At 37.8% G+C, this 144,179-nt stretch overlaps 9 protein-coding genes across 10 annotated transcripts; 5 read left to right on the top strand and 4 right to left on the bottom strand.

The window, feature by feature from the left end:
* Window positions 1–89,710: 89,710 nt before the first annotated feature.
* On the top strand, window positions 89,711–90,648 carry LOC134791446 (glutamyl-tRNA(Gln) amidotransferase subunit C, mitochondrial). Its single transcript, XM_063762468.1, has 2 exons — window positions 89,711–90,098; window positions 90,330–90,648. Exons 1-2 carry the CDS (start codon window positions 89,800–89,802, stop codon window positions 90,517–90,519), a joined length of 489 nt encoding a protein of 162 aa, XP_063618538.1. The 5' UTR covers window positions 89,711–89,799; the 3' UTR covers window positions 90,520–90,648.
* On the top strand, window positions 90,491–93,477 carry LOC134791439 (DNA polymerase subunit gamma-2, mitochondrial). Its single transcript, XM_063762460.1, has 6 exons — window positions 90,491–90,886; window positions 91,141–91,275; window positions 91,644–91,800; window positions 92,080–92,192; window positions 92,958–93,062; window positions 93,352–93,477. The coding sequence occupies exons 1-6, from the start codon at window positions 90,491–90,493 to the stop codon at window positions 93,406–93,408; spliced, it is 963 nt and encodes a 320-aa protein (XP_063618530.1). The 3' UTR covers window positions 93,409–93,477.
* Window positions 93,478–93,648: 171 nt separating this feature from the next.
* LOC134791427 (ER lumen protein-retaining receptor) lies at window positions 93,649–99,973 on the bottom strand. Its single transcript, XM_063762447.1, has 5 exons — window positions 99,799–99,973; window positions 99,414–99,673; window positions 98,714–98,860; window positions 97,438–97,543; window positions 93,649–95,092 (listed from the first exon to the last, which is right to left on the bottom strand). Exons 1-5 carry the CDS (start codon window positions 99,887–99,889, stop codon window positions 95,058–95,060), a joined length of 639 nt encoding a protein of 212 aa, XP_063618517.1. The 5' UTR covers window positions 99,890–99,973; the 3' UTR covers window positions 93,649–95,057.
* A 271-nt stretch (window positions 99,974–100,244) lies between these two features.
* On the top strand, window positions 100,245–102,607 carry LOC134791426 (protein SDA1 homolog). Its single transcript, XM_063762446.1, has one exon. The coding sequence runs from the start codon at window positions 100,354–100,356 to the stop codon at window positions 102,535–102,537; it is 2,184 nt and encodes a 727-aa protein (XP_063618516.1). The 5' UTR covers window positions 100,245–100,353; the 3' UTR covers window positions 102,538–102,607.
* Window positions 102,608–103,497: 890 nt separating this feature from the next.
* Window positions 103,498–104,183, top strand: LOC134791425 (ragulator complex protein LAMTOR2 homolog). The gene is made up of 2 exons (XM_063762445.1): window positions 103,498–103,707; window positions 103,785–104,183. The coding sequence occupies exons 1-2, from the start codon at window positions 103,640–103,642 to the stop codon at window positions 104,092–104,094; spliced, it is 378 nt and encodes a 125-aa protein (XP_063618515.1). The 5' UTR covers window positions 103,498–103,639; the 3' UTR covers window positions 104,095–104,183.
* Window positions 104,184–104,387: 204 nt separating this feature from the next.
* On the bottom strand, window positions 104,388–107,348 carry LOC134791424 (zinc finger protein 59-like). The gene is made up of 8 exons (XM_063762444.1): window positions 107,159–107,348; window positions 106,936–107,062; window positions 106,685–106,859; window positions 106,385–106,602; window positions 106,035–106,213; window positions 105,334–105,529; window positions 105,082–105,197; window positions 104,388–104,532 (listed from the first exon to the last, which is right to left on the bottom strand). Exons 1-8 carry the CDS (start codon window positions 107,260–107,262, stop codon window positions 104,433–104,435), a joined length of 1,215 nt encoding a protein of 404 aa, XP_063618514.1. The 5' UTR covers window positions 107,263–107,348; the 3' UTR covers window positions 104,388–104,432.
* A 372-nt stretch (window positions 107,349–107,720) lies between these two features.
* LOC134791423 (WD repeat domain phosphoinositide-interacting protein 3) lies at window positions 107,721–112,842 on the top strand. The gene is made up of 6 exons (XM_063762443.1): window positions 107,721–107,899; window positions 107,986–108,267; window positions 108,350–108,501; window positions 108,672–108,875; window positions 109,585–109,822; window positions 112,278–112,842. Exons 1-6 carry the CDS (start codon window positions 107,833–107,835, stop codon window positions 112,379–112,381), a joined length of 1,047 nt encoding a protein of 348 aa, XP_063618513.1. The 5' UTR covers window positions 107,721–107,832; the 3' UTR covers window positions 112,382–112,842.
* Window positions 112,843–113,745: 903 nt separating this feature from the next.
* On the bottom strand, window positions 113,746–129,566 carry LOC134791422 (translation factor GUF1 homolog, mitochondrial). Its single transcript, XM_063762441.1, has 12 exons — window positions 129,435–129,566; window positions 129,154–129,340; window positions 128,453–128,575; window positions 127,421–127,934; window positions 126,834–127,044; window positions 120,899–121,030; window positions 119,305–119,420; window positions 118,729–118,961; window positions 117,413–117,541; window positions 117,244–117,327; window positions 115,266–116,706; window positions 113,746–113,963 (listed from the first exon to the last, which is right to left on the bottom strand). The coding sequence occupies exons 1-11, from the start codon at window positions 129,503–129,505 to the stop codon at window positions 116,581–116,583; spliced, it is 1,926 nt and encodes a 641-aa protein (XP_063618511.1). The 5' UTR covers window positions 129,506–129,566; the 3' UTR covers window positions 113,746–113,963; window positions 115,266–116,580.
* Window positions 129,567–130,270: 704 nt separating this feature from the next.
* On the bottom strand, window positions 130,271–139,309 carry LOC134791421 (intraflagellar transport protein 140 homolog). 2 transcript variants are annotated; one of them, XM_063762439.1, is made up of 11 exons: window positions 139,024–139,303; window positions 136,992–138,212; window positions 135,361–136,917; window positions 134,844–135,018; window positions 134,302–134,480; window positions 133,398–133,583; window positions 132,793–133,035; window positions 132,179–132,251; window positions 131,604–131,696; window positions 130,928–131,044; window positions 130,271–130,592 (listed from the first exon to the last, which is right to left on the bottom strand). In XM_063762439.1, exons 1-11 carry the CDS (start codon window positions 139,168–139,170, stop codon window positions 130,498–130,500), a joined length of 4,086 nt encoding a protein of 1,361 aa, XP_063618509.1. In that variant the 5' UTR covers window positions 139,171–139,303; the 3' UTR covers window positions 130,271–130,497. The 2 variants fall into 2 exon arrangements, with proteins under 2 accessions (XP_063618509.1, XP_063618510.1); XM_063762440.1 differs by lacking the exon at window positions 135,361–136,917 and having other exon boundaries at window positions 139,024–139,309.
* Between the last annotated feature and the right edge of the window lie 4,870 nt (window positions 139,310–144,179).

The raw sequence follows: 144,179 nt of genomic DNA, 5'->3' as shown, positions 1-144,179 counted from the left end.
TCCCAACAAAGCTGATGGCGTTTGACTGTCATCAAAAAATAAAACGAAACGGTAACGCTTTTCGGAACTTTCATCCGCACGTTTTAAATTTACAATTGTGAGCCGGGTTTTTTAAACGGCTACTGGCATCCTAAGCATCCAGTAGACCAACCTGTTTTTATTTGTAAACCGCTAATGGCTTAACGAAAATCTCGTTGAACTAGTAAATGGCGAGAGGAATCTAAGTAGAGTATTTGTATTATTTCATTGTGATGCCCGGTATTTTATGAATATAACAGCGCTTTTACGAAATCTCAGTAAGGTTATAAAAAAACGAGACTAAAGAGTTACGTATATTAGGTAAGTATGTCGAATATTGCTCGATGTTTAGGGTGTATATACAGCTTGGGGCCTTTACAGATACCTACCAATAAGTTACATAATCTCCTGAGGGCTCCACCCCGAGGGCTGGAAGTGGCAAAGCATTGGCAGACAAAAATTTAGTTTTAAGAAGTTTGATCCCTCTACACGAAAAGAAGAAGTTACATAATGTGCACATGGCTTATTTGTTATACGGGTTACTCGTATTTCCTCGTGATACTTTCTTTTACCGAAAAGCAACTGTTAAATGATATTTCGTGAATAATTTCCAAGAAACTCAAAGGTACGAGTAAGGGTCCCTACTCACTAGCTCAAATATACCATTTGTTTTCTTTTAAATAATTTTGATTCTGAGCGTTTTGCACTGCAAAAACCACACCAGAGGTGCTTGACACTGCCCTGGTTTAACAAAGCAAATCCAGCAGCTATGCTATAGGGGAGCGTGGAAAGAAAACTAATGAACGCAGAGGGGGCATCCCATACTATGCATGCAGAAAACGTTAATTTAATGACTAATATGTACCTCACATATTCTTAGGATACGTAAAAGAGCAGTAGAACATATAAAAAGTAAGTACTTAGATAAAATCTTTGCACATTATTATTAACTAAAACAGGTCTTATCGGAGATCAAGGGCGGGTAGTTCGAAAAACCCGCGCTCATTTTTTTTGCACTAGAAAATACTACACGATCTTGACGTGTCTTTTTATTTGGTGTGGCTTTAAAAAACGGTAACAAAAAAACATGATATGCTCCTAATTGTTAGATTTTTGCTGTGATTATTTTTTTTAAGTGTTTTTCAATAAAGAGCCACGTCAAGATCGTGTACTTAGTCTTTTTCTAATGTTAAAAGAAAAACGAAGTATGTATAAGTAGAAGATGGTGTCGTGAACTTTAGGCAGTCTTTCCTTGGGACCACAAGCTCAAAGTCGCTTTCAAAAATTTTAAGCTGTTTTACCGGCGTTGAGTTCATTTTAGAATAATAATGAGATAATAATTTAAGTTTTACGGTGCAGTATAAGTTGAAGGGTGTGGTATCTGGCCCTGTATTATGTAACTAATCTGTGAAGTAGGCTCGTGGCGGCGGCGGTTGTGCCGCCCGTCGACTGAACACGCTGCGGCTAATAGCACATTAGAGCCATCTCGGCAGCGCAGCTTTAAATATTAACGCCTCAGGCCACCGCACAGCCTCCCTTAAAAAGACTTTTTATTTGTGGATAACGAGATCTCGCTCCTACTGTATAATGAGGTTTCTTATATCTCTGTTATGAGTTTCATACGGTTATTTATTAATGTTTTTAGAGCTAATAAAGGCGTGGCCGGAGTATTGAAAGGTCGGGCTTTATGGCTATTTATGAGTTCCAAGGCTCTCAGGGGATATTCGTCGTAAGCCACTCTGTTACGAGCCGGTAGATTCATCATAAAATGCTCAGAGTAGAGAATCTAGTACCATAAGGTTATCATTGTAGATGTAAGTTAAACAACTAATATAACGGTCGTCATATTTACATTTGTGGTTAAACCTTTTTCTTCACAATTTCCTTTAATTAGGACTGAATCGTTTTAATAAAAGAAGGCCCGGACATCAAATAAAACCCAGCAACAAAAAAATAAAAAATAAAAAAGCTTTATATATAGGTATACCCAACCCATAGTAGGTAACAATGAAATTAACGATACGAAAAGGTAAACCATTCCAAATGTAACTCGTAACATACTCGCGTGATGCTCCCCGCACCGCCGAGCGACAACCTCCATGCATATTTATGATTCAATATATGTGAGCGCCACTCATTAGAACGTTTAATTTAACGCATGTTTGACGAAGGTATAGAATTCAGCTAAAGCATTTGCTAACGTAGCCGCCGTGCAGATCAGGACCACTGGATATTGATCACAGGATAGTGAACTGATATATTCCTCCAACTATGTACTGGTTTACAAGGGGGTTCTTCACAAAACGATTAAATGCAGAAGTGGTTTTGATTGTATGGAGGCTGATGAAAGAGTGATTTGCAATATTTGATCAGTACAAAATGGTTTAAATTGAGTTGCCTCTAGTTGGCCGCGATACAAAATATGTGGAGCGCTGATATTGGTGCTTTTGAAAAAACTTCCGATTGCTTGCCGAGCCCGACGGCTACGTTTAGCTACTGCATTAGGAATAAGTATATTGAGATTTTATGCAAATAAAAGGTTGTGTTCGCAACAGCTAACATTACTAATTACCCTGTTTCAATGGTAAAGCTCCTGATCCATTTAGTAGGTTACAAGTTACAAATCGATGTGCAGGGACATTTCACCAATACCGACATAGGTAGGTACTATAGGTAAGCTTCTGAATTAATTTGACGTGCGGGCATTGAACCTACAGTCAGCTTCAAAAGTAAAGAATCAAACTATACGCTAAAAGCATCTAGGTACCATTCTCTAAATAGATATATCTCTATATGTAGAACGAGACTTAGAGTGATACTTACTTAATTACAACTGCTTTGCTTTTCAACTGTACGCCGACGAAAGAGATTGACTAGGTATTTTATTAGAATTGTCTTAAATGTAAACATTTTTATTACTTAATTTTGAACAGCGGAGACTTCACTAAGAATTAATAATATCGTTGTTGTTGCTAATTTCATTTCGCTTTCACGCTGACACTTTTTTCGAAGCAATTACGATCGTTATTAAACTTGTTTCCGATCCGTGATTTTACATTTCGCGAAACTTTTGCAATATTTCTCGCAGGAGGTCTGCATCGGCCAGAATTTACATATTCAGCAGTGAAATTTACGTGACAAACAATGCCTTATTAGGGCACAATGCGAATGTCTTTACATTGTTACATATAGAGGACGGTGCGGAGCGCGGCGGCGGGCTGGCGCGGGTGGCGCGGCGGCCGCACGTCATGGCGGCGGGAGTCAAAGGGCGGCCGTCGACGGTCGGTGCTGATTTACGACAAGGACCTGTGGCTGGCCGTGTTTAAAATGAAAATTATACACGGCCCGCGCTGCGAGGGCGCGACCTTTCTCCCGTAAAGTAACTAATTTATGAACTCGCGATACTCCACAAGAGATGCCTGCGCTTCGCTCTTGAAATTTTAACCACCACCGCTGCTGTGAAGCTGTTGAATATTTAATACAACGCTACACATCTTGAGTTTCGGTTGAATCGATAGGTACTTTTAGTTTTTAAAGTTTTGCAATGACATTCGCAGTTTTCGCACCTGGGACAACAATAAATCGTAGTGTCGTCTAAGTTGCCCTATTCGAGTTGGTTGTTTAGTTTTGCTTTGCTAACTGGAATGCTTCGACGTCATATTAAACTTGCTACAGAGTTATACTTACACAAGAAATCCAGCTCACAATTTGTTTATGCTTATTCCATTGCTATAATGTTATTTACTTAATAGACTAGTACAACTAACATATATGAGATGCATGCCTAATGCCTATAGTGCATGTTTAGTAGAGCCAACACAAGTCGACCGTGCTGCGACCTCACTCCATTCCATATCACACACAGAATCCGTAATTAGATAACAATACCTACGATCCCGCATGGGATCCCACATGGGATCGTAGGTACATTCTTAATATATAAATACAAAGTTGTATTAATAGATGCATATTACTTTACAAATATTTATTATTTAAGTACCTACACAAAACATTTGTAGGTATTGAGACGTTATCCAAGGTTGTCCAAGGTGAGCGAAGAAAGCGCAATGCATTATGAATGATTCGCGACGCGTTAAATCATGAAATATGACAGTGGCAGGTGACAAGTAACAAAAGTTGACTTTGACCTTTAGTTTGTGATCGACAGACGGTGTTTATACATACCTTCTACCTTATTAAAATAAACATAGGCAATAATATATTACAATCATCATGTTACAATTGGGCGGTGTGTTTTACTCGTAAATATTGACTTCTGTGAAATAATGCTTGGAATATTCCTTTGTGTAAGGCCTATACAGACGGACTTCAACTCGACTGCAATTTGTATGGGAACTGCACGCCGACTGCATGCCAACTGCAACGTCGGCGTGGAGTTCCCATACAAGTTGCAGTCGGGTTGTGACCCGGTGGCCGAGTGGCTTAGGCATCTGCCGCGATAGCAGAGGACGCTGGTTCGATTCCAGCCTGGGGCACTGGAGGCCTTGGTCACTTTTTCTTAGTATATGACATTTATTTCAGTTTATAATTTATATAGTAGTGTTTCTACTTGATAAAAACAAATTAAAATATTTTTCTGAAATAATTTAATTTGTTCAAATACTTTAGGGTTGCAACCCGTCTGTACCAGACATAAGTTAAAAATCAAATGTATTAAAACCATTTGTTAATAACTAACGAGCTTTAAAATGCCTGCACTAAGTGCACTATAGTCTGTATATTTAGCTATTTAAATAAAAGTAAACAAAATCTACCCTCAAATGGCTCCTTAAGCCAGTTGAGGGTAGATGGAAACATTACATGTTCAGTGAGAGATCCAGGTGATTTTGTATTTGGTTGGTTAACCAATAAATTTTATAACTACCCGAAAATGTACAAATTATTAGTTTACTTTTATTTAAATACCTAAAGATACAGAGTATAGTATCCTATTGCTATAGGTATAAATCTTAGGTAAAGTCACTCTTGTTTGTAGCAGTGAAGTGTTTGGATAGACGTTAAAAGTTGTTAAATGACCTATGGTTCGCAGACACATTGTTTACCTACTCAGATAAGGCCCCCTTGCACCATCCCACTAACCCGAGGCTAAGCGGTTAAACCGTTAACCCAGAATCAAATTGTACTGGTAACCATGGTTACTCCAGGTTTAACCCCGGGTTAGTGGATGGTGCAAGTGGCCCTAAGAGGTGTAATTAATCCTGTCCATTTAATTTTCATGAAGTTTAAGCAAAAATGGTTGTTAATGCCAATTAACTTATGTAATGTGTTTTTGTAAACTGTGTAGGTACACTGGTACATACACATGAAAAGTTGGTTAAATAAAGTTTTTTAAAACTGTTTAGGTAGTGTATTTTCTTTACACTTTTTCCTCAGCCGTTTCATAGATAAAAGATAAAGAACGTCTCATTACAAAATACACACGCCTTCAGCACTCGTTGTGCGCACTACGAGTAAGAAGCTTGTGACTAGTCGTATGCCTATTGCCTAGTATTAACCACATTTTTCATTGAAACACAGAAAATAAAAGGAAATACCTTGTAAAACTAAAGACGTCTTCAGTCGCATATTTCATTAATGATTCCATCGAATATTCTAACAATTGAAACTTGAAGCAATTCCATGGTAATCCATAATACTTATCACGTGTCTTTCTTTTTTTTTATTCTCTATTTTAACTTAGAAATAAACAAAATAAACCCTCAGGAAATAATCAACAACAAATTGGTATTGACGTTGACAATAAAACTGATGAAGACAGCTCAACGTTCCGTTACGCTGATGCTCTAGTACAATTTCGAAACATACAATCTAAAAATTCATAAGATAAATAAAAATATTAAAATAATTAATTCTCTAAATTCTGGATGTCTTAAATAATATATTAGATACTAATAAACATAAAAAACTTCAATACAGGAACGTTTTTCAGAAGTAAACTAAAAATATCTCAAAGTAAAATAATGCTTACAAATTCGTACGCGATGAGTTTTCGAACGTTCCCTTTTATTGTAATTTAGTCTACTCCAACTGACTACTCGACTATTGCCTATGAATGTGTGCGTAGATGTCATTAAAAATAGCTCCGTCTTTCTCTAAACTGCGTGAGTAAAAAAGGACATGATTTATACTCTGAAGTAAGCAATAATGAACGTTAATATTTAAGACATATGGTTTAGTAAACAACCTGTAACTTATGATCTTTCTTCTTGAATCGAACCTTGTTACCCGCCCGAGGCAAACGACCTCTTCTGCAATTCTGGTATCCTGGTACTTTTGGAATAATGTTTATCTCAATATGTCGCCACTCAGTCGCCGCTCAGTCGCCATTCAGTCCCCGTTATGTCGCCATTCAGTCGCCGCTCAGTCGCCATTCAGTCGGCATTCAGTCGCCATTCAGTCGCCGTTATGTCGCCATTCAGTCGCCGTTCAGTCGCCATTCAGTCGCCGTTATGTCGCCATTCAGTCGCCATTCAGTCGCCATTCAGTCGCCACTCAGTCGCCATTCAGTCGCCATTCAGTCGCCACTCAGTCGCCGCTCAGTCGCCGCTCAGTCGCCATTCAGTCGCCGCTCAGTCGCCATTCAGTCGCCACTCAGTCGCCACTCAGTCGCCAGTATCTTTGTTTTGATTCAGTCGCCACTCAGTCGCCATTCAGTCGCCGTTATGTCGCCATTCAGTCGCCGTTCAGTCGCCATTCAGTCGCCGTTATGTCGCCATTCAGTCGCCATTCAGTCGCCATTCAGTCGCCACTCAGTCGCCATTCAGTCGCCATTCAGTCGCCATTCAGTCGCCATTCAGTCGCCACTCAGTCGCCACTCAGTCGCCGCTCAATCGCCATTCAGTCGCCGCTCAGTCGCCATTCAGTCGCCACTCAGTCGCCACTCAGTCGCCAGTATCTTTGTTTTGATTCAGTCGCCACTCAGTCGCCATTCAGTCGCCGTTATGTCGCCATTCAGTCGCCGTTCAGTCGCCATTCAGTCGCCGTTATGTCGCCATTCAGTCGCCGTTCAGTCGCCATTCAGTCGCCGTTATGTCGCCATTCAGTCGCCATTCAGTCGCCATTCAGTCGCCACTCAGTCGCCACTCAGTCGCCACTCAGTCGCCGCTCAGTCGCCGCTCAGTCGCCGTTATGTCGCCATTCAGTCGCCATAGTAAAAGGTATAAAAGGTCGGTGCGGAGCGTTGGGAGGGGCATTCATTCTTCGACCGGGCTAGCAGTGACTCTGGTTTTCGGGTGTAACGTAGTGCGGGGAAGTGAAGTTTCTCCGCGACTTTTTCTGTTTGCTTTTACTTGGAATTATCCTAGTGAATTTAAACTTAGAATTTGTGTCTGTGCTTGGTTTTGCGGGGATTTTAATCGTCGTAACGCTAAGTTTAGACTGTTGTGGAGATTCTTTACTGCCATGTGTGGGTTTTTAGTTATTGTGAAGTTTTCTCTACGCTGTGTGTTCTAAGTGCCGTCATGTTATGCAGGGACAATGTCAATGCATAGCCGGGGCTGGGAATAGTGTCTGTGTTTGGTTTTGCGGGAAGAAATTCTCGTAACGTTAAATATAGATGACAGTGTTTAAGGGAATTTCACTTTTCTGTTGAGTTAGTTTAATTTAGTGATAACTTAGTTATTTTAGTGTTTTTCTATGTGGTATTTTTGCTATTTTAAAAGCCAGATCATTGTTTGGACTGACAGTTTGTCCAGCTAACCATTCACTCCGCCTAACGGTGCCAAAGGATTGGATGGTTAGGAGTCTATTGCTCCAAGTTTGAGAGGACTTGGCGTCTCTTTTATATCAACATAAGAGACGAATTATCTCACTAGTCTCAAGGCCCAGCTGTTTAGATGGATGTGGGGACGTCACGTGCGCGTCATCCGGAGTAATCTGGGCCCACTGAAGTCGACAGTAATTGAGACTAGGTCTCCTATTAAATTTATTCATATATTTCGGTGCTCCGGTTCATGCTAGTGCTGGTTGCGGGGACAGACTTCTGTCGTGACTGATATTACACTTAGTCTTTGTTGCGGCAGAGTTTCCCTCGTGATTAGTGCGTGTGTGTGCTAGGGTACTGGTCCACTTATAGACACGGAATAGGGCGACTTATTCTTATCCACCATGCCCGCGGGCGATAAGGAGGGAGTCAAATACACTGGCCTGTAGGTTGCCTTCTCGGTTTCGCCTGCCGAACTTTACAGCCTCTCGTAGGGACTACACTTGCGTATATTACAAAGCATTAGGTCGATGGTAAGAACGAACTATGCTTTGAATATACTAGATTAGGGACAAATGGTAGGATTAGGGTAGAATCACACACTTGTTTGATGTCTATTAACGTTCTTTTTTAGTTAGGGTCTATAAATTTGAAATGGTTGATATATATTTATCTTTAAGGATTTTAAAATATGGTTTCTTAATCCTAAAATATGTGTGTTTAAAAGGTAAAGAGTTTAACTGCCTAAATCTTTCTAATTTCTCATTTATATGGCGAAAGAATTAGTGCTTCTATAAAATTTTATTTCTACTTTTCATTTCTGGTTGTCTGGTGTAGGAACGAGGTACTGAGTAATAAAATCAGGTATTTACAACATAAACTCTTAATTATCAATCTGGATTTAGGAACGCAGACTATTCTGGGATTGAAGAACGGTTTGTTTTAGGGAACCTTTGTCAGGCAAGAGCAATACAAAGGATTTATTGAGTGAATACTCAATTTCGACCTCTACTAAACATAATAGTTAACAAATAAACTCGGTGCTTCGTTTATACATCTAGAGAACTAGGAATTCTGTCTAGATTATCAGCTTTGGGGAATGGGACTATGGGATTAGCATCCCTAGCTTTTGAATATAAAAAAGATAAGTAATTATGATGATTGATGGATACTTTGACACTTCTTTTCATCATCATCTAGGTGCGTTTAGGTTACGAAGTGTTGGTCATAGCCCGTCTGGCTAAACTGGTAGGGTAGGTGTTCCGATTAATACTTGCAAATCGGACTAAGAGCTTCCAGACCTGCATCGGGCGTACGGAGCAGCACGTGTGATTAAATCACACATCGTTTAGAAGATGATAGTTAATTATAATTAACCTTGAAATGCTAGGGTGTAAAAGAGCTTATCTCAGGAGTGCTGCTTCTATGTTATCCCGGAAGCTTAATAGGTGTGGCAGGATTTTACCAACAACATTTCTATATATTTATATCATCATATATGCTGTAATACTTAAATACATTATAGTAAATTTTACGCCATCATTTACATTGCACTAATAAATTCTAATAATTTTCTATTTTTGTAATTCATTTTTCTTTAAATTATTTCTTACTTGTATAAATAATTATTTTATTACCATAAATATCTGTTCTCAAAATCTAGGTAATAATAAATAAAGTCAGAGTCCAAAATTTAGCTGATACTCATTAAAGAATTTGAGGTTGCTGCGGTTCACTTCAAGGGGTCCTAACTACTAGCTAGACGATCACATGGCCATATTTTAGGGTAAATCTAAAAGGGGGTGTTTATATTATGGGTAAGTTAAATAAGTAAAGGGGGGAGTTACATTTTGGTGAAACCGTGACGCAGGATGTAGTTTACCTGGGTTACTACGGTTCTTCAAGGTATATGTATGTAAAAGTAGCCTTCCAGGCTACATTTTGCTGGCGTGAAATGGAATGGGTACACTTGATTTTGGACTCTGTTTTTATTATGGTTTAAATAAAAGTCATAAAGCATTCATTTTATTATTCAATAGTTATTATGTACACGTAGAAAGGTCTTATATAAAAGTCATGAAACATTAAGTTTATTATTCAATAGTTACTATGTACGCAAAGAAAAATTATTACTATTCCACTGTAGTAAGGGTTATCTATCCGCAGACGAAAAGAACGTAATTATATCAGTCGGCTTATTTATTAAAACACTAACTATGTACAATTACTGATAACTTGTGCGTAGCTGCTGAGACCTCAGCAGGGGTATGCACTTATGCAGCCAACCAAGCATTAATCTTCTCCTAACATTTAAAAACGATTAGTAATTTGCATCTCGGATATCAAGATTCTACGTTGACACATCGTTGGCGCGTTCTATCTCGGAGGTGGCGCCATCTCTTGACGAGTTTGGTACTACATTTTTTTACTCGTTCTCTGCGCGCCGTAATTAGGGATTTACTTTCATATTCCTCAGCTTAAGATGTTTGTCATCACTACTAATGATCCATCTTCTTGCGTCTTTGATATCTGAAAAATAAAGTTACAAAATTTAACCCTATGTAGTATAACATTAGCACTTATTAACGCTTATTTTAAGCGAAAACAATCACTCTTATTTATCTCCTGTCATACATTTATTAAGAAATTAGCTTCATTGCAGGTACCAATAATAAATAAATAAATATTCCAGAGACAATCTTTCACATATCAATTTGGCCTGGGGCTAGGCAAAACTTGTACTGCTGGTACTAGGCGGCGCAGTACATACTTGTATAGATAAATACATACTTAGATTAACAAATAATGTCCATGACTTGGAAACTCATATTCGTGGTAGACGGCCTTTGCCAGGCAGCATTTGTAGGCAGGGTTACTATAATTTGGGTTAGGAGGCTGTTACCATAGTCTAGAGATAAGATTAGTTTACCTAAGTTAGCCTAGGATGTGGTCAGATAAGATATCTAGTTGTGTAAGAACATGTACTTTAGTCGATAAATCATGGGGGCGTGAAATTGTTCATTTCACGTAGGCTTACTTGTAATATTACAGAACCGGGGGCGTATTACAAATATATACATTAGTTGTAAAATTATGGGGGCGTGTAATTGTTCATTTACACGCAGGAATACTAAGGCATAGGGGGCGTATTTCACTACTTTCTTATGCTCCCGTCTTAAAAGCCGGCAACGCACTTACAACCTCTCTGGCTTTACGAGGAAACGGCAATCATTCATCACCGGGTATATGTCTGTTAGTTTGCCTTCTATATCATAAAAAAAAAAATAGCTAGGTACTCGTGTGTGATAGATAACATTGGAGTTCCATCTTTGTTACATGCTTTGTTTACTGATAAGCTGTCACTATAATAAACTAGTTAAGTTACAGATTGCATAATATGTATGTACGGTCCTGGATAGGCCTGTCGATCATAGAGTAAGAGTAAGAAACAGATATTACAGATAATTCTGTTAGGTTTTATTTGCTTCACGTGTGGGTCCGAATGACAACCACACATGCCAGTAATAAGCTTAAATTTCATTAATGTACGAAAACATCATACATTTGCTACTGTAGGATAAGAAAAATGAGCATATATGTATGCATGAGCTTGGATTTGAATAGGAAATCGTATGTTAAGACTATTTTTAGACCAATTTATAGATATTTAGGTTAAGAAAAGAGTAATAGTACATGCTGCAATCACTATTGGAGCATAAGTAGAACATACACATTTGTATGAAAGTTTATCTACATATTTTTCAGTACGGAACCCTAAGAGTCACAACATTTATCGAGAACAGCGCTGAGATATGTATAGTTTACTGGTTATAGTTATTACTATTATCTATAAGAGCTCCTGCGAGCTGCCTTGTGTACCTTATTGTCATTATTTAAGCCGCTCAAATAATTTCATGAAAATCAATTGAGAAATGCAACGCGCCAATTAGCCGGACGAACAGCGTGCATACAAAGACATATTTGTAGTATGAAGGTAGCCTGTTAACTTATGATTACAGTACAGTTCTGCTGACGGTACTTTTCAATCGTATTCTGATTGCTATTAAGTAATAATATACAATAATTGGTTAAGCTAACACGCTAGCACCTAACATTTCTTTCTTGTATCCATTGAAGACTAGAGCGACCTTAGCAGCAAATTCTTGAGATACGGCCATCAAACAGGAGTGTTGAAGTATTGAAGTCAGAGGTTCTTGGTAGCCTGGAATAAATTAGGCAAGTATTAGGAAACCTTAGAGAAAAGAGTTGAATAAGTACAATAATAGTAGTAAAATATCAACAGTCATTCATTAGAGGGGGCGCATCATTATTTTATTGTCAAATACACTCATAGGAAATATTAGGTTTCACAAAAGTAGACTAGACAGTACTTAAATTCTTCAAAATCCAAAAAAGTTTGAGAATCTTTGCCTTACAGGGCACATTTCCATAAAGTGAGGTCACAAATAAGCTAGATTAAGTTACTTAGTCAACAAAATCATAATAGGATGTAAGGTTAATGGCAGTTTTCATATCTCCGATCTTTCATCCGGAACCTCTTCGCTCATTATTTTGAAATATTAGAGTCAGACATAAGTTAAGAGTTTTTATAGCTTATGATAAGTTTGGTATTTATATAATGAAATAAAATACCTGTCATGACTGGAGACAGTCTATAGATGTACATTGAAGGCAGGCATATTGTTACTGCAGAGCGATGTCATTTCTCCGGGAACTCTGAAATTGATAAAGTATAAAAGTTAGCTAAAGTAGGGTATATTTAAGAGAACCTATTTATAAGTCTCATTAAAAGTGTTTATTATTTAGTACAAGTAGGGTCTTTACAGTCAAGATAAAAATAAAATCAATTTTAATTTTGAGAGCGATGAAAAATTTTGAAGTTTGTTTTTCTAGGTACATATGTATATGTTACAGTAGCTTTTTAGTAGCATGGGTGTTATACTTACTAGGGGACTGTTGAAAGGCTCGGAAGAACCCATGAGGGCATCAATGGAAATTTGCTCCGCTCACTGACAACTAGGTATTGGGTTTCGGTTGCTGAAAAATAACAGCATATATTGTAAGATGTATTGCAAAAAGATGAATATTTATGACCGGTCTAGGGTTAGGCCCACAAATTATATTAAATTTACCGGAAGACTGCGGGATCCTTTTGTAAAGAAAATACATATTTATTAACAAATTTTCATTACCATGCAAGAAATCCTGTTTATTTTTAGTTGACATTATCATATAATTATGATTTTTTTAATATGTTGCACTTCCAAATTTAGGAAGCTAGTATTTCCGAAAGAAATTGACCCGGGTCATCTTTTTAGAGCGACAACATTTTTCAAATTCCAAAAGCAGTATGGTCAAACCAGTGAGTAAATGTCTAATAGTAGAAATATCATACTTACGTTTCACAGTTGTTTTGATTCATCGAAAATAGCATGGGAGTCTTCACAGCAAAATTTCGACTTCTTTTCTTTCGATAACGATATATGTATACCGGGGTTCATTCTAATAAAGTTGTCAGCTTGCTGAAAAATCAAATATACTTTGTAAATCTTATTGCAGCAGAAAACAAACATGTAGTGAAGAACAGATACTACATTAGACAGACAGCATAAAATCAAAAATCAACATGTCATTCCTTTAATACTGATTTTTACTTTGATCACTTTCAAGTTTTGCAGAAAAAAATGTGTTTTGTTGCTGAACAAAGAATAAAAATAAGGCAACTCACTACATTAGGTAAAAACATTACAAGCGTAATGATATGAAATTAGGGAAACCTTAATGTTTGTCTGTATTCGATAAGACCAAATAGAACGCAGATTTATTGATAGATAGGTCAATTTGTGATCAATTACTTTTCACTAGTTGATATTCTAATAAGCAAAACAGTTTTTAAATAGGAGCAACTTGTTTAATGAAGGAAAAAGAATAAAATCTTACCTTGCTCAAAGCAACAGTTTCCACATTTAAGTCCATTCCATTCGCACTATCGACAGCTAGACTCATTACGCATCCTTTGTACTAGATAGTTCAAACACTAGGTCATAGTTATGGGCACTAGGTTCACAGAAAAATAGAAGACGCAAGCTGAGAAAAGGTCAGCCATGCGGCTACGAAACAGAACTTTCACTTCATTCGTTTTATAGTAAATTCTTCAAGGGGCTATATTTTGGAAACCATTAGGGCATTCTTGGAGGCAATCCTTACTCGCTACATCGGGTAAAGCTTGCGTCGTGGTATTTTACTGTAGGAAATCATTGTAAAACAAAGGCAATAGCTTGTATTCAAAATGGCGTTTTAATTTTGTTCTGAGCATGTTTTGAGCGATTGTCAGATGTTTAGGTATTTGATCAAAATGTCACCGGAAACTGAAGTAATTTTAATCATTAACATCACGATTAGTTTACTTGTATTAAGGATAAATTAATTACGTTTCAAAAAATAAGCATAATCTAAAAATGACAGCAGTTATAATTTGCCAAAGACAAAATTTCGTTTCACTCATGTTTCACTGTTGAACGTTTATAATTCAGTCTCGAATAGTTATTCAAAACCACTTAGTTATTCACGCCACCTATCGGAATTGTTACTTAAGAAGTCGTACTAAGAACCCGACCAAATTGAGTGGGTTGTGCTTGGTATGTTGTCGGGAGTATTAGAATGTGTTTTTGATTTTGTCGCATTGCATGGACGCACGCGCACCCGTTTACACTCTCGTTCCGTGTCTTGTTTCGCGGCTCGTCTCGCCGCTTGTCTTGTACGCGATTGTAAATTGGTTGGTTATTAGTATTTTGTCTATGCGTAAAAACTTGTTCACACGAACGATTTCGTTTAGTATTGATAATAATTGCAAAAATCAATAGATAGCGATGGTAATGGTAGCCCATCACTAGGTGACAGAACGGGACAGTCTTACGTATCTTTCAGTAGGAGTGGAAGCGAAGGCGCTATTATTGGTTGTCCTTGTTACGGTCTCGTGTAGTTGCGTATGATTTGTCCCTCACGGACGCGCGAGTGTGGCACGTCTATAGGATTCTACCATCTATGACGGAAGATCATAGAATCGGAAGATAATGGATGACAATCGTAATGGTGTTGCTACTTACAAAAACAATTATTGAAGAGTTATAGTTAAATTTATTCGCATTTCTATAGGATCCTATTCTAATCGTAAAATGAGACTGTAGATGGTTTAATAATGGAAATCTTTATGTGAGATAAATGAAAATCATTGTGACGTTTAGTTTAAGTGCATATCAAAAAACCGGGGCCAGTTGTCTGGTCAAAACGTGTTAAAATAAAATATTGCGGTTTCGTAAACGAAACAACTTTGGTTTGAACGGAAATATTTATGTTATTAAGAAGTGATAAAATAGAATGGACAGTGTTTAGATACTAACCCGGAAAAGATCCATAATTGAGTGCAAATGTGTATTTGAGCGAGAAATGGTTAGTTTTACGTGCATTTTGCGGACGCAAGTAACGAGTGCATTTTGGAAACAAATAACAAAAATCATGTAGTTTTCTGTAGTAAATCTATATTGAAATAGTGGAATAGTGTAGTGGGTGAAATTAGTGACGTGATAAAGTGGTGAAAATAGTATTCATCTGCAAGAAACGTGCGTTTAACAAATAAACACGTGAGTAGAAATTTTGGCAAGCCTAGAACAATTGTAGGATATGTTAGTATATAAAACGCATTATAGCTTGTTTACATTATATGAAATAATACTAAATTGACGTTCAGATCTTTCAAGCGTTTCAATATGAATATAATCACATGCTTTCTTGATTTTTCTAAATGGAATTCGGTTAGTAACACGTTTTCAATGGATTCCATAATAATGTGTTCGTAGGTATATACATAGGTATTTGCATTATATTACATGGTTTTCATGTGATAAATAAAATTCTTTGTTAGTAATTTAGTGCGAAAAACACTTGAAAAATAAAACAAAACAATAAAACACTTTGTTATAAAAGCCATTGTTAAATTTGTCGTCACTTGTAACCCTCCCGTGGTCTAGTGGTTCTCAAGGTGGACAAATGTATGAAGAATATTTTAAGAAGGACTGGGTTCGAATCTTGGCGCGTTAATATTTTTTTTGTTTATTTTAGTCCTGTGGTCTGTTTGTTTACAAAATTCTTAAAAACTATGCATAAATAAAATTTATTTTGGATATGTATCTACGAGTAGCGTTATAAAATAAACTGGAGTTATGAATAAACTTATGTTCAGTAGGCTATTTTTTTTAAATTATTTACACAAATGAATTGTTGCACAATGTTTAGATAAATACTTACCTACTTACTCTTTATATCAAAGATGGATTCATTACCTACCTAACCCTTCCAATGCAGTTGTATTTGTATTAGGAGCACCTGGGTACTTAGTTCTTAAAATACCTAGATGTTCACTCACGTATTTTTAATCACTGGCGCGGATGTTTTAGGGTGCCTAGGCCTCCATTTTTAAGCACTAACACTAACAGTGCATAAACGAGTTAGTACATCTCACAATAGTAATTTGAATATCATGGCTAATAATATTATGATTTGGATTTTTTTTATAGGTACGTTAAGTCAAACGGTGTGTGTTTTATAATGTAAATAGGCTGGTAAAAATGCATTAAAACGTATAATAATTTTATAAAAATTTAAAAAATTATTTAAATATGTTTTGCAGCATTTATGTTACTATACTTTATGATTCGTCGCTACTATAATTTTTGATTTATCATCATCATCATTCATAGAAATCATCATTATAAATGTCTTATAAAATTTATTTTTATTTATTTGTGAGCATGTTTGCATTATTTTGGCTGGCCAATGGGCTAATTATATAAAAACAACGTACAAGTAGAGTCTTTCATTATGGTTTTAAATGTATTAATCGCATAATCGCTTTAGGTCAGTTTTTTATATATTCGTGGCTGTGCCTGGGTTTTGGGGTAGTGAGATTAAGGTCGTTTAAAGGCTATACAATGTACGGTTATGAGCAATAGTTAGATGTTACAAGCAGCCGTGTGAACTGCCATGGTTTGGCAGCGGAATGGTTAAGCGCGTTTCAAGTTCGACTCTTCTTTGTCTGTATACTTCCGCGGTGGTTTATTGCATAGTAGGTTGTCGATGCTGCGCGTTGAACGACAGTAAGAGAGCGAAAGATAGGTATTATATAGAAATTAATCGCGAAGCGTTATCATAAAATCTAACAACAAAAGTGCAGATTTTTTTCTTTATGTGCGAATCATTTGATTCTAATACTTAGTCAAAGTACTTTTAACTAGTAATTACTAATTAAAATAAACATAAAATAAAATAATTAATTGGAAAATTGAGGGATTTTTAAATGATCTGGGCATCATCTAGAAATGTTGGGCTAGTAGGTATGGGGTTAGGACAAATGGAGTAAGTTTTTTTTTTCAAGTGATTAAGTGACTATATATTCTCATTTTGATTACTAATCGATGCGTTGACTGTCTGTAGAAATCAGTGTGAAAGTGTAATAGAGGAGGAATGAAAATGTGTGTGCATTGAGTGCTTATAGTTATGACTTTGTGGTGATCTATGAAAGAGATGTATGATATGAGATGACGGATGTCAAGTTGATGGGTGTACCTTTTTGGAAAGAACGGATTGATACAGATAGACAAAGGCTGGAGGGTAATCAAACTAGATTTGTCGGTATTTGCAGGGGAACAAACTGGGGAGGGAACGGGATACACAACTAGCCAGAAAAATCTTATCGGTAGGTTAAAATTTCGACCCATTCACAAGGGTAGGTTTTTATGGCTAGTACTACACAAGGTAATAAGACCCTTACGAAACCCACACACTCATATTGGGTGAGATATATCTGACACTCGACATATTTTAAGGGCCGTGAGCGTCTAAAAGGACGAGGCTCTTTTCAAGAGGTTAATTAGATACAATTACATATCTTATGTTGCTTTCAATATGAGGTATAATAATTATAAGTAAATATTTTGTTTATTTTGGTCGATTTTTTTTTTCAAACAAAAATATCTTTATCATACCATATTGGGGTATTTACTTATGTCAATTTTAAGTTTGTTTATATATAAAAAAAAATACACACCCAAACAAACTTAAAGGTCGGTATATTTTATTCAAGTATGAGACACGCGCCAAGAAAACGTGGTTGAGGGTGATAAGGCAATGAAATTGGTTCGAATTTTGGCAATGGAACTTGAAAGCTTCGTACTTATAAAAATTAAAGGTCTCTTCGTTTCGCTTGGGAGTTTTTGCCGTCTCATCAGATGCTCTTCTACGGAAGTGTACGGCGCAATTCGGGTAGAGACAAGAGTAATACTCGACGCGGCCGGGTTGAGCTGGCAAGGACGGGTTAACTAGTAGCCTATTAGATTCACAACCTAATATCTTTGGTGGAGCGAGGTGACTGGGGAAAAAGTTGTCATGGTTCATTGACGGAATTCTGATGAACTAATTTCAGAGCTGAGTCATTAGCGGTCACTTAGTATTGAGACACACACTACACGTTTAGAAAAGGGGGGATATATCCGACTAATCTAGAGTAGATTGAAGTCTTTTACAAATTACTGTAGTAATTCATAAAACACTTAAATCGGGGGCGAACTGTGACTAGTCGTATGCCTATTGCCTAGTATTAACCACATTTTTCATTGAAACACAGAAAATAAAAGGAAATACCTTGTAAAACTAAAGACGTCTTCAGTCGCATATTTCATTAATGATTCCATCGAATATTCTAACAATTGAAACTTGAAGCAATTCCATGGTAATCCATAATACTTATCACGTGTCTTTCTTTTTTTTTATTCTCTATTTTAACTTAGAAATAAACAAAATAAACCCTCAGGAAATAATCAACAACAAATTGGTATTGACGTTGACAATAAAACTGATGAAGACAGCTCAACGTTCCGTTACGCTGATGCTCTAGTACAATTTCGAAACATACAATCTAAAAATTCATAAGATAAATAAAAATATTAAAATAATTAATTCTCTAAATTCTGGATGTCTTAAATAATATATTAGATACTAATAAACATAAAAAACTTCAATACAGGAACGTTTTTCAGAAGTAAACTAAAAATATCTCAAAGTAAAATAATGCTTACAAATTCGTACGCGATGAGTTTTCGAACGTTCCCTTTTATTGTAATTTAGTCTACTCCAACTGACTACTCGACTATTGCCTATGAATGTGTGCGTAGATGTCATTAAAAATAGCTCCGTCTTTCTCTAAACTGCGTGAGTAAAAAAGGACATGATTTATACTCTGAAGTAAGCAATAATGAACGTTAATATTTAAGACATATGGTTTAGTAAACAACCTGTAACTTATGATCTTTCTTCTTGAATCGAACCTTGTTACCCGCCCGAGGCAAACGACCTCTTCTGCAATTCTGGTATCCTGGTACTTTTGGAATAATGTTTATCTCAATATGTCGCCACTCAGTCGCCGCTCAGTCGCCATTCAGTCCCCGTTATGTCGCCATTCAGTCGCCGCTCAGTCGCCATTCAGTCGGCATTCAGTCGCCATTCAGTCGCCGTTATGTCGCCATTCAGTCGCCGTTCAGTCGCCATTCAGTCGCCGTTATGTCGCCATTCAGTCGCCATTCAGTCGCCATTCAGTCGCCACTCAGTCGCCATTCAGTCGCCATTCAGTCGCCACTCAGTCGCCGCTCAGTCGCCGCTCAGTCGCCATTCAGTCGCCGCTCAGTCGCCATTCAGTCGCCACTCAGTCGCCACTCAGTCGCCAGTATCTTTGTTTTGATTCAGTCGCCACTCAGTCGCCATTCAGTCGCCGTTATGTCGCCATTCAGTCGCCGTTCAGTCGCCATTCAGTCGCCGTTATGTCGCCATTCAGTCGCCATTCAGTCGCCATTCAGTCGCCACTCAGTCGCCATTCAGTCGCCATTCAGTCGCCATTCAGTCGCCATTCAGTCGCCACTCAGTCGCCACTCAGTCGCCGCTCAATCGCCATTCAGTCGCCGCTCAGTCGCCATTCAGTCGCCACTCAGTCGCCACTCAGTCGCCAGTATCTTTGTTTTGATTCAGTCGCCACTCAGTCGCCATTCAGTCGCCGTTATGTCGCCATTCAGTCGCCGTTCAGTCGCCATTCAGTCGCCGTTATGTCGCCATTCAGTCGCCGTTCAGTCGCCATTCAGTCGCCGTTATGTCGCCATTCAGTCGCCATTCAGTCGCCATTCAGTCGCCACTCAGTCGCCACTCAGTCGCCACTCAGTCGCCGCTCAGTCGCCGCTCAGTCGCCGTTATGTCGCCATTCAGTCGCCATAGTAAAAGGTATAAAAGGTCGGTGCGGAGCGTTGGGAGGGGCATTCATTCTTCGACCGGGCTAGCAGTGACTCTGGTTTTCGGGTGTAACGTAGTGCGGGGAAGTGAAGTTTCTCCGCGACTTTTTCTGTTTGCTTTTACTTGGAATTATCCTAGTGAATTTAAACTTAGAATTTGTGTCTGTGCTTGGTTTTGCGGGGATTTTAATCGTCGTAACGCTAAGTTTAGACTGTTGTGGAGATTCTTTACTGCCATGTGTGGGTTTTTAGTTATTGTGAAGTTTTCTCTACGCTGTGTGTTCTAAGTGCCGTCATGTTATGCAGGGACAATGTCAATGCATAGCCGGGGCTGGGAATAGTGTCTGTGTTTGGTTTTGCGGGAAGAAATTCTCGTAACGTTAAATATAGATGACAGTGTTTAAGGGAATTTCACTTTTCTGTTGAGTTAGTTTAATTTAGTGATAACTTAGTTATTTTAGTGTTTTTCTATGGGGTATTTTTGCTATTTTAAAAGCCAGATCATTGTTTGGACTGACAGTTTGTCCAGCTAACCATTCACTCCGCCTAACGGTGCCAAAGGATTGGATGGTTAGGAGTCTATTGCTCCAAGTTTGAGAGGACTTGGCGTCTCTTTTATATCAACATAAGAGACGAATTATCTCACTAGTCTCAAGGCCCAGCTGTTTAGATGGATGTGGGGACGTCACGTGCGCGTCATCCGGAGTAATCTGGGCCCACTGAAGTCGACAGTAATTGAGACTAGGTCTCCTATTAAATTTATTCATATATTTCGGTGCTCCGGTTCATGCTAGTGCTGGTTGCGGGGACAGACTTCTGTCGTGACTGATATTACACTTAGTCTTTGTTGCGGCAGAGTTTCCCTCGTGATTAGTGCGTGTGTGTGCTAGGGTACTGGTCCACTTATAGACACGGAATAGGGCGACTTATTCTTATCCACCATGCCCGCGGGCGATAAGGAGGGAGTCAAATACACTGGCCTGTAGGTTGCCTTCTCGGTTTCGCCTGCCGAACTTTACAGCCTCTCGTAGGGACTACACTTGCGTATATTACAAAGCATTAGGTCGATGGTAAGAACGAACTATGCTTTGAATATACTAGATTAGGGACAAATGGTAGGATTAGGGTAGAATCACACACTTGTTTGATGTCTATTAACGTTCTTTTTTAGTTAGGGTCTATAAATTTGAAATGGTTGATATATATTTATCTTTAAGGATTTTAAAATATGGTTTCTTAATCCTAAAATATGTGTGTTTAAAAGGTAAAGAGTTTAACTGCCTAAATCTTTCTAATTTCTCATTTATATGGCGAAAGAATTAGTGCTTCTATAAAATTTTATTTCTACTTTTCATTTCTGGTTGTCTGGTGTAGGAACGAGGTACTGAGTAATAAAATCAGGTATTTACAACATAAACTCTTAATTATCAATCTGGATTTAGGAACGCAGACTATTCTGGGATTGAAGAACGGTTTGTTTTAGGGAACCTTTGTCAGGCAAGAGCAATACAAAGGATTTATTGAGTGAATACTCAATTTCGACCTCTACTAAACATAATAGTTAACAAATAAACTCGGTGCTTCGTTTATACATCTAGAGAACTAGGAATTCTGTCTAGATTATCAGCTTTGGGGAATGGGACTATGGGATTAGCATCCCTAGCTTTTGAATATAAAAAAGATAAGTAATTATGATGATTGATGGATACTTTGACACTTCTTTTCATCATCATCTAGGTGCGTTTAGGTTACGAAGTGTTGGTCATAGCCCGTCTGGCTAAACTGGTAGGGTAGGTGTTCCGATTAATACTTGCAAATCGGACTAAGAGCTTCCAGACCTGCATCGGGCGTACGGAGCAGCACGTGTGATTAAATCACACATCGTTTAGAAGATGATAGTTAATTATAATTAACCTTGAAATGCTAGGGTGTAAAAGAGCTTATCTCAGGAGTGCTGCTTCTATGTTATCCCGGAAGCTTAATAGGTGTGGCAGGATTTTACCAACAACATTTCTATATATTTATATCATCATATATGCTGTAATACTTAAATACATTATAGTAAATTTTACGCCATCATTTACATTGCACTAATAAATTCTAATAATTTTCTATTTTTGTAATTCATTTTTCTTTAAATTATTTCTTACTTGTATAAATAATTATTTTATTACCATAAATATCTGTTCTCAAAATCTAGGTAATAATAAATAAAGTCAGAGTCCAAAATTTAGCTGATACTCATTAAAGAATTTGAGGTTGCTGCGGTTCACTTCAAGGGGTCCTAACTACTAGCTAGACGATCACATGGCCATATTTTAGGGTAAATCTAAAAGGGGGTGTTTATATTATGGGTAAGTTAAATAAGTAAAGGGGGGAGTTACAAGCTGCGATCATATATGTAAGAAGCGATTTAATGAGCACTTAAGAATTTTACATTAAGAACTTAACTTTTAACAAGAAATCCTTAAGTCACATTTGCCTAGGAGGCGTTAAAAATGATGAAATTGTTGAATATTTTTAAAAATCAATTATAGCGAGTGAATAATTAAGATACTTTAATAGGTAACCTAATGGTTAGTACATATTTAAACATGTTTTTCTTCTTGAAGAAGAATAATAGTTTCATTTAACCGGCAGGTTTGAATTTAAAGTAGGTACTTCAACACTAAGTGTTCTGTTCTCAATGTATAGATCGTGTCATTCACGAAGACGCGTACCTTGACTCATAACGGCATGTTATTAAAGTTATGTTGTTTCAAACTTATGAAAGTCGTCTTCTCGAAATTAGTCCGCATTTCGCTTTAACTATTATCAAATTCTGCCTTTTTGTACCAAAATTAAGGAATGTCACTAATTCCGTGGAAGATGGGTCGGGTGCTGGTATGGGACGCCACCTGTGTGGACACCCTAGCCCCGTCTCATCTCTACGGCACTACTTCAAAAGCCGGCGCGGCAGCAGAGGCGGCCGAAAAATTAAAAAAGACCAAATATAGGGGTCTCGGCCCCGAATACGATTTCGTACCTTTTGGTGTCGAGACCCTTGGCCCGTGGGGTCCGAACGCGTCTACCCTTTTTAAGGATCTATCAAAAAGGATAGCTGACGCCACTGGTGACCGTAGATCTGGCAGCTTCCTCGCACAAAGAATAAGTATTGCGATACAGCGAGGAAATGCTGCCAGCATCTACGGCACCATTCCGCAGGGGGATATTTTGTATTTTTTTTATTTTAAGTTTAGTTTTATTTATTTTTAGATTTAGTTTTTAAGTTTTGTAGGTTAGTTATTTAATTATGTTTTTTTTTTTCTAGTTATGTATATTAAGTTTGTATGCACTAGTAACTACATTCAAAAATTATCATATAATATAATTATATCATTAAAGGTTATATTTGACAAATCTGCGCGTCATCGTGGGTGACACGAACTATATCTACAGAATTATTAATTTAATGAGTAGTTTAATAGCGGTCCAACCGTAGCAGTCGGAACCAGCCATCTGGCCTAGGTAAGGGCGATTACCCCACACACTTCTGCGCCTGACCCGGAATTTTGATTAAGCGTTAACTAGATTACACCAAGGGTAAATTGAGACTGTTTCTTAAACTACTAAACAGTTAATAGTGTTTGCCAGAAACTTGCGAGTTTACTTATTTGCTCGCTGACATCGGCCATGAGAGTTATGGCGTAAGTTTCGCTATACTGGCGTCGCGTAATCTGAGGCCCTAAGCTATGCAAATTGCGATACAAATCTGCACGCCGTTTACTGAACATGTTCGGGTCGTAGTTTTAATAATATGTATAATAGTTACCAACCCTTGCCTGGATATACTTCCTAATGGATCGTTCATAATAGTTTACAAAATTACGTTAATAGTTTTTAATTGTTTAGTTTTAAGTATCCGACTTGCGTCACTTGCGATAATTAAAACCAACTTTGTCCACGATTTTATGAATTAATATTGAGAGTCCATTCGACTTAATAGTACGTGAGTGACCCGTTTAAAATAGTTTTAATTAATATGTAGTTTACTTCAAGCCGACAGTCGGGAATTTCATTGTAAGAGTAAGGTAGGTAAAGGAACGTCATCAAATTAGTACCAATAGAATTAGACCAAGAAAAATCTGCAACGATTTTCATAGCACACGCAGTGCAAGTGTTATTTTAAAATTCAAAGTTCTATGAAATTATGACGTATTAAATAACACTTGCACTGCGTATGCTATCAAAGTCGCTGCAGGCTTTTCTTGGTCTAACTCTAGTTACCTACCAAGTAAGCGCCCATCCGCCTCGCTTCCCACTATATATTTACTTAGCGCTCTACTAATTACTAATTTGTAAATAAGTACTTACCGTTTTCAACTTGTGTAGGTACTACAAGAAGGTTAGACAAGCCATGAAAAAAAATTCACAGATTTCGTGCCTCACACGACTATCGAGCACATTGGAAATGAATCTACGGAATTCGAAAAAATATTGTCGCTGAGCGACGAGAAAGTCTGGATAAGGAAAAAGTTACAAAATAAAACTACAACGTTGAATGATAATTATTTTATTCTTGGATTAACATAAGTATCCTGGACATAACGCATGTGAACAAATAAATTGCAAAATTTCCACACGCGTATCGAAGTTTGAATAATTGTCGCAGTTGCGCATAAGTATAGGTACATATTTAATTTTTCGATTAATAAGCGGGATATATTAATGTTCAAAGTACAAGAAAATTATTACACGGCAAATCCGTAGTCAACTCGAGAAGTGGTAGCCACATCGCCGTTATCGCCACTCGAGTCTTGATCGGCAGCGGCCCATTTGCTGCAAGATATTAAATTTTCTTGACAGCAGTTTGACGCGACGAGAGATGACCATAACAGCGTTTGTCTAAGTTGCACCAAACCTGAGTTCCAATAGGTACTACCAGGGTTCAGCATTAGCTATCTTGGGTAATGCTCTACCATGTGATCATCATGACGAATCGGATGTCCAAAACAGCGCGTGCCTATGTTGCACCAAACCTGAGTTCCGCTAGGTACAACCAGGGTTCAGCATCAGCTCTATCTTGGGTACTACTCTCCTAAGTGCTCAGCAAGACGAGTCGGATGACCAAACCAGCGTGTGCCTATGTTGCAACAAACCTGAGTTCCTTTAGGTACAGCCAGGGTTCAGCATCAGCTCTATCTTGGGTACTACTCTCCTAAGTGCTCATCGAGACGAGTCTGATGACCAAAACAGCGTGTGCTTATGTTGTATTAAACCCGACCTCCACTAGGTACTGCCAGGGTTCAGCATCAGCTATCTGCTAGCAGCCGCCAGCAACATGCTGAGGTGAGACCATTCGTGGCACTTTTTCTTTTTTATGTTCCTCTGTATAACTCTCTCTCTACCTCTACCTCTACCTCTACCTCTACCTCTACCTCTACCTCTACCTCTACCTCTACCTCTACCTCTACCTCTACCTCTACCTCTACCTCTACCTCTACCTCTACCTCTACCTCTACCTCTACCTCTACCTCTACCTCTACCTCTACCTCTATTTCTATTTCTATTTCCACCACCACAAGAATGCATAGATTGTCGAATAGTGAACACGTTATCTACGCCCGTAACAGGATAGATAGAGTTAGACCAAGAAAAAACTGCAGCGATTTTGATAGCCCACGGAGTGCAAGTGTTATTCTGCCGTCATAATCCCGATAATTCACAACAAACACCGATAACGAACTCTGCGAAACATGAAGTCATAAATGTCATGTGAAAAATGTCGTTATGACTTTTTGACTATTTTAAGGTTAGGCTACAGGGCAAACCCTTAACCCGATCGTCTTTGTTTAAGGCTCAAATTCTAGCTGACTAAATTGTCCAGAGCCGTTTTTCTCAAATTTTTGATATCATTCTTCGTTTCCAAATTATCGAGCACCAAAATCAAAAATTCGGAAAAAATTGAATTTTATTTTCACTATTTCGACCATAACTTTTTCGGTTTTGACTTTCTCGTATAATTATTTTTGCACCTTACAGCTCTCGTGATTATGCGTCTTTTGAGCCTTTTTTTAATATCATATCTTCACAACTTTCCGAGATATAAGGGGATCGCACTTTTTCGTGAAATGGAACCCTATACTGGAGCGAACGAAAAGACATTTCCAATGTCAAAACCGGTCAAGTGCGAGTTCGTTTAACTCGAGTGAGTTCAATTATCTCATGCAAACAACGAAAACAAACGCGAAAGATTTTTGTTAATATATATTTCATGGAATATAGGTATTTTTTAGGCTTTATTTTCTTAAGAGGGAAGTATAGCTACTGACAAAAGTAACTTTCTTCATACAATTTCCATTTCGGGAGAAAACGTTTTCCACGTTATCGCCACTCGAGTCTTGATCGGCAGCGGCCCATTTGCTGCAAGATATTAAATTTTCTTGACAGCAGTTTGACGCGACGAGAGATGACCATAACAGCGTTTGTCTAAGTTGCACCAAACCTGAGTTCCAATAGGTACTACCAGGGTTCAGCATTAGCTATCTTGGGTAATGCTCTACCATGTGATCATCATGACGAATCGGATGTCCAAAACAGCGCGTGCCTATGTTGCACCAAACCTGAGTTCCGCTAGGTACAACCAGGGTTCAGCATCAGCTCTATCTTGGGTACTACTCTCCTAAGTGCTCATCAAGACGAGTCGGATGACCAAACCAGCGTGTGCCTATGTTGCAACAAACCTGAGTTCCTTTAGGTACAGCCAGGGTTCAGCATCAGCTCTATCTTGGGTACTACTCTCCTAAGTGCTCATCGAGACGAGTCTGATGACCAAAACAGCGTGTGCTTATGTTGTATTAAACCCGACCTCCACTAGGTACTGCCAGGGTTCAGCATCAGCTATCTGCTAGCAGCCGCCAGCAACATGCTGAGGTGAGACCATTCGTGGCACTTTTTCTTTTTTATGTTCCTCTGTATAACTCTCTCTCTACCTCTACCTCTACCTCTACCTCTACCTCTACCTCTACCTCTACCTCTACCTCTACCTCTACCTCTACCTCTACCTCTACCTCTACCTCTACCTCTACCTCTACCTCTACCTCTACCTCTACCTCTACCTCTATTTCTATTTCTATTTCCACCACCACAAGAATGCATAGATTGTCGAATAGTGAACACGTTATCTACGCCCGTAACAGGATAGATAGAGTTAGACCAAGAAAAATCTGCAGCGATTTTGATAGCCCACGGAGTGCAAGTGTTATTCTGCCGTCATAATCCCGATAATTCACAACAAACACCGATAACGAACTCTGCGAAACATGAAGTCATAAATGTCATGTGAAAAATGTCGTTATGACTTTTTGACTATTTTAAGGTTAGGCTACAGGGCAAACCCTTAACCCGATCGTCTTTGTTTAAGGCTCAAATTCTAGCTGACTAAATTGTCCAGAGCCGTTTTTCTCAAATTTTTGATATCATTCTTCGTTTCCAAATTATCGAGCACCAAAATCAAAAATTCGGAAAAAATTGAATTTTATTTTCACTATTTCGACCATAACTTTTTCGGTTTTGACTTTCTCGTATAATTATTTTTGCACCTTACAGCTCTCGTGATTATGCGTCTTTTGAGCCTTTTTTAAATATCATATCTTCACAACTTTCCGAGATATAAGGGGATCGCACTTTTTCGTGAAATGGAACCCTATACTGGAGCGAACGAAAAGACATTTCCAATGTCAAAACCGGTCAAGTGCGAGTTCGTTTAACTCGAGTGAGTTCAATTATCTCATGCAAACAACGAAAACAAACGCGAAAGATTTTTGTTAATATATATTTCATGGAATATAGGTATTTTTTAGGCTTTATTTTCTTAAGAGGGAAGTATAGCTACTGACAAAAGTAACTTTCTTCATACAATTTCCATTTCGGGAGAAAACGTTTTCCACTAACTAAATCTTAATACTTTGATTTTGATGTATAATTAATTCTATTCGCTTCAGCATAATATATTCTAGGTTTATAGGTTTTACTTTAAAAAAAAAATATGGCAAATTTTGAAAAAAGGAATACCTATATACCTAGTTTTTCATTGTGTCAATAACATACCTACTAAAAAATCATGGAAAATGGAAAATATTTAGAAGTGGAAAAACTTCCCTCTTAAGTAGTTTTAATATTTTAGGACATATTTTAAAATTTTAAATTATTTTGGACTTCCTTGTGTGATTGTACCCTAAAAAGTAATCCTTTGAGTCCGGCAATAGGCGTTCCTGTTTAACTTCCCACTTCATTTTCAATGTGCTTTTGCCTATCTTTATATCGCCATGTATTTAGGCTATGACAAGCACATGACTCTATAAAACTATAAAAATTCACTTTGTTACATATATTATGATATCATTAACCGGAATGGCATGTGGTGTTCAGTTTTTAATTCCCTTAAGTAACAGAGTGACGTGAACTGGCTGTTCTTTATTATGCCACCGACACCCACGTATTATTTTTTACATAATGATGATGATGATGACGTCATGTCTTACGTTAAATCAAAATATGGAATATTATCATGTAATACACAAGACACAAGTGATATGGGGACTTGGCCGCTCTTATTACCAAAACCTTGCTCTAAGGCAAAAAATATATGCAAGTACAAATGCTGAATTCATTCTATTTTATTGTATTCAAACATTTCACCTAAGAATAAATCGCTGAATGTATCTTAGGCGATATACTACTGTGTAGTTGTTTCTCATGCGGTTATCGGCCGACTTAGGCTTTCAAAGATATTATCACCAGCTCGTGAGCTGAAACACTCGACCCAGTTCGAAAAACATTTTCAAGGCACACTTTTGTTCTTAAATAAGACTGAGGTAAAACTCCAGTCAGATGAAACAAAGTACTTGCGTCACATGTCTACATTCGGGTTTGAAAGGAGGTCGTAAAAAGGAGTTTAAACGAAGGTAGGCGCATTCTATAGGTGGGAACAAGAGTTTTTATTCCCGAACGCAAGCGAATTTAACGCTCAAGTTAACCCATTTTTATTTGTTCTCTCTATCTCGAGGTTACAGTACAGTGGTTTACCTGTGCGTTAGAGTGGCCTACGCTAAGCAAGCAATTGGAATACACGACAAGGTAGGAATGGTGTAAATCAGCGCGTCCATAAGTCAGTTGAGTGTCCGTAAACTGAATATTTATGACGCAGCCGCGGTGCGATGTACCTGGTCTACATTAAACGCGCCACGAAGACTTGCGTCAAAACGGTTTTGCATATTTAAGTAAGTCTGGGCACCCACTTAATATACTGCAAGTTAGGAACAGAGATCACTTGTGGCATCTGGGTCACCTTTGGAAATTTCCGCACTAACTCAATGTTGCATATTGATGACGTTTCCTTTCCTGTGCCACAAACATGAATAGGAAACCAAAAGGGCTGCCAGCCTCTAGGACGTAAATCTGTAGGTAAGCGACAGTCGCCTTGCAACTTCATTTCTACAAAACTTTTACAGATACTAACTAAAGCAATATGCCGGTTTTTACAAAAATTCACTCTGATTGTCATTTTACGAGCTGTCATTAGAACAAGTCAAATTTATGCTCTGAAAGGCGATTCGAAATGTGTAATCTTGTTATGAAACGAGTTTCAACCAGAAACATACATTTCATCAACCAAATTTTTTCATCCAGGAATGACACTGTTGACAGCTGACAAATCAAAGCCATAACCAATTCATAACAAGAAATAACTACCTGAATACGCTTCCTGCTCTCGATTTATCAGTGTAGTGAGAAATACAATGAGAAAATAATTTCAGTGTCTTAAAACACTTCTTTTAACGATTTTATTAACCTATTTCCATTACTACGTGTACGTTCCAATTTTACTTGCCTTTCTACCTGAATGGGTTGGGATTGTAAATAAAAACAGGTACAAAATTTACCCTGTTAAAGTTTAAAGGATCGGTAACGTCAGGAGAGTGATAGATGTAAGTTCACTCGTTTTGCTCTAATAGCGGGAAACAGCGGGAGCTATTGAACGGTGTATGTATGTATTTTGTTTGTTTTTAGGGTTCCGTACCCAAAGGGTAAAACGGGACCCTATTACTAAGACTCCGCTGTCCGTCCGTCCGTCCGTCCGTCCGTCCGTCCGTCCGTCCGTCCGTCCGTCCGTCTGTCTGTCACCAGGCTGTATCTCACGAACCGTGATAGCTACAGTTGAAATTTTTACAGATGATGTATTTCTGTTGCCGCTATTACAACAAATACTAAAAACAGAATAAAATAAAGATTTAAGTGGGGCTTCCATACAACAAACGTGATTTTTGACCGAAGTTAAGCAACGTCGGGCGGGGTCAGTACTTGGATGGGTGACCGTTTTATAGATAATGGTACGAAACCCTTCGTTTGCGAGTCCGACTCGCACTTGGCCGGTTTTTCAATTGTTACCCATACAATGGACACGAGATGGCCTTGTTAAGGTTGTTCAATGGTCATTGTTGTAACTTCGTAAAAGTAAACGTTTACGTGCACGAAGTTTATCTTAATTGTTCAGCTCCCTTCCCTAAACAAGCATAATTAATTTTGAGCTTTTATTTTTTTATTTATCAACTGTTTTATGAATCATGAAAAAGTAAGCGTAGGTTATGTACACCTAATTTCGGAGGACAAATATCATTGATTACATAATTCTTAGCAAACGTGGTGCTTACAAAATCAATTCTAAACAGGCGTTATAGCGAAGCAAAATGTTATCCCTAGGGAGTTATGATTTTTTTTTATGTCACTAAGTCTAAGTCACAATGAACTTAAGAAAGTTATATCTTTTCAAGCATTTATTTATAACCCAGATATAAATAAGTTTTTGTTTCAATATTAGTGATGCTTATTATTTCACCCTTCTAGCAACACTGAAAGGAGTCGGCATTCACACTATTTCCACTCTGCCGAGGTACAAGATCAAATGCGCATGCGAGGTGTGCAAATTTTGTCTTTGACGTGTGTCATTTTCTATGTAGGTATTGTGTCATCATTACAGATTGGATTTTGTATGAAGTGAGTGAGAAGTGCCACTCTGTGTACGTTTCTCCCCGCAAAAATGGCAAGATATCGCTTGGGCTCCTCCATTCCGACGTGTCGGAAACCGGTGTTGCTCGAATATTTCACCTTTTTTGTATGATTATTAAAGTTAAATTTGAACCGTTAAAAGCTGTTCAAATATTTTTAGGTACATGATTTTAAATCCTAGCTGTATGCCGAATGGGTCTGTATCTTTTATCGCTTTACAAAATGGTAAAAAATAATAGAAAATGGTGGACGGTCTTTGTAATTAGTTGAGGTGCTTATCTCACAATTTCTTATTTTTCGCAAGTGTAATGAAAAACATTGGAGGTGTTAAAATTGTAAATTGTAAAATTGCAGAGGGTTCTTATAATTTAAATCATACGAACCCTCTGCACGCCTCACATCGGGATTCTATTGACTTCGTTAACAAGTTTATCCATCCTAATTGCACAATGTAGGTACTTTTATTAAAATAGAACACATTCGTTGGCAACCTTCTAAATCTCCAAACAGTTCAAACAGCAATGACTTGTAACGAACTTGTTAACATAAATGGTGGCTACGTGTGCAATCCCGCGTGTAAAATATCATTCCTTCAAATTCATACGTAATGAATGCCAGCGAAGCAATTACATGGGCCGATGAGTCGCTTCATTATCGTGCTTTAGTAAAAGTAGAGGATTGAGCAGTAAATCATACTGCAATTCGTTAAGCCAGTAAATAGTAATGGTGGTTATCCCGGTGAGATGAGAATATCTCCAGCGGGCAGGCAGAGCGCCGCCCGCCATTAAATCCTGTCCGCAGTTAGCTAAGCTTCAGTAGTGCTACATACTTACCTACTAGACTAGTAAACTGCGTATAACTTTATAGTTTTGGGCCACCCCAATATTGCTAAAGTAAAAACTTAAATAAATTATTTTATTTGATTGATTACTTGATTGCTACTTAAAAGGTCTTTGCATGAACTGTCAAAATTTACTATTCTGTATACTAGGTAGGGGAGGGAGGCCCAAAGCGGGTAAGCTAACGGAGAAGGCCTAAAGTTTTAGCGATAGTTATCAACATTATTGTAGATATACAAGTTTTCGAATTACCCATTCCTGTCATTCCATTCATTATACATTCCTGTCATAGTTTCCAACTTCATCATTTTCTTTATTTTGCATCTAGTTACATTATATCATAGCTCTGGTGCCTAACAAAAACTCAGAAGTGTTTACATAATCATTACATTAAAATTCGCACTTAATTTCGCAATAAAACAGGGCCTACCCGCATTAGGCTCACTCCTAGTAGTGAGTTGACATTCTTATACGCATATCATAAGATTTGCTTAGCAGCAAAAAATAAAAATAAAGTTTACATTTGCAGAGTGCTCGTTACACACACCGTTCTACGTAAAATACGAAGCAAAGTTTTTTCTACACAGACGACATTAACTCTTCGAACATTAAACTTGATTAAACTACTTACAGCACTTCGAATAAAAGCTTTGCCTGAAAAGGGTTAAAGCGTGGGTGTTGTGCCTATTCTGCGTTTAGCTGCGCTGCGGCGGTGGCGCTCCCCGTGGCCTTTAGCGGGGGCCTCAGCCCGCGGCCGGCCGGCGGCCCCCTCTCATGCAAATTATTCACCGACTACGCGTGTAAGCGCCGCCACTGACCATGCGGAAAACAGTTCTATCGCACCGTATAAAACGGCCGATGTGTTTTGAATTCCCAAGCTTTCGTCGGGCAAAAGTCAATAAAATTAGGGATCTAAGGAACGACTATTCAGAGAAATTTACAATATATTTAATTTGTATTACCTTTGTTAATATTATTTTTTACATGCAGTATATGTATATATGTATTTTTATATGTCGTAATATGGTAAGATTAGATAACCAATTGACATTTGACAATGCCCAAGTCCGCCATTTGTATACATATAAGTAGGAACAAGGCGGGAACAGTGGCTCGCAAAAAAATAGCCGGGTACAGTGACTCACTCAACCTAATTCCAACATGAGAGAGGCTATTAAGTTTCCCTGCTAATACAGCAGAAATATTCAGTAGGTAATCGAACAAATTCAATTGGACGAGCAATGGTTATTCTAACACGTAAGGGAGCACCCTTACGTGTTAGACATATTGCACTGTAGAGCAACAGTGTATGGCAATATGTGGGCCACTGAGCCACTGTTTGCGTTAAGCCACTGTTCCCAACTTGACCCTACTATAAGTATTAAGCAATAAAGATTAAGTAAATAAAAAAATGGTCTAATTATTTATGACAATAAAATTATAAACAATGTTTAATTATCGGGTAATCAGGGGGATATGGGTAGGGTAGATCGAAGGTAATTAATCCAGTTTTGAAACAGCAAGTTAAAATCTATTTAACTTTAAAACATTTTATACCAATTCATTGTATTACATTTTACTTGGTCTTTAGTAAGTTACTTAGTAAGTAACTTTTAGTAAGTTAGGGTAAATTATATCAGAAATTCAAAAGTCAAGATTAGGTTATATTGCATAATAAAATAAGTAATATATCTTATATCATTAATCTTGAATTTTAGAGTCATAATCGTTATAATTTTTACCTACACATTAGAAGCGATATCATTTTCTATATTCATGCACGGAAAAATATCCTCTAGAAGTCTAGAAGATATTTTTTGCTGCGAATGTCCACATGACCTTGGTTCCTCCTGTAGAGTTTTCCTCCACGTGTGTTCTACTACTTGAACTCGAGGAAATACCGTGTTTAAATGAAGTGTGAAGCAGCGTTACGAATCAATGCGAATTTATTGACGGAAATTTTACTCTTAATTTTGTTTAGGTATTCAATCTTCTGAATGTAATATAAAATGATAAAACTATTTTATAAAGCTATACCTATACTTGACCTCGCCACAAATGCCCTAGCTCATCACCCTAAGTGAAGTGGAAAAACTAGGCCTACACAGGTAGTCAAGTAACAGTGAGATATGTCTTTGATACGGTTCCGGTCTTGGTATCACCTAGCACTTTTGCCGCTACAATAAGACAGATGCGTAAGCATAGCGAGGGTAGGTAAGCACTATTAGGTGTAATAGGTACGCGACACACTAGGTACAATAATCGGGCAAGGTCGCCGTGCGAATGAATCCGCATTTTACCACCACACAATGCAAGCAATTCATAAAGAATATTTTTATGAAATTTTTAATACTGGCTCGTACATGGGCCTCGCTCTCATAAATCAAGTACTTCCGGGCGCCCTTTGAATTTCCGCACTCCGATGATATACCGCGCCTGTGACAATGCCAGCCTTCGCCATTTATACACCAATATTCCTTTTGACGTGAAACGACACTAATTAAACGGGGAAAGCGAATTATACTGATGTTTGTTTGTGAATTGAACCAGCGAATGAGCCCCTATATGCCAAATGTGGGATTTACTAGTACCTTAATGTTATGGCGCACAAGTTTGCTGTTTGGATTTATCGTGTCGGTTGAGCAATATTTGGGTTGAAAGGCCCATTTTCAATGGTCCAACGCGAAAAAAAGCGGTCAAGTGCGAGTCGGACTCGCCCATGAAGGGTTCCGTAGCAGCAAGTAACATAATAAAATTGCGGTTTACAATACGATAAAAAACTACTTACTAGATCTCGTTCAAACCAATTTACGGTGGAAGTGTGCATGGTAATGTACATCATATATATTTTTTAGTTTGTAGGGGGGGAGACACATTTTACCACTTTGGAAGTGTCTCTCGCGCAAACTATTCAGTTTAGAAAAAAAATATATTAGAAACCTCAATATCATTTTCGAAGACCTATCCATAGATACCCCACACGTATGAGTTTGATGAAAAAAAAATTTTTGAGTTTCTGTTCTAAGTATCCCCAAAATTTATTGTATGTTTGTGTGAAAATCTTAATGCGGTTCACAGAATACATCTACTTACCAAGTTTCAACAGTATAGTTCTTATAGTTTCGGAAAAAAGTGGCTGTGACATACGGACGGACTGACAGACAGACAGACAGACAGACATGACGAATCCATAAGGGTTCCGTTTTTTGCCATTTGGCTACGGAACACTAAAAACAACATAAATGTAAGGTGCAGTGATTTTAGATCCATCTCTGAACGCAGCTCGCTGAGCACAGAGCGAACAGTCACAGCCGTTTAGCAAATTTCAATAATTAAAACCTTAGTAAAATTGTTAGGTTATATGTCAAATGCTAACAAAAACTGTCATAATTAATTTATATCATTATAACACGTTTATTTTTTAATATTGAATATTGAAAGTTTATGAAATGGTTTGTACAAATACACCCGAAAAAAAACAACAGCATAGGTACCTTCAGATCCACAGCGCAGGCTTCGTCATCGTACAGATAGCTCATCCACCTCAGGTTTCGTCAAAATAAGAATTGATTTAAATTATTTGTCATTTCTATTGAACTCCACTTGACGTACCTTTACATGTATAATATTGTATACTTAAGGTGCTCTAGAACTCAAGCGAAGTTTTTCGCATTTAAACTATAACAATGCAACAGGCTGAAATATAATGTTCAGCCCTTTCTTTTGCATTTATTATGAAAAGCAATGTGAAGCAAACTCTATTAATATGTTTTAAAATGAAAGGAGCTCATCATTAAGTCCATAGCTATAGTGGCTCTAACAATTAATCCTGTGTTAGTGCCCTATAACGGCCATCTAAATGAACGGTCCGCTCGGCGGTACACTGGAATCGTTTTTTTATTATTAATGGCGTCAGTCTTCAGGATAAAATTAAACCGTTAATATTTTATTGTCTTCAGCTCAAGCTCGTTTGGAGTGGATTACAAGTTCATCGCAGTTAATTAGGTAAAGACATTTAATATTAACTTTTCGTTTTCAAATTTACAACTGATTTTGAAAACAAGACAAACCTGCCTTGGCAGTCGAGAGTCTTTAGAGTTTTTATATTCAACAAAACCATATGTATAAATATATACCAGCACGTTAAAAAATGTTAAGCTATTGACATTCATAAAAGGTAAAACCTACAGCAATGGTATATTCGTATATTCAAAATATTAATATCTGTGCGTATAGTTCTGTAAGTTAGAAAACTTGAATGTCTAAAGGTATACTTCGGTTTTTAAAGTTACCACTAGGTAATATAATAATGATGACATAGAATGGAGTTACCATGGAACATATATTATAACGACAGAAATATACACAGAGGGCTAAAAGTGTTTTTGATCGTGTAGACTTATGAGAATTATCCTTCCTTAACAAATGAAAGTTCAAACACTTTTAAAGATTTGAAAATTACGTTCTAATAAATCTCTCAAACAGATTTTTGTGATAACATACAACTCATGAAAGCTAGGAGGCTGGAATGGTTTTCCCTCGAGCTAACCGAGCCGCGTCCGCGCCCTGCCTCGCTTGCGAGAGATTCGCTCAGTATTCCCTCGGTTTTCCACTTTCCAGCCGATGGCGAGTGCAGATATATATTTCTGGTAGGTCGCGGGCGAACGTGCCGGCTCGGACCGATATTTCGTGCTCCCTGGACGACAATAATTTGTTAGTCCATCGCGCCACGGTCCGTGTATTGCCGGCGATATATCTCCTTCAGCCCTGTGCTCTAATCGCGAACAATATGAACGATCATCGTAACTGCACCATCGGAAGATGAAATACAAATTTGCGCCGTCATTGTCGTATAAATTGGGATAACTTCGGGCGGAGGGGTTTCAAACGAGCCAACTTCTGCGGTTTTCCTTGTGCTTTTGAGCACTAGTCATAAACTACTTAGCTTCAAAACGTCCGATAGGAAATTCTTCTGTGCTCCTTCCATCAAGGTCGAGCCATTCAAAGAAAACCCGAGGCACATTGTTCAGTGCAAAAAATGTTATGCATTCGACCACTCCAAGCAATCGTGTTACGGCAAACAAGAAGAACCGCAGATAATCATCACTACGCCCGAGGGCACAACGACGAAAGTCTGTAAAAATTGCAAAGCAGAAGATCATGGCGCGAACAACGTCAAATGCCCAGTGTTCAAAAACATGATTGAAAGGCAAATGGAACAAGCACAAATTAAGCAAACAAAGAGGGAGGAGAGAATCAAACGCTCAGTGGTAAGACAGGGTGTCAGATACGCGGACATCACAAACATGAGGCTATTCCCCACTCTGCCACAAAACGACATACCACAACAACAACCATCCACAGAACAAGTCCCGCTGACAATAGGCGGTCTCACACTCGAGGGGCTCTATCAGATGCAGATACAGATGCAACAGACACTGATGAGGCTGATCGACACAATAAATAAGACACATCCACATCTTAATGTTCAATAACGACAAAAAGAAAATACAGAATTTAAAAATATTACACCTGAACTCCCAAGGAATAAGGAACAAATTCTCAGAAATAAAAGCACTAGTCGAGAAATACAGACCGGCTATAATCATACTAAACGAGTGCAAGATCGATTTCGACAAACAAAAATATGACATAAAAGGGTACGATAAACTCACCCACACACTAAAACGACATTTAGCCACGGCCATGTACATACAGAGGGGACTAAGATGGGCCGAAACGGAAGTCACCCCAGGATGGACCGACGAAAATAAGAAGATCGAAGGTGTCGGCATCAAACTGTTCACCAACCACACCACCGGACAATACATCAATATAAAAGGAATCTATATTCAGATTCCAAACCAACACCATGCCAAAGAAGAACTAGAAGAGACCCTAGCCGACGAACCATCAATCATCATCGGCGACATGAACCTACGCATGCACACCCTAGGCCACAGGCGAAACGTCGGCCTCGGTAACATTATTAAGAAAGCTATAAATGACGGAATATGCACCCTGAAACACGCAAACGCACCATCCAGACCTACCAGCCAAGGCAACACCATCCTGGACCTGGCTATCATAACACATCAACAGCTCGAAGCGCAGGCCAAGCAGGTAGAGAGTGTGGGCTCGGACCACCTCCCTTGGCTGCTAACTGTGAGGATTGAACACAACATAGAAGAGCACCTATCTCGTAACACAAAGAAAATCTATGAGGACGAAGAACTGAAAGATGAATACCAAAAGACAATGCGGGAAGGACTTCGCGACCTTAACGAAAACATCACCACTGAAGCGGACTGCGAGATGTATGTCGAGACAGTGGAAAAAGCAATTGTCGCAGCCCTCGACACTCATGCACCCCTCAAAAGAGCAACGAGACAGGAACTGCTACCGAAAGAAATCAATGATAAAATAGATCTTCGAAATAAACTGAAACAAATAAAATGGCAAGCAAGACACTGCAGCCTCGAACTCCAACTCGAAACACGCACTCTTTATAACCATGCCAAGAAAGAAGTCGAAAAAGCTCTGAAGGACTACACCGAAAAGGGCTGGCTTGACAAACTTCAAGACCCGCGAGACAGCAGATCACAAATGTGGCGTATTCAACGGAACATGAAAAAACCAATCGCCAAACTTCCAAACATCACGGGGTGCAGTACGGAGTCAGAAACGATCGACTCACTCACCGACACAGCCATAGTAAAAGAGGCCAAGATAGCAAAAGAAGATGAGGGTACCGAAAAGACGACTCCATTTCAACCGCTCGACCCAACGTGTAAAAGCGAAGTCCAACGCGCACTGAGCAAATTCAAAAACAAGAAGGCACCAGGTCCAGACGGAATCAAGGCAGACGCCCTTAAACTTGGGGGAGAAGTCTTCACTGAGGCATTCGTGCCTCTCGCTAACTTTGTATTGTCCACAGGGTACTTCCCTAACCGCTGGAAAACCGGCGTATGCATATTCCTGCATAAGGCGGGCAAAGACCACCGCCAGGCATCATCGTACCGCCCGATCACACTGCTTAACATCATGGGCAAGCTATGTGAGCGCCTAATCCTGACAAGACTCACTGCTACGGTCAACCGGCTGCAACCACCATTCCAACATGGCTTCACGAGGGCAAGGGGAACAGCGACCCAGATCCTACGTACCGGCAAAATAATTACCGACGCGCTAGCCGTGGGAGATAGCGTCTCTATGATATCTACGGACCTCTCGAAGGCCTTTGACTCCATCAACCACAAAGGCCTGATCAACAAACTTCAGAACAAAGATGTCCCCAACAACGTCATAAAAATAATTGAAAACTACCTCGAAGGCAGAAACCTGAAAGGTAGATTCAGAACTACCGAAACCGACGTCAAACCGATACCTCACGGCGTGCCACAAGGCTCTATCCTGGGGCCGGTAATCTTCAATCTGTACGTCCATGACATATGGGACATACATGACCATATCAGAGGACTCAAACTCTCACAATACGCGGATGACCTCTGCATACTTAACAGAGCCACGAACCCAGACCATGCGACCATGCGCGCTGAATGGGCAGGTGAAGCCATCGTTGACTACTATACGAGATGGGGACTCAAATGCAATATAGATAAAACCGAGTGCATCATGTTTTCAAAAAAGAAAAACTACCGCCCAACTGTGAAACTGAAACAACAAACGCTGCATTACCAAAAACATATCAGATATCTCGGCGTCATTTTCGACAAACACATGAAGATGAACGAACACACCGCAAAGGTCGTCAAAAAACTAAAACAAGTCAGAGGAGCCCTCGGCCCTATAATAGGATACCACGCGAAGACGGAACTGGAAACAAAACTGACCATCATACAAACTTGCATCCTACCGCTGCTGGACTACGGAGTTGTGCAACTACTTTCGAGGTATAGCGCAACGAACCTGTCCAAAATCGAACGCCAATACAGAATGGCACTGAAAAGTGCCGCACAATTACCAAGACGAACACCCACAGAAGTGATCTGGGAGATGGCTGACATCGAAGCTTGGCACCTACGTGCCGAGGACCTCAACACCAAGATGCTAGAAAACATCGCAAGATTGCAAATAAAGGATCTTGAAACCCCCGGGGACGCCTACATGGCGCACGGCGAATTCAACCCCCTCAGAGTTAATTATAGAATTGGTGAAGTAATGTATGATCCTTATAAAAAAGTACATAGGCGGTGGCCTGTCGATCAAACGAAAGCCCCGCGTCCCCTTAGAATAAGATAGTCTGTAAGCACACATAAACAAAACACGTAATCTGTTTGTATCGGGGGGCACGGCAGTGCCCCCGCCAAGTCAAGCGCGAAGCAAACACTGCCGTACCATCCTTTACTGGAACCATTTCGCCGCATTTTCAGGTCCCTATTTGAGAACCTCTGGATAAGACCAGAACGCAGAAATTTTCGTCATCCAGTAAGCTATAATCACATACTAAAAATCCAAAATTTCAAGTCTGTAGGTCATTTAGTTCCGAAGTTAAGCGAAAGCAAAGTTTCGCATTTATGACACACACTCACTCACTTATGATCATCAGAATAGAACTAGTACTTCCCATAAACTCAGAGAGCTGAAATTTGGTACAGAGTTAGGGTTTAATGGCCACATAAAGGGAAAACTATAAAAACTAGGATAATCGAAGATCTGGAGTACCTGGTGACCCTGATTAGAAAACACAAGAGCCCAACCAAACTATTGGAGATCGACATACCGCCTTTACAAAAAATATTCAAATTGGTGGGCCGCTTCATTTGATGTCAAAAATCGAAGGTCTGAAGTATCTGATGAAGAACCCTCAGCTGGTCTCAGCTGTATTAAGGCTCCGTCAGACATAGGCGTTTTGCTTGGTGCAACATACGTACACACTGTTTTGGTCATCCGACACGCCTTGATGAGCCTTTGGGAAAGTAGTACCCAAGATGGAGCTGATGCTGAACCCTGGCTGTACCTAGTGGAACTCAGGCTTGGTGCAACATATGCACACACTGTTTTGGTCATCCGACACGCCTTGATGAGCCTTTGGGAGAGTAGTACCCAAGATGAAGCTGATGCTGAACCCTGGCTGTACCTAGTGGAACTCAGGTTTGGTGCAACATAGGCCAACGCTATTTTGGTCATCCGTCACATCTTGATGAGCACTTGGGAGAGCAGTACCTGAAATAGAGCTGATGCTGAACGCTAGCTGTACCTAGTGGAACTCAGGTTTGGTGCAACATAGGCCAACGCTATTTTGGTCATCCGTCACATCTTGATGAGCACTTGGGAGAGCAGTACCCAAGATAGAGCTAATGCTGAACCCTGGCTGTACCTACTGGAACTTAGGTTTGGTGCAACATAGCCCCACGCTATTTTGGTCATCCGTTACATCTTGATGACTGCCTAGTGGAACTCTGCAACAGGCACACGACGACAAGTCGGTTAACCAAAACAAAGTGTGCCTATGTTGCACCAAACCTGAGTTCCACTAGGTACAGCCAGGGTTCAGCATCAGCTCTATCTTGGGTACTGCTCTCCCAAGTGCTCATCAAGATGTGACGGATGACCAAAATAGCGTGGGCTTATGTTGTACCAAACCTGAGTTCCACTAGGTACAGCCAGGGTTCAGCATCAGCTCTGTCTAAGGTACTGCTCTCCCAAGTGCTCATCAAGATGTGACGGATGACCAAAATAGCGTGGGCTTATGTTGCACCAAACCTGAGTTCCACTAGGTACAACCAGGGTTCAGCATCAGCTCAGATCTATGTATACTAAAACCTTTACCAGAATGTAACAAACACTTTTCTGAAAACCGCATCAAAATCGGTTCAGCCAAACGCGAACAAACATACATACGGGTCAAACTGAGAACCTTTATTTTAAGGCGGTTAAAAATACATCAACTTTGACATTTTTGGCAGTAATGCAGTCGGCAGCTATACCGCAGCAGGATTGCAGCATGCACTACTGCCGACTGAATTACTGAGGTAAATATCAAAAATTCGGTCAGCATCATCGTATTTGACATTTGCTGCAGTAATGCAGTCGGCAGTATTGTCGCAATATACTGCTGCAGGCTACAAAACGCTCGTGAAACTATTCAACGTCCATGATCATGCTTTCCAACGTCCAACGTTCAGTAATCGAGTGACCGCTCGCAACACGCGCTGTGTTGTGTGTGACTGTGCGGGCGTGATCAAAGCGGGTCGCGCGCGCAGCGCGCCGGCGGGCCGCTGCGTCCAAGCGCAGATCGCGAGCGCCACGCGCTCGCGTCACGCTCGCATCGTGCCCCGCTCACGCCGCGCTTTGAAAACGCTCATGTGTGACGGAGCCTTTAGAGATATGGTAATAAAAAAACTACTCCTAAAAAGAAAAAAAATGTGTCAAATAAGAAAATCTAATAAAATAAATCAATATGCCCACGTTTCTACAAAAAGAAGTGAAATCCCACCAAAAACATTCTGTAAAAAACTAGCCAAGTCTCGATGGAGCTGCTTGTTTATCTCTAAAAAGTAATGAAATCTAGACAAAGTCGTGCCAAGTTTAAGGTTCCTTACTGCGATTTCTTTATTATTATAGTTAATGTTGTGTGACTTGGCCGTTGAAGGGTACACAAGGGTACAAAACCAGGTGCTCCATGACACCAAACATACAGTATAAAAAATTATTTCCAGTACAGACGGACTTCTAATCATTGATAGAAGTCCGTCTGTACGTCTATTTTATGTTAGATCGATGGTCGATTTGACGCTTCAAACAGAAGTGTTTGTTTCAGGCTCGCCTATACATAAGTATTATTGAAATACGCAGCTTTATCAAGCCTACAATTGACTGGTTATTGAATCAACGTTTTCCAAGTGGCAATTTTCCATCGTCAATGGGTAGCGGTTCTGGCGACAGATTGGTGCAATGGTGTCATGGAGCACCTGGTTTTGTACCCTTGTGTACCCTTCAACGGCCAAGTCACACAACATTAACTATAATAATAAAGAAATCGCAGTAAGGAACCTTAAACTTGGCACGACTTTGTCTAGATTTCATTACTTTTTAGAGATAAACAAGCAGCTCCATCGAGACTTGGCTAGTTTTTTACAGAATGTTTTTGGTGGGATTAAACTTATTGCGAATAAATGGAACACAGCAAACACAGATCCATTAGGACATAAGTTAGCTGACTCACCCCTACACGACTCCACCGGTCATAGGGACATTAATGTAAAACACAAAGTAGGCAAATAAATGATATTCTGATTCTGATTCTGATTCTGATTCTGATTCATAAACTACTGTTGCAAAAATTGCTTAACCTAGATTTGTTTTAGAGTTAATCTCATGGATATTTTTCGCGTAAATTATTTAGGTGTGATTGTCAGATGAGGTCGTTAAGGCATTTATTAATAACAGTGCTTCGTCTTGTTTATTATTAAACAAATCTCATGTCTTCGAATTTAATTAATACCCAATTATATTCCTGGCGTGCGATTATATTGTACCCAATAATGAAGCCAGAAATTCACTTATCTCGTAAACAAGGAAGTTTTCCGTAGGCGTAACTAACGTATTTCTACGCTTCAGTAATTTCACTTCCTGTAATTCTTTATTACGGTGCCGTACTCGACATGATGAAAACAGAATAGACATCGTGGAATGTCACTTTTGTCCTTAGAGTTCCATGGGAGCAAGGCGAACACGGACAAACAGTCTCGAGTCTATAATTATAGTTACGTTTTCCTGTAATTACAAGCTTAGTGGAGAACTTTATTGCGTTACTAACAATGTTAACTAAGTGCTGCTGCTACAAATATTTGTGTTTTTTTTTTGTTCAAATAAAATATTGAATATTAATTACCTACATATCGTTAATAACAATATCGTTAATAACAATATCGTTAAGTAGGTAGGTACATACAATTACAGAAAACTAAAGGTGATTTACATCAAACTGTAATAAACTTTAAATATGAAGAAAATTATGACCTGTATCTAAATCCGTTTTGTATACAAAAGTCTCTATATATATATATTATAAAAATCAATAACACTGCGAAATAAATCTTTGCTGGTGTCTCTGAAGCCACGTTCTACCAATATTTGAGTATGCTCATGTTCGTAAAGCTATTTGTTTATGACAACCGCTATATCCAGCCCGACTCGAATTTCATATTAAACTTACGTCTATTATATTATTACTAAAATGTTTTACTTTCTGTTTACTCGCCTGTGTTGGTTTTGGCTGATTTACGTTAAATGTGAACGAAGATTGGTAATAATTTCTCTGGGTTATATTATAATTAGTTTAATAACATCTTTGTACTTGATTATCTTCTTTGTTTTTATAGTTCTGTAGTCAAAGCAAGGCTCGGATCCGGTTTTTTCCTTCATACAAAAAATACCGGTATTATTACGTTCTTTGGTTTATTATTTCATTTTTAATGCGACAATCTAATAATACGAAGTTGTTACCTAAATCCATGATTCAGTCCCACGTAAAAATCATAAGATAATTTAAAATATTGGGCTATTTTGGGAATTAAAAAAAACCGGTTCCGAGCCTTGAGTCAAAGTATTGTACTTATAATTCCACCATAGCCGGTTATTGTCTGTCTTTTTCGCTATACCACGTGTCCCAAAATTCTTTTTTCTTTTTTTTCCTCGAGTGGTCATGAGCAGGTCCATCTTCTGGTGCCAGTTTATCGTTGAATTTTGGGACACGTTGTATACTCCCTCAAAATAAACGGCATTATTTAATGAAAGTCATGCTACTTTTACAGCTAAATCAATAGTCTGTGCGGAAAGAGAAGAGTCGTGGAATGTGTGGGAACCAATACAAACTACGACTCTTCTCTTTCCACACAGACTCTAGCCTTGTAACAGCCGACAATGTTATGTTTGTTTTAGATTAACAAACGGTAAACATAAAACCACAATACGGTAACAAATGTGTAAACTGACGTCTGAATTGAAGTCAGTCTAAGTTTAAGTGCGTGACTGAAAGTAAGTGCCTGTCTACATAAACTATCGTTATTTGTTTCATACCACTACAAAGGCAAACAAGCGTTATTTATTAAGATTACTTGAACTTCGCAAACTTCAGGTTGATCGCATACCTACCAAGTAGGTATTATTTTAGATACGAAACCTCCTCCAGATATAAATAGGTTCGTCCACTAGTTTGTTATTTTCAATTATTGTTTAAATGCCAATACCAACTTGTACTACCTATAATTAATAACTTTTTGTAGAGGTAGGTTTCAAAGTATCATTATTGTTTATGTAACGTTTCACTTTTTTTAATAGGTTATTCATAACTCATAACTTAACAGTAATTGGGAGTAAAAGAAGTTAAGAAACTTCTCTCAACCAACTCTTTGGTAACGTTTCGGATAAGTACTTATTTGGATATTTATACGCAACAAAGGCTTAGTAATGGATCGCAGGTAAGCACCTAGGTTAACCTGAAATAGGATATAAGATATTATTTTTCTACACCTAAACCGTACTAAACCTAGTATAGTGTAGGCACAATAAAAGTGATTTATATTGAGAAGATCTTTAGTACAGAAAATAACTATATCAAAAGAACAAATTTAGACTCATAATACCGTGAAGCAGTGTATGTATGTATAGACACCCTGGCTCTCAAATGCGGTTTCCCTGTCTCAAAAGCAAAATTTTGTGGCCCACAGTTTACTCGTTTATTGCATAAAAACAACAAAAACAAGATGTCTCCTCGTACATAATCAAATAGCCATAACAAGATGACCCCAGTACGTTATGGTTTCGAAAACAAAAACAGCAAAATTTTATTAATAGTGAGAGAGTCCATTATCCTGCATTAAGCACTCGGTGGGGCGGCGAGCATAATGGCGCGTGGCGGCATAGGCCCTGCTCTTAATAAAAATGTCTCCACTACCCGATACACATTATCCTCCTCGTTAATAACATTGTGAATACCGTAACCAGGACATATTGTAATACCGTCAATGAAAATTATATGAGGAAACCTGTTGTTGTTGCTTTTGGACGGATTATTGGATTCTGTAGCATTAAATTTCATAGGTAAAATGTGATACCTTTCAATTATTTCAAGTTGATTAGATTAAGGTTTTGTATCCGTATTATGACAAGTAAAATATTGATTGATTAAAGAATAAGGAAGCGGGAAACGGGGTTAATTAACACAAGGGTACATAAGTAATAGTTGACACAGCTTTCATATCTCGCCAACTATGTATATATAGACGCTAGAAGTATGACTACCAAGAAAAAATGTTTCATTTTCCATTCTAACCAACTTCATAAGTAATACATACATGGCTAAGGTCTCAGATGAGCAGTTGAAGTTTTACAGCGGTTAGGACCAAAATATGTCTAAAGGTAAGTTTCACGTAATTTTTTCAAGGTAATTTTTTAATCAATAATGTCATTCTGGCAGTGCATTTTATCGTATATTTAGAGTTATCAACATTTTTAAGTAAAGTAAATTTTTTGTAAATTAAAAATAAAATTAAATGAAGTGGAAATTTTAAATGAAGAGATAACTGTACCTACCTATATACGTGAATACGAAGTGCAATTTTTTTCTTTTTCTGCCTATTCCATATTAAGTGCGAGTTTTCATCTATTTTGCAGACACGTTTAGGCAAAAAGCTGAAAAGAAATCTCCGTTCATAACTCACATGCTGCGCTCGCATACCTATCACAACAATGTTTCACTGCATTAAAATAACATGGTACAGGTAGCATTTCATTCATAATAAAAAAGATGCACCGCGAAAAAGTGTGGAGAGGTTAATTACACAAGAGTATAATATATAACCTTTTTTTTGTTTTAAAGTTAAGTACCTACATATTACTTTCTGTAATCATCAATCTCGTTGATTTTGAAATGTAATTGAAACATGCTCGTACCTATTTAAATTTCTATATAAGATATATCGGTGAAAAATCTTAGTTGAAAAATATCTATAATAAATACATTCCACCTAACAATAGGTAGTTTACAATCGTCATAGTACCTTTATTTTTAATTGACCCGGTTTGATATAATAAATAAATGAGAACAATTTTTCAAATCTACAATTAAACATAACTGGTTTCACGTGATAAAAGGACGTAATTTCAAATATCACAGTCGTTACGTGACGTGAAGCGTAGCAACTTTAGTCACGCATAACACACATTAACTGTCGGCGCGATTCGGGAAATGATTTAGAGAGTAACTAGATATGATATAGTAAATATATTTTTACTATTTCATATCTAGTGAATCCCTATTAATTCATTTCCCGAATCGCGACGCCAGCCGCCGTAAGGTACCTTTTGCCGTGGAACGTCACATATCTCTACTATTTCATACCTAGTGAATCTCTAATTCATTTCCCGAATCGAGCCGTGTATTTGGAGACCTTTGTCGGTCTCAACACATTATGCTGTCATCGCTCATCGCCGGTTATAGGACTTATAGGGTACTGAAGTCGGTTAGTTTAGTTGATTGTTGGTTGATTGATTCTTAAATTATTTTCGTAACGGCATACAACTTAAAATGAGGTATTTAGTAAAGTGTCATTTTGAGTGTCATTCTATGGATCGTGCTTACTATGTAAAAAAACCTTCATATTGAAATTGTCAAAGAATGACGAATTTACTAGTGACTTTTGTTTACATAGTTAGCAAGTTCCATAGAATGACACTTTACGTGAATCATGATAAATAATTTTATTGCAATGTTAAAAAATACTCTAGTTATGTGTAAGAAATCCGCAACGCAGGCTTCGTCCGGTGGCTACAAATGCAAATCAGCAACATACCTCGTCCCAAACATACCAAGGATGATATCCGCAACAGACTTCGTCATTATAAAACATTTGACACAGCCACATACCATATACCGGTATAGATTTGAGCCAGGTACGATTCGTGACGGTTATATTGTTTAACTTAGATTTTATAAGCTAGTTTGTTAGTGCACGACACCTTGCACTTTGTGACTATGCGCTGAAACTTGGCACAGTTGATTCTTAGCTGGTCATGAGCAGATACAGACCGGGAGACCTCGAGAGCCACGGCTCATTTAGTGGGGGGGAGGGGGGGAAGTTTGACGCCGCCGCGCTTCACTTGGAGCAACATTTCTCTAAAACTGTACCTATTAGGGCATGTGATATATCATTTTCGGTTAAATTAAGGATGAGGAATTTTTTTTTTGGAACCAAAACAATGCACTTTCTAACAAAAAAAAAACATAAAGTAGAAAAGACAAAAAAACGTATCTTGGATTTTTTCATAATTACCAATTTTTTTTTAAGTGTAGTAGGAATCTGAAAACAAAAAATATAGTTGTAAAGCTACACTTATTACGTTTAAGAAAATATATAGTTTATTATACAAAACTGTTGAGAAATGGGAGATAAAAAATAATATTAAGCGTGGGCCAGAGTGATCTCAATACAAAATATTATGAATGTGGGAAAGTTACTTATAATTTGTTCTACAATCGTTTATTTTTTAGTTTTTCGTAAATAACTCGTAAACGGTAGCCCACAGCAAAAAAATATCTTTTACGTAAATAATCTGTTTCAGATTTCTTATGAAATAAGTGCTCCTTTTTTTCGCTAAGGTCAATATTAAAAAAAATATTGAAGGGAGAAAATAAATACTAAGGTCCTCTTTTTTAGTCATTCGTAAATAACTCGTAAAGGATGTCCAATAGCAAAAAATATTTTAACACAAGAATAATTAGCATAAAATTTCCTACAAAAAAGGTTATTCAAACTTTTTCGCTAGGATCAATATTTAAAAAGGGGACCTTAGAATTTATTTTCTCTCTTTAATATCGTTTTTAATATTGATCCTAGCGAAAAAGTTCGAATGACCTTTTTTGTAGGAAATTTTATGTAAATTATTCATGTACTAAAAATTTTTTTGCTATTGGCCTTCGTTTACGAGTTATTTACGAATGACTAAAAAAGGGGACCTAAGTATTTATTTTCTCCCTTCAATATTTTTATTAATATTGATGGTACCGAAAAACAGTAGTACTTATTTTATAAGAAATCTGAAACAGATTATTTACGTAAAAGATATTTTTTTGCTGTGGGCTACCGTTTACGAGTTATTTACGAAAAACAAGAAAAATAAACGATTGTAGAACAAATTATAAGTAACTTTCCCACATTCATAATATTTTGTATTGAGATCACTCTGACCCACGCTTAATATTATTTTTTATCTCCCATTTATCAACAGTTTTGTATATTAAACTATATATTTTCTTAAACGTAATAAGTGTAGCTTTACGACTGTATTTTTTGTTTTCAGATTCCTGCTACACTTTAAAAAAAAATTGGTAATTATGAAAAAATCAAAAATACGTTTTTTAGTCTTTTCTACTTTATGCTTTTTTTTTGTTAGAAGGTGCATTGTTTTTGTTCCAAAACTAGATTCCTCATCCTTAATTTATCCGAAAATGATATATTACATTCCCTAATAGGTATAGTTTTAGAGAAATGTTGCTCCAAGTGAAGCGCGGCAGCATCGAACTTTGCCCCTCCCCCCTCACTAAATGAGAGGTGGCTCTCGACGGCTCCCGGTCTGTATCTGCTCAAGACCAGCTAAGAATCAACTGTGCCAAGTTTCAGCGCATAGTCTCAAAGTGCAAGGTCCCCATACAACGGTGTGCAGTAACAAAGCAGCTACGAAGCCTGTTGCGGATATCATCCTTTACGTGAATTGATAGATGCGAGTTTCCGATATTTCGGCACTGTCGTCGACGTTGTCGCCAATAGTACAGTCACCTGCAATAATATGTTACACAACGAAGGCCGCATAAATATCTGACACGATCTTATTTGTAGAGCCATAAGAGCGTGTCACATATTTTTGCGGCCTTCGAAGAGTAACATATTATTGCAGGTGACTGTACCTATTGGTTGGTTAGCTTTGAGTTAGTAGTTATAATGAGAATAACCATAACATGAACATACATAGTTGATACAAGTATATGCGAGCAAGTTAAACGTATGTTTGATAGGTACAGTTAGCACCAAAAATAGTGCTTACTTCTACGCGTCAGAAGTATCTGAACATTCACTAGCAGCTTAACGAAAATAGGTTGATATGTAGAACAAATATACTATAACAGATACTTTTTAACGCGAAGTGTCATAGTCATAGTCATATATTTATTTAAAAAAAAACAATACAGATATTGTGTTTGAAGTACATGCCTTAAAACTGAAATTATTAAAAACTTAAAATGTCAAGATAAGAATAATATATCCTAAATCTTAAACATTATCATAAATTTCATCCACTGTGTAACAGCAACTTCTCAATAAAAATCTTTTTAATTCCCTATGAAACAGCGAGTGATCCGTAATGATTTTTAGTCCAGTAGGCAATCTGTTATAAAGGCTTATGGCTTGATGAGCAGCGGAATGCGCAGCAACCTCGAGTCTAGGACAGAACTTAACTTTCATATTTTTGGTGCGAAAGTAATATCACTATTTGGAAAAATATTCGAGAGTGGCAGATACTTTTAGCGCGTTATTTAATCCGCTAATTTTGATTCCGACTGTACATGTGTAGGGACCGGAATCAAATTAATTTTTCAGAACCGTTATAACTGCCTAATCAGAGATACATAATACTGATGTAGTCAAAAGCAATAAGAACGAGTACTTTTTAGGGTTCCGTACCCGAAGGGTAAAAACGGGACCCTATTCCTAAGACTCCTCTGTCCGTCTGTCCGTCTGTCTGTCCGTCTGTCAGTCTGTCACCAGGCTGTATCTCTTGAACCGTTATAGCTACACAGTGTAAATTTTCACAAATGATGTATTTATGTTGCCGCTATAACAACAAATTCTAAAAACAGAATAAAATAAATATTTAAATGGGGCTCTCATAGAACAAACGGGATTTATTTGCCGTTTTTTGCGTAATGGTACGGAACCCTTCGTGCGCGAGTCCTACTCGCACTTGGCCGGGTTTTTTACATAATGTACCCTTTCTTTTTATTCGTCAGCGTATTTAGCTAAACACTGTTGACATACATTTTACGAAGAGGATAAATAGGTAAGGCTAGGTACTTGAATAAGTTTACCCTTAGCACTTATTTAGTTTAGTAGGTAAATTCAATGATCTAGAAACTTCAGTGCCAATGCTTAGAGATCTGTTACTATTAACCATATTCATAAACTGTAAATAATTATCAAGTATTATTTAAAACTTCAAAATGTAAAAAGTAAGGATTCGTTCAGAAACGAATAAACCGGCCCATCGAAGATAGTGAGGACTTCATAGAAACAAAATGCAAACTTGGCTGAAGCCGCCCGCAGCTTTGTGGTGACATGGGCTGCGGTCCGTTCTACCTGCTATTTGCATTTGAGGAAATGAATACAATCATGCTAAAAATATTATGTAATTATTTTGAAACATATAAGTTATTCCATCAAGCTCATATATTTAAGTATGTATATAAAATTTGCTTTACATTTGAAACATTGCACAATCACTTCCATATGTACACTCTTTCATAATTCTATAGAATTATCTCTGAAGTTTTGGTCAGACTTATGTACATTTAATTTTACTCCAATGTGAAGGAAATGTTAACTTAAATCAAAAAATCAATCTAAGTCTTGTCATGTCTTGTGATGTCATGAGTTTTTCGGAACTTATGTACGAAATATCATTTGATATATACCACTTGCTTTTCGGTGAAGGAAAACATCGTGAGGAAACCTGCATACATCCGCGAAGAAATTCAAAGGTGTATGTGAAGTCCCCAATCCGCATTGGGCCAGCGTGGGGACTATAGCCCAAGACCTCTTGCGAGTGAGAGGAGGCCTGTGCCCAGCAGTGGGACGTATATAGGTTGATTTATTATTCTCTTTATTTATTTTTCTTCTTAAGTTAGGTTGTTTATAACATGAATATAAAAGTAAAATATAAAAGCACATAAAAAACAATAAAAAATACATATAAACACATTATAAAAAACCTAACCTAGGGTTCCGCCGGCAGCGGGGCAGGGCCGCAGAGTGAGGAATCGACGTACTATACGCGCCGTGTCCAAAATTACCGCCTTCTGCATCCGACCCTTGATCCAACCACCCAGCGAGAGTCTCTCTAGGTGTTGGTCGAGACTCTTCGCTATGAGACCGTTCGCGGACACGACTATAGGAACAATGATCGTCGAGTCAACATCCCACATGGCGGTTATCTCGTGAGCTAAGTCTAGGTACTTGCTGGACTTGTCCTTCTCGGCCTTCACGAGATTCTCATCATGGGAGATGGTGACGTCGACGAGGACGGCTCGGCGCTGCGATCGGTCTATCAGCACGATGTCAGGCTTATTGGCAACAATAGTCCTGTCAGTGATGATAGATCGATCCCAATAGAGCGTGGCACGACCATTTTCGAGAATTATTATTATTATTCTCTTTATTTATTTCTCATCTTAAGTTAGGTTACTTATTCATAGGCAGACGTGGTAATCGTGGCCTAGAGTTGGTTGTGGCGCGATATTGCGTAATCACCTCTTCCAAAGTCCTCCTCAGTTGCTTATTAGCAGTTGTACTCACATTCTGACTCACGAAGTCCCCCTCGTCGGTACAGAAATCGACCAGTGGCGCCCCCGGTGCCAGGTCGGGTGCGGGCACCGGATCCGGCGACGTGGCGGGCAGATCCCGCACCGAGATGGAGTCCGCGCGAGCAGAGAGAGCCTCCTGGCGAAGCCGATCAAGTGTCGCGCCATCCAAGCGCTTTAGCCGCTGAATGACGCGCACCTGATCCGATAATCGCTGCTCCGACACGGTGATGGTGGGTTCAAGAGTCTGAAACAGAGGCAGTATTCTCGAACGGTAGGCGGACAGCTGTGTTCCCCCCTCTGTAGCCCCGTAATAGGCGCGCATGACATTCTCATTCTATTATTATTATTAAGTCTTGTCATACCAAAACCGCAAACGAGGAGTAAATTTCGTTTGTATCGGCAGTGCATAAAATACCTCAGAACCAACAACGGTGCCATAGTAATTTGCTGCTGCTCTCACAGTTTTACTCCGGAATCTCCGGATACACTCTATAAAAACATGGTAAACATCTACATCCTCACTCGTTAGTTTGTTTTTTATCGTAAAAGTGTATTCGTTTAACACAAGATCGATTGAACACGGAAACGCACAAATAAACTAAAGCTGTGATTTATCAATTAAGTGACCTTACCTACGAAGTCGATTCACAGGCGAACATAGTTCAGTAGCTATTAGTCACTTCCTCACTTCCTGTTCTGAGGTAGAATTTATGCAAATGAGATAAAGATAACACCACCATTAGAGATTATCCCCCAAATCTTGAGTGAAATTTTAGATAATGTTTAAGGCAATTAATAAAATCGGAGCAGTACGGTTAGTGAACGGAACGAGTCTTGTGTATAGATACTTATTTAGGTTGACTAATTTTAATGAATGTGTAACAAAATTGATATATTCTTAAACCCAATATTATAGACAAGTAACGCAAATGTATTACAACACTATTAAATAGATAAAGACATTAAATTACCTTAAAAATATTAATACAAACTATCTCTAAACTAAATAAACTTAAAATAAAGAGCCTATAAATAAAAAATAAAAAAACAATTTATTAGTAAAGTTTTATTTGACAAGTACGTATGTAGATTAAACTTAAACTTTACTAAAAAAATTACGTCTTATAGTTCAAAGACTCCTATTATACAGCATACAATTATAGTTTAGGTACATAAGAAATGTAATAAGTTTAGGAATAAGACAGCGCTGTAAGGCTTGTTAACGCATTCACTGCCAGGGGGCGTGGCCTAGGAACAAACTTATATGACGCTGAACGCACATGTGCATTGGGGGCAGTGAATGTATTAATGACATTCTAACAAAAATAATAAACTGCACATCAGTTATCACCGCCGTCCTGTATCGCATTAATAAAAGTTATAGTATACAAAATTAATGAGTTACAAGCATGACAAATTTTATTTTAGGAAATAAATAGGTATTAAGATATCCCTAGTGTCCCAAAGGCTTCTGGGATGGTGAAAACCATTCAGAGCAGTCAAAAAGGAACATTTACACATTCAATTACATTATATTCCAGTATATGTGAGGTCCCGGTTTATGACTTGTATGTACCTATCCTGCTCACGTAGCTATACACGTAATAAATTGAACGCCCAACATATTTCACCGTGAATTAATAATGCTGTAGTGCAGTATAAACCAGCTTACTTTTACTTTCCTTCTAGCTAGCCAGTACGCCTATATATGTATTACTATTTATCAATAACTTCTATAAACACTACTCAATTGTACCCTCCTTATGCAAACAAGAAATACCTATTCGTAATTTTGTAAGAATTCCTGTTACTAAAATTTTATCAGATGGATGTAGCTTAAATAATATAGTATCTATGTAATGTCACTGGAACAGGGCTTAATAAATATATGAAATTATTGAAGTGCAAATCGGATAACACCCTGACACAAAGAATATCAAAGCCAATTAAGCCAATCGAAAAGTAACATTTAAATATATATCTAAATATCACAAAAAGTCAAGTGATCATTAACATACGTTTCTACTATTCGAAAGTGAAAGTCTTTATTCTTAACAGGTATATTAAATGCACTTATGAATGTCAAAAACAACCATCGGATTGGAAGATAGTACCAGAAACATTAAACATTAAAGCTATTTAATTAAACAAAAATAGGTACATCAAATATTATTATACGTAGTTCTATTAGGAAAATATAAATATACATATGAAAACAATACAGTTTGATGTAATAGAATCATCTATATTTATTAAGTAAATTAATAAAAAAACAAAAATACACACCTACTTGTACATAAATCTGACTGATTGCCACGAAATACCTTTACGACTACGATTTATGCTTTCTTACCTGAACTGTGTCACCCACTCTAGTCGCCTATAGATATTATACAATCATTTTAATTGCTACTCGATCTTGTGCAAATTGGTATTGTCTCAATTAGAGCTGCCCATATAGACGGTAAAGGGGCCCACTGATTAATAGTCCGCCGGACGGTATCGGCCTGTCAGTTAAGGGGCCCACTGATTACCAGTCGGCCGGACGATATCGGCCTGTCAGTTAAAAGTAAAATTTGACATCTCCGAACAACTGACAGGCCGATATTGTCCGACGAACTGGTAATCAGTGGGCCCCTTTAGAACAAAATTTTCACAGTTCCGAACAACTGACAGGCCGATATCGTCCGGCGGACTGGTAATCACTCAGTGGGCCCCTATAAGTATAACAATAACCGTGTATTTTATGACCGACGCGATTTCATTGTTGTATTTAAAATTTTATATATAATATCAAACATGATTTGATTTAACTTCAGTTATTTTAATTGTACTGCCATACAGCCTATAACCATCTACGTGTAAGCATTAATTAGATTAAAGTGTGTACCTTATACGAGTATACTAATATTATTAATGTAGTAATAGACATGTTTGTGTTGTTCTGCCTAAAAATTAATCGTTATTAAACCAAGTTATTATCTTGGTTTAATAACGATTAATTTTTAGGAGCATTTACTTAACAAGTAAACGTCAACATAACTAATTCTTGGGGACACGATAAAATCGACAGATTAAATTAATATACTTATACTTACCCCCTTATTCATTAACGCGCTACAAACCTCTTTTTTTTCACAACATATTATTACAGTACAAATTACATTAATGTCAATTTATAAGAATCTATATTGTGATCGTCAGAAATAAATTTAAATAATAGCAAGATAATCCAAATAAATTAATTTCATTAATAATACATAATAAGAAAAATTTCACCTGAGAAGGATCGTCAAATAATAACAATAATAATGGGGATGGCGTAGGGATGTGACGACCCCATCGCCCGCTGGTTTTACCAGTGCAATCAGTCAACGCACCCGAGTGCTCCTGGGGAGTTCTGTTACCCGCAAGGAGGGTGGGTGGGACAGGATTCTCTGCCTCTGGCTTGCCTTAGCCGGCCGGCCAGAGTGGAGTCGTTGGAGCTATAAGCTCCAGGGGTGGAAGTGAAATATGCATAAGACGCGAGTTGGCACAGTGGCTGTTAACAGCCACTGGGTAGAAAGCGGCGCACACCTCTCGACACCCCTGAGCCGCTCATACCGGTGTTGCCCTTGAGCCATCCTAGATGTCGCTTTTTGTGGGGGCCCATCTTGTGAGGGCGAGTCACCGTCTGCCGGAAATAAAATTGCATACCGTTTTATTAGGCAGGCGTCCGGTTTTTTTTTTATTTTTTTTTTTTTATTTTATTTAAGAAGAAACAAACAGTCGTTTACAAATAGGTTTACAAAAATATTTCTTAAATTAAGACCTGGAGTTTCCTTATTATATGTATATAAAAATTGCAGTCTGTAAAATAAAGTAACATAAACATAAGGTACTAGATTAGTTTGAACATATAGGTATAGTCACGAGAGTCGGAGTTAAATTAATGGGTGATTGAAATTGATTAAATTACCGGAAAGAGACATAAGTAATGAAAAATTACATACTTAACTAATTACCGAAAAGCACGTTTTAGTGAATTTATGGAACAGTTAAACAAATCTAAACTATAAAGTTTTTCATTTTCGTTAAAAAGTTTACAAACACGTCTCATAAATACATTTTTTACATAGCATGTTCTACTATAGGGAATGGAAAACATTTTTTTCTTCTGACATTGGCGCTGACGTCTATGAGGAACTCTCAAATGTATTTGATGTAGTAGTGAGGGGACATCTAACACATTATTCAATATTTTGAAAAGTAGGACAGAGTCTACACAGTCTCGTCGACTAGCAAGAGTTTGGAGTTTATGATGTGTCAGAGATTCATTATAGTTAAGGTGAGTATGACCAGTTCTAAAATCGAGGGTTCTAACAAACTTCTTTTGTACTCGCTCCACTCTATCACTATGAACATTATGGTAGGGTTTCCAAACTGCGCAGGCAAATTCGAGGTGGCTGCGGACAAAACTGTTAAAAAGGATTTTGTAAGTGACACTATTTTTAAATGGCTTTCCTAATCGTAAAATGAAACCTAGTTGTTTGTACGCTTTTTTTATAACCGAGTCTAGATGAGGTATAAACGATAGTTTTGAGTCCATAATAACTCCAAGATCGCGAATTTGTGTTACTCTACTCAGACGATTGTTGCCTAATGTGAAATTATAATTAAGATTATTTTTTTTCTTAGAAAAACTTATAACATAACATTTATTCAAGTTTAAAAATAACTTATTTTGGGTACAAAATGTCTCTAGATTTTTTAAGTCATCTTGGAGCAAATAATAATCTTCAATAGAATGAATTATCTTATAAATTTTTGTATCGTCTGCGTAGAGCAGCACTTTCGAATTTTTAATATATTTATCTATGTCATTAATAAAAAGCGTAAACAGTAAAGGGCCTAAATGAGATCCCTGTGGTACCCCGGAACTAATGGACTTCCATTGAGAGGCGTAACCTGATAGAATAACACATTGGCTTCGATTCTCTATATATGATTTAATCCAGCGGAATAGGTCTCCGTGTATTCCAAGGTGCCAAAGCTTGAGTAAAAGTGTATTGTGACATATTTTGTCAAAAGCCTTGGCAAAGTCTGTATACACGGCCTCTACACTTGCGCCTCCATCCATCGCTACTAAGATATCACTAGTGAAAGTCAATAGGTTAGTGTCTACCGAACGACCTTTGTAGAAACCGTGTTGATTAAGGCTAATATGATTTTTGACTACTTGGGACAGTTCATTTGTGACTATCTTTTCGAAAATTTTGTTAAATTGGCATAATTTTGAAATCGGCCTATACTGTTCAATATTTTGGCTAACTTGACCCTTGGGGATAGGAGTTACGAAAGCTTTTTTCCAAATTTCAGGAACACAACCAGTTTTAATTGATTTTTGGAAAAGAATAGTGAGTGGGGATGATAAGTTCGCTGAGCATTTTTTTATAAAAATTGGATGAATACCATCAGGGCCTGCACCTTTGTTGGTATTGATTTTATTCAAAAGTCTATGGACAATGGCACGGTTAATATATATGTTACTTGCGTCAATTAAGGGTTCAGTTGGTGGCACCAAAGTATCAACTCGAAAATTTTTACCCCATAGCTCAGTACTTAGTCCATCGCTTTCACCCAATAACCTAGTTCATCACATGCTGCCTCTGCGTGCGTCCTATGACACGGGTAAGGGCAGCATCCGCTCGGTGTACCCCTTACATTTCATTAAAGTGTCAAAAGGGCCTCTACGTGTTGGCTTCGACTCCGCGCACGCCTCCCAAAGGTCCGGAACACCATTGTTCCGTGATGGGAAAGACAAACAAAGACAATGTCAAGAATAGGTATGCGAATGTAAATTATACAGTTATGTCAAAAAATTAACTTATTGAATATAATGGGTTGTTGTTTCCGTCCTTATTTCTGCAGGCAATCGCTCATAATAAGTCGGACCGATAACACGCGGGTTTTTTGCTGCAAGTGACATGCGACGTGGAACTGTTCGTAATCGACCTGTAGTTCTAATGTTTATACCAGATACCTGATAATCGTTTGTCTGTATCTGTAATTTTGATTTATGTATTTGTAAGAAAGGGATAAAACATAATTTAACGAAATCAATCCCGTAAAGTTTTATGAATAACCTATTGTCTTCCTTTTTCGCCAATGTATATTTAAATAGTATATCTCGAAGTCCATAAGACTAAAAGACTGGGTATGTATATATTTTCATTTAATGTATTATAAGCTTTAAAAATCATGCACAACTGTACCTAAAATATTATTTATTTCTGACAAGATCGCATTTGAAGTTCCAAAAACGGCGAAATTTACCGTTTTTCGCGTGTCCCAGTGGCGGCATAGCGCAATAAAAAAAATCATATCTTTGGATGTAGGCAACGTATTACAAACAACTTTGTATTTTTATAAAGAGCATTTTCTAGAAAATTTATTTAATCATATTGATAAATTAATGCGTTATTTAATAAAACAAGGGAAGCCTTTTTATCGCTGTCCCGCACGGCACCTGTTTTGTTATGACTTAAATATACCCCCTATAATCTTCTTTGCCTATTGAATAACGGTTAGATTAAATTTACGACGCAATAGTGCGGTTAGTTGGGCATCGATTGACATCGAATGTAGACGCGGAAACAGTTTAATTTATTTAAAAACAAATAAGAATCTCTTTCGATATATTTTGGTACGACTACAATGACATTTGTATGGACGCTTAATACGTTGGTACATAGTTGAAATAAAAATGTTTATTTTATAATAATAGTTGCAAATATATTGTTAAAATATATAGTAAAATAAATAAGTGAATCGGTTGTATTGTGTAGGAAATATCGGTAAAAAATATTATTGGCGACATGGCGCGACATTTGTATGGCGACATTTATATAAAAATGTCGATTGTGGCATACAAATGTCGACACAGTGTCATACAGATGTCGAGAAGGTGCCATACAAATGTCGTCAGGGTGTTATAAATGCAACAAAAATAATAAATAGTGGCATATACATGTTGATACTACTTGATACTGCCATACAATGTCGAAAAAATGCCTTATACATGTCAACAAAGCCTTACAAATGGCTAAATAGTCCCATACACATGTCGATCTTTAAACGTCCATATCTAGCTAACTATAAAAAGTACAGAGGTGCCTCGTACAGTATATTTTTTGTTGTTAAGAGCCCTTTCTAAAACGATGATTATAAATCAGATTTATGCCATACTAATGTCGAAAAAACACCCTCTTCAAAAATTGACCCATTAGTAGCACTTCTAGGACAGAATTTAATACGGACTAGATACTATCACTAGTAATATTGTCACTACAGTTACTTATGTAATGCCATTACTAATGGCAGTGTGGTAATTGGAATTAAGCAATGACGGTAAAAAAATAAGTTATTTAAAATTTTGCATCAGTATTGGAGTAATGACAAAATATTGTCTCGCACTAAGTATTAACAATGTAGGTATCTAATAATTGAAATGATGGAATGAAAATGGTGGAAAATAATTAAGTTATTAAGTAAGAAATGTACAGCATCATTTATTAATATCCGAGTCGGTTAAAAATAACTGGAAGATTTTTCACAAAGCATTACTGAATAGAGGTTTTTGGGCATAACCGGTTTAACGCCCCACCTTATTTTCAACACAAAAAAGATATTTTGTTTAATGTAAAATCCTAAAACCTTTATTATGAGAACGCGCTTTAAACGGTTTTATTATTATTTCGTTTAAAAAGAGGTTAGGTACATGAATAAAATTATTGTCATTTTCCACCAACCGCTTACGTTCATCTAAAAATCATCAGCTTATAACTTAGGTAAGAAAATAATGAACTTTAACATATTTTACCCAACTGGCTAAGAAGAGCGGGTCATGGTCTGAAGCTTCTATTCGTAATATATATGGGATTTACGTACCTACTACCTATATAGTTTACAAATTTCCTAAGTATGTACAATCAAAAAATATAGCGTATGAGTGGGCAATAACTCTTGAATACCATTCGTTATTCGCTATTCGTTATTCGTTATCATGATGATGATGATGATGACCCAACTGGCTAAGAAGAGCGGGTCATGGTCTGAAGCTTCTATCTATACATATAATAAAGCTGAAGACGGTCGAAAGTCTGTACATGGAAGATATTTGAAAAAAGTTGGCTGGGGATACTTAGAATCGATACCAGAACACGTTCCAAAAGTTTTTAGATTTTTTGTCTGTTTGTCTGTTTATCTGTTTATCTGTTTGTCTGTTTATTTGAACGCGCATCACGTGAAAACGGCTGAACGGATTTTGATGAAAACTTTACTAATCTGTCGAGAAAATTCTCGGCCAGGTTATAGGCTATAAAAATTCAACCCCTAAAAGGCGGGGTGGCCACAATACTCGATTGACTTAAGTTTGCCCCTGAATCTTATGGCGCTACTTAGGAAGGAGGGGCAAACTTTTTTCAAATATGTGCTACCACTATAGAGTACCCTGGTAACTAACAGATGGCGCTGAATTTAATACGTGTTGACATGAATAATCCACCGAGGAAGGATTTTGCCAAATTAACTCTAAGTTTAGAAGAGAGGGTACGGATATCAACAAATTTAATTGAATAATTATATTGATTTAATAATACAACAAAATTAAACGACAGTAAATTAATTGCCCCTCATTGCACAGTGCCATCTTTTGGGGAACTGAGTAAACATTAAGTAATCAAGAAAACTAAAAATGAGTTTACATAGTTACGTAGTGGTAAAATAAACACACATATCAACACGCGTATAATTGCATAATTAATTAAAATTATTAATTTTCTCCGTCATGAATTATACCTAATCGTAATTATATCGCATCCATATCAAATCCATATTCATACGTATACCTACAGCACTTAATAATGGCCACGAAGGTGGGTACTTTGAACAAAAAACATTGACCTCTGTCATTTGCAGTGCCGGATTAACCCTTTTAAGCAAAATAAGCACTTGCTTAGGGCACCACGTCTAGGGGGCACCAAAACCGTAGGCAAAAAAACGCGCAGGCTCCATCAGCATTGCAGTCGTCGTGGAGTAGGTACCTACATGAAACTTTTATACGTGTACAAGTACCTACCCATCTAATAACGAAGGGTCGTAGGGATCAAGTAAGAGAGTGAGGGTACGTAAGAACATCTCCAACGTAGGCTTTCGATTTGACCTTACGCGGAGGCTTGCGGCCAGCCGATTTTTTCGACATAGGTTACCCATTTTATAGCGAATTTTGCTCTCTTGCACGCCAGATTTGTCGGACAAGCCGAGTTGCTCCTTAGCCGCGATCCTGAGACCTAACTGTCAATGTGTTATAAGGGACCGCGTGAAAGCCGAAAACTAAAAGCATCCTATCAAGTAGCGCTTTCGAGTGAAGCCAAAGAGCGAGCAGTAGAAGAGACTTGATTACATGCATAGATACGATTTCAAGTCACTCTTTTGCAGTTCGGCGTTAGGTCTTATGCGAGGCCTTCTGCCTTACGGCAAAGTTGATCTTCTGCCTTAAATACACTTGGGCGTGGATCCAGATCCATGCTTTCCTCTTTCGCAGCTGGGCCTTCTGCCTTGCTCACACTTCGCCAATTCAATTCACTTGGTCAATTCCAAGCTCTGCTTTCTTGCATCTTTTCACCTCTCTTGCATCAAACAACCTCGCTGAGACCCTTAAATATCGAGCCCTATGCGAAGCTTGGCTGGTAAAAAACTGTCCCATCCCTTCTCTGTATGAAATCCTGGATTCGCGCCTGGTTGGGACTAAAAGTAAAAATGTACAACTATTTATCAAATTGTGTTTTATATGGAAAAATTTTCGCGCTCGCTGCGCTCGCGTTTTAATAACTTTCTAAGGAATGATAAAGGTGACAATCGGGTGGCGACTGCAGCAGCATTACTCTGTTGCAACGTTACTTCTGCAGCACTGTCAATTTTCGTGATAAAATGATGTAACTGATTTCCATACTAAAAGTAAACATGTACAACTGTCTATCAAATTGCGTTTTTTTTATCGAAAAATTTTCGCGCTCGCTTCGCTCGCGTTTTCAATTATTTTCTAAGATATGATAAAGGTGACATTCAGGTGGCGACTGCAGCAGCATTACTCTGTTGCAGCGTTACTGCTGCAGCACTGTCAATTTTCGTGATAAAATGATGTAACTGATTTCCATACTAAAAGTAAAAATGTACAACTGTCTATCAAATTGCGTTTTTTTTTAATCGAAAAATTTTCGCTCGCGTTTTCAATTAGTTTCTAAGATATGATAAAGGTGACATTCAGGTGGCGACTGCAGCAGCATTACTCTGTTGCAGCGTTACTGCTGCAGCACTGTCAATTTTCGTGATAAAATGATGTAACTGATTTCCATACTAAAAGTAAAAATGTACAACTGTCTATCAAATTGCGTTTTTTTTATCGAAAAATTTTCGCGCTCGCTTCGCTCGCGTTTTCAATCACTTTCTAAGATCTGATAAAGGTCACATTCAGGTGGCGACTGCAACAGCTTACTCTGTTGCAACGTTACTGCTGCAGAACTGTCAATTATAGTGATAAAATGATGTAACTGATTTCCATACTAAAAGCAAAAATGTACAACTGTCTATCAAATTGCGTTTTTTTTATCAAAAACATTTTCGCGCTCGCTTCGGTCGCCTTTTCAATCACTTTCTGAGATATGATAAAGATCAAATTCAGGTGGCGAGTTGGCGACTGCAGCAGCTTACTCTGTTGCAACGTTACTGCTGCAGCACTGTCAATTTTAGTGATAAAATGATGTAACTGATTTCCATACTAAAAGTAAAAATGTACAACTGTCTATCAAATTGCGATTTTTATATAGAAAAATTTTCGCGCTCGCTTCGCTCGCGTATTCAATTACTTCCTGAAAAATGACAAAGGTGACATTCGGGTGGCGACTGCAGCAACATTACTCTGTTGCTACGTTACTGCTGCAGCACTGTCAATTTTCGTTATAAAATTATGTGACTGATTTCCATACTAACAGTAAAAATGTACAACTGTCTATCAAATTGCGTTTTTATATCGAAAAATTTTCGCGCTCGCTTCGCTCGCGTTTTCAATTACATTCTAAGATATGTCGACTGCAGCAGCATTGCGAACTCTGTTGCAACGTTACTGCTGCGGCACTGTCAATTTTCGTCATAAAATGATGTGACTGATTTCCATTCTCAGCTGTAATACAGCAATGACCGTCACTCAATTTACCAAAAAAAAACAATGTAATCTTGATGACCCTAGGGAGAGGGGGCACCATGGTCTAGAAATGCTTAGGGCATCAAAATATCTTAATCCGGCACTGGTCGTTTGCGGAGTCAAACGATTTGGGACTCGCATTTTATACGCATTTCCATGCCTTCCCGAAAAAAGTCGAATCATTCGCGAGTCTCGCAACGCATTGAGGTTACAAACGGCACGCGGTCTTCCTCAGGAGTCTGAAGAAGACCTCGGTGAGTGGCGCTCTAGCCAGGCAGGCCGCTTCGCTTTCGCTCACGCGCGTATTCCTTACTGTATCGTCCGATATACACCTACTACTCTGTCGTTAAAATCACGTGTAAAATTTTAATAAGGGCGAAAAAACTATTGATTTCTAATTCCACGCGGGCGGAGCCGCGGGCACAGCTAGTTTGTAATATATTTAAGTTTACCATCTCCGATTATAGTTGTAGATGTTATCCTATAAAGTAAACACGATTCCCGTTCCTCCTTTATCTTGATCAGGTGACGTAACAAAACATAAAAGCCAAATTGTACATCTTTTTTCAGTTAACAAATCCGTCTTGACGAGGGTTTCTGTTTTTTCGGCAAAAGTAGAAATAAGAAGGATATAACTGCAAATCCTGCTAAATCACGTTCAGGATCTCTTTTTCCGATGATTCTATAACGAATGGTATTCAAGTTTTATTGCCCACTCATACGCTATATTTCATTGTACATAATTAGGAAATTTGTAAACTAGGTAGGTACGTACATCCCATATATATATCCTTCTATTTTTTTTTTATATGAGCCTAGAGTGTCGTACTGCTGGGCAAAGGCCTCCCTCCTCCTCTTCCACGTATCCCGGTCGTGACCCGTCTCCCACCAGTTACTATCAAAGCAAAGGCGTCAAGGTCATCTCGCCATCACCGTCGTGGTTTGCCGCAGCCCCGGGTACGGTCTTGTGGGTACGATCTTACAATTATCATATGCCATATAATTACTTATGACATGTATAACTAATGATTGTTAATACGTATAGTGTTAATGCAGAATAAACTTCGACGATTGTACCTTTTTATTTAGAACATGACGATCATTAAGAGATACTCGTTAGTTATTCCCGTATTTTGTTTTGACATGAATGGATAAAATTGTTGACATAAGATTAGTTAATTATATTTACGTCATTTTTTTATTTGTATCTATTAAATAATATTATGTAAATATGAATAACGATCATAATATAAATTCATGTAGATTAGTCTAGCATAATTTATAATGTAATTTCATATTATGAGAATAAATATCTAAATCTAAATCTAAACCATATTTATGGCGAACGTCTTCTAAGGTAGGTACCTATCTACTAACTTTTCAAAGAGAGTGTAAGCGCTTTATTTGGATATTCTCATGAGTGACACGAGCGACCCAACGCGGTAAGGCCGTATTGTTTTACATTTAAATATTATAAAAACAACATTATTTTATTTTTAACGGGTAGGTATAAAAGTAGGTCCTTGTAAAAGCATTATTCCTCTAATTAGCAGAGGAGGCACGACCCACCATTAGGTATGTGGTCAAAGAGGCCATTCCCAACAACACCTGCGTTACACCTTGTTTGATTTAACCTTCGCTCGCCCGTAATATAATAACATTTTATCCAAAAAAGGTACGCTACTACATTTTTTTGTAGTGTACCTACATCTTTTTAGCGCTTTTAAATAAGTAATCAAACTAAACTGGAACAAAGTAGAGAAGCTCTCAGAAGATCAGGTCTTATATAAAATAAATAAAAACACAATTACTTACAAGTTTAACTGAGGAAGGAAAACACTTTTCTTTTAGAGAAGAATACTTAAAAACCTAATTGTAAACGTTAAATTACAGGCTTCTACGGCACAGTTAATAAGACGGCCAACTGCTGGTGACTTCTAAATTCAAAAACAAATTAGAGGGTATTTTGTTTACAAATCTCCTTTGACAAGGGTCCTCGTGGTTCCAGCTAAAAATGGACGTAGAACCGAATCTTTTGTACACACGATCTTCGTTCTGCCACAGAATCTCATTAAAATACCTGGTTAGCAAGTGTCCTCGTATTCATGTAAGCCATAATGTTGTGTGTTACGTACCTAGCCGTGAGATGTTTTGTTGCAAATGACGACAAAACTAGTGAAAAAACATATTATTACTTAATTAATATTTAGAAGGAGAAGTTTGTCATTAAGCTTAAGTACCTAGTAGGCTAGTACCTGCCGTGCCGTCATCATTAAAACTAGTTACTAGACTGAATGTTGTAGGTATTGGTTTGACGAAGCCTTATACTTATTAGGTACGTACGGACTGTGGATTATAATATGCGTGTTCTTGACGTTATGAATATATTTTTTTATTGAACCAAAAATTATATTTAACCTGTTTACATGTATGGACGACAACTTGTCTGTATTGCCTGATTTTATTTAACAATCAGTAATTCTACCTTTTGTGAGACATTCAACCGTATTTACATCGTTTTAGGATACCGCTTAACTACATTAGATGCAATATTTCAAAGAGCGTACTCCTTGATTGATGTCATCTTTTTCAGAACTGATCGTGAGATTGATGAGAGAAATCGACGAAAGTTTTCACACTTTATAAGCACACACAGAAGTGTTTCCTTTATTTCGTTTCAAAAAGTCATGAGTATCATGATTGAATGGAATTGGATCGATGGAAGTTACTGAAGTGTTTGTCAATTGATTCTTAAAATGTTCGGATAAAATTCCCGGTATATTTACGTCCATTTAAGTAGCTCCCATTACTATTTAAAGTAAAGTGCACTACAGCAACTGAATGATAGAACACCACTGACTGTAAACCTTATGTGATCATACCCTTGGGGACGATTTGTGGTCGCAGCATACGGGTGCGGAGTGCTAGTCACGGATACGGGCGAAGTCGCAATATTTCGCGACGCGGAGCCGTCATAAAGTTGGTCCAGACCGCGTATTCCGGTTACGGAGTACGGGGGAGTCGAACTTTCAGACCGGCCAGTGTGACAGTGATCTCCAGATTGTTAACACATAATGTTTCGTCAAAAAAGTACTTATAGTGGTACGACTGTGCTTTCGTTATGTTGGTGCTTGCTGAGCAATCAGAATGACGCCCTAGGACGCGATAAGGAAGTTGCGAGTGGCTGCCGTCTCCGCCACCCGCGATAAACTCCGAGTATCCATCATACTTAATTACCTTACTCCTTTAACAGTTTAGAGGCTCGCCGAGAGGAAGAATTAACGAGCACTTGTCACATCCCTCCTTGTTTCTACTTTTCCATTGCTTTAGAATTATTCATTTTAGGCAACTTTTGACATCCGAGAAGCGTAATGATTTTTTTTTAATATTCTTTAGTATAACCTATTATAGGTACAAAAGAGATACAAACGGTTTTAAATTAAAAATGGGACCTGAATCTTTCATTCCGCGACATAATAATATTTCGTACCGCTACGCCGTAGCACGTAGGGGACACCGCGGCTAAATGTTCCCGGGGTAGGGGTATAGTGGAACTGAATTAATTCCACTAGTTTTTCTCCCCTTTTAGGTATTTTGAAGTAAATAATATAGTATATGGCCTCGTTACAGTTTGCTCAATATAAGTGATATGTTCTCATAATTTCACAGCTGGTCCCAGTAAAATTTACTGCTAAGCCATAATTTCTATCATCAATAGTTGGGGAGCCGACGATGCTAAATGTATAGTTACTCGAGCGTCGTACAGACCTATTGGAATCGAAATATTAGATGATAAGAAGAAAAAAAAGTTATATAAAGTTATTTTTTCCAGCGAGCCGGAAAGCGTCTACAATTTTTTTTAAATTTCGGGAGGTTGGTGGAGGGTTAAAAAATCGTTAAGCAGTTTCTGGGTTTGGTCGTTTTTGTCCACATTAATGCCATATTTTTTCTATAACTTAATATAACACTTATTTGTAGGCATTTTCTTAATCTGACGAACACAAGTTTGACGCCTAATTTTTACATTGTAACCGTCAGAAAGGCTTATTTATAAATGGAAAATACCTAAACAATTTAAGATTCGCCGACGACATTGTAATTTTTGCAGAAACAGCACGCGAACTCGAAATAATGTTAAATGACTTAAATCATGCGAGCAAGAATATAGGCTTAGAGCTGAATATACAAAAAACTAAAATAATAACAAACGCAAATGAGAGAGAAATAAACGTAAACTCTAGCCCACTGGAATATGTCAAAGAATATGTATATTTATGCAAACTAATATCCTTCAACAAAAACAGAAACATCGATGAAATATCAAGACGTATCGCCATTACATGGTCTAAATTAGTAGTGTTCGGCGAGTGTTTACTAGCTAAGACAAAGAAAGTACTGCAGCGAGTACAAAATGCATGCGCACGGTTTTGTTTCCCTGTCCCACGACGAGCACATGTTTCGCCGTTTCTAAACCAGCACGATCTCCTAAACATGAATTCACGTAGACGTCTGCATTTTGCCACATTGCTGTTTGGAGTCATAAAAAATAAAGAACCCTCATACCTATATGAAAAACTTAACTTCTCTCGACGCGCCATAAGACACGCATCACGACTCACAATTCCCCCACATCGCACGACTGCCTTCCGTGGCAGCTTTCGCTTCGCTGCCACCAAGTGTTGGAATGATTTGCCACCACCAGTACGTAATTCTAAAACCGTGTCCACCTTTAAAATACACCTCCGTAAATTCATACTGGCTAAGCAAAAATGCAACACTTAGGCAACCGTGCACACTCACACACACCAATCACATAGACACTTTACATACATACACACAAACAAACATCCAGAAGATTTAAGTATAGACTAATTTTATTTAAGAGTTCCTTCATTTTTGTACATTGTCCTTTACTGAGTGCCACCTAGTCCATCCACTGGGCCTTACTGAAAATCAGCGTTGCGGTATGTACCATGTGGCTCATACCGTGACACCTAGCTGAGTGAGGACCATTTAGCGCAACATTTCATTTTGTGTAATTATTTTTAGTTTTAAGGTTGTATAACATTGTGCTAATAAATGCTTTCTTCTTCTTCTTCTTCTTCTTCTTCTAAATTCTGGAAATACAAAGAAATTTTAAAATCAAGTCTGCCAATGAAGCTGAAAAAAAGAGTACTCGATACCTGTCTGCTGCCTAGCTTGACATATGCGTGCCAGTCTTGGATATACAACCAACAAGCGCGGAATAAAATACAACGCTGCCAACGTGCCATGGAAAGATCCATACTTAATATAAAATTAATCCAAAGAAAGAGGAGCAAAGACATAAGGCAAATAACTGGTGTAATCGACGCATTATCATTTGCGCAAAAATTAAAGTGGAAATGGTGTGGCCATACAGCACGAATGCATAAAGACAGGTGGGCAAAAATAACCACCCTATGGCGGGGCCCTGCGGGGACAAGGAATAGAGGGAAGGCTAAAGAAAAATGGCTCGACGAAATCGTGGCTACAGCCGGGCAAGACTGGTCACAGAAGGCAAAGGACAGGAAAAACTGGCTGAGTCTGGAGGAGGCCTTCACCCGAAGAGGGGTCTCTACAAAATAATAATATTTTTTTTTTAACTATTCAAATCATTTTTTTAAACTTTTTATGTACCATGTAGAGAATCAATAAAGGCTTTTTATTTTATTTATTTTATTTAACCGTCAGATTAAGGAAATGCGTGCAAATAATTATCAGATTTAGTAATAGCACAATTATAGCGTTAATTTGGACAAATATGACCAAATCCACAATCTGCTTCACAATTTGTTGAACCCCCACCCCCACCCCCACCAACCCCCTACCAACCAAGGGCTCAACATAGATGGCTAAAAGGGGTAAAGGTAGACTACACGGGGTAGCAAGATATCACTCATATCTTAATCTCACGCGCTCGAGTAAACACAAAAATCCCCTCTTGGGCTCCCCTACTACAAAGTTCACTTAGTACCGGTAGCTATAAATAAAATCGATAATCATAAATCATTAAGTAGAATCTACATGCTTAAATAGCATACTGATGTAGTGCATAATTATTTTCCTTCGTATTTTGACGGAAACGTACGAACGTGTCTTGCTATTTCAGTCAGTCTCGAAAGGTACAAAAAGTACTGTGGTTCATTGAAGTAGCATGACAAATACGAACGTTTCCGAGAAAATACCAAGGAAAACAATTACTTATACACTACATCTGTACGTTAAACAGTTCCTTTTAATTTCCACAACCGCAATTTATAGGCGTGATCGGGTCGCCATCATTTTGTGACAAGTTTCCGGTCATCTGTCGAGGGCAAGCGTTTTATGAGAGCATGAGCGGTCCCGTTAATCACGTTCGGTTGATACGCCCCAGGTAATCCGGCGGCGCAAGATGGATGACGCCACGCGACAACTCCGGCTAAACTTATCGCGGCGCAAGCGCCAGACCCAATTACATAATTTATACCCAAAATCCATCCCGCCGGATTAAAAAATATAAGGTTAATAAACCAGAGTCTGTGCCGCGTCGTTCCCGGCTTATCCCTTTAATAATCCCCTCGCGAAAGCGCGAATGTAAAATATTAATGCGATTCCTAATTTAAACTACCAATATCTTTTATATCGCTTCGTCAATGAAAACGTCGTACCGGGAAAAAATACAACTTTTGGATGGATTAAAAAAATAAATTTAGTCAAGGCCCCAAAGCTTTTTATTAACTTTTATTTAATTACTTGCAATGTCTGTTAGTTATAAAGAACGTTTTATCCAAATGTGGTAGGACCTTAAGGTATAGGAGTATCTTACAGGAGTTTCTGAATTTCCCTCGTTACCTCATTTGAATTAAATACCATGTTTACGTAGGTAATTTATTAGGTCGAATCTTTAAAAGCAAATTTTTATACCGATTCACAATGTCCAGTTGACTAAAAATGTGACATAAGTAGGTATGTACGGTCAGCCAAGAAAGTGGTTTACCACTTTTCGACTCTATCGTCTGATTGATAGAGTCGAAAAGTGGCAAACCACTTTCTTGGCTGACTGTACATTAGGTACTAATAACGCAATTTAATTGAGTTGATAGTTAGGCACCTATATTAAACGTTAACTATTAATGTGTGAATAAAATATCAGTCGGCAATAAAGGCTTTGTAACTAAACCCATTATTTTAACAGAAACTATTTTAATAGGTATCGATTTCATGGTTTTACAATTACTGAACAACATGTATAACAGGATCATAGATATACATTCTGGCGGTGAGTATTTTTGGATTCCTACCTATGAAACATGCTATTAAATAACGAAACAATAAATAACAGGGTTGAAGAAAACAGAACGTTATTAAAGCATCACGTTGGGTCATTCCAGTTCGAGGAAGTTCAACGATCCATCACGCGTAATTGCCACAGTTCTCTAAGTGTCCATCTCGCCTGTTATTCGATTATTACTTATTTGTTTCCATTATTCGTACCTATTCTTAAAATATTCAATCGCAAAAGAAAATATTCATTCGCAAAAGAAATTTCGCTATAAAGTAAACTCAAGTATTACCGTTCCGTTGTCAGAAAAGCAAATATCAAAAATTTGGCATGTAAAGTCACAAATTTGGCATAGAGAAAATCAGGATGTTGGACATCCGTCAGGCAAAGCACACAAACTTTGAACGGGAACTGTAACCGGATTCTCTAACGAGTCGTTGCACGGGTGAGGGCACGCGGCTCGCGCGGCGCGGCGCGGCGCTGGTTCGCCGTACATTCGTACACACCGCTATGCTTCTCTATTTGTCCCATATTTCCTGTTTGATGTTTTATTTCCTTAATGACTCAAATAAGAGGCAGAAATTGTTTTGAACGTTCGTTTTTTATTTTTGTAATTCTCGCATGTCGCGCTTCATTTAAACGCGAGTGTCATCTGCTTACTCATAAATAACTCGTAAGTCGTACAGTCAATGACTTCTAGTGTAGCAAATTTTTAAGTAGCATGGAAACATCGCACCTCCCTTTTAATAAATAGTATTTTACGACACATATAATGTATAAAAAGTTATCTATATATTCGTGAAAAAAAATAATTTTGATTGAATCAACTCTTAGAGCATATTTATTATAAAGCATTTATATTACTATAAGCAAAGTTGGTTACGCATCTGTTTGTAAACCTTGAATAGCTAGTGCCCATAACACAAATGATCGACTTATACTATCTCATGTATCTCGTGTAATGCAAACATCCTAGTCTATCGTGAGCTCATATTGGAATCTGTAACGTACCTTGCCTACCTGCTTCTATACTATATCGGTATGGAAATAGATTTCGATTGCTCTGAGAATAGGCCTTGAATTCTCGTTGCTTACCGGGCGCTCAATAAGAAATAGTAAGTGTGATTTCAGATAACCCGTAGTTCTTGCGAATATTGAGGTCACTCATATACTGGCCTAAAGTCAAAAACTCACTGGCGTTCGTTAAGCGATGAAACAACAGTCGAGATCTCAGACAGAACATCGAAGCCAGGTTGCAACATTAATTCGTCTTGTTAGTTTACTTCAAGTGATCTGTTTTATCACTTTCAGAGTTCGTGTTAATATTGTGGTCTTTACAAGTATTTTTGAAGTGAAAACTTCTTTTTCATATCTCATGCTCTAAAAGTGGGTCGTTGTTGTTCTAAAAAGTGCGCAGAAAGTGATACGTTTCTGCGCTAGCGCAGAAAAGTGCTGTACTCCTCTGCGTCCCCGCCCCACGAGCAACTGGGTGGAAACAAAATGGAAAAGTAGTGTCTTTATTTCCCCGTTTGGAACAATTGGTAATTGTCCAATATTACTAATCCCATATTTAATTTTTTCATCGAAAATGGTGTAAGTAATTTATGAAAATAAATTATTGTTGATTTCTTAACTTGAATTGAATTTACTCGATTACATAAGGCGGGAACCAAAAGGAATACACCAAAAATATTTTTTTTAAACCTTACACTTGCGTAAATGAGCAAAGGCAGAATCTTATACAGCCACAGTTAAACGTTTAAGTACGTTATTAAATGGTTTTTTAAAGTTATTTAGCACTATATTCATGAAAATAAAATTAAAATACAAGATAAAAATTGCTTATTTCACTCATCAATTGTAATTTAAAAAATATTTAAATTCTTAAAATATTTTTAGTGCGGTAGTCATAGGCGGCAGTCTGTTACGGCTTTTAGAACGAAAAAGTTAATAATTAAAAAGTAAGAGGCAATCCCGCTGACTTTCATACTACATATTAATAATGAAAATATAATTTTAAAATACTGCAGTTTGTTAAATTATGTGTTTTTTTGTAAATATTGCAATCTAAATGTTTTTCGCTAGGGGTCATTTATCTTCACACATGTAAAGTCTCCGATTGCAAGTAGCAGTCCTAAGGAAAAATCATGGCCGTAAGTCTAAGGTAAGTAGTTGAATTACTGATTTTGCAAAATTGTCTTGTCTTGTTTGGTTTCCTCGCATTCGATATGAAAGGTAGAGTGTTTAACTCGGGTGAAAGGCACCATTTCCGTCTCGGACTATTGGCGCTCTCACTGCGTTCGAGCGCCAAACTACCTCGACAACCCTTTCAACCCTTGGTTAACAATCTACTATAGCGGCGCTGTGCACTTTTTGTGATGGGGAAAAAATGTTAAACTCGCGACAGGCAAGATTCGTAAGACGCAACGCAATTGGCGTTAACCTCAATTATACATAGTGCTACAGACATTTTGCACTAGATGGCGCTGTTATTAATATTTTTGAAGTGAGTTTGCACTTCTGCCGGCACTCCTGGAGTGCAACCCGTTGTTTTTTTTAATTCTAGTCGTGAAAGAGCTTCTAGAAGCTATTAGAATTGTTACTTTTTAAAGGAAACTTTCTTTCGATTTTATACAAAACCAAGGTTATTTATAACTGAAATGAAATAGAACTAAAAAAAACATAAAATCGAAAGAATTCAAACGACCCCTTCGTTTGATTTTTTTCGATTCTTATTTATGGTTAATATACATTAAACTGAGTAAAAATATTTTCCATAATATCAATATCCAGAGATTAAAATGACTACGTTTGTATGGAGAAGCGGATGTCCACTATCGTCGTAGGCAAGTCCATTTTTTCCATTCAAAGAAACTTACAAGCCAAGCATAATAGATAGCGCCATAATTACAATGAGGCTTTGCATGAATTGTTACTTCTCCCTGATAATAAACAAAAACATCCGTAAGTTATTTGACATTTGAAATTTATTCAGGGATAATTTTACAGCATTACAGCTAGCGCCGATGCGCTGTAAAATTAAATGTGGTATAGTAAAGCTATAGTAATAAAATTATATGATATGACAATAATTAAGCTATAGTGATGATGACTATGTTGATTCACAAAAAGATAAAAAAATCTTTATAAAGGTCTCCATACCTACTCGATTATTTTATTCAAGTTAGTGGTAATGAGATGTACGCAATCATTATTATGCAGCGAACAGAGCTGGTCGCACCAACACCGCCGCATAACCCAGTTAAATATTTGCCGAATCCTATTGGAGTGTTATCGGGCGCACGCAGCGGCCGCGGTTTAGGACTTAACGAATTATCAGCCCCGCTGTCAGCCCGCTATAGAAACCAATTGTGAATAATGGACCGGGAATTATTAATCATGTCCTCTTCGTATCGAGTGTAGCTGTCCGACGCCTGAAAGCGGGCAAGGTGGATAAAAGAATGCGGGGAGCGAAGCATTGTAAGTTCAAGGCTTTTATTTGGTGTTTTAATAATTCACAGGCGGGTATGATGGACTAAACAAGGCCAAATCCCTGAGGGTGCATTCAGAAACAGATATTGGTATCAAATTTAATAATTTTATGTGAGCCGTAAATACAGAAACCTGCCAAGAGCATGCTGAACATGATGCCAGTCCGTCACAATAAGCAGACTTAAACGCGGAATTATAGTTGGTCAAGCAAATCTTGTCAGTAGATAAAGGCGGTAAATTTAAAAAATGTAAGCGCGAAGGGTTATCGTCCCATAGAAAATTTGAATTTCGCGCCTTTCTCTGCTGACAAGATTTGCTTGACCAAGTATAGTACCTATACTATGATCATAACTAGCACCACTGAGAAAAAATAAGAATAGTTATTTTCACCCCTCCAGCTCATTCGAGCTGAGAAAGTTGCATTTTATCTTCAAATATAGTGGCAAATTTTGAGTCCTCATGTTGAATTTACTTCTAAATGATGATTTTTAAGACGAAAGGGGACGACCGCCTCGAAACCGGTTTTCCATACAAACGTATTCCCCATTATCCTCTCTGGATATTAACCTTTTTACACAATTTGATGCATTTTAATCATAGCTATGCTAATTATTAACATAATTAGGAGTGAAAAACAGGTTTCATACATTAAAATCTCCTAAATTATTTATAATAAAGTCATAGCTGTGATTATTATACGTACATCATAGTATGTAAAAATATCACATTACTTATATAAAAACTCAATTTTATTACAGACATTTAAGATCTAATCGAGTAGAACAACCCTTGTGAAAAAATCATAATAAACCGGTTTTTAACTCTAGTCCAACTTGGCGTAGATTACAACCATATTTGAAATTAATGAAAAGCTATAAATATGCCTAACACTAATAACAAAATTAATACGTTTTATTTATTTACTACCACGCAACACCTACGCATAGAACACAGAAACAACTGAAAGTTTTTAGAATGGCCTTGTTAAAGATATTTAATGCAATATATAAATTATTTATAAAAAAATAACTTTTATAAATTATTTTGTTGTAATCATTAGCATTCGAATACCATTTATTATTTACGGTTGCAGACAATTTGAATATTACATGTTACTATGATATGAGTAATTCACATTTAATACGTCTGCCATGGAGTCTTGAGCTAACAACAAATTACTGTAGGCTTCGATCTTTCTAATTCTGAATAGCAGTAAGTATACAATTATGGTTTTTAGTAAGCAAGAAAAACATACTCGTTGTTACGAAAAGTTTGTTAGGAAAAAATATTGTTTTCCCAAAAAGGAAAAAAACCATAATACAGGTAGAAGGTGCTTCTTAGACCAGATGTTTTCCCATAGACGACAGATTTCCATGACGAAGAATTTAAGCACAAAAGAATAAGCTTTATCATAAATTTAACTATTTTAAGGACCATCGATATCAATGTCATTTTGAAAATTGCGGTCCCCATTACTATTGTTTTTCCATTCTAAAAACTTACAGTGCTACCATCGTATTACTTACGCTTGAATTGTAAAGCCATATCTAAAAGCCTAACAATAGACTTATGGCCTTTTAAAATGAGAGACATTCGAAATATCTACATTCCAATAGGTAGCTATTCATCCTTTATCACGGGCATCCTAAATTAGAAATTGGTGTCGACATGCCAATCATTTCAGCTTACCCAATGTAACATTGACTACTTATTTATTGTTTCGTAATAGGTAGGTACACATTTGTCATTAGCGTGCATTTTATGGCCTAAATTGTTCGATGCCTCAAGGGCCTATTCTAGATTTAAGCTAGTTATTAAGTTTAGGATCTGTATTGTTGTACCGCTGTAAGTTTATTACTTATGTTAAGGAATAAGTAAGTTTCTTGTGTCCAAGTTTTATTATTACGTATGGTAGTTAAAAGGAAGTACCTACAGTCACACTAAGTGAGTTTAAAATAAAATAACAAAATATAGAAAGACCTGTATCAGGAGCGCGACGTATTTAATTTAAGGTAACAAAGAAGCACACATTATTACATTTTATTCCGAAGACAATAAAGAACTGTGCATCCCGTACTTAACCAATACAATTTCAATATAATATCAATACGTCAAACGTTTGTGGATGCCCCTTCCCCCAATTCAAATTCGGCTGGGCGCTAAATTCCCATTGAAAACATCGGTCGAGTGGGCGCCCTTTGTAGCCCTGTGTCCACTACAAAGTTGTTAATTCCTTTAGCTTACCGAGCAGAGGGACTAAATAAATGTCGTACAGGTGCTACGCAAATAGAGGTATGTCAGTTTTATTCAATAGAGCCTGCTGTTTGTGAAGACTTTGGATAATATCAGTCGGACGCGGACCACACGGACACAAGATTTTATGCTAAGTATGGTGCTTATGGGGCATTCTTGCATTCTTACTGCACAGTTAGCGTGGTCAGAAGTCTACTGTTTCTCTTGCACCGAGCAAAATAAACTACCTACTTATGTTTCTTTTATCCTACCTGGTCTAATATCACTTTCGACAACGACGATGATGTCTCCAGGCAAAGGCCAGTGAGTTATAAAATTCAACTGCGGCAGCTTCCCTATTAAAAATCACAGGAAGGTATTATTTCACCTATAGCACTAGGCAAATTATTTAACCTATGGCGCTAAGTAGGTAAATAGGCAACGGTAATAACATCCCAAAGCACGCTAGATTACCACCATTGTTTAAACTGGATTTACAATGTAATTTGCATTGACAACAAAGTCTGTTAAATAATAAGCGAGGGTCCGCCCTCACTATTCGGCTCTTTGTATAATTATTGGCAATAATCCTTCAGAGCCGTGATTGTTTAACGATTGTATGTACATTCTACTTCAGAAGTTACTGTTAATGCCATGACGGGTTCATCGCCAGCCATTAAAATTGTGCCATTGTGTAACAAAGTTTTAAAATAATTTAACTGACTTCATAAAAAATTGCAAGAGATTCTCAATACATCGAAAATTTTTATTATTTTATTTTAATCGTTATTAAATTTTAGTTGCAATTCAATTTTAGACTGTAAATGAATTTTAATTTGTAATGGATTTTTTTATAAGTAGGTAATTTAATTTGATTTATGTTTGACATTTGTTTCATTCAAAACAAATGATGTTATTAATGTAAAAATATGTTTTTTTGAAGAAGACTGAACCGTTTTGGAAAGTATTTTTATTTCTGTAAAGCGCCTTTCACACTCATGCGCGATTCGCGGCGCGAAGCCGCGAAAGCGAGTGTGGCGTCGATTTCGCAGAATGTTCACGCCTTGTTCTCGCCCTGTTCTCCGTTTTTTGTCGGTATTTCGGCCCGCGTCAAAGGAGACCCGAAGCGCAAACTTGCAAGACTCCACATTACACAATATTTTGGCTCCTCTGTGGCAAAATAAATATTAATTATATTATGATTATATTCTATTAAGCAGCTATATTTTACGGTTTTACAATAAAACAAAATGGAAAAACAGCTAAATCACGTATGATGCCATAGGTAACTAAAAGTTAAACTCGATTAGCTGATGCTTTTCCGCCATATTGCCGAAAAACTATTGCGAAATTGCCGTGAAGTGTGCGAGTGTGGAGTTACGTCAACTTCGCGATATGTTCGCTCCGCGACGTCGCGCCGCGATTCACGCACATAGTCTGGAGGGGGCTTAAAAGGATTTCTTAATCATAATAGGTTGTATTATCAAGCCATATCACAGATTAACTCATTGTCAGAATCTTGGAGAAAGTATACAATAAGTAGTTTTAACTATTGTATTTATTTGCAAGTGCCCATGAAGATGAGAATATATTTAGTACAGATGTAATGTTTAATTATTTTCCTTTGTATTTTCACGGAAACGTACGAATGACACGAACGTGTCTTGCTATTTCAGTCAGTCTCGGTACAAAAAGTACTGAGGTTGATTGAAGTAGCATGACAAATACGAACGTTTCCGAGAAAATACGAAGGAAAACAATTATGCACTACATCTGTACCTATCTATGTCAGTTTAAGATGTATTCTAACATTATTAACTGACATATTAAATATATTAAAACGGGTAACTCGCGTTTTTAAGTCTAAAGTTACTCGACATGTTTTGCTCCAGTTGAAGCTCCTCGATATTGAGTTAATATATTGAATGTCTGAATCTCACAGAAGTTTTGTTATTAACTTTATAAACTGTTTTATTGAGTCAGTTATTATTGGTAAACAATTATTGGAGCATACGCATTCGTGTATTTATATTTGGTTAAAATTCAAAATGCCACGATTGCACATAATTCACATTCTTGTAAAAGTTCTAGTAGTGTCCCGATTTAACTGCATGCGCGAACACATTGGACGTGACCGACAAGCAAGTATTTATCCGAGCATAACTTTCAGCAAATTCTTTAGTCTCCACAGTAGCTTTATTCCATGCTACAATTTTCTGCATCTTTGGTCTATATTTTTAAACCAGTTCGAATAATCAAACGTAAAAGCTTCTACGTGGAGACTATTTAAGTATGCTCAAAGCAAAGACTAATGGAATATCACATTTTTCATTTTGATGACTAGGCAGTACCTTATGTATTCAATAAAATTAAAAAACAAAACAATAAAGATAAAATGATCAGAAATCCAAGTTAGCTCCTCTCTCGGCGCTGGAGTTTGCAAGTAGGCCTACTTGCAAACTCATCATAATGTGAGATGTCAAAATAAATCAATTTGTAAAGTTCGAATGCCTCTCCTTGTCTCACTATTATCAATATTATCAACCCCCTCCTCGCATTTTCAACTCAACAATTTGCCATCTTCTGATGTAAAACAAAAAAGTGTACGTACCTAAATATAGTGAAAGAATTTCAGTTCATAAATCAATGTTTTGATATGTCAAACTGGTAGAGGACTCAAATTAAAGTACGTTTTGAATTCAAACCGATTTCAAAATCGGCTACTATTTACCGTTTAAAATGAAATTATCAAGCATTCCATTCCGCAAATATGCTACGCGCGCGCTCGCTGTAGAGATTGCTACGCGTCGCGTAGCACAGCTACCGCTTTTGTAGCCACTGGACTGCAGGCGTATTCAGATTTAAAAATTATGATACTAACTCCCGTATCCGAACTTCAAGATATTCACTAGAGACGACACGTACTAGATCCATTCTAGATACGTTATAGTTTAGATATCAACTAGTACTCTTTTGCAGCGCAATTCGGGCAACCAATGTCACTTTTACGTTAGATAGCGTAAGATATCTATTAGATCTCTAAGTCATATCCTGAGGAAATCGTTCAAGTGTATCTCCAGAATCGCGCAAATGTCAAATTTAATAGGTTAGATCTTAAACATATCGTTATCGTATCTTGGTGATGTCTAAAAGATATCTAATAGATGTCTATTTCAAAATCCGATTCGGGCCCCAACAATACTTAACACATTCATTGCCACTAAGTGCTACGGGTTACGCTCGTAGCGCGTAGCCACGGTTTCGCCGTATGGAGCGCGTAGTCACTACGAACAGTGTACCCGACAGTCGGGTCGGCATGTGTTAACACATTCAACACCAAGAACCCCACTGTCGGGTACACTGTTCGTAGCGACTACGCGCTACATACGACGAAACCGTGGCTACGCGCTACGAGCGTAACCCGTAGCACTTAGTGGTATTGAATGTGTTAAGCAATACTCTAAGCGGCCGTCCTTCTTACAGCACTATGTTACTGCAAAGCTTACGTTGGCATCATGTTTCACAATTTGAATAAGAATAAACTGTAATATTAAGACAAACGAATAATATCGAAATGAGGCTTGTATGGCGTTTATCAATATCGCCATTTATAAGTGTTTTAACATTTATTGATTTCATCTAGAGTCCATAAAGGAAAGTCGTGGAATGATGGGGCCCAATACATTCCACGACTCTTCTCTTTCCGAAGACACTCCAATTATAATAACACATGCGCATTGACTTCCTTTTAAATATCTATACACTATTTTCATGAACTACCCTATAGAGAAAAGGTCGCCAGATCCATGGTATAATAATATACTCCGCCTGGTACTCCATTCCCGTCTTTTCTAGGTCACCTAACTGACACGGGCCTACGTCATCATGCGACAGCGCTATATGATAATATGCGATAGCGCTATATATAGCGGCCATGTTGTTGTGACGTAGGCCCGTGTCACTCTGGGAATGGAAGACCATGTTTTATTAGACTATGGCCAGATCGGTGGTACATTAACACGTGCCTACATCAGGAAACTATAGTCTGTATCTTTAGGTATTTAAATAAAAGTATCCAAACAATATTATTTTGAAAATTTTCGGGTAGTTACAACATTTATTGGTTAACCGACTAATTACAAAACCGCCTGGATCAGTTACTGAACGACCTGATTTTAACCTACATTAATTAATCGTGTAATGTTTTCATCTACCCTAAACTGGCTTAAGGAGCCATTTGAGCGTAGATTTTGTTTACTTTTATTTAAATATGTACCTAAAGACACAGAGTATAGCGTATATAATAGGTACTGGTGCGTACCTAAGTATCTCTGCAGCGTGTACCCACGAAACGCGTTATAAATGAGCCCACGGGGCGGTCACGTCCAGGTCGTCCCATTTATGCTTCTTGTGAACACTGAAGGAAGTGCTGCAATTACCTGTGATGGATAGTGCGAGTTAGATGCGCCCGTAAGGGTCGCGTCGTCCATATAACTTTCTTATCTACCTCCGAAGGGAAACTTTATGACATCTTTACGGGAATCGGAAAATATGGACGACCCTTGACATTATAACGCCAGTCTCGTATCCGTTAGTAGATACGAGCGAAATCCGCTTTAAGAACTTGAGGCCTATTCTGAAGAAAATTTTGGGTACTTTAATATATTTTTTACATTATTGTGGAAGTGTATACTAATAATTACTTTAAACTAAATTATTAGTTAAAGTGGCATAGTTGAATAGTATCTAAGCAATCTGTTACTATTTGTCAATTTGCGCCCTAAACCTCTCTGTTTACGTCGGGGATTACACCACCCCTCTGTCGGCAGGGGGTGAAATGACAATCTTAGCTCAACAGTGTACGCCTAGAAAATATATTTTATGTTATAGAGCGAACTTTATAATAAATTATCCATCCTGATCCCCATATATCCATCTTGATAATAAATTATACCTCCTGGGGCAGAAACCTCTGCAAGATTTTTGATATCATATTATGTTAAGAGGAAAGGGGTCAGCCGTTCCTCCATACAAACGTAGTCCCCATTTTCCTCTCTGAATATTAACATTATGGAAAATATTTTTACATCATTTGATGTATTAACCATATGCCCCTACGTTTGACTTTTTAAGATTTTTGATTATTGTAAAAATTAGGAGCGAAAAACAGATTTCATACTGTGTTTCATACAAATTTTTAAATGCTCCTAACTCTTACAATAATTAAAAATTAAAAAAAAAAATCGTAGGGGCATAGCTGTGGTTGATATACAACAAATTGTGTTGAAATATTTTTAATAATGTTAATATGATATGATATGATATGTATGATATGTTATATGTATGAATAGTGTCTTACCACCTAAGACACTATTGTACCTACTTATTCTTTGCAAATAAATACTTACTTACTTACTTATGATGAAAATGAGGACTACGTTTGTATGAAAAGGCGATTTCGCGCGGGTCCTCCACTTTCGTCTTAAGAACTAGCAATTCCCAGAGAAAGAACGTCAAAGAACCCTTAAAAACAAATAATAGACAAGGTATGTAACAAGTTTTTGCGTTAGAGTAACATAAAAGTAATAAATAACAAGTGTAGCGTGTAGGTAGGTATGTGTTCCAAATGAAACGAGCCCTCAGGGATCGCAGTGATATACAATTTGCAAAATTACATTTCTTTTCAAGTTTCTTCGTTTCAACGTCAGACAAAAATGTGTAATAGGATGGACTATTATGAAGATGGATCTGCTTGGAGCAAAGAAAATAATCTCTTTTGTATTTTTATTACCTTATATTATAGGCAATGAGATTCACCTCATTCAAATCAAATCATTCAAATCATTCATTCATTCATTGAAATCTTGATTATTCAAAAATACTATTCCGTTTTCAAAGGCGCGGTTTTAAACAATCATGTGGATTAGGTTACTTTGATTATTCAAGGATCAGCAATCACCGCGAGCTTCATTTGATTTACTTTGCCGCGTAGGTAAAATGATATCCGTCAGTAGACCGCAGCTCATAGTTAATAATATGTAGGTATATGTTTCCTTACTCAAAGTTTACTCAAAGTAAAAATTAACACACGATAAACTATACAATTCTAAGCTGACGCTACAATCTAGTTTAATATTACTAATAGTACATATTAATTAGATTAAAAGTTATTCATAAAATAAGGCCTAGCTAAATTTGTAAACTTACCTTGCAGTCAGGCATCCATCATGTAGGTTATACACCAAATACCTAGCAGAAATCAGTGGCGGAAAATTTGTTTGCAGATATTTGAACGAAGTATCAATATCGAATGTCTTCAAATGGCGAAAGCAAAAAACATTGCGTACAAGAGCAAAATTTATACACAGCCTAATTAATTGAGAGCATGATAATACTTTTTACAGGCATTTTATTACCTTCACTGGGTATATTTATTTGTTTGTAAATTATGGAAATCCAATTTTAGGCACGGTCATTAATGGGTCAAAATTGTTTCATGGAGATAAATTAGAAAAAATAAATTACTTGTGGTATTATGTCTGACTTGGAGAGAACTCTATTAATTAGGTAAAACGACAATGGTAATAATTTGTACCTATTTACCTATAGGTAGTTTACACAAAGTATTTGCATTTTAACACCACAATTTTTTTTTCTCAGTCTACCCCGTAACGACGATTAGGTACCTACCTACTAAAAACCGGCCAAGAGCATGTCGTGCCATGCTCAGTGTAGCGTCCCCCACTTTGAGTACCCCTTAACCCACTCCCCCCCCCCCCCCCCCTCCTTGGATACCCTAAAAAAATCTGGTTTTTATATTACCACTTTGTCGGCATGGTTGATTCAAATAACCATGTCAAACTGCAACTTTTTAGCACTAACGATCACGGAGCAAAGCCGCAGACGGACAGACAGGCGGATACTTATAGCGATACTATAAGGGTTCCTAGTTGACTAAGGAACCCTAAAAAGGACTCGAAACGTCGAAATATAGGTATTACTTATGATCCTTTTAATATTTTCTTTACATACTTAACATAAATGTGTAGGTACTAATCGCGGAAACGAGAAATACTTAGTATGATTTTATACATATGTAGGTACCTATGTATACGTCCAAGGTAGGTAGGTACACGCAAAACTCGCTGGCCCGAGCTAATTTCACGATATGATTCGAACGTGGGTTGTTTCCTTATGTTTATGTATAGGTACGAGTATATTCTACCTATATTTAGTTAGAAGGGCAAGATAATTACGTAACTTTCGAATCCGTTTCAGTTTTAATCGCTGTCAGTTCGCAAGCGGAAATTGTCATAACCAAGGACCTTTTAATCAAGCTGGATGTCCCGTCTAAATCCCGCTACAAAGTTAGCGCGTGAATCACGTGCGAAAGCCGCAAAGGGACACAAACCGCGAACAGATGAGAAGGCGATAATAGAGAAGAGTTCGTGCTCTCTCTGTCGCAGTACTGAAAATTGAGAACAAGGCGCGAGAAAAGGAGAGATTAAGTCTACACTCACGAGTGAAGGCTTTTGCCACGATAAATGTGGAGGGGCCTATAATCAGTCATTTAAGAACCATAATTCGCGCCTCTACAAAATGACTTAGTGGGACATCCAGCTCGACTAGTTCGAGTAAAGAGTTCTTGGTCATAACGAATGCCGATTCCAAAATATATAGGTAGGTATATAGTATATCGCCTCTAGGTTATATGTATAGCAAGTCGTTCGCAGAATCTGATTCCCACATTCGCACAGCTATTTATTAGCTATCGGTACTTACCTACCATACAGGTGTAATTAGAATGTAGATTAACGGTTAATATATTCCATAAATATAGAGATAAGTAATTACATTACTTTCTTGTTTTAGTCTTATAGAACCTACCTTCCGCCTACAACTTTTCTGCTTTGTATAATATTAATAGTAGGTATAGTTATAAGGTTAACTGGTAATGGTGTATATTAAGTCCGCCTTATGGGTATATATATAAGTACCTTTTTTCATAAAAAGTTCCTTTTTTAAAGGAAAATGCTCGATTCCGAAATTGACGATCTCAGATGTGATCTAACGAAAACGAATGCGACGCACTGATAATAAGACTGAACTCTGGTTTCATTAGATGTCGCTGAATGCATTATACGACGAAGAAACGAAACGATTTACATGTATCGACACCTACCTACTCGTACCAATGGGTAAGCAAAAACGTATTTCTTTTTTCGAAAACCGATAGGTAAATACTTGCCTACCGCGTTGTTTTTCGTGTGCGTCGTACATACTTTACATAATACTCGTATGAAGAACCATTGCTTGAGCCATTGAGGGCATATCAAAAAGCTGTCCTCCTTATTTCACGGTTTACTTCAGTCTCCAGGGAATGAAATAACTTACCATGGTTTACCATGACTATACCACGATAACGTAACTTGGGTTTATTCCCGTCACTGGCCAAGTCTTCGTCTCTAACAAACCAGAATAATTTGATCTCGAGATATATAAGAACTGTTCATAATCTAGAACACCACTTACATCAGTTGACGTAAGTTGAACGCTAGTCTGCGTTTGGTAATTGATATCAGGAATAACGGAACGGGCTGTGTCGGAGAGTAGAAATTTTGTAAGCCCATGTGTTTTTTCCTTTTATTTCTTATTTCACGCGTCTCTGAATGTTTGAGGAGGATAGATTGATGGTAGACAACTGCGTAGATAAATATTATTTATACGTAATGAGTTTGATGGCGTAGATAGGTATTTATAACTAACGGGCTTTCGGCAAACGTGATCGGTGCCAAGACTAACATTTCCATTCTGTATAAAATTTAATATTCAGTAGTAAGCCGACCTTAGTTTTTTAGGGTTCCGTACCCAAAGGGTAAAACGGTGGGCGAGTCCGACTCGCACTTGTCCGGTTTTTTTCATAAAATCATGCTTCATGGCAACATGCCATTTCATACTTTGCATGTCTTAGACAACAAAATTAGTAAATAGTTATCTACATAAGGTTTACTCGGGTAATTCCGAATGTCGAAAACTGTCGGATAATTCCGAAAAGAGACTTTTATTATTATGGAATTAAGGGTGATTTTCATCTGAATTTCGAAATTGTCCGACATTCGGTATTACCCGAATACACCTTACTTGCTTTAAAACATTGATGTTATTATTATATTATTATGTTGTTATATTATTAGGGCTATGTGAATTACTATATTGTACACCTCTTCTTCCTCACGTTATTCCGACATTTTGCCACGACTCATGGGAGCCTGCGGTCCGCTTGAGAACTAATCCCAAGAATTGACGTAGGCACTGGTTTTTACGAAAGCGACTGCCATCTGACCTTCCAACCCAGAGGAGAAGCTAGGCCTTATTTGGATTAGTCCGGTTTCCTCACGATGTTTTCCTTCACCGAAAAGCAACTGGTAGGTAAAATATCAAATGATATTTCGTACAGTTCCGAAAAACTCATTGGTACAGTCAGCAGCAATAGTTGCTAACCGGGCGAGGTGTTCAAAATGAACTTGACGCGACTTTAATATTGTTATAAGAATAAGAGCGCGTCAAGGTAATTTTGAACACCTCGCCCGCCTAGCAACTTCTGCTACTGACTGTACGAGCCGGAGTTTGAACCCGCGACCTCCGGATTGAGTCGAACGCTCTTACCGCTAGGCCACCAGCGCTTAGTATAATGTACACCTAAATTATAAATTTAAATGGGTGTTGGTCCTGCTGGGAGCACCGGGTGCTGACATATTACATAATGTTCACATACTGGATACCAAAAACAATTGAGTTAGGCCTTTCACACGCATGTAGAAAAATGCGAGAATAGTGTGAGTGACCTTTCATTTAAATACACCCGACAAAGCATTTGTTAGACCAAGACAAGTCTGCAACGACTTTGATAGCACACGCAGTGCAAGTGTTACTTATTACGTCACAATTTCATAGAAGTGTGACGTTTAAAATAACACTTGCACTGCGTGTGCTATCAAAATCGTTGCAGACTTGTATTGGTCTAACCCAATTCATTATTGTTTTGCTCCGTGTGAGAAAGGCCTTACTTTATGCGAAGCCCCGGTCTTATATCGTAACGCCATCTAGCGAAACTGATATCAACAACAGAAGCGAAGCGAGGTTTCATTCAACGACACATGACGCCACAAAGAATCTTTATTTCGGATACTCGATGAAACAGTAACAGTCTCATTATTTGCTCATTACTGTTGCATTCCGGTCTCTTTACTGTCTTTGCAATGGCACCCCCAACCAAAAGAACGAAAAGCTACTTGGTAGCAATTGGTAGTGTCCTTCTAAGGCTTAGAAGGCTTAAAGATGCTATCTTTGCACAGACTTGAATAGAAGAAAGTGAGGGAGTGTCATTATAAGTCATATTTTCATAGAAATTTGGACAACAAGGATGATTTTGCCACACATTACAAATGCAATGAAAAGTTCCTTTGGTCTTATCATTAACTAACCACAAATGTGTTGGCCATTAATTCAATCTCAACATGTCTGAACATACAGGTACTTACCTATATCTAGTTCTAGGTAGGTAGGTAGGCAGATAGAGCCTCTATCTAAGTATTAGGTATATAGGTGCTAGAAGTACAAAAATAATACAGAAAGTTAATTTATCATGAAATTAAATACTATAAAAAAAATATTTAACACATTCAATACCACTAAGTGCTACGGGTTACGCTCGTAGCGCGTAACCACGGTTTCGTCGTATGTAGCGCGTAGTCGCTACGAACAGTGTACCCGACAGTCGGGTTCTTGGTGTTGAATGTGTTAATTAAAGAATTACTAGTTCTCTCTCGGGAATAAGTGCTCACAACAAGCAATAAGGATTCTCTATGCTATGACAAAATAGGTATACCTAGGTACTTTTGACCTTAATTTCTTTTCCAATAAATGATCCTAGTAGGTAATTCCACACACCACCCCCAAGTATAATTGAGATAAAACATTCAACAGAATAGATTTTATTACATAGTCTGTGCGAAAAGAGAAGAGTCATGGAATGTATGGGGCCCAATACATTCCACGACTCTTCTCTTTCCGAACAGATTCTAGCCTGAATTAATTCTAATGTCTAATTATAACGATTGTATGATCCTAAATATGGAAAAGTCACTTACCTACCAGAATTAGAAACTTCATACACTCATTGGTCCATTATGATCAATAGTATTTCAGGAGGAACAATGTAAAAAATAAAATTTCTGAAAAAGAGGAAGAGGATAAGGAGGAAGAGGAGGAGGTGGGGCAACACTCAATAGGAAAGTAAGAAGTCAATTACTCAGGAATATAAAGTGATTAAAGGCACTCCATGCTTTAATTTTTTTATTGTAGAATCAAGAAAAACTTCAAATACACCTATGACTTAAAACTAAATAAAGATGTTGACTAGATGTATTAATCTTTTAATAATATCTTATCAGCGGCACCTTCAGACAGTAGCTCTCGCTCTGCCGCTGCTTTGGATGCTGCTATTCTCGGCTTCACATACTTAAAGTACTTGTAGGCATGATCGCCTAAGAGCAGTGTTCCATAAAGAGTTAGCCCAATGCAAACTATTACGCCCCCTCTGTGTAACTTATCATAAAGCATATTCCTTGCATACTTCTTCATGATTCCTGTAAAAGCAACGATCAGGAAAGAGTTATTTGTTTTACAAGGGGGCAAAGTTGTTGTTTAACCGCTCATGCTCATGCTTGATACCCGAGCAAGCGAAAGATTCCAAAATTGATCCACAAGCCTAGCGAGTGGTTCGAAAAATGGAATCTTGAGCGTTGCGAGGGTTTCAAAGCACGAGGGTTAAACAAATTTGCCCCCGCGTGAAACTCGAAATTTTTCACCACACCAACCCGAAGCAAATATTAAATGTAAAATATCAAACGAAATCAAATCCAAACGAATGTTATTAAATATTTATCATCCAAAATCATCATTTAAAAGTAAATTCAACCAGCAAACATGAGAAAACAACTCAAAATTTGCATTTGATTACTATGCCTCACATGTGAATAAAATGCAATTTTGCTATCAGTTTTTGAAGTGCAAAGTATGCCCTTCCGAGCTGGTGTGGTGAAAACAAATGTACTACTTTTACTTTAGACCGAAATAACAAATTATCGACATAACAGAAAAGCATTATGAAATACCAACTATGCGACTGTTTGTGGATACCAGTGTATAGAACCTATATAATATTTACCTTGATTTGTAGCAAACTGCAGAAAGTGGTTAGTATTTATGGTTTATTTCATTAAGTAAATATTAAAAGAACAACTTAAAGGTTACTCATTAATCAAACTGACATGTTATGTCACTTGACATCGACCAAAACAAACTTCCTAGCATAATGATAACCATGATAAAGATAAGTCATTTTATCTCTTTTACTATAGTTTATTAGACAGAGATGGAGTAACGATTTTCGTATAGAGTCTCAACATGCTAGGGAAGCGGTATCTCGGGATATTTGAGACATGTTGGGACAAATTACATATAACTTCTTAAGGCTTGTACAGACCTTGCAACAAATGGCATGCGATTTTAATTATAGTTTTGCCCAGGACTGTCTCATCTCAAACATAGACAGAGAGAATCATACTGTATTTGTCTTACGTTAGTACTAGCACCCAAAAGAAAGGGATGAGTATAATTTTCCTGGTTCTTACTGACTGACAGAAGTTGTGTTTGCCAGACTATACCTTTTTTTTATAAGAAAGTATTATTGCAAATGGGACGTTTTTAACGTAAACCTAAACAGTTTGAAATGGAAAATGACACTGACTTTTTATTTTTATGTCACAATTGTCGTGCAATTGTCATAGGATTTAAATGATCGTAGTATTTGTAGGTTAATTTATTAAGAGTTTAATAATAATAATCAAATTTAGATATCAATCAGAGTTAAGAGAGAGAAACTGCCTACCTAATACCTATTTCTTCCATTGCCATAACTATGAAATATAGGCTGATTTTCACAAGCTACAGTATATTCAAGTCGATTAATTCAAGACTTTCATTAAGACCGTTTTCTTCTAAAGTGCCTTTAACACCGGTAAATACATTAGAGAAACAAGAGAGTACTAGAGTGAATGTTGATAAGAACACCTTAGCGCTTTTAGAAAGACTGTCTCTAGTTAAATGTGATACAGCAGAAGGGGTGAAGGTATTAGAGGATTCTATAGCATTTGCTGATAAAATTCTTCACATCAATACGGACAATGTCGAACCACTGTACTCAGTGTTAGAAAAGGAGTAAGTTTCGAGAACATAACTGTGTCGCTTAACTTCAAACTCGGGTAAATCCATTCAAACCTCAGCAAATAATGTACCCTATTACCTATTAATACCCAAAATCGCATAATCTGACAGATGCATCGCATCGCATAATATTCGAGTTTGAAAATAAGCGACTCAAGTTAGCTTAGGTTAGCTTAGGTTCACATCTTATTGCAGTTTACTTAAGGAAAACTTGTTTTATTTCAGGAACTTAAGTTTACGTGATGATGTTATAACACAAGGAAATTGTCAAAAAGATATTTTGAAAAATGCTACTGTAGTAGAGGATGTCTATTTTGTATCGCCCCAAGGAAACATACCTCTGCATGAAGTAGAAGTTGAAGAAAGAACAGCAGAAACAAAAGAAAATGAGAACTCAATTACAAAGAGTCATTAATTTAAAAAACTTTTTCAAAATCATAGATTCTTCTAGTAGTCATGTTACTTATAATTTTAAGAAACCTAGTAAAGTTTTATGTAATAATATTTACATCAACTGGTTAAAATCAATTTCTACCAAGAGCACCAAACATTTGCCTGTATTGATAAACAAGGGCTTGGAAGACTTAAAGAAAAAAGTTCCACCATTTGGTGTAATAAGCCCGTGCATACTTGATCAGCATGACATTTCTGTCCAACATTGTCTTTCCCAATTTGCTCCGGAAAAGAAAACTAATCTGCATTTGAAGCTTTACATAACGAAACAGGATGCAATGCAGTACTTCATTCAGTGGCAACGTCTCAGGAAATATTGGTGGAGTTCAGTAAGTAAACATTACCAGTGACTAGCAAATATTCAAGATGAACAACCTCCATACATGCTGCTTTCCGCATGCCTTTTTACTATTTTTAAATTTTAACTTTATACAATATTTATAATCTGTCACCTACTGCTATTTATGACTTGTGTTCCGTTCATGTCTGAACAGACAGTCCAATCCAACTTCAAATTAAAAGGCCTACTCTGAAAGACTTTAGCTGCCTTCAAAGATGATTGTACAAAGATACTTTTTTTTAGATAACCACCACACCAAGTTTATTTTCTATAAATGAAATGAAGTATGTGGATGACATGACTAAGGTGGACATAGTGGCTCAATTTCCTTGGGGCCAAGAAGTTGTTGAAACTGTCACATTGAATAGTCAAATCACAGTAAGTAGTTTTTTTTTTTTTCATTATCCATATTTCATAGAAGTTTGATGTTTAAAATAACACTTGCACAGTGTGGGCTATCAAAATCGCTTCCAACTTAGCTTGGTCTAACTTTAACAACACTGCTGTTATTCATTTTAGATATTAATCTAAATAATTCCGACCAAATTCATGAACAATTCTAGTTTAATGTGCCTCGGTGGAATGCTACAATGCGATTAGTTGATGAATTCGCACCCCGCGCGCGATTGGTCGCAACTAGTTGTGTTGGACTGCACACTTGGCTCGCATTTGTGCCCAGCGGTGTCACTGACACAAAGCCCGTATCTTTACGAAGTAATAGACTTATAAGCCAATGGTTTTTATAGGATGTGAAAAACGCGCTATGTATCAGCTGTTCCACAACTCTAGAAGGTGCCTTGTTTATTCTCCTGCTGGACGGCCAGAATAACCCCTCTGAAAGCCACTTGAAGCTTCACAGGAAAATGGCGCCATACAAAATATCTTTTGCCTTAGACTACAAAGGTAAAGTATAAAATAATTAGAAAATATAACATGATAATTATAAATTATTCAGAATTTTAGCTGAAAACCACGTCAGTTCCGTACACAGCTACATAAGAGGATTAATTGTGGCTTTCCATCAGAAAAGGGTCTTTATGCTTCATGTGCAATAAGGACAATTCTATCAGAATTTCTGTTGGAATTTCAGATAAAAAGATCCTTATTGCACTTGAAGCGTAAGCTTTCTGTGATGAAAAGCAACAATTTTTATATTTTAGCCCAACGGTTTGTTTCTTACAGATATCGACAATAAAGAAACATTGAATGAATTAGCTATCTTGCTGTACAACATATTGGAAGGTGAAAAAATATCCACCTGGCTTCCAGACTTTGCCTTGTCAATGGAATCACAGGTAAACAAAACAGATATTATAGAATTTACCATACAGTCTGCGTATTTTGTAATATTATTATTTTATTATCTTATCTACCCAAGGTAATACTACCCTAATATAAGTTAATGTTTCTCAAAGTCACGAATCTCACGATTGTCTAGAGAGTTGAGTCTTCGACAGACCTTGCGACAAATGGCATGCGATTTTACATAATTACCGACTAAATATGATACGGATCCAATGCCGGAATGTATCGCAAATCGCATATGATTATCGGTGAGGTTTTTAGAGGCCGTTATGGTTGCGGTAGGTAAGTAGGTAGGTATGATTCGTTATGTAATAAAACGCGCGCTAGTTACCATTATTTGATAGTTGATAGGTATTTTCAAGTAGTATTTCGGTCGAAGTTGAAGCGAAAACTACCTAGTAAGGCCTTCTTTCCCGTCTGGATTGAAGGTCGGATGGCAGTCACTTTCGTAAAAACTAGTGTCTACACCAATTCTTGAGGTTTGATGCCAAGCGGTTTCCAGGCTCCTGAGCCGTGGCCAGAATACGGGACAGCGACGCGAGGAAGATGAATGAACTCGTTCCACAATTTTCTTACAAGTTGGACTAGTGATGTACAGTCACCTGCAATAATATGTTACTCTTCGAAGGCCGCAAAAGTATTTGACACCATCTTATTTGTCCTAAGAGCGTGTCACATATTTTTGCGGCCTTCGAAGAGTAACATATTATTGCAGGTGACTGTACCTACTTACGTTTTTACTTTTCTCATTCTAGATAAAGGAAAACCTGCTCATGGGAGTAGCTTACACAGCCGTGATCAGTGAAGGTACACTGTCAAATGGAATCATGCATTTATTAAACAGCAACACTACTCTTAAGGTAAACAGAATAATATTCTTGAATTGAAAATGTGTCATTTATTAGAACACTGGAGCTATTTACACAAGTGGCTTACATGTACAGTCAGCGTCAAATATATTGTAGCAGCCAAAGTGGCCAAATAGTTCGTCACATCGTACTAAATATATGGTGTAACGAACTATTAGACCACTTTTGCAGCTATAATATATTTGATGCTGACTGTACGACCCACGTAAATACCAATTTTATTTCATCATATGGATACATTCAACCAATGAAATTCTAACTTATCTGGTTGTCATTTCAGGAACAAATACACATCGCCGATTTAAGTTCTTACGCAGCACTTTTGTTTCAAAAGTAATTATAGATTTAAGTAGAAACTAGAGTGAGTAACAATAATAATTAATAAAAGTTTATTAATCTAAACTGGGGTTGTCTATCTTAGCGCCACTTGCACCATTCCACTAACCCGGGGTTAACCGGTTAAACCTGGAGTTACCACAGTTACCAGTACAATTTGACACTGGGTTAACGGTTTATAACGGGTTAACTCCGGTTTAATGGGATGGTGCAAGTGCGCCTTTAAAAAAAGACCCAAGTATGTCACTTTCAAATTTATTTAGATACCATTTTATTGCAAGACAATACATACAATGTTTTATTGAATGACACTGAGGTGCAAAAAAATACATCAAATTGTCCATTGCTGCTCCGCTGGGAACAAAGCTTGGCTCATTGTCGATCGGTTATCGGTTAGTTACGTCAATTATATACCGTTAAATTAGACATAATTGATCTGTCTATCCGGCGAGACAAATGGATACTCCATTACTCCCTACATACATCCAGTTTTATAGTAATATACCAAAATAGACTCAAAGCTACTTGATGAAAAACTACAGCAATCTCTAAACTTTTTCGTTCTTTTTAATGCAGCTCAGCGTAAAATATAAAAACTCAATAATTTGATCTATAATTAGTACAAGCCATAACTCGTTACGCAATATAAAACCGAAATCTCTTACACATACATTTTGAGTTTAAGTCAGGGGAAATTTTATCCTAAATTTATTTAATTGCTTGCCTCTTTAAGTTCGTAAACATGTATGTAATCTTATGTTCAAGTATTTCATTCTAGTGTTATATGTATATAAATCGTAAATATAGTAGTAACTAGGTACTATCTAATTATTATAAACTGAAAATGCACATGGCCCTTGATTTCATGAATTCTAGAGAAATCATTTCAAATTGCTTCCATAGAAAATACAATGTTAAAATCATCGATGAGCAAACTGAATAGTATTCACATTCGGACACTATAAAGATCAATATCCCTCCATCTATCAGTGATAGATATTGTCAAGCTTAATTTAATATTATAGAATGGATTCAAGTCTTAAAAATATTTTCTTTTGAGAAGACTTCCAAAATGTTTACAAGTTAGTCACTACGCTAATTTCGTAGTGCTACGCCGTAACCGCTATCATGTAGGTAGTTTTAGTTTTGTAGCGAAAATAGAGGCTAGACGATAGTTTTATGGTTAACGCTTAACTGGTTTATGTAGCGACAGGTACATTCATTAGGGCAATGTTAACAGATAAAGAAGCTTAATTAATTGTTGAAATTAACTACGGAAACGGGATAGGGATTTATCAATTACATTATACGATACATACGATAAAATTCATCTATAATAAGCTTAAGAAACAGTTCAAATAACTAATAAGCAATCAATTTTGATCTGTGTTAATAATTTTATTAACATAAAAATATTGTATTCAGCCAATGCAAGTATCAATTTACCGCTCTCGTAACGTTATACTGATCAAAATTACGCAAATTATAATAAACAGTAATAATAATTAAGTATAAAATTCCTCACACAATTGGTTTCAGTAATCAACATTTCCACAACTATACTGACAATGGTTGTATATCTAGATCTTAGGTAAATTATTGGCTTATAAAAACACCTTCACAACACCTGTGTAAAGTTTTATTGCATCATTAAGCCGGCAGTTGCAGCTTCTTTCCTTTTAGAACTGTAAAAAGAAAAATAAAGTAAAGTAAATAACTAGAGAGCTACAAAGTTATTCTAGACTTGAAGTGATATAAACGTAAAGAGCAATAATGAACCGGCCTCGCAGCCTAGATATGCGGGTACTACTACGGCTCTTGAACCCGCTCATAAAATGAAAACTGAGTTCTTAAGACACTGAACACAACATTAAGCGGCTGTTTGAGATTCCTAAAACCGGTGACTACTACTGCGGTTGGCTCTTCTCAAGTTTGCCGACCCCTGGGTCAAGTGCAAGTCGAACTCGCGTCCCAAGGGTTCCACTGCACACATTTTTGAACGAAGTTCTTAATACATTAGAACACACAGCTGGCTAGGGGCACGGCCCGGCATTTCCAAGTTTTTTAACTGAGCTATCAGAGGATGGTTACTAGATAACTTTAGTAAATTTGTTCTAATTTAACCAATTTTGTGAGAACCAAGAGATTGTGAGCTCGAGTCCCAGTAAAGGCTAAATACTTCTAGCATGAATATCCTGATTTAAAGTTTATTGATATTATTCACATCTAAGAAAGAACCGTGCTGCCCCCAAGTTTCACGGCTAAAGAAGATGGATGGATGATACTGTATAATGTATGGGGCCCTTCCAGCGACATAACACATATATTATATTACAGCTACAGACTTTACACCTTTTCTATTACACTATGAACTGCATTTTGGATGTACCATCGCCCCATAATAAGACCTGTTTTAGACGGCGCGCGAACTCGCATGCGATTTTAGTTACATTGCGGACTGTTGGTTACGTCTAATTCAACCAACCGATCAAAACACGCAATGTAATGAAACTCGCATCGTCTAAATGAGCCCTAAAAGCTTAGCCTGCGACGAGGTTTAGTCTACGTAAGATTGTTCCCAATAATATTTATTTAGAATAACGAACACAGACATCTCTGAATTTACTTTCTTAAATAACAAACAGAACGTTTTTACGAATGCATATTGATGGTCATACGAGTAATACTCATAATATCCAATTCTGTTCAATTTAGAATACATCTATGAACCCACGCGTTTAATTCTACTGATTCTTACAACTGACGAGCGTGAGTTAACTATACGTAATCGTATGTGAATGTGTGTGCTCTTTATTCTACTCTTAATCAAAAGCCATGCTACGCTTCGTGAATTATATGATCTATTAAGGGGGAGTATCAACTTTTTCTTGTCCCTCGTAATAGTTACGGTCTCCTGGGCCACGGGTTAACTTGATTTTAACCTCGTAAGGCACAATATGCATCACAAATTTACAAGGATCACTCAGTTTCAATCTAAATAGAACCTTACATAAACCAAATAGAATAGCATTTCTTTTGTATCATTGCTTTCTCAAACAAACGAAAATAATCCGAATTTATTATACTGCAAGGTTCAAATTAATAAAAAGGAAATCTTTGTATGGTGGGTCTTACGAAATTAGGCCACTTAATTCACAAAACGCCCCTCAGGGGTAGTTACCCCAGGTTCGAAATAATGCTTTTCGTTACACCAAAGGATCCACGGATCACCGATGGTTTCCAGGAAACACTTAGGGTCGGTTGCACCCAACCGTCTGTCACCGTTTTGCGTTCAGTAAATTTTATTGTATGGAAAGTTTCATACAGCTTGGCAAAAAAGAGTAGAAATTAAAAAGTGACAACACTGTAGTGTCGTCCTTTTCAAACCAATACATATAAGAAAACGGGATGACACTACAGTGTTGCCACTTTTTAATTTCTACTCTTTTTTGCCAAGCTGTAGTTCTCTGCTGCTTGACTTTGATCAGTCCGTTAATTGTGGTTGGTGCAACTGGCCCTTAACTTAAAGTGGTCGGGGAGTTTATTAACAGAATATTTCTTGCCTTTCCAAACAGTGTGTAGTAAGGGACAAAAAATATCCTTATCAATGATAGATCAAGAACCATTGCTCTACACTACCTAATGTAAGGACGCTAAGAATTTCGTACATTGACTCGCCTGTTTCTATCTCTATCGCAAGCACGTAATTATATTGCTGTCCCGCCCATGATGCCGGCGAAACAGCAATATAATTATGCGCGTGCGATAGAGACAGGAAGAGGCGGGTAAATGTGCGAAATTCTTCGTGCTTAGTGGCCTTACTTTAGGGTGGTATTCCATCTGTCCAATGTGTATTTTGTCTCACATTTTGCTTAATGAGAGAGTGAGACGCAATAATATTGGACCAAGATATTGGACAGATGGAATACCACCCTTAGCCACTAAACAGTTTGATGCTCGTATAGAACATATCTACATGCTATGACCCTCCACCATTATGCAAATCACCAATTGAAATAATTATGTTTACCTTTCGTGATGTAAAGATAGAAGAAATCGCAGTACAGGACAGTCTGCACGACGCCAGCAATGATAGCGATTAGCTCGTAATGATCCTCCACGACGTAGCGGTACACCTGAAAACCAAAATACAATCATTGCATCTAAATACTAAATAGGTAACACTTTCTTGCACGTGACGTAATTCTTTAACCTTTTGGACGCCAATGACCGATATATCCGCACCGCAGGTTCAACGCCAAAGATTGATTAATCGGTCACAGACCACAGAGCAACATAGACCTACGTGCATATGCATAAAGTTTAATTTCAGTTTTGACACTTCGGTGACGTGGCGTCCGGGTGGCTGCTTTTATGTTTGACACGGCGTCGAAAAGGTTAAGTATGGTTAAAAGTTATAATGATGGTTTTGATTATTTGTTTTTTTTTAACGGTCGTAGTATGAATCCGTTTATACTGCCCGATTTTTTTACTGTTATCAATTTACTAAATCTAATACTGGATACTACCAGGCGTGTCTCACTCCGCGATTTCGTCGCTTTGCTACAGGTAGCTAAAAGTGCATCCTTCGGCCCCAATTTTGGGGTTTGCCATAAGCCGCGCGTGGCGCTATCGCCACCTAGCGGCCATATCTGTGCTGATCGTAACAGACGCGTTTTGTTAGAGAGTGAGTCTTCTGTACTTAGTACTATTATTTATTCTGTGATACTACTATAACTGTAGAAAAATGCATCCAGCTAAAACATATCTGTATACACAGTCAATGACTTTATCTTGAATCTTATCCAACTCTATTGTAATAATTTATTAATAGGAACATTACAAGTTAAACTACAGTCAAAGTACGTCAGTAATAATTTTTACAAGTAAAATTGTAAAAATGCTTTAGAAATTGTATCCAAATAAGGGTCCGGGGGACTTCAAACCATAATTATGAGTAAACAATTCAATAAAATAAAAATTTCAATAGAAATTTGGGTGTCAGTTGTAGTTGTATTGTATAGTTTGTCAAAGGACTGTCTCATTTCAATCATAGTACTAGCACCCAAAAGAACAGGATGAGTATAGTTTTCCTGGTTCTTAGTGACTGACAAATTGGTTTGAACAATTTTATTATGACAACACTAACCAAACCATCCAGTACAAGGGCTGTTGTCGGTATCATATTGGATCTTAATGATACTATTCAAACCTTATGCTAAGAATCACAGCATTATGTCAGAGATGGTGAATGCATTAAAATTTCATTAATAATGGTATAGTAAGTAACAAATAATAATAATTACCCAGTTAAGTAAATAGAGTGCTCGGTAAGATCCAAGGGCAAACAGGTAATGAGAAGTGATGCTCTCCGCTTCACCCGTCTTCGATACTAAGAACAGCTGCGGCAGGATGGCGACTGATTCCAAGTAAATGGAGAAGGTCCACATGACCTGAAAATGACACAAATATTATTACTATCAATTTGAAAGCACCTTCTCTTCTCTGGAATGGAATTATTGAAGGTAAATTTTTTTTTTAGAAACCATGTTAAATAATGGTTGGGAGACTACTTATGATAAATTCAATCCATTAAAAAAATTGGCCAAGTGCAAGTCGGATTCGCACACAAAGGGTTCCTTACCATTACGCAAAAAACAGCAAAATCATGTTTGTTGTATGGGAGCCCCACTTAAATATTTATTCTGTTTTTAGTATTTGTTGTTATAGCGGCAACAGAAATACATCATCTGTGAAAATTTCAACCGTCTAGCTATCACGGTTCATGAGATACAGCCTGGTGACAGACAGACGGACAGTGGAGTCTTAGTAATAGGGTCCCGTTTTTACCCTTTGGGTATGGAACCTTAAAAATGAGATGTAAACTCCTTGTAAGATAAGTCAAGCCATAAATACACATACCACAATCCTCTCACTGTGTATAAATATTAAGTTTGGGTGAAAAAATGTTATAAGTAGCTAATTGGTATTTTTTAAAAGACTCACCTCTAGCACAGTGAAGTCATGGTGAATCAGCAGCGCCAGCACAAAGCATGGAACCAACAGAAACTCAATTCTGAACGTGTCATGGTTGTGGTCATAGGTGGCTCTGAACTTGACGTAGATCAAATACACAGTAGCGCAAGAGGCGACGATGAACACCAGTTTCATAACAGTGTTATAAGCAGACACGTAAGTCGTCAACAGATCTAAATATCGCATCGTATACACAATTGCAAAGAGTATCTGCGATTTTCCTGATATACCTGTAAATAGACAGAAAACCAATACGTTAATTATGACTGAATACTCTTCGACGATCACTCCACATAACATAACAGACGCCGAGCATGCCGGTCATGTTACTACCCAAAGTGGAATCATATTGTACCTGCACATGATCTCGTTTTCCATATTTTAAGTAATAGTATAATAATAGCTAGAAGGTGGGACAAATCACCAAGTAAACGGAATATATTCATGGTTTAATATTTTAGTGCACTACTCCTTATCTTTTTAACGCCGCGTATACTATCATCTATCAAGCGAAAATGACGTGGCTGAATGACAGAACCTTCTTCATTCTTGTTTGAGAAGACAGATAATCAAAATGTATCCCCATATCTTCATTCATCACATAGAGCACGTTTCGGCCCTTGATTAAGTAATTTTAATATGTAAAATTATTAATGTTAATCAATTTATTCAATATCGAAATATTTTAACCAAAGACAGACGCTGTTTAAGCCTCAATTTAAAACGTGGAAATGCAGTGCAATGTTTGACAGCTCACTTGACAGATATTAATTTGAGGTTAGTTTTCTGAAACCCTACAAACGTGACCTCATGTGCAAATGTAAAGACGTAACGTAACAAATAGATTCAGAAGTTTATTTCAAATGATGTGAATTAGTGATTTCTTGTAAATTTAACTTGAGCTCTCAAAATGGTACGCCATAATAATCAGCTGCCCAACAACCTCACGCAACTGCAAAATCTAATCAAGAGGGATCCAGAATCATATAAAGAAGAATTCAATCAGCAATTGGCTCATTTTGAAACCACTTTGGAGATATTTAACCTTAATCCGACGCAATACAACAAGAAATTAGATGAACAGTCTATGTTCCTAGCTCAAGTGGCCCAGTGCTATTTGGACGACATGAAATTTTTTCCTCAGAAAATAATTGATATCTTAAAAAGTCACAACACGACTTTGCACAATGATATGCGTCTTGCATTGTGTAAATGTTTAATTTTACTGAGAAACAAAAATTTCATCACACCTTTTGATTTGTTGGAACTGTTTTTCAACTTATTGAAATGTCAAGACAAGCACTTGAGGGAGTTCTTAAAAACTCATATCATAACAGATATTAAGAACATGAATATGAAGCATAAAGATATGAAATTTAATTCAACACTGCAGAACTTTATGTTTTCCATGCTGAGGAATTCTGATGCCAAAGCTGCAAAATTATCATTGGATATTTTAATAGAGCTTTATCATAAGAATATCTGGAATGATCAGAAGACAGTGAACATAATTGCTGACATCGGATGTTTTTCCAAAGTAACTAAGGTTATGGTTGCTTCATTAAAATTCTTTTTGGGCCGAGACGAGGCTGAAAAGGAGGAGAACTCGGACAGTGAAGATGAAGTGGATCCAAGGGACACCATGATTGCCAATAAATTTAACAAAAAAACAAGGAAAAGAGATAAGATGGTTGAAAAAGTGAAGAAAGTAGCAAAGAAGTTAAAAAAGAAGAAGGAAAAGGCTCCTGTATTTAATTTCTCTGCACTGCACTTACTTAACAACCCACAAGGTTTTGCTGAGAAACTGTTCAAATTAATGGAGTCATCTAATGAAAGATTTGAAGTAAAACTCATGTGCCTTGATGTCATCTCAAGGCTTATTGGATTGCACAATTTGTTCTTGTTTAACTACTATCCATTCATTGCAAGGCTCCTGCTGCCACATCAGAGAGAAGTCACTAGAATACTTCAGTTTGCGGCCCAGGCGTCCCATGAACTGGTACCAGCTGAAATTATAGAACCAGTTATGAGGGCTATTGCAAATAATTTTATCACAGAAAGGAACTCCACAGATGTTATGGCTGTTGGATTAAATGCAGTAAGAGAGATCTGTGCCCGCTGTCCTCTTGCTATCACAGAGGACCTGTTGAGAGATTTAGTACAGTATAAAAACTACAAAGAAAAATCAGTCATGATGGCTGCCAGATCACTCATTCAGCTATACAGACATTCAATGCCCACTCTTCTGCACAAAAAAGACAGGGGAAGGCCAACTGAAGCTTCCTTAGAGCTAAAAACAAAGAAATATGGTGATATGGACATCAAGGACTATGTGCCGGGCTCTGAAGTTCTTCTAGAAAAGAAGGATATCACTGAGGATGAGAAAAAGAAAAAGAAAGGAAACAAGAAAAAGGGTAATGAGTCTGATAGTGATGACTGGGTGGATGTTAATTCAGATGAGTCAGAAATTGATATATCTGACAGTGATGAAGATAGTGATGATGGAGAAGAAGAGGAAGAAGAGGTTGTCGAAGAAGAAGAAGACAATGATGAAGATGCAGGAAGCGAAGATAACCAACCAGAAAGAAATGAAGCAAACATTGATAATGTAAACACTAGGAAAACATTAAAAGCCAAAAGAAAGTTAAATAAAGAAGATATTGCAGAGAAAGTTGAAACTGCAAGAAATATAGCAATGGAAACTATTTTCACTGATGACGATTTTAAGAGAATTGATGCTGCACAGGTTAAGAAACATGTGAGTGGAGTAAAGAGAAACAAGAGTGTTGTAGAAGATGAAGAGGAGTCTGGAGAATTAGTCCAGCTCTCTGCTATTGAGAATATTCACAAAAAGAGGAAGCATGACAAACATGCTAGATTGGAATCAGTTCTCAAGGGACGAGAAGAGAGAAACAAATTTGGTTATAAAGATAGAAGGAAGAATATACATTGCTCTAAAACTAACCGAGAAAAGAGGAAAACTAAGAACTATCAAATGGTCAAACATAAAGCTAAGGGCAAAATCAAACGATCATTTAAAGACAAACAGATTGCTTTCAGAAATTACTTGATCAAGCAGAAGAAAATGAAATAATGAAAATTAAAATGTACCTTTTCTCAACTCTGTATTGTTTTCTTTGAAATATTTGTTGTTTCCTTTACAAGCTTTTTATTTAATTCCACGCATCCTATTTTGTATTGAAGGTGAATGGTGAAGAGACTACCCCCTTATTCATAAACGTTTACTAAGTTAACAAGCCGATAATAATCGTTTGTCCCTTTTCAACATACCAGTACGTCGGATAGGGACAAAGGATTATTATCGGCTTGTCAACTTTAGTAAACGTTTATGAATAAGGGGTTACCCTTTACCAGTACAGTTTTATTTAATCGCAAACCAATTGTATAATGTACGTTATGTACGCAATAAAGCCCCGTGTGTATTCGAAAATTAGAACGCAGCCATGAATGTAGTATAACTGGATCTGGCATGGGCGGTGGGGGGGAAATGACCGAGCGAGATAGTCTTATATATCTTTCAGTAGGAGTAGGAGAGAAAGCGCAGCGCTTTATGGAGGGTAACAAATAACCCGACCAAATTACGTAAGTTGTTTTTGATATGTTGTCAGGAATGTTAAAACGTGTTTTTAATTTCGTCGCATTGCGTACAGGTCACCTATAGGATCCTACCATCCATGAACACAACCTTTTATTTCTTATGTTGGTAGCACGGATCTAGAATGAATTTGGAATGGGGTTGGCAACTGTCAAAGGTTTGCCTAGATGGCGCCATCATAGCTTGCCCCTTTTTCTATGAGATTTGGCTTAAAGAGCTGGCATCCAGGGTATTAAAAAAACAAAAATTTGACACAATTCTAGGGATTGACGGGGCAAGCTATGATGGCGCCATCTGCTAAAAACTTCCACCGGCCAACCCCATTAATATATAACTTCATGTTGGTAGCCTCAGCCACCTGTCAGTGTCATTAGCATCGTCATATTTTGTAAATGTCAAACCAAGTATGTATTTTCACCAATGATTTAAGATTTTGAAACATTTTGGCAATTTTGGTTCATAAAGAATATTGGATTGGTACACACAAATTAATGCAAATACGTTACTTCGCTTCGAAAAGTGTTCTCTGACGTAAATAACAGTGATCAAAAGTTTCTGGTCTTGTTGTACTATCATCGCAATGTTAAAGCCAAAGGCGTTGACTCAGGTCCTAAGCCAAGCAAACACGGGAGGAGTAGAAAACACATTGTACGTATCACGAAGTAAATAAAAAAAATTATGTTGCTGGTTGCTCATAACCACTACTTATATTTTTTTATTAACAGGTTGCTGAACCATCAAGGAGCTCTTTTGGCATATTCTGGATACAATGACAAAGATGCCAGAGTCACTGCTGCGATTGCGAGTAACGTGTGGTCTGCATATGAAAAGAACGGCAAAAATGTTTTCAAAGAAGACAAATTGCACTTAATATTGGTAGATTGTAATAATGGAAAAATTGCAATTACCCAAGTAGCTAATTTACTGCTGTGCTTATATGCCAAAGAATCTGTGGGATTCGGAATATTGAAAGAGAAGATTAATGCTATAGCACAGTATTTAGAGGGGCCTTTGAAACAAGTTGCTAACTCATAATATCTTGACATCTTTAGCCTTAAGTGTTTATCTATTACAATTTTATACATATACCTATTTAAAAAATAAAAATGCAAGTACCTTGACAATTATTTTATTTCAATAACATATTATATTATAAATGGATGCTGATACGCAATAATGAGTCAACCCACATTAATTTTTCAATAAGATGTCAACTCAAAATATTGACGCTTAAAGTTGACATTTTATTGCAAAATGGATGTGGGATGACTCATTTTTGCTAAACACCATCCAAATATTATATCTAGACATTGAATTACATTTTAACTGTATAAATAAAAGAAAGTTCTGAGTATACATGTACTATATTATACTCAATCATTTTTATCATTGAGGACAACTTTATGCACTTCTTTATACAACTTATGTTTTTCTCGGTTATGTACTCTTAACTCATGACTCAGCAGTTTCCGCCTGAAACAAAACAATATTTATACAGGGTGGCATTTCAAATGGGGCAATGAGGGTAGCTGTGACTGAAAACATGATTTTCTATGAACTAAAGAAATTCACACCGATTTTCTTAAATAATGATTATATTTGAACAACAAAGGAAAGATGCTGAAGATAACTGCCTCAGGCAAGATACAAAATCCCAACTGGGATGCCAGACTTAAGGCTGAGGCAGCTAGACACCCTCTTTAATAACATTGAAAGGATATGCAATATAGCATAGATATTTTCAATTTTTTCTTCATTTCAAACATGTTCTTAAATTTGGGAACAGATAATACAAATTCAGATTTATTTCTGTTTAACCTCACCTTGATATGGTAGTATAGTAGCACCAATAAAAGTCTGCAGCGGATTTGATAGCCCACGCAGTGTAAGTGTTATTTATACGTCATAATTTCATAGAAGTTTGACATTTAAAATGACACTTGCACTGCGTGGGCTATCAAAATCGCTGCAGACTTTTTACGGTCTAACTCTACTATCATTTATTCTGTGGTAAAACCTTACCTTGTCCATAAATCGCGACCGCAAACAGTGCATCTATATCTAACATTTAAATGGGCAGCGTCATAATGTTCCTGTAGTGATTTCTTTAACCGGAATTGTTTCTTGCATTTACTACACTGTAACATAAATTATAAATGTTAAATTAATTTTCTAACAGCAGCAATATTTTCAATCTCTTAAAAATACATGTCATTTGTCAAAAAATAATATATATATATAAAAAAATGATATAATCATATTCAACAATTTTACCTCAAACTTTTTACTAGAATGTGTGAGCTGATGTTTCCTCAGGTTGCTTGGGTTGACGAACTTTGCAGGACACTCGGAACACAAGTAGGGCCTCTCGCCTGTGTGTATTCTCATGTGAAGAGTTAGGTAAGCCTGCTGCTTGCCTTTGTATGGACACAATGGGCAGGGGAAATTACATTTATCTGAGTGTAATAACCTGCAATCATTTATTTTAACTAATTAGAGAATGTATGAATGTAGGCCTGGAAATTAAATTGGTTGACTTATATAAGTAAAACTAGTTGACGTAAAATAGACAAGCTGGTGGGGCTTCTGGCACTTTACACAAGTTTATGTACCATATTTGAGATATACTTGAGTTTTGTATCTTACTTCAAGCATTACATGTTACCAATACCAGGGGGGTGTCACTGCGCAGTTTAGGTACATTTGGCCGGCGCGCCGCGCGGAGCGGCAGGCGTATGGCAGTGGGCTGCCGCTCGACCGCACGATAGTCGTGTCACGTGGCGCTCGCGCAAAGGAGATTCACGGTTCATGCGCAGTTATAAGTTTCAATTTTGTTGCAGGCGGCGAGTATAGGTATAATTTTATACCTAAATCTGACTTTGGTGAAGGAGTGAATATTAGTTATTCTGTGCCAATACGGTACTTTTAAATACTTAGAAATTCTCTACAAAACCTAGGTCATTTTTGAAGCTTACAAGTGATTCCTCAATGACCCTGCTGTGTAGCATATTTTGCCACAAATGTGACAGGTGTACTTCTCAGTCCGCAAATGTACAGTTTTCTTGTGTCTTCCCAGGTTAGAGACAAGTTTCCCACATATTGGACAAGGAGGACAAATGCAGTTTTGTTTGACACGGTGCTCTTTCAACAAATCCTGAAACCATTTAAACTTACAGTTCACATTTGATTTAATGAAGGACATTAAACATGTTACAGCATGTGTAACTCTACTTTTCATTTAACAGGTAACTCTACTTTTCATTTAACAGTAATGAGCTATAAACTAACTAGCACTAATGAAATATTACAAATTAAAGAAACTAACCTTTGAATCAAATGTGAGGTCGCACCTTTGGCATTTTATTGTTTTCTTAGATGTGTCTTTAATTCCTACATTGGTTTCTCTAAGACCCCATACATTGACTTTCTTACTTTTACTACTCCCATGTTCTCTCTTAATAGCAAGCCGGCTGGATCTTCTTTCCATCATTTGATTAATGATAAAGGTGAAATCATGCTTCACTATTGAGGCGGCATGATTGTCTAAGCATACAAAATCAAAGTTAGAATTGTAGAGATAGAAAATAGCGAGACTCAACCAAATTACATAAAAAGGTATACTCACAAGCTTTTCTGGATTGTGTTTGGCGAAACCATGAATCTGAAGAAGCTTTTCTGGATTGTGTTTGGCGAAACCATGAATCTGAAGCCTCACATTTTTTCTTAAAGGATAAGGCCACTTTCAGTTCTTCTAAGCAGTTCTTACAGATATATTTCGGGTAAGAATCTGCACTACTTACCTATAAGTAATTTTTTTAATCAATAGGTATATTAATTTAAAAAAAAGTTGTCAACAAAAAAAATACTTCCACTCACCCAAACATAAGATACAGTTCTAATTGCACACGAAATATCAATTCCATCAATTTTGCTTGTGATAGGTATGTCGGCAGGGCTAGTGCAGACTCTGCAAATCATCTCATTCGGAAATACAATCTCGTCACTAAAACAAAGAAACCCGTAACAAATGCCAAGCTGTTTAAACCATTTCCAAATTACTAATATAAAGAGCTTCATAATTAATAGTTTATAAACATACGATTTTCTTAATGAAAACTGTGATTCTTGATTTTCGTATTCATCTTCGCGTTTTTGCTTAATGGACTTCCATAAAACATACTCTGCTAGCTGAATTGAGCTCATTGGAATAGTTAAAAATATTGTCTACTCGTTTTCTTAAAAATAAGAGTAATATTTACAATGTAATCAATAACAAAACTGATCAAAACTTTTACAGTAAACCACCAGTATGCTTGAACTGTACAAATTTTTATAATTTTATTGACAATCTATTCATATCCCCCACGACCTGTCATGCTCCTGCAACGTCGGAACCAATAAAAAAACTAACCCTTCAGCGACTAAAACAGTGTCTTAAATAACATATATGGAATTGCTTAGCTGTTTTTTCACTTGTATTGTAGTCTCGAAAATTTTAAGGGTACCTAATTTTAAGGGTATAAATAACAAGATTTAGCTCTATATTATACTCATAATCAAGCAAATTTAATTACTTTGCAATAAACAAACGACAATATACACGTTTAATTTTTTTGACAGATGCTAGCACTCCGCAAGCGTGCACTGGTTTAAAAGTAACATAAAAACGCATCTGCTTGTGACTGATGGGAGATGTTGGCTGAATCAGATTTTTCTTATTATTGTTTATTGATAAAACTACTTGCATCTTAAGACCTATTGTAATCCTGTACGATGAATTTATCCGAAGAAAGCAACTTCGGAAATGGTCTTTTATATGTGGGATTTAATCAAGACCAAGGTAAGTAAAAGTTGCATGTTGGAATTACATTATCTTGTCGGTTTTTTACTGTTATACTGTAATAGATTTTTTCGTTATTTATTTAGGTTGTTTTGCTTGTGGAACCGAGAATGGGTTTCGAGTGTTTAACAGCGACCCCCTTAAAGAAAAAGAGCGTCAAAATTTCGCCGAAGGAGGTCTTTCCTACGTCGAAATGCTGTTTAGATGCAATTATATGGCGTTAGTCGGCGGGGGGAAGACGCCCGTCTATCCGCCGAACCGAGTCATTATATGGGACGACTTGAAGAAGGACTCTGCTATATCCCTTGACTTCAACAGTCCAGTGAAAGCTGTGAAATTGAGAAGAGATAGAATTGTTGTTGTTTTGGGTAAGTAGTTTATCAGTAACCTCTTATCAGTGATTGAAATAGCATTATTTCCGTGAGATAAATGTATCTTCTGTCTTTGCAGAGAATTTAATTAAGGTTTACACATTCACTGCACAGCCCCAGATGCTGAATGTTTTTGAGACCTGTCAGAATCCTAAAGGTCTGTGTGTTGTCTGCCCAAACAGCAACAATGCTGTTCTTGCTTATCCCAGTCGCAAAACAGGCCATGTGCAAGTAAGTGATATCAATGTACAAATGCCTAGTATGCTCTAGTCTCAGTTCGGTGTACCCATTTTAAGAATATAATTATCTTTTTTTATTCAATTTGGATTCATCCTTCTGTAGCTGTGAGAGTATGTAGATATAGTACAGAATGATGCTAACATGTCTTATTTTTCGGTTAGTTAGTAGAACTGAGCAGTCATGCCAGTACAAGCAGCTCTCCTGACGGACATCTAATTGCTGCCCATGAAGCCCCCCTCAGTTGTCTCTCGCTGAATGTGGGTGGAACCCGCCTGGCCACTGCTTCCACAAAAGGCACACTAATTAGAGTTTTTGATACAGCCACTGGACAGAAATTAGCGGAATTAAGAAGAGGTGCTCATCAGGTGAGAAACATATTTTATTTAACTAACTCTTTGTATTAAAAGCAAAAATGTTTAATAAATGTTTTTTGATACACATGTTGTGTTCCACATTGTATTGATATATGTGTATTGTAAGTCGATAAATAAGAACTCCCTATGACAGTTCAAATATGCCACAATAATTCCGGTCTCTGCATGGTTATGAATTTCTGTTGATATTCAAGACACTTGGAAGCTGTAATTTTATATTTAACTTCTACTATGTATGGACAGTAAAATTACTATTTTATTCCCGTTTATCATGATAACTTGTATCACATGAGTTATGACTGTTATGACTAATAAATAAGTTAGAAGGAGTCATACTTCTCATTACAAAGTTATTAAAGAATTATTTATTTGTTATTGCTCGTTTCACAGTATAAAATTAAATATTAATTATAAGATATAAGATATTTTTGCACAAATTGACTAAGCCCCATTAAATTCTCAGTGTTCTAAAAGATTACTTTTACAGAATGCATTAAAGGTTCCGTCACACAGGCGCGTTTTCGGGGCCGGCCCGAGCTCGGCGTGAGTGTTTTATATGTAAAAGCGGCGCGCCCCGCTCACGCGCCGTCCGCAAAACGCGCCTGTGTGACGGAGCCTTAATGGTTTATTCTCAGAACGTTGGTGTATTTGTATATAGCTATAAGTAGTATAAATTTAGAATATTTCCTATTAATTTCAGGCAACTATTTACTGCATAAACTTCAACCACACTAGTACCAATTTGTGTGTAACTTCAGACCATGGCACAGTCCATGTGTTCAGTCTAGAAGACGAAAAGTTAAACAAGCAGTCCAGCTTAGCAACTGTCAACTTTCTGCCTAAATACTTCTCAAGCAACTGGAGTTTCTGCAAGTTTACAATACCGAATGGCCCACCATGTATTTGTGCATTTGGTGTAGACAAAAGCTCTATTGTTGGTAAGTTTACTTCACTCGTGAGATGAATAGTATGTAATTTTAAAATAACTTTTTTTAAAGAAAATAATTCAATTTTATTTACCTACACATCCTCAAATATCACGTTTTTAACATAAGAAATTCATTCATCATCTTCCTTCCTTCATCAGTTCCCTGATATACATCAATGTGAAGTCAAAAATACTTCAGAAAGTAAATCATTTCTATGTAAGTAATACTTATCATAAAGTGTTTTCCTCCAATTTCATTGCGGGTCCACACTAGGGTTGCCAACCGTACTATATTATATAGTATTGTACTATATTTTGGCTCTCTGTACTATATACTTTTGGAAAAATATATAGTACGCTAAAATACTATATTTCCGATTAAACGTATTTTACACTCATGTTTAGTATTTTATCTAAAAGTACTATATTTTTTTGAAATGTACTATATTTTTGATGGCTTATTCTGGAAAATACTATATTCTTCTTCTGCTTCGACCTAGCGTTTTCCCGGCCTGGCGCCAGGGTCCGCTTTCCTGCTCAGTCTTCTCCACTTTGCCCGGTCTTCAGCATCCTCGGGTGTGAGATTGTTCTCCCCCATGTCCGCTGTCACGACGTCCAGCCAGCGTTTCTTAGGCCTACCGCGTGATCTAGGGCCTTGGACAGTGAGATTGAGGCATCTATTTCCGACGTAGTCTACCGGTCTGCGGCGTATATGGCCATACCATCGGAGGCGACTTTCCTGCAGCTTATCCGCTACATCACGGATTCCGAGGCTGCCACGGATGTGTTCGTTACGTATGCGATCTAGTCGCGTAACGCCACACATCCATCGCAACATCTTCATCTCCGTGACGTGAAGCTGCTGGACATGCCTTCCGAGGACAGGCCAGGTCTCGCTACCATATAGTAGGACTGGTCGGATGATGCTCTTGTACACAAGGCCCTTTAGCTTCACCGGTATCCTGGGGTCGCAGAGGACACCGGTTACTTCTCGCCATTTTGCCCAAGCAGCGCTAATTCGGGCTTGGACGTCGTGATCGATTTCACCCGATTCGTGCAGCACGGACCCAAGGTATTTGAATTTATTCCTTTTTAACGACATAATCGTCTCCTACCTTTATGGGGTCGGGGTCCGTGCCGCCACATGCCATGTACTCGGTCTTCGCAACATTTAGTTTCAGACCGCCGTTCTCTAGCGCACCCTTCCATTGGTTCACTTTATGCTCCAGTTTCTGTTTATCCTCATCTGTCAGTGCAATGTCGTCAGCGTACATCATAAGCCATGGAGATGGTTCGTGAACTTTTGCTGAAACTACGTATAGCACTACGCTGAACAGAAAAGGACTCAGGGCTGAGCCTTGGTGAACACCAACTGTGATCGGGAATGGGTGAGTATCGCCAACGGCGGTCCTTACTATGGATTCCGAGTTGTGGTACATGTCTCGGATAATGTCAATATAGGTTTGTGGCACATTCTTCTCCTTCAAAGCCCACCAGATTACCTGGCGCGGTACGCAGTCGAAAGCCTTCTGTAGGTCCAGAAAAGCCATATGCAAGGGCGTTTTCTTTTCCCTGTAGGCCTTGACTAGCATTCTTAGGGCAAAGATGGGATCTATAGTGCCACAGCCAGGACGAAACCCATACTGACATTCCGAGACCGTGCACTCTTGCCGGAGCCTTGAGTCGATAACGCGCTCGAAGAGTTTCATGGTGTGACACATGACCTTAATACCTCGGTAGCTTCCACAGTCCTGTACACTACCCTTGCCTTTATAAATTGGCGTTATAATGCTGGATCTCCATAAGTTGGGCATTTTGCGGCTGGTGAGGATGCGGTTAAAAAGGTCAGTAAGTATGATCACACCATGAGGACCCATCGATTTCCACGCTTCAATCGGTATGTCGTCAGGACCCACGGCGTTTCGGTTTTTCATGTTGCGAAGCCAATTTCGCACCTCGTCTGGCGAGTGGCGTAATAGGGGCAACAAGTCCAAGATTAGGGGGCAGTTCCGGAGGAGACACATTTGCGTGTTGCGTGTTCAGCAACTCGTTGAAGTAGCTACGCCACCTCTCCTTCACTCGGAATACGTCGCAAACCAAAGTGCCGTGGGAAAATACTATATACTATACTATATTCCACCAAAAAAAAGTTGGCAACCCTAGTCCACACAGAACGAGCCGCCTCACGAGGCAATTGCCGCGTGAAGCAGTTCTCTCTGCTCTGTGTAGACGTGCCTCGGCCGCATTGCCTCGGGCGAGTTACGTCCTACAAACGGCTAAACGGTAGGACGGCTCGTAGTCCGCAACCCCCATACACAATCCTACCCAACGAGGCGGACTACAAGGTAGGAGTGTGAACGGGGGGCTTTATACCGTTATAATAAAGAATTTAGTCATTAAAGTTTCTCAAAAACATGCAATATTTTGATTTGTAGAATTAACGCAACTTATTTCATTTATTCCAGTTATCTGTGCTGATGGCTCCTATTACAAATACAAGTTTAACGAAAAGGGCGAGTGCACGCGAGATGTGTACGCGCAGTTCCTCGAGACTTCAGAAGACAGGTAAACAAAGTAGGAATTAAACTATTTAAGAAATTATATTGTGATTATATGCTATTTTCCTTTTGATATAATGTTAATTTCGATTTTATTTGCCAACAAGAACACAAACTTTTGACAATTTTTGATTTGCCAAAGGTTTCATTGGAATGTTAAGTAAGTAAGTTGGAAGAGTTTGTGCACTTGATGCCAGAGTACTTTGTATGTTTATATGTTATTGGTGAAACGTGATCAAATGAATTTTATAACTTGAAAATAATAATTGTTTATATTAGTCACGCGAAATCACTATCATTGTCATTATTTTGTACATCATCTAAGAATGTTATAGATCTCAAAAAGAATTTTATCAGTGTGACTGATTTGTATTGACTTTATTAAATTTTTTATCGCGATGTTGTAACGGATTTAATGGTCTTGAAATCATCTCATGATCTATAACTAAATAAAATATTGCTTATCTTGAAAGTGAATTGCTTCTTTATTTCTGTCAGGAAGCCTAGCCAAGATGACAATTGTACATCGTCAAACGAAAAGAAAAAATATATAGGCCCCGTGCATGAACTATAGGGGGCAGCATAGGAGCCGTCAGATTTATGGCGCGAGGCGTAATTGTGACCTTTACGCTTCCGATGTAGCCCACAAGATGGCTGAACCTACTATGCACAAGAGAACGTACCTACGAAAACGGTAGATGGTAGCACTTGTTTTGGCAATGTACATGTGCACATATGTTTCCGATTCAGGCCACAAGATGGCAGACCGTCCAACGCGCACGGTCCCTATTGGGATGAAAGATGGTACTAGAAGTCACTTGACTATTTCCAAGTACTGGCGTTTTCTATCAACGATTGTTATCTTGGCTAGGCCCCCTGGTAAGGTGACTTATATAATTGCTTGTTTGATGAATATGATAAATCATTGACTTGGTATCTAGACAAAAGCAAATATGTACGGTCGTAAGTATTAATTTATGACCCATTTCGTACCTTGTCACAGTGACAATTAGTATGAAAGTCGCTAGAGACCTCATTGTCACTGTGACAAGGTACAAAATGACTCATAAATCAAAACTTTCGACTGTACCTATATGTTAAAAGTACCTAATTTAAACTTTTTGTTCTACTATTAAATCTAAGAAACTTGATAAATTATATACCTACTAGGCTGGAACATATACCTATTAGTACATGGGGTGTAGTCATATCAAGATTCTACTATACTGAAATAAAATATTGCAATATTTGGTAGTGTAAATCAATATTAGATATTTCCCAAATACATCAAAAACCTTAAATCTTGTCTTAAATAACTTATTAAGTATGTCATCTGCAACCCAAATTTATAAAACATTTTTTTTATAGTCAAAAAAAAAACTAATTGACCACATTTTATTGACATAATATATCTTGGCTAAAATTACACCAAAGTTATTAACAAACTAACAAGTATTCCAAATGTGCGTTCCTTTTACTTCTAAAATGATTTTTTTCAATGTATGGTGACTCAGTCCGTTGGTGAATAGGGCCCTATATGTTATACAAGGTACAATATGTCTATAGCGCAGACGCAGGGCCCGCACTTAAAGACTGTATACGATAAAATCTGGCCACATACAAATGTTTATAGAGGTATGAAAAAATAATACAAAGGACTATGTTATATATTAACTTTAATATACGCGCTGTAACCTTACTATGTACATTATATACTTTAGGATTCTAACGGCTTTCTGGAGAATTTCCTCACTTTGCTCTTCACACCCATCATCAGTCTTTGCACAGTAGTCTGGGACACAGAATTTGCTGCCAAACGCCACTGTTTTTTGAATTCATTAACATCCTTTGATTCCTTGTGCGTATTTTAAGCTTTCGCTTTACGAGAGCCCAATATGTCTCGATCGGCCGAAGTTCGGGACAGTTTGGTGGGTTCATCGATTTTGGTACTACTACCACGCCATTGCTCTCGTACCATGCCATTGCTGTTCTAGCATAGTGACAAGAGGCAAGGTCTGGCCAAAATGCTACAGGCTCGGTATGACTCTGAATAAAACGCAAAAGTCGCTTTTGAAGGCACTCTTTGACGTAAATATTTTGGTTTACTGTGCCGGTTGTAACGAAACTTTGACTTTTTCGACCGCATGTGCACAATGCTTGCCAAACTAAAAATTTTTTAGGGAACTTACACTTCTTTTTTTTCTTAAATTTGTCGGAAAGACCGCCTTTATTCGATGTTGTATAGAATTCCTGGCCAGGTAACTGTTTATAATCAGCCACGACATAGGTTTCGTCGTCCATGATAACGCAACTGTGTTTCGTCAAAATTTCTTCATACAGCTTACGAGCTCTAGTTTTTGCAGACTGGTTTTGTTTATCTCGACGATTTGGTGCAGTTTGCACCTTGAAAGTCTTCAAGCCAGCCCTGGTTTTAACTTTTTGGACGTAAGATGCCGACATCTTTACTTTTTTAGCGACACCACGAACGGATAAGTTTGGATTCTTCTTAAACACCTCTATAACCTTTTTATCCTTACTTTTGCTAACGGGGCCCCGATTCTTTCCACTGCCTGGTTTCCGTGTAGTCGTCAAGCGTTCCTCAAAACGTTTTAATACGCTAGACACAGTGGATTTGGCCGCGTTTAACTTTTTCGCGAGCTTTCGACACGACAAATACGGATGCAGATGGCGCTCGGAAACAATTTTTTTACGCATAGCATCTTCTTTTGAGGACATCTTGATAATTATTAAGTAAAACCCATTAGTGTTGATGAAATTATATAGTTTGGTTTCTATCGCAACAGGACTCAGAATTACTATCATATTGATTTATAAATAAAAAAGTTTTTATATGAAAAATAGTGGCCAGATTTTATCGTATACAGTCTTTATGACGCCATCTGTAGAATAATGATACTCATTGAGATAAAATATGTTCATCATATCATCGTACGAGTAATTTGTTACAAATATACATATAATTGTCTTGTGTCTGTAAAATGATATTTGAAATAGATCATTTCTGAGTTGTTACTCAGCTTATTAAGTACAGTCACCTGCAATAACATGTTACCCTTCGAAGGCCGCAAAAATATATGACACGCTCTTATGACTACACATAATATCGTGTCAGATATTTTTGCGGCCTTCGTTGTGTAACATATTATTGCAGGTGACTGTACCTAGGTAATTCCTATATAAAGAGCTAAAGTGTTTGTTAAAATAAAAATTACGATATTGGAACGCCTTTTTTCATAGTTATTCTTATGAGTTGGTCCGACTGACGTGTATAATTATTTTCTTAGTTTTAGTGCCCTATTTTGCAGTTTATCCATATGTAAAGTATATAAAATCAGCAGAGATCGGAATATTGGTGGCATTTTTTAAAGGTCTTTGTGAAGTCTAATTTATCGATTTCATAATTATGTCGACATTTTACTCGATTCAATATGTTTTAAACATCGATTTACAGCTTTACTAATATATTATAATTATTATGAATAAATTCATGTCACTTCATATTAAAACCATTATTTTTCTGTAATACTTAACTTTAAAAAAAATTGTGAAGTAGACTTGTAATACATAGTTTCATTCCTGTTTCATTCAAAATTCATAATCCAGGGGTAGTACTTTAATTTCGGACGCCGAAAATCATTTCAATGATACATTTGTTGTATACTTTATAAAATATATAAATTTGATTATTTTATATTTGAAGTTCTTTAATGTGAAGTCACTACGAAAGTTAAAAACTGTCACGAATATTCGGGTCTCTGATACCTATCAGTGTATTTTAAGCTTCAAATATACATGTAGCAAAGTAGACTGCCTTAAGTCGATATTTTGTGATGTTTACTATGCAATGACCCTATAATATCGGCATTTTTAATAAAATACCTATATTTTTATAAATCTTTGTATTTATTTATCTCTATCCGCATTACACAACATTCACTTTGTCGTCACAAATCGTTTTGAATTTGAATATATAGGAAAAAAGCCTATTACGATAGTGTAGGTCGTCATAGCAATATTTAAAAAAAATCAATTGTGATTACGGCAATACTGCCGAGGCACGTGTACACAGACCAAGTTGCTTCGCGCGGCAATTTCCTCGCGAGGCGGCTCGTTTTGTGTCCTACTTGATGAATTTGGTCTAAATAACTAAAAACTGAAATATTTACACAATCTCAATAATGGAAGCCGATCATCTCTTGAGCACGTCAATGAAGGTGTTTCTTGGTATTTTAATGTTGGCAACACTTCTCATTTTCTTCTTTCCTTCAGCTTGTTGCTTTAGCAATTTTTTTCTGCGAGTTACGTCGCCACCATACTGGAAAAAGGATTATTGGTATGCATTTGCAATAAAGTTAACTAGTAGGTATATATTGCCTACGAAAGTTAGACTAAGGTCTAAGGCAGTTGTCTGACAGACCGATCGACGCCAATAGCGTTTTTTGATATTTATGAATTACCTTTTTTAGCGTCAAGTCTAGCGCTGCTATAACTTTTTGGTAATAGGCAATTGTTAACAACTTAATAACATATACCGCTAAACTGGGATTACTTTAAATCGCGGGGAAACATTGAACATTGAGTTTTAAACTACAACAAAATGGTATGTTAAGGTTGCCATAAAGTTGCCAACCACAACATAATTTTTTAAAGCTTGCGTTCAAAAAACAACTCCATCTCCATATTACTCAAAAGTCCGATCGATAATCGACGTTTCCTTGCGATTCAAAGTAACCCCAGTTTACGGTACTCATTGATATCTGTTTTTTTTTTGAAAGAGACAAAATTTAACAAAGTTTTAAGTCTTATGAATAAGGGAGTAGGTTCGGAGGTTTAGGCTAGGCTAGGTACTCACTAATTTTGCTGTGACATCCTTTCTGTAAGCTTTTAATGTTTCTCTTGCAAACACTTTTCCTCCCACTACAGCTTGAATGGCAACCTGGAAGCAGAAAGTATAATGTGTATCATCAACTAATTAGATAAAAAAGTGAATCTAGTGCTTCTGAGAATAAGGTGCATTGTACCTGAACCATTTGCCGCGGAATCATTTCCTTAAGTTTCTCCGTGAGTCTCCTAGCAGTGTATTCTAGACGGCTGGTGTGCACTATACTTGAAAGTTCGTCGACTAAGACCCCATTGATAAGGATATCCATCTGTGAAGATAAAAAATATTTAGTAGAACATAAACACAACTTGAAATTATTAGTTGGACAAATGTAGCTACACAGGATTTATTCCTGCTTACCTAAGCTGACTCCCAATCCCAATAGGCTTAATTAACTAGGGTCACTTTTCTATCATAAAGGTACAAGTTTATAATTTTACCATCAGATTTTAATTCATTTTATTTTCTACCTTAACACAAACAAAATAAAGTAGGGTATTGAAAACACGCCGACCAATCGTGTGATGCTTGCAATTGCCTGTCTGTATAGCCATTAAAACAGGGCAGATAATCAACTGCATAAAAATCTAAATCTCAAACTAAATTCATTGTAATCAAGTTTGGATTATAATCTTATAATATCAAAGTAACAAAAACGTTTAAATTAAGAGCCCATCAACGTGCACACTAGCGCCACTGCTAAATAATCGTGATTATTTAAATTTAACGACAGGTATTTAAAAAATAAAACCGGGCAAATGCGAGTCGGACTCGCGCACGAAGGGTTCCGTACCATAATGCAAAAAAAAAAAAGAAAAAAAAAACGGTCACCCATCCAAGTACTGACCACTCCCGACGTTGCTTAACTTTGGTCAAAAATCACGTTTGTTGTATGGGAGCCCCATTTAAATCTTTATTTTATTCTGTTTTTAGTATTTGTTGTTATAGCGGCAACAGAAATACATCATCTGTGAAAATTTCAACTGTCTAGCTATCACGGTTCGTGAGATACAGCCTGGTGACAGACAGACGGACGGACGGACGGACGGACAGCTAAGTCTTAGTAATAGGGTCCCGTTTTACCCTTTGGGTACGGAACCCTAAAAAGGGGGCCGCTACGTACTGTATTGTGTATTTAAGTACCTTTTGAATACATCAAATGTTGCTGGATTCGTCAATCTATGCGTCCAAAGTTAAAACGGCCGTTTTTGTTTTGAGTTCATAGAGTGGCGCTAGTGTGCACGTTGATGGGCTCTTAATGTAAAAGCAAGGTCTACGAATAAAGTTGCGTAAAGTATAAGCGGATTTCACAGGACGACACCCAAACAACTATACTCATAGATGTCATTCGTTTAGTTAATTTCATTCAAGCCAGCTGTAGTAAATCGGTAGATATTTGTACTTTCCTGATGGAAACTGCCACATACCTACAGTACCCACATAGTCAATACTAACCCTTGCAAGCGAGCTTTCATGAAACCCGTGGTCCTGGTAATCGAAGCTCGCGAACCCGGACGTGATGCTTTTGAGCGTGTCGTGGAAATCTATGACGACCTCGGACAGGGGCAGTATGAATTGCAGCATGGTCATTCTTTCGTCGACCGCGTTGGATGGCAGCGGCGTGCCGCGGCGGTCTATACAGAGCGTCGTCACGGAGCCAATGTATTCCACGGGGGTTATTATAGTACCTAAACAAGACACACAAAAATGGCTTTATTTGTTAACCTTTTCGACGCCGTGTCAAACACAAAAGCAGTCACCCAGACGCCATGTCACCGAAGTGTCAAAACTGAAATTGAACTTTATGCATATGTACGTAGGTCTATGTTGCTCTGTGGTCTGTGACCGATTAATCGGTGTTTAGCGTTGAACCTGCGGTGCGGATATATCGGTCATTGGCGTCCAAAAGGTTAAAGGATGGACCATGTATTTAGGTTAGGTACATGCAACCACAATTTTCTATTCTATACAAATAGAGCGACTTATTAAATGAATAAAACAATGATTAAGTCGATTAGTTCTAATCCTTACCTATAACCAACGGCTCGTAATATTCTTCTATATGATGAGGTTCTGGTAACATCAGGGGATTAGTAATAATAACTTCATCGCCCTTATAATGCTTGACAATTTTAGCGCCTTTTACTCTAAAACATTAAATCAAGTTAATCTTGGGTAGTCACCACCAAACCATAGGGTATTAGGTTAACTCAATGATCAAACAAACCTAGAGTCGGACCAAGCCACAGACAAAACATCCTCCAGACTGAGCATAGTCGCGCTACCCCCTCTGCCACGCATAAGGTAATTTTACTCCATGTTCGAGTCGAAAGTGTCTTTGTGTGAAGTCCGTGTCTTTGAACGGACCAATCACGGCACGGGACTTCGCTCACCTCGTCCCGCGCACCCCCGCATTTTTGGCATCATCGGTTGCATGAAATAATTGCTCTAAACTCGGTCTAGAGGATTCCTAGTCTATGGACCAAGCTAACTGCATGACATTTCGTCACTTTGAAAAAATCTCGTATCTCGCACTGCTACTCAAAGTTAAAACGCAGTAGCTCTGTAATCTGTACCTATGCATCCCATACTGAGCATTTCTCAAAAAATTTGTACATTTCGATCACATCGTAGATTTCTATAAAAAAATGGTATGCTGGTAAAGTACATGAAGCTGAACAACTTCCACCATATTTCCCAAAATGTTCCAGAAAGTTTCTATGAAACATTCCTTTTTTGTTACCAGATTTCCTTACACATTTGGTAACAAAAAAGGAATGTTTCATAGAAACTTTCTGGAACATTTTGGGAAATATGGTGTAAGTTTTTCAGCTTCGTGTACTTTACCAGCATAGCAATTTTTATAGAAATCTAAGATGTGATCGAAATGTACAAACTTTTTGAGAAATGCTCATACATAGTTACCACATTTTTTTTTAAATTGACAGAACAAGATACGAGTTTTTTTTTTTTCAAAGTAGTCACGATTTACAATGACAAAGTGTAGGATTATCAACTTTCTATACAAATATGACGTATGTAATGACACTCCCTCATTTAAATCAGTGCAAAGTTAGGTTAGACGGACTCTACCAATGCAGACACTTGGTAGAGGTAGAGTTTGCGTTTGCACACGGCACATATAATATAACATTCGCACCTTGAGATACTTGCGAAAGCTATAAACATAGCTAAGCATGCGGATCTAGCAGTTTGAGCATGTGCCAAAGCTGCTATATACCAATCTAACGACTGGATCATAAGTAGATGTGCGCACATATACCCCACCCCTTTATTTGTTTCAGTTACATGTGCACCACCAACCAAAACGTCCTACAGTCGAGCAAAATATTGGTTTTAATTTTCGACTCTATTTGAATCAACTTAAGGTTGATAAGCGGTAAACTTTGTCTTGGTCGTTTAAAACCCTGTCACAGTGACAATAATAAGTTAAACGTTTAATACTGGAGCCAACATAACCAATATAACCTGATGGGCAAATTCATTAATGTTTACCGTATTTCTATTCTTATCGTGAAAGCTTAAAAAAACACGGTGCTGCACTATGCAGTGAGATGAGGCCAAATAGTTGACGAGAGTCAAATAAAAGCCCAAAAGAACCTACTTTATCTTGTAGGGGACAGATGGCGCTGTCAAGATGGCCTCTGCTTTGTATTCTTGCAGCAGTCTTTGGGTGAACACGTCTAGATGCAACAGGCCCAGGAAACCCACGCGCCAGCCTTGACCTAGCGCGGGACTGAAACAAAATATGACAATATATAGTTGGTCAAGCAGATCTTGTCAGTAGAAAAAGGCGGCAAATTTGAAAAATGTAGGTGCGAAGGGATATCGTCTCATACAGTGTTGGGCATTCAAGAATAAAATCATTATTTGAATACGAATTCGTATTCAAATAATGATAATTTGAAATATTCAAATAATTTTGGTCGGGAACAATTCGTATGAGAAAAAATTGAATGAGAATAACATACTTCTTAATCAAATAAATATAATCATGATTTTTATTCGAAATAATATTCCACGAATAAAAATGTAGTCTGGGTACCGTATAGGTACTAATTACTAATTACGTATAGTTAGGTAGATGTAATAGTATTAGTTAGTCTCTTGTCTAATTTATACCTATTTTATGGAATACAATCTTACAAATTGTCTGTCGCATATCGCATAGTTTCAGTAACTGTATCATTTTTAATTTACTAACCAAATCATTAGGTTCAATTTAGCTGGTCTAGGGGCCTAGCCAAGATGCCAATCGCTTGCGCTCCGACAACGAAGCGCTTTCTGTCTCTATCACTCTTACATATTAGTGCGATAGAGAGACAGAGATAGAGTTTCGTTGTCGTAGCGCAAGCCATTGGCATGTTGGCTACGCACTCAAGGTGCCTAGCCAAGATGCCAATTTTTGTTTTTAATTTAATAACCAAATCATTAGGTAAATTAACTTTTCTGGGGGCCTAGCCAACATGCCAATCGCTTGCGCTCCAACAACGAAGCGCTTTCTGTCTCTATTACTCTTACATATTAGTGCGATAGAGAGACAGAGATAGCGTTTCGCTGTCGTAGCGCAAACGTTTGGCATATTGGCTACGCTCCCAAGGTGCCTAGCCAAGATCCCAATTTTTGTTTTTAATTTAATAACCAAATCATTAGGTAAATTTAACTGTTCTGGGGGCCTAGCCAACTTGCCAATCGCTTGCGCTTCAACAACGAAGCGCTTTCTGTCTCTTACTCTTACATATTAGTGCGATAGAGAGACAGAGATAGCGTTTCGCTGTCGTAGCGCAACCGTTTGGCATGTTTGCTACGCACCCAAGGTGCCTAGCCAAGATGACAAGTTTTGTTTTTAATTTCATAACCAAATCATTAGGTAAATTTAGCTGTTCTGGGGGCCTAGCCAAGATGCCAATCGTTTGTGCTCCGACAACGAAGCACTTTCTATCTCTATCACTCTTACATATTAGTGTGATAGAGAGACAAAGATAGCGTTTCGTTGTCGTAGCGCAAACGATTGGCATATTGGCTAGGCCCCCAGTACAGGTAAATTGTTGTGTTTGTCGGCTACGCTCCCAAGGTGCCTAGCCAAGATGCCAATTTTTGTTTTATTCCATCACTCCTACATATTAGTGTCAGAGCGACAGAGATAGCGTTTCGCTGTCGTAGCGCAAACGATTGGCATGTTGGCTAGGCCCCCAGAACAGCTAAATTTACCTAATGATTTGGTTATTAAATTAATAACAAAAATTGGGATCTTGGCTAGGCACATTGGGAGCGTAGCCAACATGCCAAACGTTTGCGCCACGACAACGAAACGCTATTTCGGTCTCTTTATCGCACTAATATGTAAGAGTGATAGAGACAGAAAGCGCTTCGTTGTCGGAGCGCAAGCGATTGGCATATTGGCTAGGCCCCCAGAACAACTAAATTGTACCCAAAGATTTTGTTAATAAATAAAAAAACAAAAATTGTCATCTTGGCTAGGCACCTTGTGTGTGTAGCCAACATGCCAATCGTATGCGCTACGACAACGAAACGCTATCTCTGTCTCTCTATTGCACTAATATGTAAGAGTGATAAAGACAGAAAGCGCTTCGTTGTCGGAGCGCAAGCGATTGGCATATTGGCTAGGCCCCCAGAACAGCTAAATTGTACCCAAAGACTTTGTTATTAAATAAAAAAACAAAAATTGTCATCTTGGCTAGGCACCTTGTGTGTGTAGCCAACATGCCAATCGTTTGCGCTACGACAACGAAACGCTATCTCTGTCTCTCTATCGCACTAATATGTAGGAGTGATAGAGACAGAAAGCGCTAAAAACAGCTAAATTGTACCTAATGATTTGGTTATTAAATTAAAAACAAAAATTGGCATCTTAGCTCGGCACCCAATCGTTTGCACTACGAGTGCTATGACAACGAAATGCCATCTGTCTCTCTATCGCACTAATATGTAAGAGTGATAGAGAGAGACTATACGCAACTCTACGGAGTGTTAACGTTTGGCATGTTGGCTAAGCACCCTGATCGGATGATAGAACTGGATAGTGTATAGCGGAACTGTTCAATGGGTACTGTACCTAAACTAAAGTAACAAATATCAAATCAATCCGACTTTTAAATAGAAGGGTGAAAATCAACTTACAAAATATAACCGATTGTACTACAAAAATTAACTTAATTCTAAATAACATTTTAATTGAATAAAACCTTATTTAGAATAGTCCCACTTCTAGAATAATTATTCTGTTTTTTATTCCGCATTTAAAATAAAAGTCACATGATTTATTCACCTTAATTTTATTCTAAAATAACTAGTGCAAGAATTATTCTAATTCAAATCGAGTTGAATAAGAATAAGATTTCCGTTTTTAGGGTTCCGTACCCAAAGGGTAAAACGGGACCCTATTACTAAGACTTCGCTGTCCGTCCGTCCGTCCGTCCGTCCGTCTGTCACCAGGCTGTATCTCACGAACCGTGATAGCTAGACAGTTGAAATTTTCACAGATGATGTATTTCTGTTGCCGCTATAACAACAAATACTAAAAACAGAATAAAATAAAGATTTAAATGGGGCTCCCATACAACAAACGTGATTTTTGACCAAAGTTAAGCAACGTCGAGAGTGGTCAGTACTTGGATGGGTGACCGTTTTTTTTTTTGCTTTTTTTTTGTTTTTTTTTTTATATGGTACGGAACCCTTCGTGCGCGAGTCCGACTCGCACTTGCCCGATTTTTATTCTTATTCTTATTCAAGTTAATTTTTGCCCAACTCTGGTCTCATAGAAAATTTGAATTTCGCGCCTTTTTCTACTGACAAGATTTGCTTGACTATCTATAGTACCTACTTTGTGCAATAAGGGAGTTATGGGCAAAATTGTTAACGTGAGCAAATGGGGTTGGCAACTGTCAAAGGTTTGCATAGATGGCGCTTATGGCGTTAAAAGGCTGGTATCCAGGGCATAAAATTATATTGAAAACAAAAAATTACACATTTCTAGGATTGACAGGGCAAGCTATGCTGGCGCCATCTGCTAAATACTTCGACCGGCCAACCCCATAGAAACTATTTTTTTGATTAGTATACAATTTTAAGACACACAATGCGAAGAAAAATTAAAATATTCTTGCGCATGTTAGGTAAATGGTAATTTTTGAAATGTTTCATGTCAAACAATAGGGTTTTGTATTTATTATAGTCCGGTGTATATTGTTTTGGACGCAAATACTTATGAATAATTCATGTATTAGAAGAAACCATGAAGAAACTATAAGAATGAAAGTGACTCATAAACTGTTTTTATATAATAGGTGAGTACGTACATAAATATGGAGCCGAATGGTAATTTTTCATTTGGTAATTTGTATCGACGAAAAGAGAACAGGTAAGGCCATCACAGTCTGATAATTTGTTGAACATGTATAGTATTATAAAATTTTAATCTAGTAAAAGTATCTTAAGTATCTATACGGCACGATTTATTCGATCAAGGATACCTATTGCATTACTTTTCTTTCGTATACTCTTTTATGTATCTTTCTATTTAAATATATTTAAATGTGATGTGTTTGCCCAATGTTAACGTGTGTGTTTGCTCAATTTAAAACTTACCACCAAAGGAAGTAACTCGTACCTAAAACTGGGTTTAGGTATTAATGGAGTTAAAGTCAAAAAAAAAATTTTACAGATGGCGGTAACAAAGATCAGTAATAGTACATTGTGTATTAAGGGCGGGAAATAAGAAATTACGAACGAGTGTCAATTTTAAGCCCGACGCGAAGCGAGGGCTTAAAATGTTCACGAGTTCGGAATTTCTTTACCGCCCGTGGCACACACAATGTTTTTCATCACACTTGTAAGGAAAAAAAGGAGAATTAATAAAAACAAACTTCTGTATAAAACACTTTTCCGCCCTAGGGCGAAAATTTCAATTTCCCGCCCGCAAGCCCTACGTGTAAATAAGTGTTTTTCATCACACTTGCTCGGAAAAGATTTTTTCCGCCCTAGGGCGAAAAATTCAATTTCCCGCCCGCAAGCCCTACGTGTAAATACATCTTTTCCGAGCAAGTGTGATGAAAAATCTTTTACAGTACATATGGTCCTATTTTCCCGCACTAGTGCGTAAAATAGCACTTTTCGTACGATGTCAAAAGTTTAAAGGGCCATATGTACTGTAAAACGTTGTACGATACACGTGCGAATAGGTAATTCGCAACTCGTGTCGATTTAAAACACTCCCTTCGGTAGTGTTTTAATTTATCGCCACTCGTTTCGAGTTTCCTCTTTTTGGCCGTGATGCTAGAGCTCTTACTCGTAAAGCCAAATCCCATAGAACAAAACTAGAAACAGGTTAATCCTATGCTGGCGCCATTTATAAACACCTTTGACAGTTTGTATCCCATCCCCATTTGGCCCTTATTCAGTGTAAGTGTAAAACGTTAACAAAAACTTATTTTTCAGATTACCAAAAACAAAATGATCATAATCAAGGCAAGCTTGATTTTCGTCGTCGTATGTGCATTCGTAGTCCTAAACACGGACGCAGACAATACAGGGGAGCGTGTCGCAAAATGCGACGCTTTCTGTAGCAAAGGCCAGGCTGAGAGAGACCATTGCTGCAGAGTCCAGGGCTATGCGCTCTATGCTAACTGTATAGGAGGAATGAGCTGCTATCGAGATTATTAACATACCTAATCTACCCTAGTAGCCGTTATATCTTCTAAAGGTCTACCGTTTAATTGAGGTGGTAGAAAAATAAAAACAATTGAAGTAAAAATATTATATGTAAGCTAGGCTTATTAGTCCCAAAACCCAGCTTCTACTAAGAACTGTTCATGGAGCACTGCGCAACTTCGTTACGAACTGCCTGGGATAAGTGGTAGACCTATAAAACATTATCCGAGATTTCCGAGTGTTGCGAGTTTTCTTTAGGAATAAAAAATAATTCGACTTAATAGCGTTTGTTTTCATTAATTTCATAGTGAGCCATGAAATTAAATGTACCTATAGGACCTACACTTTAACAGGAAATGCTAATGACTTCATGGCGTCGCTGAGCACCTCAGACGGAAAGATGTACGTGTGTAGTATTTTTTTTTGTTTTAACTATTCCGCTTAAAGAAAACTTAAACAAAACAATGCCATGAATGGTTTATTAACCGTAAAATATGGTAATGACCAATTGACTACGCTGTAAAATCTCGCACCCACATTGATGGTTCAACTGATTATCGACTCTATGAACATACCTACGCATGGTTCGATTTGAATACACCCGATTTGTTCTGATTACCTGAGAATTGTAATTAGAAAGATATAATTTGTTATACCTTCAAGATGGCTGAAACGACTTTATTACAAAGTAGTTGTTGTCGTGCTAATTACCTTTTGAATGGCATTGTTTTCTTTTAGTGGATTAGTCAAAACGAAAAACAAAACACTATAGACAATACACGACTTGTGTACTTAACCAACGCTTCACCGCGAGCTCTTATTGTGTCTTGTACTATACGTCCATCGAGAGTAGCTAGTAGAGATATTACTTGGAATCAGCTTTAACGCTGACGGCCGAGTCGTTAAGAGCCAGTTTCTTGATGGCGTCGCTGAGCAGAGGATGCTGCGATTGGTCGGCTGGGAAGATTCCTGCATACACCATGTGCTTAACTGGTGGAATCTCTGCGAGCTCTGATGTGTTTTGTACGTCAACTGAGAGGAGCTGGTCGCCTACGCTCCCGCCGCCTTTGGGGCCGCAGCCTGAAATATTGCATAGACGTGATCTTTTTACCAATGGGGTTGACAAATGCCCAAGGTTTGCATAGACGGCGCCATCATAGCTTGCCCCTTTTCTATGAGATTTGGCTTAAAGGGCTGGCATGCAGGGCATAAAATTCCATTAAAAAAAAAAAAACAAAAATTTGACACATTTCTAGGGATTGACAGGGCAAGCTACGCTGGCGCCATCTGCTAAATACTGCAACTGGCCAACCCTATTAGTCAGATAAAATCTCGTAAACGTAACAGTCTTATCGATAATTAATTTAGAGAACAGTTTCTAATGTGGTGTCTGAAATTATTACATTGAAAATATATTAACATTACAAATTGCAAAGTATCGATTTTCGTAACTTACCCACCATCACAACTTGGCCTGCAACAGCCGACTCCACTGGCTGCTCACTCGGCCGCAACATTGCCAAGTACTTCACTTGGTGTGGTTTAGTATCAGATCTCCATCTCACCGCTTGCCCAACTTGCACTTTACCAGAATGTATGTAAGCCAAACAAAGTACACCTCTATATTTATCATGCCATGTGTCAATTATGTGTGCAGTAAAGTGGCCTTCAGATTTGACAGATGGTGGAGGTATTCTTTCTATCACTGCTTCTAAGAGCTCTTTCACTCCCCACCCTTTTTTGGCAGAGATACTCATAACCGTTTCTGGATCTATTTTAAAGAGTGATTGTAGTTGTGATTTGACTTTTTCTGGGTCTGCCCTAGGGAGATCTACTTTGTTTAGTGTGGGTATCATGACTAAGTTGTTATTTTTGGCTAGACTGTGCACAGCTACTGTCTGTGCTTGAATACCCTCATTTGCATCAACTAGAAGTATCACTCCTTGACATGCTGACACACTCCTTACAACCTGTAATATTAGCGTAAAAAAATAAAATAAACTACTGTTAAACTATGCTGAATCCGCTAGCCACCTAGAGGCCTATCCTATAGAAGGGTTTCCCATTACACTGTATTTTCAACTTATATTTGCTGTGGCAAGTTTTGATTTATGTGCAGCTAGAGGATATACATATGGGGTCCCTTTGTTTCCCATAAAGTTTTAAGTCATAATGTATTGTTTGTCATATTATCATTATTAGTCATAAAACTGAAACCGTTAACTTTTCATAATTTTCGTAAGGTTATTCTATAGATAGGTTAGGTTAGGTTTGTTTTATGGCAATCCTGAAAAGGTACGCGTTTCTGAACCATATAAATTATGCCTAACGAAAATGCGGGTAAACAATACATTATTACTTAAAACTTTTTGGAAAACAATAGAGACCCTATACATACATATAAGAAAAAAAAATTGCAAGATTGGCTTATCTACTATTTCATAACCTGTTGCTATGAATGAAGGATGATTTAGAACCAAAACAATACCTCATTGGAAAAGTCAACATGTCCTGGAGTATCTATCAGGTTCAGGAGATACTTTTCATTCTTGTATGTGTAATCCAGTGATGCTGTCACAGCTTTTACAGTAATGCCTCTTTCTCTCTCTACCTGTGGAACAAACAGTAAAGTAAGAAAGATTGAGTGAATGTGCACCTTACAATACTTGCTGATGCTTCTAATTAATATTCAGACTAGATTAATTTATATAAGACCATTTCTTTAAATTCATATTGAAGTAATTTACTTATCCGGATTACATTGTCTTTGGAACTTAGAGGATATAATCAAACTGTCTGTAATTTTCAGTACAAAACAGTCTGCAGATTTTTGCAGTGGAGGGGCACGTCAAATGTATATGGAACGTAAAACTAGCCATGTCAGATAAATGTCAGTCCTTACACTGTGTATGACCATTGGCCGCCTATTGTCAACAGAGGGGAACGCCTGTTAGTGGCTAATACTCTGTTTGGTTATATTCTCTGAGGTTTGGAATAATAAAGCCCCTGCTAATTGACTGTGACCATATGTGACATTTCTAGTTAACTTAGGTTCGTGTTCTTATGCGCATTCATTTCATTAATTCATTCATTAGCTGATATTTTTAAACTATTAGTACCAAACAGCAATGCTGCTCTTTTTAACTATGGTTCTTTTAGCTCTCAAAAACAACATGAGCAACTGCATACCTGTAGTTGGTCCAGCACCTGTGCGTGCTCTGCTCCCGGCTTGATCACCCCAGTTATCTCCAGCAGTCGATCAGCCAAAGTACTCTTCCCATGGTCGACATGAGCTACTATACTAAAATTCCTAATCCTCTTCACTTCTACACCCTGGTCATCCTTTTCAGAACTCTTATAACGCACCGAAAATATACTGTAATAAATAATATCCACCATAATTATTCAAAAATAAGCGATATTTATAACAAGGAGGTTATGTTGTAGTATCTTCTGTAAAATAGTCTCACCTTGGGTATAATCTACGGTTTAAAGGAAATATGTTCTTAAGAACTATAACTTTATTTATAATTCTGACCATTATTTATTATTTTATTTTATTATATTATAATTATAAACTCTCGGTATTCCATAACTGCAATCAGCTGTTTGTTTAATTGACGTCTGTCTGACAGTGACACTTGAAAGCTAAAATAAAAGTTTTTTTAAAGTTCGGGTTCGTGGTATTTTGCCAAATCTACAGAAAGATTAAGGCCCCATTAGCACGAGCGCTTTTTTAACGCGTGTTGTTAAAAAGTAAATTTAACACCTATATAAGGCTTAGTCGAAAATCCAACAACACTTGATAAAAAGTGCCACCGCCATCGTGTAAATAAATACACATGTTTCTATTTGTATCATTTATACGCTTTTTTAACGCGCGTTAAAAAAGATTTCGTGCTTATGAGGCCTTAAGCAATTAAAAGCGCGCACTAAATTTTAGGTCGTGCATCCCTAGAAATTAACTCTGCCCTCAGAGCCCCTGCTACCGCGAAAACCGAAATACGCAAATTGCGGGGATCTTTCTCTTTTACTCCAATGAAGGCGTAATAAGAGTGACAGAGAAAAATGCCCGCAATTTGCGAACTTCGATTTTCGCGGTTATAGCCCTGGTCTTTTATTTCTTCACGCTAAAACCGCTGAAGCGATTTAAATGAAATTGGGCATGGAGATAGTTTGAGGCCCGAGGAAGGACATAGGATAGTTGATTTTATCAAATCATCGTCATCATCACTCCACTCCGCGCAGACGAAGTCGCGAGCAGAAGCTAGTGCTAGAATATAAATTAATAATAGAAAAATGTATAATGTAAAATATTTTATTTAGTTACAATATGGACGGATTGTTTCCACAGTTTAATTGGACGGATTTTAAACTTATTTAACTACGTTACCATTCCTTCAAATAACTAACTCTAGGATAGTTCCTTCGTGAACTCCAAGAGTTCATATACCTAATCCACATTTACTAAGGCACTAACAGCATCGTAAGTATATGTAGAGAGCACATTTTCATGATTATTTTGCACCTTTTTTAAATTACTTCTTCTATACTGTGATCCGTCGAATCAACCGACTGGGCGTCTTCTTGAGGTTGTTGGGTCAACTTTTGCAATTGTTTCTCAAAAGCTGCAACAAAAAGGTGTTTTTAATAAACATTATTTTAACATCCTGTTTATCTACATCTTGCGCAAAGATGCCAGTAATTCTTGTAAGGAAAAGAAGTTGTTAAAAACGTTTCTAGCAGTACAGGGAGCCTAAGATGTTCACGCTTTTGTCATCTGTCATTGAGGCCGTTATTTTCTAAAGAAATTGTAAGTGTGCGAGTGATACATGACGCGACAGACCATAAAATTACAATCATGATATCCACAATAATCGGAGTGTTTTTCAGAACAGAGGTTTCAGGAAAGAGACTTCCGCCATGCCATAAATAAAATAGGTATATCTCCCTTTATGCTTACTTGGGTTATCAGGGTGGCTTGGAGCCAATTCCACTAATAGTTTGAGCACTTTCTCCTCAGTGATTAGTCCGGGGCGGCCGCTTAACGCTCTTAGCAACTGCTGACCGCTCGCCACTCCTGAAATAACATTGTATTAATACGCTATAAGTACAGCAATGCCCAAAGTGCCCAAACGTCTTCTAGCAACACGGAAGGGAGTCGGCATTCGCACTATTTGGCCTCTGCCGAGGTACATGATCAACTGTGCATGCACACAACTAGCGCGGTGCGTGTTGTGACTCATCCGTACACAATAAAGAGATCGAGGTGTGCAAGATTTGTCTTTGACGTGTGTTTTTCTATATATTTGTGTAATTATTATTATTACTGATGGGATTTTGTATATAGTGAGTGAGAAGTGCAACTGTGTGCACTTTTCCCCCCGCAAAAAATGGCGGAGCGATTTGTACGGTAAGATATCGTTTGGGCTCCTCCCTTCCGACGTGTCGGAACCCGGTGTTGCTCGAAGCCATACCGTCCATCTCACTGTGAACTCTGACTGGTAATATTAGATTATGGATTAATGGATAGGTCGAAATTGGTCGAGATGTTCGTTGAAGGCGCAGCACAGTGTGGACATGCACCTAACCTGGCGTAAATTTTTATTTCAGAAGTAAACTATCAAGTAGGTATCTACCGGCATTCGTTTCTCCGGATTCCAAAAGTTTCTTCAAATCCAAATATTTCTTGACAAGTGTACTCTGCTCTTGAAGCGCCATTATTTGAGATCCTGAAACATAACACAAAACAATAAATAGCCAATTAACAAATGAAAAAAAAAACCGGGCAAGTGCGAGTCGGACTCGCGCACGAAGGGTTCCGTACCATAATGCAAAAAACGGCAAAAAAAAAACGGTCACCCTTCCAAGTACTGACCCCGCCCGACGTTGCTTAACTTCGGTCAAAAATCACGTTTGTTGTATGGGAGCCCCACTTAAATCTTTATTTTATTCTGTTTTTAGTATTTGTTGTTATAGCGGCAACAGAAATACATCATCTGTGAAAATTTCAACTGTTTAGCTATCACGGTTCGTGAGATACAGCCTGGTGAGATACAGCCTGGTGACAGACAGACGGACGGACGGACGGACGGACGGACTGACGGACGGACGGACAGCGGAGTCTTAGTAATAGGGTCCCGTTTTACCCTTTGGGTACGGAACCCTAAAAACAATAATGAGTGTAAAATGCACAAATTAGCACCTGTCTGACCTGTCTCAGGATCCGATGTTTTTGATAAGCACCTAGTAGCTTCTTTGAGCGCTTCTAACGCTTTCTCGAAATTCTGGAACAAATATTGTTACATTGTTAATAAATACGAATCAATATTTTTATAGGGGCCTCAGACCCATCAGATTGAATATCCAGTTGGATTATTCGTGCAAAAGATCAGAGGATATTTCTCCTTGATGAAACATCCTGATCTGATTATTCATTACTAAATCGACTCCGAAATATCTCTTATTATGCGGCTTTGTAAAAAAGGCAACGTATTTAACTACTTTTTTTTGCCTTGACATCACTTAACAGTGTGTACAGCCTACACACTCGTTGAGAGACCCCGACAGGCTGAGAACGAGTGTGGACAGACTGCTACCTTCTCGTTTGGCTCTTAATTACTCGTTTCGTCTTCGATTGGTTCGGAGCGGTGTCGAAACTCAGCGAAAGACTCTCGACGATCCGGCATTAGATAGAAAAGTTGTCCGGAAAATTAACGCGTTCAGACATAAAAACCTACCAATCAGATATTGGGACTCGACAGAATTGAAATGGCTTCTTGATTTTCTCACTTCGACCTTGTTTTGTTGGCTCTGCTATATACTCACGCCAAACTCGTCCACTTCCATCTTAGCGCACTCTGCGTAGAACGCCGCCAGTTTCCCGTGCGCCTTGGCCCTGGTGTAAAAGTGTAGTATGTGGCGCGTCAGATCGGCTCTAGTGCGCCAGTCGGCGTGCCTCCGCAGGTAGTCCGCGGCCATGAGCTGGGCGGCGCGGTCGCGCGTGGCCGCCGCGAACGTGGCGATGCGGTCCGCGTCGCCGGAGCGCATGAGCCATCGCATTGCTCCCGCCTGAAAAATGCAAATAGCATTAGCTTTTAGCTGACATAATTTTCAAAAATAATCGTGCCATGAAAGAGCATGTTCAAAACTTTTCTAAGTTATAACTCCTGATTCATCATTTGAATTTGGAAACCGTGTCATCAAAGACTTCCTTTTATTTTACATACTTATCCATGAACGGTGAAAGAAAGCAAGCGCGATAAGGCTCGCTTTTGTCACCGTTGTATTACGCACTGCTCGACTATGGACGATGCAATCATACATGGTGCCTTCACCTAATGTGTTCGCCGTATTAAAATATGAGGTTGCCAGGTAACCGATATTGTTTTCTTGATTCAGACCCAGTCTGATTGAACCATATCTCTCCTCACCTTGTCGCCGGTGCTGGCGAGTCTCTTGGCCGCGTGGTGGTACAGGCCGCGGGCGCCGAGCACGTCAGCCAGCCGCCGCAGCAGAGCATCCCGGCCCACTGTGCCCGCCGGCGCCGCTAGCCGCTCAGCCAGCTCCTCTGTCAGCGGTGCCGAGGATTGTTCCACTATGTCCAGCGCTTCCTCGTACTGATAACAGAAAAAAAAAACAAAATTTTGTATGAGGTCAAGTCAAGTCGGATTTTTTAAATGGGGCACTGAGGGCAACTGCAGATCACATGCTGCTACGCCAAAATGTTCCTTTGGAGACCTTCCCTAACGTTAAAATTTGTCTATGCTTTGGTATGAATGCTTGACTATAGTTTAGCGTTGCGTAATGCGTTCATTTCGTTTTACCATTTACCAAAATTCTTAGATCTAAAACAACAAACGGTAATCAGAAACTTAAAATTGATATTAGGATTCGTAAGGCTCCTTAATACGAATCCAAAAAACTGTAAAAACGGCAGCCGTCTTGAGTTTCCACATTTTTTATTCAATCTTGTCGAAAATGAAATAGAAGTTCTCAGTTTGGGGCAAACTACTAATCAATGACAATAAGGACCGTGCGCGATGGAGGGTCTGACATCTTGTGGCCTGAATCGGAAATATATGTGCACATGTACATTGCCAAAGCAAGTGCTACCATCTAACGTTCTCGTCAGGCGTTGTGCATTACTATACTACAAGGAAACGCACCTACTGACGAGATCGTTCTAGGTTCTGCCATCTTGTGGGCTACATCGGAAGCATAAACAACACATTTACGCCTCACGCCAAAAATCTGACGGCTCCTATGCTGCCCCCTATATTTCATGCACGGGGCCTATAAGGTCGATAAGCATACAGATTGTATACTGGTAGGTACCTCGCCGGCGGTGGCAAGCAGCGCGGCAGCGTGCGAGTGGTGCTCGGCGCGGCGCAGGTGCGCGGCAAGTTTGCGCGCCAGGCTTGGCTCTACGCGCTCCCCGAGGGACTCCACCGCCGCGAGCATGGCGCTCGTGTCGCCGCAGCCCAGCGCCAACTTCAGCGCCATGTGCGGCTTGCCTGAGCAATCAAACAAGTTGGCAGGTTCAGTCAGGGATAGCAAGTCTACCTATAGGGACTTTTGGGGTTTTTAGTAATTTACAAAAAGTAAGTCAAGGCAACCTATAGTGACTCTGTGAGCTGTAGACCTCGCGAACTCCCATGGGCCCACCAATTAAAAAAATTCCAAAACCGAATCAACACAAAATTCTAAGTACCTAATTATCGAACTTGCTCACCAAATTAACGAGACTAAAAACCTGTAGGGGAGAACAGACAGACAGATATTTAAAAGCATTTTTGTTGAAACGGAGAGCTTCGCTATTGCTCGATAAATAAAACAATCAAACTCAGGAGCTTAGAGGAGAGTTAAGACATTCTTACCGGCCTTCTGATACAGGGCAATGGCTTGCTCAGTCTGTTCGGCAGTCTCCAGTATCGTGGCGGCGTGCAGCGCGTGCGTGGTCGAGGCGGAGCCGGCGCGCCACACGAGGTGCCACGCGCTCGCCTCCGCCGCCACGCGTATGGCGGACGCTACCGCCCCGCTTTTTATGTATAGCTGTAAGATTATAATAAAACAAGTAGGTACGCAAAGTTTTATGTATGAACTTTAACGAATGAGAAGCATATGCTTATGCCACTAAAAGATTAAAGTCAAATCATTTTTTCAGTGACATTTTGAACTTCATACACTATGTTGTGAGTTTACGATCTTACGATGCAGAACTGTAGACGGCTATTAGATTAGCATTCAGCCTTCAGTCTAAAACGGATCAGTCAAAATGCAATTCGTTCAATGCGTGCGATACGTACGTAACTGTGCATGCTTACCTCAACTTAAACAGCAATTTCATCTAAGTTATAAGCATGTGACCCACTTATATGACGCTTATTAATTTACCTTTACTGCAGTCTCAATCTGGTCCGGTTGCATCTCCAAATATCGCGCCATTTGATACATGGCTGCGGGATGCTTATTGCATAACTTTTCAGCCTCTTCAATCCTGTGCATATGACATAACAGCCGCGTTTGCTCCCCAAAGTCGTTCGCGCGAGCGTAGGCTTCCAGAGCGCCATCAAGCTCCCCTATACTCTCCTGATAGTGACCCCACCACATTATGAGATTCGTGTCGTTAGAATTAGCTACGTACTGTGCTAGCACGGACGCTTGGCCTTGAGCTATCAGCATTCTAGGCACATGTGGCACCAACGTCCCGGCGCTTTCAAACAATTTTAACGCCGCCCCAGTCTCCCCATTGGCCCACATAATCTTCGCCAATTTATGCTGTGCACTTTTTATAAGCAAAATGTTCTCTCCCTCATCACTGCCATTTGTTATCTCTTGGAGGCCGCCTTCTTTTGCCGACACAAGACGCGTGATTAGATCTGGTCGTTCGGCCTCTCTAAAGAACTTTTCGGCTTCTTCTAGCATACCTAGATTGATAGCCAGTACGCCGATCTGACAAGTCTCGTCCATATCATTACCATTCATGGCTTTACGCATCATGAGTGCTCCCTTTATGTTTCCCATTTTGCTTAAGCATACAGCCCCCACGTCTGGTCTTCTACGAGCCACACATTCTTTGGCTAAACTGTCCCAAATCACAGAACTTCTACTCCCCGTTATATTCGTTCCAACAACAACTGCTTTTTCCAAGTTTCCGGCCGTCATGCAATATAAAAAGTCAAGAGTTTGTTTCAAATTCGTAGCGTCACTAGTAGACTCTTCGAATTCATGCATTAATATTTTTTTGATACTCTGCTGAGACAGAATGACGACGTGAGGTGTATAGAGAGAGCACAGCATAAAGTCGGACACAAAGTACTCCTCAGAATTCGGACACCAGTTTTTGTACTCATAAAGGCTCCCCTCGTGGCAGAAGAATAAGTGAACTCGATCCAAATCAGCGGATCGCATGTGGACAGCGACAATTCTTTGGTCAATACCATCCCACACGATGGCTAGCGGGACACTCTGGTAAGGCGGCGCCTGACTGTCGGAAAGAACCGTATTCGTTATGACATCATTCGCTGCATCCCACAAGTATAGTCTTGGATCAGGCGCTAGACCGGCGTTAGCAATGCTCAGGCAAATATATCTCCCACTGCAATTAACTGACGCTCTCATAACTTCGCCAAAGTCCTCGATCATTTGATAGCAATTTTTAGGGGGATAAGGCATTCTTAGTCCTTTCTTTGTTATCTCTGCGAGTTTAAGAGTGCCATCCATCGTCGCTATTACAATATATTTCCCCGTGTATGTGACTCCGATAGGTTCACCTTCTCCTTCAGTGCTCGGAAGAATACCTAAGTTGTTTCCAGTGACAGAGTAGCACTCGATGTGGGGATTAACCACTCCCACCAACACATCATTGTTTAATATGAGAGCATCTGTTTTCCACGGGAATGTGCGCACGAGGGAAAATTTGATGTCATTGTCTTTACTGCACATCCACACCTGTAAAGGCGATACAAACATTAAAATTTTATATAAATCTCACTAAAAAAAGAAAAAGTCAGGTGATTATTTACCTGTACTTCTTTTCCATCTCCAAGAGCTACATATTGATCTTTAAATGCAAAAGCCCTCACAGTGATCTGAGTTTTAATACTAGATGTCAGCTCCATTTTATTGGTAATAGCAATTTCATAGGCCGATTTTTGTACCATCCAAACATTTGGTGTGTATCCCCAACACACAGGCTGCTCTCTAAGGATAAATACACTGGTTATACAGTTAACATGCAGCAGAGGATTCATCAGACCTTCGGATCCCCAACTGACTTCTTTAACAGTCCCTTTTATACTAGTACTGCTTATTAACTTCCAACGGTTTCTGTGGTCCCTCCTCCAAAAATATAAGTTGCCTTGGGATGTCCCACAGCATAAAGTATCACTTAAATTGCAGTAGCTAATACTGGTGAATATGTCCCCTGCAACAACCTCATCATTTTCATTTGGCAACACATCATTGTCTCCATTCTCACTGTCCCAAACTCTTATCAAGTTGTCCCCAGTTATAACAGCTACACAGTAATTACCAGTGAGAACTATTGCCTGGCCATTCCTTGCTGCCATTCTAACATGTGTATCTGTAGTGATATTCCCATCATCAGAGGTGATGAATCTTGTCAAGCTTAGAGCCCCGCCATTTTCCCAAGCCATTAATAGATAAACATTACTTATCATGCCCATGAATATTATATTTCCCGGAGCATTAAGAACCTCTGAACATGAACCGGCATGATCAATATATAAAATGGCTCCATTATCTTGTGCTGCATAGCAAGAATGATTGTCTGGCTGGGAGCCCTCTCTCATCCTAGCAGTGGTCCGAGGTCTCCATGCAGCTAGTGCATCTAGTGCATTCTCATCACCAGCTACTGCAGCTCTGGCTAATCCTCTTATTGAAGTCTCCCCAGTTGGGCGAACAGGACAGAAGGTAACATGGGTGATAACATCACCAAGTTGATGGTGGAAAGAGGTTAGAGGTGCTCCTGAGGCTGATTGCCAGCCAGATAGAGAGCCAGCAGCATCTGCGGCTAGCAATCGACCACCGCCTAAACTAAAGGCAACTGTGGTCAAAGCAGCATTGTGGGGTGCTTCAAGACGCGCCCAGGAGTACTCAAGCCAGATGTAAAGTTCACCTCCATCCCAACCCACTACAAGTAGCTTTCTGGTTGGATGCCAAGCCATTGCTGTTACTTGATTTGATAGTAATATTGGCCATTCACAGCCTTCTAATGCCAGTCCCTGTAAATTAAAATTCGTTCAAATAACTGGGTCAGAGTGTACGAAAGGGGGGCCGTTTCTGGGACTTAGAATTTTTTTTTGATGTTGTGTGTTGTGTCATTATAACACCTATTTTTTATTGTGTAATCGTAGACAACATGGTAAAATAAGCATGTTTTGTAGGAATAACTTTTCTCTAAAGTCAAAAATGGCCGCGATATTTGACACGAAAATTGGGATATTTGACCCGAAAGTTGCTGTGTAATTACGTTTTTTGGGTTGTTGAAAAAAAAAATAACCTCGAAGACTAAGGCGGGAGCAAAGCTCCCGCCTTAGTCTTCTAACCTAACCATATCCAAGTCGGCTCTGTCCAGGAAGGTCTTGCTCGCTCGCTTCGCTCGCTCGCTGCCACTGGCTTCAAATATTAAAATATACATTATAAAAAGTCCAACAACTCGGCCATTTTTAATTTTAGAGAAAAGTTTTTCTAATAAAAGATGCTTATTTTGATGTGATTTACACATTACAATCATTTAAAATATATGTTATAATGACACCACTCTCGATGAAAATTTTACAAGTCCCAGCTCCCTTTAAAAACACCAATCTTTGGAGGCGTCTAACTCGGCCATTTTTAATTTTATAGAAAAGTTGTTCTAATAAAAGATGCTTATTTTCACGTGATCTACACATTACAATCATTTAAAAGTGGTGTCATAATGACACCACTTTGCAAAAAAAAATTCTAAGTCCCAGCCCCCCCTTTGCTACACCCCAACCAATAACTGCATTACCACTGATACTAATAAGTTAATAAATGAATGAAACTTACATTTTCGTGAAATATTGTCACAAAGCCTCCTTTTTCTTGGTTATATGAACCTAAAGCCAAGAGAGGTAAGGATGGATGCCAGGAACCCAGAGTTGAAACAACATTGTTGTCAGTAAAGTTCAGTTTGCTGTCGATGTACAAAGTCATTGTGATCTAGTTCCGAATCAGGTACATAACTTAGTTGTAGTTTCGGCAAACTTGGACAGGAAATAGAGAAACTTCTCGTATATCCAATAGAAGATTTTCAATGCTAATCTTAACACAAAAGCTTGTTTTGTTATTTTATTTGGTTGTCATGACAACCTAGTGACAGTTTTGACAGTTGCTTTTTTCTGTGGCTGACATTTTTTTATGGCTGCTACAAAAGTCAGCGATAATCGCGTGCGATTTGCGATACATTGCGGGACGCAACGTAAATGAAGTTTATAGTGTGTAAAGCCCTAAGCCATTTTAATAGTTTATTATGCTGGCAGCATTGATTGTACTTATGTCATTGTCAATATTGTCCACTGAAATACATAGACCTATATAATAGGGACAAGACATATTGTTCTATACGTACAATTGCTTATAGAAATAGCACCCATTTTGACGGCACACACATAAATATATATCTATCTCGTTTTTACTCAGCACTGTAACCCATAGCAAAAAAAGGTGACAGTATTTCAGTACGGACATAAAGTGTTCCATGAAAATACGTAAATACCTAATGCGGCCGAAAATCCGCCATGTTTAGTCACGCAAATGTCATTGTCTGTCAGTTCAGCAGGTACTTGTCCTGTCAAAAAGTCGTGGTGAAAATTAAAATTATTAATTATCTTTCAATATTTTGCTTGTGATTGAAAATAATTGAAGCCAAATGTGAATAATTACGTCGCGAATATGCCAGTGTGTAGTGTATTAGGGTGCGGCATAAGAAAACCACCAAATCAGCCATCTTTAACCATACACAGGTACGCTATAATTTACATGAAAAATATTGGTTATTGTTAATGTTCCTGGGAAATTTAAGGATGTTTCACATTATAAATAGCAAGGTTCTTCTGTGCAGTTATAGATCATGAAGTGATTGGATTTATTTAACTATATTTTTACGCTTAAATAATGTAAACATTTCAGCTAGGGTTGTACTTTATTTATCGACTTTGATATCGATATATTATGATTGCCTATTTATATTTTCTTATTTTATCATGCTACCCCGCTTCAAACCAACTAAATTATCTTAATTTAATAATTAAATCATTTTTATAGCTTACCAAGAAATGAACATAAAAAGAAAGAGCTGGAGATGGAGACCATGACCGACTCTCGGGAGCACTCGGGTCCGTGGGGTCGTTACTCCACAAGCTGCCCTGCGGGCTTTTTTATATCATTATTATAGTTTTTTTATATAATTCGACATTAAGAGACCATATACATATAGTTGTAATTTATAAAATGGTTAATGTATTGTTATTATTTTGACGTATAAAAATGCCCTTGTGGCCTATTTGCTGAATAAATGTTGAAGAAGTTGAAGAGCGGAAGTCATTCCTTATTTTTGTAATAAAAAAATGTTCTGAAGGTGTTTTGTTTTTTTTCACCCGTCGCTTAATAAGCTTGAATTTTGTATCGCTCTCACTTATAGATACGGCGCACCAAGGTCGAGGTGCAGTGCGGTAGTGTGTTACAGACTTCAGGGTTAGCAACACAACAAAATTGATTGTAATAGAGAGGTAAAGTCCAAGAAAAACACGTACACTTATTCTGACATCCAAAACAGATGGCGCTGTACTGCGCCATGTGTTTTGCGGTCACTAAGTTGTCAAACGTCAACTTTTGAAAATCAGTGTTACCGCAAATATCGCAATATGTATTGAGTAGTACAGCGTCATCTCGTTTACCTGTCAAATTTGAAGCACGAAATTGTCCTAGACTCCACACATCTTACTAAATCAAAGTATCTTTTCACATAACAATATACTAATAAAGAATTTTTATTTATTTACTTACTTCCTATTAAAACATAAACTCCACAAATAATACATATTTAGTATTTTAAATAAAATGAGCCGAGAACGTTAAAAAGGTATCGATGTATCGATAAAACCTAGTAACAGTAAAAATCTTCTGGGCAGCACTAAAACCGCCATGTTTAGTTCTAAGATGACGTCACAGTGGCACGCATTATTCGTTGACGTTTCACTTCCATAGGTTTCATATTTCAGCACTGAAATATGAAACCTATGGAAGTGAAACGTCAACGAATAATGCGTGCCACTGTGACGTCATCTTAGAACTAAACATGGCGGTTTTAGTGCTGCCCAGAAGATTTTTACTGTTACTAGGTTTTATCGATACATCGATACCTTTTCAACGTTCTCGGCTCATTTTATTTAAAATACTAAGTATGTATTATTTGTGCAGTTTATGTTTTAATAGGAAGTAAGTAAATAAATAAAAATTCTTTATTAGTATATTGTTATGTGAAAAGATACTTTGATTGAGTAAGCCTAAGCGCGCACCACGATTTTAGTTTTTGCGACACGATTTTAGAATCGCGCTGTAATATATCGCAGAAAATTCACTGCGCGCACTGCGATGAAAAAGTCGCGGTTTGTTCATTCTCAACATGGATTTCGTACCAGTCGTTTGTCATGAAACGTTGTCTTTAATATGTGATCGCTGTATGACTTTGAGTATTTACACCACAAAGGTGATCTCCTTCTATTTCCATAATTAAATGGTCAACATCTAGCATCTTCAGCAGCAGGTTGACATGTTGACGCTTGGAGAGCGATATGCCGACTGAGGTCCGGGCAAGGCAGTGTTGCCAGGGCTCTGGAGTCGTAAGTTACGTTTCGTTTCCGTAAAAGTCACGTTTTTGCTGCTTAAGTCACATTTTTATAATATAGTATGGGTAGGTTATTTTATAGGTTTTTGCCTCACATGTGGATAAAATGCAACTTTTCTTATCAGTTTTTGAACACTCAAGAGAGCCTTTACCAGGTGTGGTGAAAATGAAATAGCCACTCCAGATTTTTTTTGCAGTATTCAAAGAAAAAATTAACTGAACCTACGGTCGACGATATATTCCAAACATTTACGTTGATACGAAATCTTAATAAAAAAAGTCGGCTATTTGCGAGTCGGACTCGCATTCCAAGGGTTCCGAGTCCGACTCACGCTTGACTGCATATTTCTAATAGGTTTTCCTGTCATTATATAGATGGTCAAGCAAATCATGTCAGTAAAAAAAGGCGCGAAATTCAAATTTCCTATGGGACGATATCCCTTCACGCCTACATTTTTCAAATTTGCCGCCTTTTTCTACTGACAAGATCTGCTTGACCAAGTATAGGTAATGAACTATTTTATATATTTTTTTTCAGAATTTTAAACCCAGTAGTTTTGGAAATAAAGGGAACATGGTCATTTTTTGGCTATTTTCTTAAATAACTTCTAAACTATTAATTTTAAAACACATAATTTTTTAATTAAATATACTTTCCAAAAGTGGCCTCCATGTTTTCAGATAGGTAGGTTTTTTAGACATATAAGCATGCGTTTATTAGATAACCGCACGAGACATTTTTGTACACCTGCATAGTTGGTAAAACATAGAGATCAATGTATGTATATTTATGTACCTACCATCTTTCGTGTAACCTATGTTTAACAAAATAAATGAAACTGAAACATGTTTAAAATTCATTTGCTTACGTAAGATGTCCATCTTTGGGTCACGAATTTACATATGTGTACCAAATTTCAACTTACTTGGTTCAGTACTTTTGGAGAAAATGGGCTGTGACAGACGGACGCACGAGTGATCCTATAAGGGTTCCGTTTTCTCCTTTTGAGGTACGAAACCTTAATAATAATCAAAGTTTTCTTACTTATCTATCGAATCGTAAACGAATTCGGAAAAAAACACTGTTATCTTCACAGATGTAGTGCAAGCAACGATTCATTTAATGGCATCTGTACTTACTCAACTTGCGGCATTCATTATTCATTAAACTTAATCAAGAGAAAATAAAAAAGTATATGCGTAAATAATTTACCCCCGGATAAAAATAACACAGTAATGATTTTTGAGCACTCATAAATCTCAAAATAACTGATGTAGTGCAATGATTAGTATAGATAGGTACAAACTAAAATAAATCATTCATTACACTAAAAAAGTAACTACTAGGTATACTATCAAACTAAATAACACTGTCATGTCAAGGTAACAAGTCTCATTTTGCCACGACTATTATAATAAACATGATGGTGGATGTAACGTCAAAGTAACAGTGCAAGTGTCAACTTGGGTGCGTTCACTGCGTTCCTAAATAATACGAATTGCAGAACTAAACTTGTACAAAATTCGACTAGCTTAAAAAGTCACAAAAATTGCCTCATGATCGAAAGTCACGCACATGTCACACGAGAAGGCGAAAAGTCACGAAAAATGTGACTTTTGTGACCATCTGGCAACACTGGGGCAAGGCCTGTTCACTTCCTAAGAAAGTTATGTCCCCAAACAATTGCGCATGTGTGCGCCTTAATCTTCTATGTGTGCGTTGGCCTCCGGGAAAAAGTTGCGAGTAATAAAAATAAAAACATTTTTCTACAGCAACATTGCTCCCAACTCTGATTTAAATTATCACGAATTTTATACAATATTAATCATAAAACGGGACTTAAAACGCTTAAAACTTAATTACATGCGATTAAGTTTTCTAATGAATATTTGCTTCCAACTGTCTTTATCAATGTTCATAAAATATATGGAGGGTAGGTACGTCTACCCACCATAATAAAAAATATATTTGTCAATGACTCTGTCCAACTGCCGTGGTTAAAGTTCATAACGAAAATTTTATTTATTAACTCTTTAAATAATACATACAACGTGTACCGCTACGTACCACTTAAGACTGTAAGTCTGTACCTACATGGATTACAGCAATGCACATAGAAAATGTGCTAAATGCGGAGCAACGGCTGTTGAAGCAGCCAGAGTGAAATTTACAACTTTAGTGGGTTCAGAAGGAACCGAGTCATAATGCATCTGTAAAGCGTATTAATTAACCGTGAAGAAATGTATGAATACAAGTTGGAAATCTGTGTAAAATGCCGTATGTAAAGTGTAGTGTATCTGTGTGTAAAGTGTAATA

Source organism: Cydia splendana, chromosome 6 (assembly GCF_910591565.1).
Source record: "Cydia splendana chromosome 6, ilCydSple1.2, whole genome shotgun sequence".
In the NCBI taxonomy this organism is placed as follows: domain Eukaryota; kingdom Metazoa; phylum Arthropoda; class Insecta; order Lepidoptera; family Tortricidae; genus Cydia; species Cydia splendana.
The sequence above is the reverse complement of the archived record's forward strand: the minus strand, read 5'-3'. Positions and strand labels throughout refer to the sequence as shown.

Excerpts from the sequence above, each read along its gene's own strand:
- LOC134791426 (XM_063762446.1), top strand. The coding sequence starts at position 100,354 with ATGGTACGCCATAATAATCAGCTGCCCAACAACCTCACGCAACTGCAA.
- LOC134791425 (XM_063762445.1), top strand. The coding sequence starts at position 103,640 with ATGTTAAAGCCAAAGGCGTTGACTCAGGTCCTAAGCCAAGCAAACACG. Across the intron at positions 103,708-103,784 it reads GGAGGAGTAGAAAACACATT|GTTGCTGAACCATCAAGGAG; the intron begins GTACGTATCACG and ends TTTTATTAACAG.
- LOC134791423 (XM_063762443.1), top strand. The coding sequence starts at position 107,833 with ATGAATTTATCCGAAGAAAGCAACTTCGGAAATGGTCTTTTATATGTG. Across the intron at positions 107,900-107,985 it reads GGGATTTAATCAAGACCAAG|GTTGTTTTGCTTGTGGAACC; the intron begins GTAAGTAAAAGT and ends TTATTTATTTAG. Across the intron at positions 109,823-112,277 it reads AGACAAAAGCTCTATTGTTG|TTATCTGTGCTGATGGCTCC; the intron begins GTAAGTTTACTT and ends CATTTATTCCAG.
- LOC134791421 (XM_063762439.1), bottom strand. The coding sequence starts at position 139,170 with ATGACTTTGTACATCGACAGCAAACTGAACTTTACTGACAACAATGTT. Across the intron at positions 135,019-135,360 it reads AGATTGAGACTGCAGTAAAG|CTATACATAAAAAGCGGGGC; the intron begins GTAAATTAATAA and ends ATAATCTTACAG. Across the intron at positions 131,697-132,178 it reads AACATCGGATCCTGAGACAG|GATCTCAAATAATGGCGCTT; the intron begins GTCAGACAGGTG and ends GTTATGTTTCAG.
- LOC134791446 (XM_063762468.1), top strand. The coding sequence starts at position 89,800 with ATGAAATATAGGCTGATTTTCACAAGCTACAGTATATTCAAGTCGATT. Across the intron at positions 90,099-90,329 it reads TACTCAGTGTTAGAAAAGGA|GAACTTAAGTTTACGTGATG; the intron begins GTAAGTTTCGAG and ends GTTTTATTTCAG.
- LOC134791424 (XM_063762444.1), bottom strand. The coding sequence starts at position 107,262 with ATGAGCTCAATTCAGCTAGCAGAGTATGTTTTATGGAAGTCCATTAAG. Across the intron at positions 107,063-107,158 it reads CAGTTTTCATTAAGAAAATC|TGACGAGATTGTATTTCCGA; the intron begins GTATGTTTATAA and ends TCTTTGTTTTAG. Across the intron at positions 106,214-106,384 it reads ACCTCACATTTGATTCAAAG|GATTTGTTGAAAGAGCACCG; the intron begins GTTAGTTTCTTT and ends AAATGGTTTCAG.
- LOC134791422 (XM_063762441.1), bottom strand. The coding sequence starts at position 129,505 with ATGGTCAGAATTATAAATAAAGTTATAGTTCTTAAGAACATATTTCCT. Across the intron at positions 128,576-129,153 it reads AGGTGCTGGACCAACTACAG|GTAGAGAGAGAAAGAGGCAT; the intron begins GTATGCAGTTGC and ends TTTGTTCCACAG. Across the intron at positions 117,542-118,728 it reads ATGAAAGCTCGCTTGCAAGG|ATGGATATCCTTATCAATGG; the intron begins GTTAGTATTGAC and ends TTATCTTCACAG.
- LOC134791427 (XM_063762447.1), bottom strand. The coding sequence starts at position 99,889 with ATGAATATATTCCGTTTACTTGGTGATTTGTCCCACCTTCTAGCTATT. Across the intron at positions 98,861-99,413 it reads ATGACTTCACTGTGCTAGAG|GTCATGTGGACCTTCTCCAT; the intron begins GTGAGTCTTTTA and ends TGTCATTTTCAG. Across the intron at positions 95,093-97,437 it reads CTATCTTTACATCACGAAAG|TTCTAAAAGGAAAGAAGCTG; the intron begins GTAAACATAATT and ends TTCTTTTTACAG.
- LOC134791439 (XM_063762460.1), top strand. The coding sequence starts at position 90,491 with ATGAGAACTCAATTACAAAGAGTCATTAATTTAAAAAACTTTTTCAAA. Across the intron at positions 91,801-92,079 it reads TTTTGCCTTAGACTACAAAG|ATATCGACAATAAAGAAACA; the intron begins GTAAAGTATAAA and ends TGTTTCTTACAG. Across the intron at positions 93,063-93,351 it reads ACAGCAACACTACTCTTAAG|GAACAAATACACATCGCCGA; the intron begins GTAAACAGAATA and ends TTGTCATTTCAG.